At 36.4% G+C, this 144,179-nt stretch overlaps 3 protein-coding genes, 4 long non-coding RNA genes, 1 other non-coding gene and 1 pseudogene across 17 annotated transcripts in view; 3 read left to right on the forward strand and 6 right to left on the reverse strand.

Annotated features, from left to right (window-relative positions):
- Nucleotides 1-1,150: 1,150 nt before the first annotated feature.
- Nucleotides 1,151-3,692, forward strand: LOC114805106 (uncharacterized). The gene is made up of 2 exons (XR_008470215.1): nt 1,151-2,357; nt 3,348-3,692. It is a non-coding gene; the product is annotated as an uncharacterized LOC114805106 (long non-coding RNA).
- Tm9sf2_0 (transmembrane 9 superfamily member 2) lies at nt 3,237-26,974 on the reverse strand. Of its 3 annotated transcripts, XM_054226437.1 has the most exons (7): nt 20,348-20,362; nt 20,094-20,269; nt 18,201-18,276; nt 15,084-15,278; nt 10,359-11,344; nt 10,148-10,307; nt 3,237-3,862 (listed from the first exon to the last, which is right to left on the reverse strand). In XM_054226437.1, the coding sequence occupies exons 2-7, from the start codon at nt 20,111-20,113 to the stop codon at nt 3,359-3,361; spliced, it is 1,941 nt and encodes a 646-aa protein (XP_054082412.1). In that variant the 5' UTR covers nt 20,114-20,269; nt 20,348-20,362; the 3' UTR covers nt 3,237-3,358. The 3 variants fall into 3 exon arrangements, with proteins under 3 accessions (XP_054082412.1, XP_011194883.2, XP_054082413.1); XM_011196581.3 differs by lacking the exons at nt 18,201-18,276; nt 20,094-20,269; nt 20,348-20,362 and adding an exon at nt 26,708-26,970; XM_054226438.1 differs by lacking the exons at nt 3,237-3,862; nt 10,148-10,307; nt 10,359-11,344; nt 20,094-20,269; nt 20,348-20,362 and adding an exon at nt 26,708-26,974 and having other exon boundaries at nt 15,225-15,278.
- On the reverse strand, nt 19,147-19,360 carry LOC114805109 (small nucleolar RNA U3). The gene has a single exon (XR_003753210.2). It is a non-coding gene; the product is annotated as a small nucleolar RNA U3 (small nucleolar RNA).
- Nucleotides 20,850-22,726, forward strand: LOC105220168 (tigger transposable element-derived protein 1-like; annotated as a pseudogene).
- A 14,328-nt stretch (nt 26,975-41,302) lies between the features above and the next one.
- Nucleotides 41,303-65,006, forward strand: LOC114805105 (uncharacterized). 6 transcript variants are annotated; one of them, XR_008470628.1, is made up of 6 exons: nt 41,303-42,102; nt 42,169-43,065; nt 56,563-56,958; nt 57,015-57,164; nt 57,225-57,367; nt 58,421-65,006. It is a non-coding gene; the product is annotated as an uncharacterized LOC114805105 (long non-coding RNA). The 6 variants fall into 6 exon arrangements; XR_008470627.1 differs by lacking the exon at nt 58,421-65,006 and having other exon boundaries at nt 41,315-42,102; nt 57,225-57,373; XR_008470629.1 differs by lacking the exon at nt 58,421-65,006 and having other exon boundaries at nt 41,322-42,102; nt 42,169-42,897; nt 57,225-57,373.
- LOC105220167 (uncharacterized) lies at nt 43,522-109,464 on the reverse strand. 3 transcript variants are annotated; one of them, XM_054228141.1, is made up of 12 exons: nt 109,309-109,464; nt 109,094-109,232; nt 74,632-74,818; nt 74,419-74,563; nt 67,365-67,554; nt 66,787-67,312; nt 66,549-66,731; nt 65,188-65,295; nt 65,003-65,132; nt 55,465-55,599; nt 55,000-55,405; nt 43,522-43,795 (listed from the first exon to the last, which is right to left on the reverse strand). In XM_054228141.1, the coding sequence occupies exons 5-12, from the start codon at nt 67,522-67,524 to the stop codon at nt 43,620-43,622; spliced, it is 1,824 nt and encodes a 607-aa protein (XP_054084116.1). In that variant the 5' UTR covers nt 67,525-67,554; nt 74,419-74,563; nt 74,632-74,818; nt 109,094-109,232; nt 109,309-109,464; the 3' UTR covers nt 43,522-43,619. The 3 variants fall into 3 exon arrangements, with proteins under 3 accessions (XP_054084116.1, XP_054084117.1, XP_054084115.1); XM_054228142.1 differs by lacking the exons at nt 74,419-74,563; nt 74,632-74,818 and having other exon boundaries at nt 66,787-67,298; XM_054228140.1 differs by lacking the exons at nt 74,419-74,563; nt 74,632-74,818.
- Nucleotides 109,465-110,094: 630 nt separating this feature from the next.
- LOC105220412 (uncharacterized) lies at nt 110,095-119,672 on the reverse strand. Its single transcript, XR_008470452.1, has 5 exons — nt 119,068-119,672; nt 111,459-111,515; nt 111,348-111,401; nt 110,624-111,136; nt 110,095-110,549 (listed from the first exon to the last, which is right to left on the reverse strand). It is a non-coding gene; the product is annotated as an uncharacterized LOC105220412 (long non-coding RNA).
- Nucleotides 119,673-130,318: 10,646 nt separating this feature from the next.
- Nucleotides 130,319-131,598, reverse strand: LOC128920439 (uncharacterized). Its single transcript, XR_008470511.1, has 3 exons — nt 131,175-131,598; nt 130,497-131,119; nt 130,319-130,441 (listed from the first exon to the last, which is right to left on the reverse strand). It is a non-coding gene; the product is annotated as an uncharacterized LOC128920439 (long non-coding RNA).
- An 11,451-nt stretch (nt 131,599-143,049) lies between these two features.
- Nucleotides 143,050-144,179, reverse strand: part of LOC128920433 (uncharacterized) — a 2,422-nt gene continuing 1,292 nt past the window's right edge. Inside the window, exons 1-2 of the mRNA XM_054227649.1 lie at nt 143,588-144,179; nt 143,050-143,430 (exon numbers count right to left, since the gene is read on the reverse strand). The exon at nt 143,588-144,179 is cut by the window's right edge and continues 1,292 nt beyond it. Coding sequence (XP_054083624.1) covers nt 143,165-143,430; nt 143,588-144,179 — 858 coding nt within the window. The 3' untranslated portion in view covers nt 143,050-143,164. The remainder of the gene's footprint in view (nt 143,431-143,587) is intronic.

The following is a 144,179-nucleotide window of genomic DNA, read 5'->3' on the forward strand; positions in this document are numbered from 1 at the left end:
CGTCTTCCTAAAATTCCTATAGCTTTTGCTGGGCGGAATTGCTTCATCAAGACTAAACGCGATGTATCTATGGTCCGAGAAAGTGGTCCTCTAGAATCCTCCAACCCGAGATCATAGGTCCAATCGTGTTTGAGGCAAGGGTGAGGTCTAGGTCCTTCTCCCTGCCCGCAGTCACAAAGGTAGGGGTGCTTCCCCTGTTACAGACAAAAAGATCTACATCTACTCAAAAAGTGACTCACCCCTTTTATTTGTATCCAAGCTGCCCCAGATTTGATCAAAAATAGGGCTTATTTTAATTTTTATTTACTTTCACACAACTAATAAAAGGTACTTTATCTCATTTTTCGATGCAAGTCAATATCTTAAGTAGATTAAGAGATAAATAACTTCAAACTAAAAAGAAGTTAGCTGTACAAGTTTTTTTTTTGTTAACTGTATGTCGACCATTTAAGTAATTGCATTTTATAGTGATCGGCTACTCATTACACACCAGACGCTCCCTTAGCGACATCTGCATTTATTATTACAACGTAGGTGACAGGCCAGATAATTAGTGAGTACGCATCGGTCAAGACATGTGCTGGGAGTATATGTAAACGAAACCAAAATTAAAGTATATATGCCTTTTTAAATGTCTATGATTTGGTTATTTATTTAAGTTTTTTGTTTCCAGCAAGCTAGGCCATTATTAAAAATACTGCTATTTACTTTTTTATTGCATTACATTACTTAAAACTATAAATGAAGCTGAAGCTACATAACTCGCGATGGCTTATAAGTTCGTTTGACAGATTTGTTGAATTTACATGTTCTTATGCGATGAGCTCCATAACTTACGCATGTTTACACAACCTGCGCTGCGAAATTCGAATAAGGGTTAGAATACGCAGAAGTTGAAAATTCAAGATTCAAGCGCTGGGATGCGTAAACACTGTTACCTTCATATTCATAAGAATAGAAACCAACATTACGTTGTTTACTATTTTGCGTGTATTCATTGCTTAAAACATTTTCTTCGTTGCAATGTAAAGCTTTTGTATAATATAATCGGCCCTATTTCGTTGTCGTTATAGTTTTAAAACGAAATAATACTATAACGAGATTATCTCCAATTACGAGCTTAACTCTATAATTAAGAAACGAGATTTCTCATACAAAATTTTTCTCTTGATAATCCGAGATTATAAAATTATCTCGTTTTAAACAACTAGATTTTCGGTGTTATTCCTAGTTGTATCGATAATTTTGCGAAGAAGATGAGAAATGTCAAATGAAAATGTAAACAAAAATGGCCGCCAGCGAGAGAAATATGTGTGATACAACAACAAATGCAACACATTTGACAATTGATAATCTATTATTGAACGAGCTTAGAACGAGATTATTTTCATATGTAAACATACTCCTATTTGGCATTCAGGTTGGCGTTATCGACATTTACCGAAAATAAATTGAGATTCCCTAATTTGAAACGAGTATATTGTAACGGATTTCCAAAATCTGCCGTTTACTCTAAAACTCTACCCTGAGTTCGATCACTGGATTGTCAAATAAAAGTCACACTTTAATGGCTATACACTAATCTTTATTTCTAATTCCTTATAACTTAACACTTTAGTACTCAATACTCTACTTTACAACTCTAACTTATAACTTGTTTACACTTTGCTCGACAACTCTCTCCTTAGAATTGTCCTCACTCGACAACTCTCTTATTAGAACTGTGTCTTGCTGCCAGCCCGGCAGCCCTTATATAGTCGATTGCTAACATGTTATCGTCACTCGAACATTCTGGCAACTACGAATATCGATGTCTAGATACATCTGGCAAGTTATCGCCTTCGATTGTCTATTCTGGTTTGTTCTGGTGCCATTTTCGTTACAATATAAACGACACCGAAACAGTCATTCTTTGTCGTTGCTATAATTGAGAGCGAGATAGAAACGACTCGGTTGTTAGAAGGAATATTTGGGTTAGGATGCAAATTCCACATCGGAAGTAGAAAATTTTAATTTCTGATGTGGAAAATATCCTGCATATGCCAAAGATTATAGAAAATTTAAATCCTTTAAATTCCAACCTTTAAATCTCGCATCGGAGATAGTTATATATATATATATATTTGGCGTAGGAACCGCTTTAAGCGATTATAGCCGAATCCACCAGAGCGCGCCACTCATTCCTCCTTTTTGCTTTTTGGCGCCAACTGGAAACACCAAGTGAAGCCAGGTCACTTTGCACTTGGTCTTTCCACCGGAGTGGAGGTCGTCCTCTTCCGCGGCTTCCTCCAGCGGGTACTGCATCGAATACTTTCAGAGCTGGAGTGTTTTCTTCCATCCGTACAACATCGGAGATAGTTAGTATTAATAAAATTGCATTTTTATATCTAAAACTATAATTAAGATATGAATGGTTTTAAAATTCAAAACGAAACGACGGAAAAAATGGTTCACAAAAAGTCCGAAGCTAGAGCAACAAGAGCAGGAGTTAACAAACGTATCTGTATTTCCTTTGGAAGAAGCTGTTGCGAATTTGTATTATGTCCGGTAATTAGTTGGACCACCAGGTAGGATAGTCAGATTAGCCGCAAGCGAGGAGCATTACATATTTTAGAAAAAAGAAAATCCACAAAAGACTGTTTTAAAAATGTGTCTCGTTACAAAATAAATTAGTTTATATTGGAAAAAGAGCGCCTTAATGTATACTATAACAAATATGTAAACAAATTTCGATAACTTTTCTTTGGCGTTAAGATATACTTCAAGAATACGAATTTCAGAATGAAACGACAACGGGAATAGGGTCGAATATTTCAAAAATTATTAATGATATGATATGTATATCTATCAAATATTTGATGTAATTTTTGTAGAGAAAGAATGATGAATTTTTAATAAACAGTTATATAGTTTATATTTTCCTACTTTTGTTTAATTTAATGTATTCAATTAAAATTGAAAATCGTCGATATTTATTTTAGTTTGTAGTAAAGCTCATAAAATAAAAATGAATATGTTTATAACTTTGTATTACTCTTACATTTACGCAGACGCTAGTTATGTTGCTTCAGCTTTCTTATTTCGAACATGAGCTTTTGAAATTTTCGAGTAATCTCTACACGCACCCACTCTCACAAAATAAGTCGGTTTATTGTATAAGTTTGCCGACAACCGGTTTATACCATTGCTTTAGTATTCTACTATTTTTGTATCATTAATTAATTAGAATTAGGAGATGTGGTCATTACAATTCATTTATTTAACATACACAACCATATATTAAATGTTTATTGAAATTAAAAATTATAATTCTTAATATTTCTTTATTTTTATTTCTGCAATTTAAGCCAGCCAAATTTTAGTCAACTTTTACAACGCTATAAATTTTTCGTATAAAAAAAAAGCACGCCATAAAACCTATCGTTCCAGTAAGTAAAAAGAAAAGGAACACCATAATACAAGTATAACCAAAGTACAAGAACATTGACGCACCGTCTTTAATAGACAGTTTCGTAAAAAAGTAATGACAACAGTATATGAAAAGATATACAGCCGTAAATCCTGATGTTAAAAAAGACCGCCACCACCAGTGATAATCTTCAGCACAAAGATGAAAGTAACATAATAAAACTGTTGTCTCTGAACACGTTATGACCAATATTAGAAAAACAAGAAATAAAAAGCCGAACATATAGTACATTTGACTGGACCAAATTGAGCTAAGAATAAAAAATAGCTGTATAAATATACACCCAAATGGTAAAACTCCTCCCATGATTATTCCCGGAATCGCTTGTGTATAAATTGATTGATCTGGAATCTGTCGGGGAATCTGATTTGTTCGAACCGGATGCTCCAAAGCCTAAAAATATAAATATAACATTCGTTTAAAATTATTAATTTTTAATAACTGTAAAAATTATTCTTGTGAAATTATTATTAAAAGCTGCAAATTAAAGTTTTTCTTAAACTGATAATTTTAAATCATTTTTTTTAGCTTTGTTAAATTGTACGATCGATGGTTTATTAATTACAACTATATTGAATTACAGGAACTTATACTATAATCATGACTGAATTTAACTCTGGATTAATCGTAAGCCTTGTTCAAATGTATAAAAGAAATTTTATTACATGAGTATAATGTATTGAGAAATATTTATTTATGTAGGGGCGTTTAGACCAAACATGTTAATCTGGTAATTCGATAGTTGATACTTCTTTAATACACTTAACTATGAGCATACTTTTTGCTCTATTTCAGTAGTGTGGTGAATTTTGATATTTGAAAAAAATAAAAAATGAGCTTTTTAGGCAACGGCACAAACAAATAGCTGATTGATTTTTCCAAATAACGAAAAAATTATCAAGCTTGTCAGTCAGGTTCTTCGTGACTCAGTAGAACGATATTTTTTTTTTTTTCATTTTACAAAAACAAAATGCAAAACTACCGAATAACGGCTAACAAATTAACAAAGCAGCTTCGCTGGTGTGAATATGCCTATTAATTTCTTTTCTATTAGAAATAAGACAGCAACTGCAAAATTTACTTATTTTTGATATTTTTCAATGAAGTGAAAAAATGTGAAACTGTTTATTAATTTCTTATTAGGTACGTTTTAAAGTTAATGAAAGTCAAGTATAAAGGTGTATCCTAAAAATAACGGGAAATTTTCATTTTTTGGAAAAATATTTATTAATTCGCCAAAATTAATGTTGTCGCTAGAGTCCGACTGATAATCGGCCAGTATTGGCCACAAAATTCAGTATCGGCATCAACTTCTTTTGAATAACATAAAACTAACTATCTTCAAAAAATACAATTTTCACCTCTCAAGTACATTTTTAATATTTTTTGCAATGAATGCGCTGTTTTTTGTTATTAATAAGAAATAAATGTGATTTTCATTCTAAAAGAAAAAACTAGTAGATCGAGGTTTTTAAATAAATGTTTGGTAAGTAATTCGAGGCACTTAAGCGGAATTATTTAAGTGCCTTCCTCGCTTTAGTGGCTCAAAAGTGTTACATTTTTAGCAGTGGCACCAAGTTAAATTATATCCAAGATTTTCTTTGCAAAATGCAAATTAATTTGCTACATACTAGCCGATACATATAGTAAATCCTTCGGAAGTTTGAAAATCCTAAGAGGTACAGTTTGTCAACTAATTCTTTGCAAAATGCAAATTGATACAAAAAATCAACTTTGACATTAAATTTCTTTATCAAAGGAGTTATGATTTTTTAAAGTTATTTTATGGTACTTTTACAGTATTATCTATACTAATATTATAAAGAGGAAATGTTTGTTTTTTTGTTTGTTTGTCTCGAATAGGCTCCGAAACTACTGAACCGATTTGAAAAATTCTTTCACCGTTGGAAAGCTATACTATCCCTGAGTGACATAGGCTATAATTAGTTTAAAAAAAATAGGGTTCCTTACCAAAACTCCGATAATGTAAAAAAAATACCAAAAAACTTTCTTTAATCGCGAATGCTGCGAAAACGATTGAATATATACCAAAGTGATGTACTACAATTTTGTAGAACTTATCATTAAAACGTCGCGACATCATATCTCTAACTATTATAGTTTTGTCACAATAAGCGATTTTATATAAAAAAATTAATTAAAATACCACTACCTGGAAAGGCTCTTTATTTATACCTTAGTATTAATCCTTATCGAAATAAATGATTTATTATTTAAGATCGCTTCAAAACCTTTATATAACTTTTTGAATTATTAGATTCTGACATTCCATTCAAATGATATCACGAGTTAAAAATTTTGAAAAGCCGCTCGGCGGCTAACTATGCGTCGTAGAGTTGTAGGCGTCACTCGGGAACGAGAACGGCCAAACCGATTTGGCTAATTTTCGTCTTGAAATATTCGTGGAAAGCCAGAAAAAGATTAGAAAGTGAGTAAATATGGAAAAATTGCGAGGAAGATAATAATAAGAGAATTTTATTCGAGTTGAAAAGAAAAATATAAAAAGAGAAAACAAAAAAATAATATTTTGAAGGTTATCATTGTTACTTTGTTCAAATATTTTTGTTATTTTTCAATTGCATATGGTTGTGTCGATAGCCCAAAAGAATTTGTAACAAATAAGGGAAGGCTAAGATCGGGTCCAACCGAACATTTTATACTCTCGCAATTTACTGATGTAATTTTATTAAGATAACAAACAATTTGACCTATATATTCGGCATAAAGTCCCATAGAAAATCATAATATATAGTATATAAGGGCTGATGTGATTCCAGAACCAATTTCACTCATTTTCACCACCAAGGTTAACGAGAATAGGGGTAACTTGGCACCTGTTAGTAGGCAAACAAACGGCACTTCGGCCTTGAAATGACGTAGTTAATTATCCTAAACTATTTAAAATTGCCTGTACTATCACCACTCACTTGGCAATTAGAAGTAGTGTGAGTTGTCATCATGCTGCGTAACATAAATCAACCTCGAGTAATCAATATCGTCGCCGAAGCCAAGATTGGACCAACTGAATTTAATGTATACTTTAGCCACGAAAACGTGTGGTCGGGTCTGCTAGTTATAAGATATATGAAGTAATAGAATATGTTAAAAAAACAACAAAAGTAAAAAAACAAAAACATAAGATAGGCCTCACATTGCTCATGTGACAACACAAAAAACCAATTGCCTTTATTTTGCAAAATACAAGCCCAATTCGAAGAACGAATTCATGAGCAATGAACGGGACATTTAAAAAAAAGTCAACACGTATTCTTCTGGAAATATTCTGGCATTTATTCATGTTTCGAATTGCACAGATCTAATTGGAAATAAGAGTTGTCATGCAAATGAGTTCACGAGTAATTTAACCAAATGGTATATTTTCATTATTTCGAAGAACAAAATAAAAAATTGGTGTCAAAATTTTTAATATTAAGCTAAGGACTATATACAATATTATTCAGGTGCAAAAAAATAAAATATACTGCATTGGAAGAACTCTGGACACACTGTTAGAAAGAACACATCAGCTTTGAATTTCTTTAGAATATCTGAGAAATTTATAGATACTTTCAATAAAAAATTTTACCCAAATTTTGAAGTCCTTGTTCGATATCTGGGGCCTTGAAAAGTTATGATCTGGTGGGATTTATATACGGGCTATGCCACACTAGAAACAAAGTATTTGTGCAAAGTTTTATTCCCATATTATCGCTGGTGCTTAACTGATTCAATGTAAAGTGAACGAATCAGTTGGACTTCAAAATGGCATTCCTTCTGTACCATCTCTTCAATGAAACTTAAGATTTCTGGTGTTTTCCTTACTGAATTAAAGCATTTTCAATTTCACGGCCACTTTCCAAAAAAAATTACATCCGAATATGCCTTTTCCTTTGTACCAAATTTTACTTTCAATCTTTCCTCGTTTCATCCATTACCAAATTATGTTTTGACAGAAATAAATTATATTTCTGAAGATCTAAATAAGCGTAAGCTTTTGCAGCGGTAAGTAATTTTACACGAAATAACGACGAAAATTTGAACAAGTTGATCTGGGGAATATACGAAAAACTTAGTATGAAGCGGGGCCAAGCCCACTTTCCAAAAAAATTACATCCGAATATGCCCCTTCCGTTGTACCAAATTTTACTTACAATTTGCGGTGTGTAAGTAGTTTTACACGAAATAACCATGAAAGTTTGAACAAGTTGATCTGGGGAACTACTCCAAAGCTGGTTCCATATTGCTGCATTGGTCGCTTGCATTTTTAATTTATTATTTACCCTTAAAAGCCTGATAACTTCGATTCATTAAAGATTTTTTTCCTAAAAATTATTATTTTAGATTTTACAGGATATTTTTTGGTTGGTCCTTTGAGGAACTACTAGGTGCTCATTAGAGAAATACATTTTAAATATATATTTTTACAAAGATTCACATTTTATTGATATGTGGCCATCGTCCTCGATGGGCTGTCATAATTGTTAGTCAATTGAAAGTACAGAATTATCATTGAAATTATTTTTTTTTTGATGCACTCTTACTCAAGTGAATACGAAATTTGTAGGCAATTACATACACACAAGTGGCGACTGAACTTAAAATTAACGGATATATCAAAGCAACATGTCACGTGATGTGATATTTAAAAATGCAAGTTTATACATGAAAAATTTTCAAAAATAGCAGTTGGTTCCGGAAGGAACCGCCAGGCGTTTAAGGATTAATTATGAATAAAATTGGTTTGAAACTTGGAAGGTGATGAAAACCGTTTCCGCATCGTCGAGACGAAATCCAGTAACGACTCATTAACTAGGATTCGTCATAGACAAGAACAACCCTGAACAGCTGTAGTAGATTCTGTACTTTAAGGAATAGGAATCGATAACTCCCACTTTTATTATCACTAAAAAAAATTCTCAACAAGTAAGGAAAGGCTAAGTTGTGGTTCAACCGAACACGGTATACTTTCGGCATAAGTCCAATAGAATAACGAAAATCATCATATATAGTATATGAGAGCTGAGGTAATTCCTGAACCGATTTCTATCATTTTCACCACCAACATACGTTATATCCAAGATGATATGCTCATTTAATTTGGCTAAGATATTTCACATTTTAAACGATTTATAAAGTATTTAGCTCATCGTATTTCTGAAAAACCTATAATTAGGTATATGGGAGCTAGGGGAAGTTATGACCCGAATTGAATCATTTATGGTACAGAGACACTATTAGAAGAAAAAGATTCCCAATGAATGTCTTCAAAATATCTGAGAGATTTACCGATATTATCGGTGAATACTACATACAGCATTTGTGTAAAGTTTTATTACGCTATCTTCATTGGTTCGTTATTTATATATTATAAAGTGAAAGAATGAGATGGAAATCAAAATTGAGTTATATGGGAAGTTGTCGTTGTTGTCAACCAATTTCACCCATTACATCCTTGTAATCAGATATGGTTTTTGACACATAAGTGGGCGACGCTACGCCCATTTTCCATTTTGTAAAAAAATCTGAGTACAGCTTCTTTATGCCAACTCTTCTGCAAAATTAAGGGTTTCTGATATTTTTCGTTAGTGAGTTAACGCACTTTTAGTAATTTTCAACATAACCATTGTATGGGAGGTGGGCGTGGTTATTATCCGATTTCAACTATTTTCATGGTGTATGATGGGGCAAAAAGTTTGGTTTATATAGCTTTATTGGTTTGCGAGATATTTACAAAACAAAAACCTTTTTGTAGGCGTGGCCCCGCCCCCTTCCCCAAAAAAATTAAATCCAAATATGCCCCTTCATAGTGCGATAATTTGTACCAAATTTTACTTTTATAACTTTATTTATAGCATAGTTATGACACTTCATGTATTTTCGGTTTTCGCCATTTTGTGGGCGGGGCAGTGGTCCTATTTTGACCATATTCTAAAGCAACCCCTGTATTAATTACTTTAATTTTTACTCAAGTTCAACGCGTCTCGTCATCCATATCATTTTGATATATATAACCCTATATCTAACTCGTTTAGTTTTATGACTTACAAACAACCGTTATGTGAATAAAACTATAATACTCTCTTAGCAACTTTTGTTGCGAGAGTATAAAAACTGCTCAAGCAAATTTGATAAAATTTTTGACAGACATTAGAGATACAAATTACAAGGACACAGACGAAGAATTTTTTATATCACAACTTTTTGAAAAAAAAAAATATGTTTTTACGATTCAAAACATGAAATTTATGAAAAAATAAGATACAATTTTCAAAAAATAAAATATGAATACATGAATTTCACATCAATATTTGGTACGGGAAAGAAATTACAAATTGTAATTGAAAGTAATTAGTAATTAGTGTGTTCTATTTTAATTCATATAATATAATACATTAATAACTGTTTTAGATATGTAATTTGCGCTTCCAACAGTATTAATGTCATGGTGAAATAGTTAAGAACATTTGAAAGATCAAGAGTTTCACGCAGATGTGTTAACTCTTGGTTTAGTAGCCAACTTTATAGTTAGTTATTGATAATAAAATGAAAAATATAAAATGAACAAACAATTATTCATTAGAGGATTATAACTATAAAGTAATTATAAAGACATTAATAACAATATACTAAAAATAATTGATGTCATAAAAACGTTACCCTTTTTCGAAATCCCATGTAAGCTCCAACAAAAGTTAATGGCACTGATACTCCAAACCACAGGCCAAGTAAAGCAACAAGTGTGCTGAAAGGAACCGCGCCTGAACTGCCTTCGTGCCAAAGGACTAAATTCATTACGAAAAATAGTCCAAATACAATCCTATTAACAAAATAAAATTATTCCTGAAAAAAGTTTAATTGGTCATCTTACCCAGGACATACAACAGAAGTAAGAATTACATTACTTTTCCATTTAACTCCCCCAAAACTTTTGTAAATCCGCGATGATACATATCCTGCCGGTGTGCCAAGAGAAACAAATAAAACCATTGAGCATGTCATTAAAGCTCCCCGATTTGCGGGAGAAAGAAATCCTAAGCAAGCAAATGCCAATGTAATTAAAGTCATGCAAGTTACTTGCACGCCAGATCCGAGAAAAATTGACAAAATCATGCCCTTCCTTGGTGGTCTAAATACATCACCATGGACTAATTTCCAACCAAATTCTTCCTGGGCATCTTCTCCACTATCCATTTGATTATAGCGTGCAATATCTTTATGTAATGTTCGTAGCATAATCATTGCTACCATTCCAGATAAAAATAGTACTATAATAAGAGAGTTGAGGATAGAGAACCATTGAATATTTGTATGTGGCATTGATTCTAGAATGTAGTCCCAACGTGATGACCATTTCACAGAATTATCCATATTGAATTGGACGCTATATGTATAAGAAATTGACAGATGTTCTCCCCGAATTGGTGAATTGCTTTTTAAAGCAAGTGGATCCGTATTATCACAGTCTATTTTTGAAGGACTTATGTGATTAATTGAACGAGGAATCACCTTAACAGAAATAATACGGCCTCCTTTCCCTTGAAATCCAACACCTTCCTCAGGTTGTCCGTTATGATAAGTAATTCGCAAATCTACATGATTAAAAATGTAATAAAATCCTCGCCTATTATAATTAGGATTAACAAGGCATGCTTCATCGCTATCCGGTCGAACAAAACAACCCATGGGAAATCCTGTGCTACAGTATTGTTTGTCATTATCTAATGGGTAACACCAAGTAACAGGCATATTATCAACAATCCAATGATGTTGATAATTTAGACTTATTCCTTTTTTAAGCACATTGATGCGATGATCACTTTCTGGGTAGTCGCCTGTATAGTTTTTAGTACATACCTGAAAAAAGTGTTAATATGATGAAATTATTTAAAAGAGATATATCACATAATTAATTACTAGTACGTTTAACAAATAATAAAGCAAACAAATTATTTATAAAATTTTTATGTAAATTAATTTTATACTCTCACAATTCGCAAGGATCTAAGGTGAGAAACTATTATCAGAAGGACGGAAATCTTCAAATTAGACCTAAGATATTATTATCCATTGCATATTTCGTTAACAGCCCTATTCTGAGCCCTTTACAAATTCAGCATATTTCTAATTTATAAACATTTGAAATTTATCAAGCATTTCGTATTTTGTGGATAGTTGTGAAAGTTTAAGTTTACTGTGAAATTGAAGCTAAATTATTAACAATTTTGCAACAAATATTGGAACGCATGTGAAAACTTACGTCATAGAATAATTCAATTAAAATTTTCAATTCAGCTGTTTCTGTTTACATTATTTTGGGTAAAGCGTGTAGGGAAAAGGTAAGCCTTTTATATATATATATATAGGTAAGCCTTTTATTTTATCAAAATTGTCACAGAATACCTAAACGTGTATGGAAAAACTTTGATTGAAATCGTCAAGAAGTTACTGAATCTTTTATGATTCCACTTAAATAACCGTGTAAACACAAGGCTCCTCAGCATTGTAAATAAATGGCCTTCATTTCGGGGATATTAGACTCCTACCATGTCGCCGAACCTAGACCTGGCTGAGCAGAGAAGCCTTATACTTTCGAGAGAAGTATAGATGGGTAGGAGTCGCTGCTGGGGAAGGATGATGGTGGTTGTATATTATCGGCAGTGCGGCATATTTAATATAAGTGACGGTCCGCTATGTTAACAGACCGGCAATACTATCATTGAGCTCGTTGACTGTTTTCTTTAGATAGATAGATAAAGGAATGCCTATCCTATCTACCAGTGGCATCGAGCTTTTTAGGCTGGTCTGGTCTAGGGAACTGTTCTTAAAATTTTTATTCCCCATTGTGATTCGCGTGATTTGTTTAAAAATTTTATCGGACGGTAGCTAGTGATCGAGAGGCAATGTAAAACATGGTTCTTGAATTTTTCAATAATTTGAGTTCGAACACAGTAGCGAAAGAAATTCAGTGATTTTAGTTGGATCACAGTAGCAATTCTAGTTGCACAATTAAAAAAAGTTTTATATTTGCCGAAAAAGATGGCGCCATTGTTACTGTATAGAAACAGCCTAAAGGTATATAAAATTGTTTTAATATGTGTGTTTCTTTCATGCAGGACAACGCCTCTCGAGTCAATTAATTCAATTAATTTTAAAGTCTAGTCTTTGGTGTCCGTTGTCTTTCTCTCTGATTATGAAGGCGTTGGGAACGCACAGAGTCCGACGCCCTAGTGCGAGCTTGTATATTACTAATATTTTGTTCTTCAAGCCGCTGCATACGCTCTGTACTCGACTCTCAAGCGCGTACTTGGGAGGTTTTGAAATTTTATTCAGCAAACAGCTGCGAGCACTCGTTACTCGACTCTTTGGCACGCGATGCGATTACAAGCATACATACAAATCTTTACTCTTTATTATAGTAGTATAGATAACCCTGGTCGAGTCGAAACCAGGGGTGTCTGAAGTTTTTTCGCATAGAACACTTTATAAAAAATAACCCTAGTCGAGCCAAAACCAGGAGTGTCCGAAGCTTTTCTGCAGATAAGAGGAATTTTGGCAAAAGGAGTAATTTTTGCGAAAGACATTATATATGGTATCTACAATGTGCCAGCGCTCGTTTTTTATATAATTGTGAACACATAAATCTTGTAAAATATTAGAGTGAAAAGTGATTTTTAAAAATCTTGTAAAATATTTGAGTGAAAAGTGATTATTAAAATAAGTAATTTTTGCTTAAAAACCTTAAATGAATGGAAAATTTGAATTTAATTGAATGTTAACAGTGCAATTTTAAATATTTGAAGTTAAACAAGTAAGGAAGGGCTAAGTTCGGGTGTAACCGAACATTTTATACTCTCGCAATTTATTTATTTAACTTTATTTATATTATATAATACACAATTTGACCCACATATTCGTCATATATATTGTATAAAGTCCATTGAAAGTTGGAAAACATAATATTAGTTTAGAAGCACCGAGGTCCTCGTGTTCGATTTATGGGGCCTTAAAAACCCGATTTCGGCTATTTTTAGAATGGAGCTGCCACACTATAAACATAGTATTGCATAGTATATCTTCAATAGTGCTTACTTTATATATTGTAATGTAAACGATTCAGATCGTCTTCAAAGTTCTGGTATATAGGAAGTAGGCGTGGTTGTGAAGCGATTTGGCCTATTTTCACAACATATCATTGAGATGTAAGGAAACTATTACAAACCAAGTTTCATTGAAATCGGTCAAGTAGTTCCTGAGATATGGTTTTTGACCCATAAGTGGGCGACGCCGCCCATTTTCCATTTTGTAAAAAAATCTGAGTGCAGCTTCCATCTGCCATTTCTTATGTGAAATCTAGTGTTTCTGCCGTTTTTCGTTAGTGAGTTAACCCACTTTTAGTAAATTTCAACCTAACCTTTGTATGGGAGGTGGGCGTGGTTATTATCCGATTTCTTTCATTAACCAGAAGTGGTTAAAAAAACGACTGCAGAAAGTTTGGTTTATATAGCTCTATTGGTTTCCGAGATATGTACAAAAAACCAATTTGAGAGCGGGACCACGCCCACCTCCCCAAAAAAATTACATCCAAATGTGCCCCTCCCTAATGGGATCCTATGTTCCAAATTCCATTTTCATAACTTTATTTATGGCTTAGTTATGACACTGTATATGTTTTTGGTTTCCGCCATTTTGTGGGCGTGGCAGTGGACCGATTTTGCTCATTTTCGAAAGCAACCTTCTCAGGGTGCCAAGGAACATGTGTTCCAAGTTTCATTAAGATATCTTAATTTTTACTCAAGTTATCGCTTGCACGGACAGACGGACGGACAGACATCTGGGTTTTAAAATCCACTCGTCATCCTGATCATTTCTGTATATATAACCCCATATCTAACTCTTATATTTCTTGGTGGCACAAACAACCGTTATGTGAACAAAACTATTATATTCTGTGCAACAGGTTGCGAGAGTATAAAAAGTGTGAAATAGCATATTAAAATTTTTGATATTTTGAACTTTGACTACGAATATCTCGAATATCTAAGCGTCACTATATATTTCTTAATCAACAGGACTTCCTTTATCCAACCTTCCTTCAGATCGCGGCGCCTAAGAAATCGGAATTGTGTATAAAATACAAATGGGATTCATCACTTTTAGATGATAACTGATACATATCGAGACTACTACTATAGTCAGAGATTTTAAAATGATATGATCACGACATAATAGCTTTATTAATATCTTCTCAGGTTTTTCCCTGATAATTAATATGTCCTCTTACTGCGAAGGAATAATTCTATGTACTTTCTTTAAGAATTGAAAATTGCAGTTAGTATTTATTGCCTTTTTGCTATTAGAGCGTTTGTTTTGTTTAAAAGGATAAAAAGCGCCTGCTCAATTCAATTCTTGTTCGGAAAGAAACTTCTGAATAAATATCTGATTAAAACAAACATATTTGAATTTTTATAAAAACTCTGAATTTCTTAATTTTCTTAATTAATAAACGTTTCCTATATTTATATCTTGAAAATTACTGGACTTTAATTCTTTTATATAGTTAATCAGTTAATATAATAAAAAAATATATACTTACCAATTCACACCTAATTTCCCTTAAGAATTCGATGTTATAAGGGCCAGGTCGTATGCGTTCTCCAAAAACGACTTGTCCCAAATTTTCAACAGGAGAGTTGTTTTCATTGCCAGTACAAAAATCAAAATGATGATACTCATATGGAATTACGGATTCTTCAGTGTTTAAACGGTTAACATATAGGATTATGTCCGACTATGAATAATAAAATAGAAAGTGATTTTTACATATAGGTATGAATTCAACATCTTGATTCGATAAATTATGAGACCGATAAATAATAAAATAAATATATGAATGGGTTTATAACGCGACGTTTCTTTGTAACAACTAAAACTAATTTAGATATACTTACATATAAGAATAATTCAAACATCAAATATTGATCTTATTAGTCACTTAATTGCTGATAATAGGCGTGTTTTATTTGACTATCCCAATCTAAAGCTATAAAATGTTACAATTGGTCTACGAAAATTACACTGTCACTTATTTAATGACACACAAAACAGATGTATTGAACATGTTTTAAATTTTCGTAGGGAAGAGTAAAGCGCATTTTAATCTTCCGATTGTTGTTGACAATGGTAGAGAATACTTGTCTAATAAGATCCCTGAGTTTTTTGTTACGGAAAGGATTACTTATCATTTTGGTACCGAGCCAAACTATTAAAAAAAAAAGATTTCCTCTGAATTACATTAAAATATCTTATAGTTTTACCGATATTTTCAGTCAAAAATGACCCTTATGTAATTCATGTTCGATATCAGGGACCTTGAAAAGTAATAGTCCGATCTCGACAATTTTTCAACAAGTGATGTCACAGCTCAAATTCATTATTTGTGTAAGGTTTTAACCCCTTGGTTCCTAATGTATGTACTATAAAGTGAAGGAATCAGATGGAATTCAACATTGAGTTATATGAAAAGTTGACGTGGTTGTGAATCAGGGTGTTAAGAAAATATTATATACAAAATTTTATAAAATCGGTCAAGTAGTTTCAGAGATATGGTTTTGACTCCAATAAAAAATTGAGTTCAGTTTTCTTCTGCCATTTCTTCTGTAATTTTTAGTGTTTCTGGTGTTTTCGTTAGTTAATGCACTTTAATTAATTTTCAACATAACCTTTGTATGGGAGGTGGGCGTGGTTACAAACCGATTTCAGAGGGAATTTCAACTACCTCAGATGATTGTACGATAATGACGTCGGGCACTGGCATCGATGACATGTGTTCGAAAGTGAATCACCTCCTCGAACTTTCTCGCTTCTTCTCTGCGAGGAGCCTGGCACTCACACCCGCTAAATCCATGGCGACCCTCCTTACCAACTGGACGAAGGAGTACATATTAAATCTTAACATTCACGTCGATGGCACACCAATAACGACTGTGAATAACCTCAAGATTTTTGGTGTCACATTTGACAGTACGCACTCCTTCACTCCACACTTGACCGCTATAATAATAACTAAAGTACAGAGCCGCAATAAAATCTTCAAATCACTAGCCGGTAGCACTTGGGGAAAGGACAAAAAACGTTGCTGGCCACTAACAAGGTTATCGGCCGAGCGGTCGTAAATTACGCAGCACCGGTATGCTCGCCTGGATCCAGCGGCACGCAGCAGAGAAAGATACAGACGTGTCAAAACACCGCACTCCGGACAGCTACAGGATGCCTCGTGATGCCTCCAGAAGCACATTTGCACAATGGGGCCACTATGCTGCCTATTAAGGAGCATAATGAACTGTTTACCAAGCAGTTTCTAATTGGGTGCTTTCGTAGAAATCACCCATGTAGTCACTTGCTGGAAGCAAAATCGTCCCCCAGGTGCATCAAGAGATCACTTCTACAATACGTCGACGAACTTGAACAAAACACCGATCAGACTGCGGATGCATACAGTTTCAGACACGCTCTAAACGCCATTCACAGTGGAGCTATTAACACCTTCCTTGACTCCCTACCGTGAATGGCATCCTTGGAACCAAACCACCACCTTTCGCAGACGAAGAGCTCGAGGTGCGCGTGAAACCAGAGTGACAATTGCGCAACTTTGATCTGGATATTGTAGCAGATTAAACTCTTACTTATCCAGACAGAACACCGACACACATAATACATGTCCTGCATGCAACGAGTCCCCGCATGACACTAACCTTTTTGCATTCCCAACGAACCCTACTCATCTAACACGCCTTTCACTTTGGTCCGACCCCGTCAAAACAGCATGTTTCCCTTTAGATGACCTCGATGACAACTAGATTTATACTTTCCGTTCCGGTAGGGATAGATAATCGTTACAACACCCCCTTCGTACACCCCTAACCGTTACCTTTAATCTATAGAATAAATTAAAATTATTACTTAGTGAGATATTATTTTTGTTTAAAAACTTCGTGCAATCGACGTTGTATTGATTTCCCCAACTTTTTCGTAAGTTTTGGGGATATTTTCTTGCACTTCTTTTACAATGCTTCTTTAAGATGTTTCCAGTCCCTATTATAAATTTCCAACCTTTTTTTATCGATAGACCAAACATTTTCAATTGGGCTAATATCTGGGCTTTGCGGTGTGGTTTTTAGTTAAAATGGACAGTAGTACAAGATCCAAAGACGAGTATCCAGCGCAATGTGTTTGGGGTCATTATCTTGGTGAAACAGACATCGACCTCCCATTCCAATGTTATCTGCACTTTGATTAATTTTTTTCTTAAAAATTCAATGTATTTCTTGGCATTCATTATTCCGATGATTGGGACAAGTTTTCCTACTCCAGCTGCAGCATAACATCCCCAAAACATACCAGAAAGTCCACCGTGCTGTGGTGGGCAACAGAATTAAACGTTTAAAATTCAATAGAATGTACAAAAATACAGATTTTTGATTCTGGAGGTGTAAGATTCATAGGTAAATCTAAATTTAATAATAAATATAGAAGGATAAAAGTATGGCACGATAAAAATAAATGCCTTCATCATTTAAACTTTTTGCCCACATTTAGATATTGATAAATAATAATATATTCTTTTTTTTGTTTTTTTTTTATTAAATATTGTAATAAATGTTACTTGAACAAAACGGGGAATTTGATTAAAAATCGCTATCGCTTAACTTACCGAATATAAAACAGGAAAGTTGTAACGATTCCGATTTCCAGAACAGGGCGACAAGAAAGGAGTCCCCGTGGAGTCCCTACGCGCGGAAGAAGTTATACTTCTTAGTGATATTCCAAGAAATGCATATCATTTTGTATGAAAGAAAACTAGCGAGAGGGAAAGGATAAAAATATGGTGGAGTGACCAACACTTTCCTAAATTCACATTTCATAAATTTATTATGCACATTTTATAAAGCAAAGTCCAAATCAATTATCATTTCTGGGTTCTGACGGATTGATATCTATAATATTTACAATTGGATTATGATAACTAAAATACGATATGAAATGTCTTACATCTATTTTATCTATATTTCTCGCGAATACCACATCAATAGTCGTAGGATCATTTCTTCCATTGATCATTTCTAATGAAAATTTCTCTCTGAGGAATGCCAGTAGTGGTGCAGCTTCTGGCAATGAGGAATTTACATTGAAATCTCCCGCAAGGAGTACCGGTTGTTCGCTATACTGTACTGGTTCTCCGATAATATCTGAAAAAGCTTGCGAACCTACAGTTAACAACGGTAATAATAAACACTCGACGGCTAACGCAGAGTATTTCAACCAAAAGTCACACAAAATAGTTGAGAATTCGCAGAAATGAAACAGAAACGAAAGAAAAATAATGCGCAAGCATTCAAACATACATATGCGTACTGTACTTATTATATATATATATACTAGGGCAATTCAAAATCTGGTGCAAATGGTCTTGCATATTTTCAATTGCAAATGAGCGAGGCATATTGTTGCTTTTCACTAACAAAATTTGCAATTGCAAATATGCAAGACCATTTGCACCAGATTGTGAATTGCCCTATTGTGCTTATTGACTGCACTATTATAAATAATTATTATATATAATTATTTGTATAAAACCTTGGAATTTATTCATTAAAATCACCACTCAGAAGTCGTTTTATCCGTTGTAACCGAGCGATCATCGAAGAAACAACATTTCTAATATGCCACAAGACAAAATTAGAAATGAAGTTCATAAACTTCACGCTGTCAGATAAAACCATATACCTCATCATCGCGGGTGCTAATACTTTCGATTTGCAAAGAAAGTAAATGAAGACTGACTAGAGAAATGATCCTGTGAAGTATAGTCTTAACGTTTCATACAAACATACATATGCGTTCACATGTGAATATGTCACCAACCAAAAATTTAAACATTGTTCTACAAAAACAAGAATTGCTCAAATAGCATAAGCATCGCAAGTGCTTTAAGTTCTCGGCTTTACTCTTATTTATTCTCTCTCTCTCGCGTTAATTGTTCAACGCTATTCCCTCTCCACTGAAGCGTTAAACAATTATCGCAACCTTTTCCGAAGTCGTATAAGAAGTATAACTTCAAAAAAATTTGGTAGAACTAACGCAAGTTGCGATAGAATTTTTAGTATTTCCGCATACTCTTTTGTACGAATTCAATTGTCTACAGCAATTATATTAATGCTTATCCCTGCACTTTTGATCCGAATTTCTTGGGTCTGTAGAGTTACTGCAATAAGTGACTACGCCTAAATACCTGACTTTTCTAAACATTAGAAGTTGCTGATCGTGAACATCCGAAGCTTTATATTTTTATGGTTGTCATGCGCTGCAGATGCATTGTCACAGTCACTTAATCGACAATTTTTTATTATCTTTACTGCTCATATTATGAATCTCAATAGATACCATAGCCTTATTTGATGGGATAACTTTTCTTTAAGCTCAGTCTCTTTTATCTCAGCTTCTTTTAAACTTGCCAGTATCTATCAAGAAAATCAGCATCGGCTCGTTGTTGTGGTTGGCATAACGATTATCTAAACCGTAGTTGAAGTGGATAGGGTAAATTTACTTGTTATCGAGATTATCCATCCGGGAGGTGGTTCTTAAATCAGATTACTACAGCGATGAATTTGGCGAAAACAACCTAGTAGAAACTGGGTGTGTGCGAAGTCATGAAATCTAAGGGCTGTGATAGGACTGTGCATTTTACGGTAGCCGCGCTGTTTGTTCCGTACTAGAATATTACTAAATTTAGAATAAAATGAATAAATTAATATTAAAAACATATTATTAAATGTTTTAATATTTTAAAATAAGACTCACACGTATACAAATATATAACAGGTATGTCACGGCATATTTGTCTGGTTTACGACTACTTCCCCTCAAAGTGTATTCAACAAAGCGAACTAAGTATTTGACACACCCGTTTTTGACAATAAAATAGTAAACAATTCATGTATTTGTTTACATTAACCCGTCTTTTTTATCTTGAACAATATAATATACACTCTTTTTACGCTATTTCACTTTAACGCGATTATTTTTGAAGCGAAAATTCCTTTTTTCCACCCGAATTTCTCACTTTAACGCGGTTATTTTTGCAGCGCAAATTCCTTTTTTCACGCGATTGCTTTTTCGTTTTTTGCTTGTTTACATATTTTTACGCGTAATAATTTTTTAATATAATAGGGGGAAGTCCCAACAAAAAAATTTTACTCTATGTGTATCAATTATTGCAAATCTAGTTATAATGTATTTAGTGAGCGGCCGGTGCAGTTGTTTTGGTAAGACTTTAAAATATATCTATAATTTTGTAATAAAAATAATAAAAAAATTTAAGAAGGAATTTCAATTTTTGCTAGCTTTACAATGGAAACTAATTCTGAAAAAAAAAAAAACCCAAAGGCATTTCTTTAGAAACAAAAATAAAAGTTTTGGACTATCTAGAGCAGGGAGCTGGCCCAACAAATGTGGGAAAGAGGCTTGGACTCAGTGAATCTACAGTGCGGACAATAAAAAAAATGAAAATGCAATTAGAAAATCTGTAGTTTCCGGCAAAAATGTAAATGAGAAAAAAACTTCATACTCAAGAAATGTTTTTATTAAAAAAATGGAAAACCTATTAATAATTTGGATTGAGGATCTCAACCAGAAACGAATCCCAGTTGATACTACAACAATAAAACAAAAAGCTCTACGTATTTTAACCGATTAACATCGAACCAAGAAAACAAAAACGAATTTTCAGCTAGTGGTGGATGGTTTTCGAAGTTTATTGAAAGACATAATTTTCATAATTTAAAAACTAAGGGTGAAAATGCTTCAGCTGATAGTAAAGCAGCGCAGAACTATCCACCAAAGTTATTAAAAATTATTCAAGAAGGTTGTTACACGCCAGACCAAGTTATCAATGCGGACGAAATCGGCCTATTTTGGAAGAGGTTACCAAAACGAACATATGTGTCTAAGACACAAAAATCATTTGGTGGCTTCAAAGCTGCAAAGGACCGTGTAACGTTTTTATTATGTAGCAATGCTTCTGGTGACCGCATGATGAAACCGCTGTTAGGAAACAAAAGTCTCAGGCCGCGAGCACTAAAGGGCAAAGATTTAAAACATTTACGTGTTCACTGGATGGCCAATAAAAAGCCTGGGTAACTGGAAATATATTCCAAGAATGGTTTGCTAAATGCTTTGTACCAGAAGTTAAAAGTTATTTGGAGAAGAAGAAACAGCCCTTTAAAGCTCTTTTAATAATAGGCACCAGGCCATCCGTTGATTGAACATCCTAATGTAAATATCATTTTCCTTCCGCCGAATACTACATCAATTACCCAACCGATGGATCAAGGCATTATTGCGACTTTTAAAATGTACTACCTCAAGAAAACTTTTCAGTGCATTATGGATAAACTGGAGGAAAATCCTGAATTGGACTTCACCGATGCTTGGAAAAATTTTTCTATCAAGGATTGCATCTTGTACGCGTCAAAAACAATTTCTGAAATAAGGCAACATACGTTAAACGAATGCCGGAAAACTCTTTGGCCAGAATGTGTTAAAAGTGGTATGTCCGTGACAAGCAATTCAACTAATTATTCAGATATCATTGATTTAGCACGTTCAGCGGGAGGAGAAATTCTTGCAGATATGACGAGAGAAGATATTGACGAGATTCTTCTAGACCGAGAGCTCGATGATGACGATTTGATTGAAATAGCTACGGAAGTAATCGAATCGGAAAATGGCAGCGACACCGAGATAGTCGAGCATCCAATTAAAGCAGAGACGATTAAGCAAGGTCTTAAACTTGCAGCAGAATTGGAAAATTATTTTGTAGCAAATGATACTGATGCCGAACGTGCACGAATTTTTCAAAAAGAATTGAGTCTCTGCATGTTAAGATATAAAGAACTACATCGGAATTTATTGGGTCCAAGAAGAAGCATTCAAACAAAATTAACTGAATTTATGGTGCAAACTCAGTCTTAGATGCTAAGTCAATCAGAGCATCAATCCATAGTTCTTGCTATTGATTCTGATACAAATTCAAGTGATATCAATGCCGGCCATCAAAATAAGCGGCTAAGAATAATTTCCACTACGGATAATGACAGTGATTAATCAGCATTCAACGGGTTTTTCAATAAATCTACCTATTTTCTATTTTCTTCTCTTTTATGTATGATTTTTGTTTTGTATTTTTTATTTTGTTATGAATGAATAAATCATAAGTCTGAAATTTGAAACTTATTGTATTGTTTTTGAATATTTTTTTGCGCGTATATTTTGTTATACGCGATATTTTTTATATTCGGAACCAATTCGTCAGTTAATATTGGAAAACTAACCATTTTTACGCGATTGGTGGCAGTTTATTCATTTAAAAAATATTTTTTTTGGTTTGAAATTTGTTTACTCTTGAATTTCAAAATTTGAATTTTTGAATAAATGTAAGGGTTAATCAATGGCAACAAACATGTCAAATTTGGGTAAAAAATAATTAAATGTCATATACTTAGTTCACTTTGTTGAATACACTTTGCTTCCCCTCTTTTTATAGATTGTAGATTTCAAAACCAATTTCACTATTATTGGCAGGAAGGAGAAAAGGGTGAATTGTATATGTGTGTATTTACTTGTGCTATTGTATTCTTGCCTGGATAAATTTGTACATATCGCTAATTTACTTGAATAGTGTCACAACTCAAAAAATTTCGATTTTTCAGCAGACCGATTTAAAGTTTTTGTCAATTGTCTCTTATTTAGCAAATATAGAAAAATGCCATCAGTTTATTGACAAATCTAGTAATATATATTAAATATATTAAAAACAATGTTGAGTATAAATGGACCAAATAGAGTGTACTAATGCTTTTTCTTGGGCATAAACGTGACCCACTTTGAATCGATATTTGTGAAAATTATAAATCAATTTCGCCGTCATTTGTGTCGTTTTGTTGAAAAAAGGAATATGAAGAATTTAATTAAATTTTCACCAATATCGTTGTAATACATTTTCTCTTCTTTCTGAAAAGAAAACCAAACTCATCTTTTCACTATATGTGTTGTAACACAAAATATGTCGTTGTTTCGCAAAAAAAAATTATAACTAATCCCGGCACAACTGAGAAGACAGGCTCGTTATTGTTAAAAAATAATGCAACATAACAAGTTTAACAACGGCACATTCGGCATTTAAATAAACCGTGAAATTTTTCTACGCATCGGAATGAAATTTTTTTACGACGAAATTGCGCACATTTCTGCATAATGTATGCGATATGTATATTGGATGTTGATATATATTATATGAAAACTATTAAGAATTAAATCCTCGGATTTTTCATTAATTCGAGTATTCACTTAGTTTTAAATAAAACAAAAATAGAAAAATATTAATTCGAGTACATTTTTCGGCATAATTCCGATTTCTTTGGCGCCGCAATCTGAAGGTACCGTTGAAAAGAGGAAGAGAGTTAGTTTTCGAGATATTCGGCTTTAAAGATCAAAAAATCAAATATCACTCGAGGATAGTGCCTTATGTTGCTACGCCTCTACGGTAGTGCAATTAGCACCAAGTTTATGCACTGCGTCTCCACCCATTGCGAGTGGCCAAGATAGGACCTTAAAGGTCTTCCGGAGCTCCAGGCAGCATGACTCCCAGTCCCCAACCATCATCTCGCTCCAATAACCGTGCGAGGACCACTACGCAACTCCTGGTCCCTCGTACCGTCTGTTCCAGTATCTTTTAATCCATGGAGGCATCGACCGCAGGGATACTACCCTAGAATGTCAGGGCATCTGGTTGGGCGATGTCGAACTCAAAATATTTAATATATGCATCTGCAATGGATGCTACTGAAACCTGGGAAACCCGCCAACCAAGGGGAGTCTTATCGCCCGATAACTCCCCTTTCCACAGTAGTGAAGACACTTAAGGCCTTGCTGCTCCCGACACTCACGTACCAACTGAACCAAGCGGAACATCAACATGGTTTCCGTAAAGTGTACAGCACCACCACAGAACTTAGCGTCATAAACGTCCAGATAGTTAAGGGTCTTAATAAAAAAGCACCCTGTAAGAGAACCGTCCTAGTGGCGTTGGACATGTCAAAAGTTTTTGACACGGTCAACTTAACATCGCTACTAAAAGACATCAAGCAAACAACACTTTTTCTGGGGCTGAAGAGATGTAATATGAACTACATGAGCAGACGGCAATCATCCGTATTATAACGAGGTAAAACAGGGTGTTCCACAGGGCGGTGTCGTCTCTCCATTACTGTTTAATTTCTATATCTCTAAACTCCCTCAACCACCAGAGGGAATTTCTGTTACCTCCTACGCAGATGATTGTATGATAATGACGTCGGGCACTGGCATCGATGACATGTGTTCGAAAGTGAGCAGTTGCCTCCTCGAACTTTCTCGCTTCTTCTCTGCGAGGAGCCTGGCAGTCGCACCCGCTAAATCCACGGCGACCCTCTTTACCAACTGGATGAAGGAGTACAGACTAAATCTTAATATTCACGTCAATGCCACACCAATACCTACTGTGAATAATCCCAAGATTTTGGGTGTCCCATATGACAGTCTGCACTCCTTCACTCCACACACGACCGCGATAATCACTAAAGTACGGAGCCGCAACAAAATCCTAAAGTCGCCGACAGCACCTGGGGTAAAGACAGAGAGATGTTGTTGGTAACTTATCAGTCAATCGACCAGCCGGTCCTTAACAACGCAGCCCCAATATGGTCGCCTGGATGCAGTAAGTCGCAGATGGGGAAGCTTCAGTCTTGCCAAAATACCGCACTCCGAACAGTCACAGGTTGCCTCTTGATGTCTCCGGTCGAGCACATTCACAATGAGGCCCGCATGCTACCTGTCAAGGTGCATAGCATTAGGCTTACCAAACCGTTTCTGTTAAGATGCTTTCGTAGAAATCACCCCTGCAGTTACCTGCTGGAAGCCGAACCGTTTCCCAAAGCCATCAAGAGTACCTTCCTGAAATATGTCGACGACTTAAAAGACTATACCGACAGGACTTCCGACGTGATTAACTATAGACAAGCATTCACAGAGGAGCTATTAACACCTTCATTGACTCCTTACCCGTGAATGGCGTACTTGGAAAAACAACAACCACCGTTGCAAACACTACAGTGACCCTTGCGCAAATATGTTCTGGATATTGTAGCAGACTAAGCTCCTACATATCCAGACTATACCCTGACATACTCAACATATGTCCTGCATACTAAGAGTCACCGCAAGACACTAACCACCTCTTTGGATGCCCCCTTAACCCTACTCATCTAACACCCTTTCCCTTTTGGTCCGACCTTATCGAAACAGCTCGTTTCCGGGGCCTCCAGTTAGATGACTTCGATGACAATTATGCTAGGATTGGCCTGGGTAACCGCTACAACAACAACAACAGCCGCCAATGCATAAAAACCTTCGGACGCTCGTTGGTTTTGGCTCGACCAGGGATATTTTTTTAAGGCGCGGCAGAAGCCCGCCAATGCTGAAAGGAGTTCTACGCAAAAAAATACAGACATCCCTGAAAAGATTTTTTATATACATACTTGATGCAGAAGAAAGTTCTACAACAAAGAAATATGATATGCAATTAAATAAAACGTAGTGTTGCAAAATCCTCGACATATAGCTTCTAAGATGTGGCAACGCTCGGTTTCCACATAATTGAAAACATAGAAACCAATTCACGTAAGTGATTTTTAAAATAAGTAATTTTTGCTTAAAAAACCTTTCATAAATATAAAAATTTAATTTAATTGAATGTTAATAGTGTATTCCTTCTCTGGAGAGCCTCCTCTTTCACCCGATATCCCATTTATTCCGGAATTAGTTGTTAAACCCCGACCGCCAAAGTAATCGGAACGTAATGATCAACTCAAACTATTGTTTTCATTCATTTATCGTATATTTGAGGGACAAAATTCAAATTTAAAGTGATAACTAAGTTTTTCAAATATATATCCCTAAATTCATTTTCTTTGCACTTATTCTCTTGACGAACCAAACACTTTTTTGTCTAGTGCACTACCACGAATCTTACCATAACATCCCACTTCATAGTACAATGATTCTTGAAACTTAAGATATATTACAATAAATATATTTAATCTCTTTATTTTACTATTTACGCACCTTGCATGAATTAGATGAATCAGATTTAACACAATAGTTCACAGGAGCTAATCCAGGCAAATAAAAAGACCAAACATATTGAACGTTTAACAACACCAAAATAGTTAAATATTTCCGTATAATTTCGCAAATTGACTTCATTACAAGAAGTTCTAAAACACCCAAGTTCAACTTTGTTGTGAAATCTATGTGTATAAAACTATCGGCTCAACTGCTGTGGTGGCTCTGTAATAGGAATACAACTAATTTGTCGATGTTTCAAAACCAACGATAAATTCAAGTATATATCATACATTTAACATTGCCACCTTGTAAAAACAATTTCCATAATATTGAATCGAAAAAACGAAAAAGAATAACAGAGCAAACCCGAATTGACAATGGACAAGGGAGCATACATGACAGAGGAATGATAATTCTGCATCACGATATTTATTGAACGTTTAGCATGCAATATTTTTAAATTAGGATCCACATCACAAACATTGTGATTGTGAAACACAATAGTGCCAAAGTTTTAAAATCAGCAATATTCTAATAAAATGAACATGAATAATAATGTTTACAGTAGAATCTTTGCCAGATTTTTTGATAACGTCAATTATTGGATGCATGTAATGATTTGCTGTGGAAGCAAGAACAAGAGCCAAACATGATTTTCTCGGTTTTCTTCCGACATTTTATACAAAAAAATGTACGAAAAAAAAGCATAAACATGTTAAATACTTTTTCTCATGAAAACACAACTAGCATCGTATAAATATTGACGTAATATACACTGAACGCCTAGCAGTCCAAGTCAGTCAGAAGTATTCACCCTCAATCCATCAATATTCAATATAGATCGCTATCCAAATATCACGTTATATATTGAAAGTGTAGCAGGTCCCAACACTACTACACTTCCAAAGTTTCCCATTTTTTACCAACACATACACAATGCAAATACTATTTTCGGATCGACATTGAAAACATGTTTTCATAGCAAAACCTGTGTTTTCATCCATAGAAAATCTGTCAAACGAAATCACAATCACAACCAGTTTCCGCTGAAAACTCCTTGAAAACTTACATACCACTCATTGTAATCGATGCCTGTTCTAGTTTAGTCGATGTAATTGGAAGATATATTTTGCCGTCCCCAAATTGTCAGTTAATATCTGTTTACATTTTCAAAAACATGGAGGAAAAATGAAATTCGTGTGGTGAGAGGGAGGAAGCGCTCCTACCCAGTAATTCAGGATTACTGAAACTCCAACACATTTAAAGACATTTTAATCCCTGCCAGCCAAAGGTGGTACAAAAGCTGGTTAAACGAAGCTTTTTAAACCCACAAAAGTGGTAAAAAAAGTGGTGAGTTTGCCATAGGCCAGCATAGCTGCTTATGAGTTTTTAACCACTATTCCCCTCACACGTACGAATACATGTTATCTTACATTTCTGTTGCGCTCATTATGCAGTGTCATATAATTTATATACACAAAAATATAGCTGAACTGCTTTAATATCCCTCATCGTCAGCTGATGCAGGGTTGCCTTTTTTTCATCCCTATTTATAAATTTTTTTAAAATTTCAAACATATTATTTTAATTTCAAAATTATTTTTTTAAACTTTATTTATTTATATGTTAACATATTTACATTTTATTTTTACAATTATTTAAAAAAATATTAGTATAATTAAATATTTATTATATAAAATATTTTTTGTAAAATATGTTATTGATATCTAAAAATAAAAGATAAGATAAAAGAAAAAGATTATTAATATCTGAAAAAAAGAATATTGGTTGAGAAATATATTAATTAAATAAAAATAGTTATAATATCTGAAAAAAAAGATTAAAAAAAGCTGAAAAAAGATTAATTAAATAATAATAATTATAAAATATTAATTAAGTATTTGTAATTATAAATTCTGAAGAAAATTAATTAATGGTGAAAAAAAATTGATTAAATAAAATCTGAAAAAATGTTAGTTTAAGTTAAAAAAAAATTAATTAAATAATAATAATAACAAAATCTGAAAAAAGGTTAATTAAAGCTGAGAAAATATTTATTAATAAATAATAATTATAAAATCTAAAAAAAAAAATATTAATTAAATATAAATAATAATAGTTAATATGAATTATTACTTCTCCAATGATACAATATTGTAATAAAACCTATTTCATTAAAGAATTTACAGATATAAAAAGAACCATTGCAAATAAATGGAAGTTTTTGTTCTCTTATTGTGTTATATTTCAATTTCCCGTGCGAATTCAAAAAATAGCACTTGTTCCCACTGCATCGGAAATATATGCAGAAAAATCGCGAAATTTTGTTTAAATTCCACTGAACTCTTCTTCTTAACTGGCGTAGAAACCGCTTACGCGGTTATAGCCGAGTCCAAAACAGTGCGCCACGCATCTCTCCTTTTGGCGGTTTGGCGCCAATTGGTAATACCAAATGAAGACAGGTCCTTCTCCACCTGGTCCTTCCACCGGAGTGGAGGTCTCCCTCTTCCTCGGCTTCCACCAGCGGGTACTGCATCGAAAACTTTCAGAGCTGGGGCACTTTCATCCATTCGCACAACATGACCCAGTCAGCGTAGCCGCTGTCGTTTTATTCGCTGGACTATGTCTATGTCGTCGAACAACACATACAGCTCATCATTCCATCTTCTGTGGTATTCGCCGTTGCCAATGTTTAAGGGACCGTAAATCTTCCGCAAAACCTTTCTCTCGAAAACTCCTAGTGCCGTCTCATCGGATGTTGACACCGTCCACGCTTCTGCACCATAAAGTAGGACGGGAATGATGAGGGACTTGTAGAGTTTAGTTTTTGTTCGTCGAGAGAGGACTTTACTTTTCAATTGCCTACTCAGTCCATAGTAGCACCTGTTGGCAAGAGCGATTCTGCGTTGGATTTCAAGGCTGACATTATTATCGGTGTTAATGTTGGTTCCTAGATATACGAAATTATCTACAACTTCAAAGTTATGACTGTCAACAGTGACGTGGGAGCCAAGACGCGAATGCGCTGACTGTTTGTTTGATGACAGGAGATATTTCGTCTTGTCCTCGTTCACCACCAGGACCATTCGATTCGCTTCCTTATCCATGCGGGAAAAAGCAGAACTAACGGCGCGGGTGTTGTTTCCAATGATATCGATATCATCGGCGTACGCCAGTAGCTGTACACTCTTGTAGAAGATTGTACCTTCTCTATTTAGCTCTGCAGCTCTTATAATTTTCTCCAGCATCAAGTTAAAGAAGTCGCACGATAGCGAGTCACCTTGTCTGAAACCTCGTTTGGTATCGAACGTCTCGGAGAGGTCCTTCCCGATCCTGACGGAGCTTTTGGTGTTGCTCACCGTCAACTTACACAACCGTATTAGTTTTGCGGGGATACCAAATTCAGACATCGCGGCAGCTCCTTTTCGCGCTGTCGAAAGCAGCTTTAAAGTCGACAAATAGATGGTGTGTGTCGATCCTTTTTTCACGGGTCTTCTCCAAGATTTGGCGCATGGTGAATATCTGGTCAGTTGTTGATTTTCCAGGTCTAAAGCTACACTGATAAGGTCCAATCAGTTTGTTGACGGTGGGCTTTAGTCTTTCACACAGTACGCTCGATAGAACCTTATAAGCAATGTTAAGGAGGCTTATCCCACGATAGTTGGCGCAGATTGTGGGGTCTCCCTTTTTGTGGATTGGGCAGAGTACACTGAAATTCCAATCGTCGGGCATGCTTTCTTCCGACCATATTTCGCAAAGAAACTGATGCATGCACCTTATCAGCTCTTCGCCGCCGTATTTGAATAGCTCGGCCGGCAATCCATCGGCCCCGCCGCCTTGTTGTTCTTCAAGCGGGTAATTGCTATTCTAATTTCTTCAAGGTCGGGCAATGGAACATCTGTTCCATCGTAGTCGATTGGGGAATCGGGTTCGCCATCTCCTGGTGTTGTACTTTCACTGCCATTCAGCAGACTGGAGAAGTGTTCCCTCCACAAACACAGTATACTCTGGTCATCAACCACTAGATCACCGCTGGGGGCCCTACAGGAGTGTGCTCCGGTCTTGAAACCTTCAGTTAGTCGCCGGATCTTTTCGTAAAATTTTCGAGCATTACCCCTGTCGGCCAGCTTGTCAAGCTCTTCATACTCACGCATTTCGGCCTCTTTCTTTCTTTTTCTGCAAATGCGTCTCGCTTCCATCTTCAGCTCTCGGTATCTTTCCCATCCCGCTTGTGTTGCGGTCGATCGCAACATTGCGAGGTAGGCAGTCTGTTTTCTCTCCACTGCGAGACGACAATCCTCATCATACCAGCTGTTTTTTTGGCTTTTCCGAAAACCAATGGTTTCGGTTGCAGCTGTACGTAAGGAGTTTGATATGCCGTCCCACAGCTCCCTTATACCGAGATGCTGATGAGTGCTCTCAGAGAGCAGGAGTGCAAGTCGAGTAGAAAATCGTTCGGCTGTCGGTTGTGATTGCAGCTTCTCGATGTCGAACCTTCCTTGTGTTTGTTGACGTGTGCGCTTTTCTACACAGAGGCGGGTGCGTATCTTAGCTGCTACAAGATAGTGGTCCGAGTCGATGTTGGGACCACGAAGCGTACGCACATCAAAAACACTGGAGACATGTCGTCCATCTATCACAACATGATCGATCTGGTTGCGAGTGATTCGATCCGGGGACAGCCAAGTAGCTTGATGGATTTTCTTATGCTGGAATTTAGTACTACAGATGACCATATTTCGGGCCCCGGCGAAGTCGATCAGCCTCAGACCGTTTGGTGATGTTTCGTCATGGAGGCTGAATTTTCCGACTGTTGTGCCAAAGACACCTTCTTTACCCACCCTAGCGTTGAAATCGCCAAGCACGATTTTGACATCGTGGCGGGGGCAGCGCTCATAGGTACGTTCTAGGCGCTCATAGAAGGTATCTTTGATCACTTCGTCTTTCTCTTCCGTCGGGGCGTGGGCGCAAATAAGCGATATGTTGAAGAACCTCGCTTTGATGCGGATTGTGGCTAGACGTTCATCCACCGGAGTGAATGCCAGGACTCGACGACGGAGTCTCTCTCCCACCACGAATCCCACACCGAATTTGCGCTCCTTTATATGGCCGCTGTAGTAGATGTCACAAGGACCCACCTTCTTCCGTCCTTGTCCCGTCCATCGCATTTCTTGGATTGCGGTGATGTCAGCCTTTACTCTTACGAGGACATCAACCAGCTGGGCAGAGGCACCTTCCCAATTAAGGGTCCGGACATTCCAGGTGCATGCCCTTAAATCATAGTCCTTTATATGTTTGCCGTGGTCGTCATCAAAAGGGGGGTTTCTTATCCGAGGCCTGTGTTTCTTATTCACTGGTTATTCGTTTTTATGTGGTGGGTCCCAAGCCCTACGCACAACCGCATAAGCGGGATTCGCCTTCTCACTTTAGCTCGCTTCCAGACGGATGTCTGTTGGCTACCCAGAGGATACTTGGTCTAAGACCGGAAGTTGTGAGCTGCTGGAGCCACATGTAAAAGAATCGTTCCTGGCCACTCCCAAGTGAATGGCAGTCAGAAACTTTCCTCACTTACGTGAACTTCTACATATGACTCCATTCCACTGAACTAGCTATTCAAATATATTACATTTTGCGAAAAATATAGGCTTACACATCATTTCATAATATAGGACATTTTATTTGGTTTCTCGTTGGATATTATTTAAAAGTAAATACATTCACTACTTTTTTAAACGATTTTAGAACAAAACAAACGACATAAATATTATGATGGAAAACATGTGCCATAAAAAATGCCCATTATCTACATTCCCTAAAATGATTTCACTGCGCAGGCATACAAAACTAAATTGTTGCACTGCGAAGGCACACAAAATATACTATTTTTGTATTTAGCAAAACTTACATTTTTTTGTTTGCTGCTGCTTCTTAAACTGCTGTTTGCTATGTTGCTGATTGTTGTATGCTGCTAGAATAATGTTACAAATTAGTTCATTTTATATAAATTATAATAAAAAATATTAACAAATCCATTCAACTCACCTTTTTGGTTATATGTGCGCAAATGACTCGCGTTTTTCAATAATTTTTTATTTCCCTTTATGGGATTTTTTTTGGCACCAATGACAATTATGTTTTTTCTTTCACACTCATTTAATAAGAACAAGAAATGAGATAACTAGTTTTGATCTGTTTGGGAAATTCGAAATGTATTAACCCTAGTATGATTAATTCGACTTTTGAAGAACATATTTCTAAGCATTTTAAAGGAATTATGTTTTCATCGCATTAGGGTTAAAAAACAAAACAACCCAAACGTGTGCGTTGGTGTTATTAATTGAAGAGACATGAGGGGAAAGTGGTTAGGCCAGGCTGGCAGGGTGGCTGGCAGGGATAATACCACTATATACACACATATGCCACAAAGGGCAAAATGCGCATAAACATTTACCTCAACCTCTATACAATGACCTCAACTCTTCTCTCGTACAGCACCCTGAATGAGAAAAATAAACAACTTAAGTTCTCGTATGACCACTTTCAGACATGTCAATTCCTGTTGCTAATTCTCGTGCGATTTCCTTTTGCTGTCGCCCATTGCGTTCACACGAGCAATTCTTGGTCGACAACTCTGTTCATGTCTTTCTCTCATTCTCTTTCATATCATTTTCTCAACTTCTTGCACGCATCGTTTTCAAACAAAAAATATATTTCATTTGTATCGTTATTCTCCATTTTCTAACATATTTTAATTATATTATGCATATTTCTATATGTATTTGCAAATTACATACGAAATTAAATGATTAAATTGAAATTTTCAAATATATTGTATACATAAATTTTAAAATGTTATGTAGCAGCAGAACTGTTACGAATGAAAACACAAAGCGTGTTGCCCGAACACAGCAGACTCCGCGCGATTCTCGTCGCCCCCTCTCCTATAAAACTAAGAATTGCCGCAACAGGAATTGTTTTATTTAAATCAGTGATCTGCAGTCTAATTAAAGTTTAAATTATCGAACCACGCATTTCTAAATAAGTGAAACATAAAATATAAGTTTTCTAAAGCCAACATATTTAATTGAAGAGAATGATACAGTAATAATTCATCTCACTGTCAATTCGAAGCACGCAATAGAAGTTACACCAGCAATGGCCAACATCAAAGACGGAACCATTGAATACCTAAATAATTGTTGAATATAATAATATTATCTTGCCTTAAATTCTAATTAATTTTCCGTACAGATATTTCAAACTTCATACGGCGCGTTAAAATTAGGCAATCTAATTGGTGTCACTTATGGTAGCAGCGTAGAACTTTCGAAGCGATGGAATATGTGCTGCAAGCACATCCAGAACTATGGATGCAGACGCTGCTACATCAAACACAAATAATTTCCACACCAGATATTAGATTTAATGTCACTATTCTTACGTGCAATTAATGCTTTTGGTCAACACAAGCATGTGAAGAATTGGAACGACATGGTTTAAGTGCTTTTGTAATCGTTTATCATCGCGCCGTGTGTCCATTGGGTTTTGCCAATGAACTAGAGGACTTACCGATACCTGAGTTGGCCGTGCCATAAGCAGCTAAAACACAGAAATTTAAGGGTAAATTTAAGTGAATGTTTGTGATCATTGAAATTTAAAAACTGCTTGTATATTCAATTAGGAGGACTTTTTTGATTCATTTCCACCTTGTATTGAAGAATCATAACGTTGTTTCGCCTTACAAGGACATGGATTCACCGAAATTAGTTCAATGGAAATACTACAGCAAGAGCATGGATGTTAAGGCTAGAACGTTGCCCGTGCGATATTTAGAATTCTTGAAACATAAGTTAATTATTATCAACTTTTATGTTGTAAAAATTAAAATTTTACTTTATATTTTATAGAAACCCTCTTCCCAGATATTGGATGAATCTAGTACTAGTGAAATTAATGAAAGAACAGATCTTACAAAATCTCCTAAAGAAACCAAAAGATTCCTCACATAATGTGTGCAGCTAACACTTCCAGGCCGCATGGGGTATTTGACATTTGCCACTCTTCCTCCAGCCTTTGTCCGATAGCAAAAATGGATCAACTTTTCAATACGTTATACATATGTATGTATATAGTGTAGTACGATAATACATGTATAAAGTATGTATGTATGTGATTGGTGTTCAACCGTTTAGCCGGTTATAGCCGAATCGATGAGAGCGCACCACTCCTCTCTTTCCTTCGCAGTTCGGCGCCAGTTGGAGGATGGGATCATGTGTAGAAGTTCACGTAAGTGAGGAAAGTTTTTGATTGTCATTCACTTGGGAGTGGCCAGAAACGATTCTTCTCCACATTCAAGCAGCTCACGACTTCCGGTTTTAGACCAAGTATCCTCTGGGTAGCTAACAAACATCCGTTTGAAGGCGAGCTAAAGTGAGAAGGCGATCCCGCTTCTGCGGTTGTGCGTAGGGCTTGGGACCCACCACATAAAAACGAAGTACCAATGAAAAATCGAAAATGTTTAAAGTAAATATAATAATAAACTGGCATGATATTTTCAATAAATATGTATAATAATGATATGTGATTTTGTTACTAAATTCTCATTTCAGGTTTTGGTAGAACTAACCGAAAATTGCGGCTTTCGTTTCAGGGCTTTTGTGGGTATCATTACTGAAAGTGCACGTGGAGTTTTCGTTCGCAGTTTTGGATCTTTCATCCGTGATTGTACCAATAACAGTACTGAAAGTGCACATGTAGTTTGGTTCGCAGTTTTGGGTCTTTCAGCCGTGATTATACCAAGATCATTCCCGAATTGAGCAAGAGGTATATATAATGTGCTAAATGGATGAATGTAATATGCAAGATGAATGTACACATGTACACGTACGCAAGAGTTTCGGGTACTTTTGTCAATTCACCCTTAAGAATCGCATAGAAACTTTCATTGAAAGTGCTAGTACCGCTCCCTGGCTTTTCACCGGAGCATTCGCCGATACCTGTCTTGCAGGGAGGATTATGGCACTGTATATACAAATAAAGCAACCCTACAAGACGGAGCTAACTCATACATCACCACACATGCAAAGTTTTTCAGCTTTTACCAACACATACATAATAGTAACTTTCTGTAGTTAAATGACAATCTCGGTAGTTAGAGTGGCAACATTCATTAACCCTAATTTTTGTTTGTATAAGAGAGAGATGCACGTACTACAATAAACCGATCAAAATCTCCGCCATGGCCGCCATTCATATGAAGAGAAAATTTGAAGTGAGTATTAATAATTTGTTACTGATATTATTTTATACTATGGTTGACTGGATGCTGCAGCTTATTTTAAAGGAATATAACTGCAGAAAATGGTCTCGAAAGGCAAAGCGAGCTGCAACGCACATTTTATGCGTACATGCAAAACTAAAAAGAGAAGCAGAACAAGTACGCTGCCGTATTTGCAGCTTCTGTTCAGAATATGTTGTCTAGGCCAGAATCCAACAACCTGCACCTCACATGCACTCAGAATCTCTGTTCTGCTCGGGCGTATATGATGCTATTTTTTGACGAACAATACCACATTCCCGAATAAATTTTATGAAATCCGAATTAGAATATTCAGAGCCATTATCTGTTCTGAGAACTTTTATTTTACGACCATCAGAAATATTGATGTATGTTTGTTGTCAGAAACACATTTTACGAAACATTCATTTTTAAAATTCAAAACTTCTGACATATACCACACTCCGCACCCAGCAAACTCAGCACGAGGAGGAATCAATCGCGGTTTTAATCAAAAAGGCCGAGAACTTCTGAAAGCTATACAAGTTATTGGATGCAATGTTATTTCGACAGGGAGACCCACTTATCGGCCTGCAGATAGTAGGAAATAACCAAATCTTCTTGACCTTTTTGTCATCAACAAAATATCGAAAATCAATTTACGTATTGAAGATAGCTCAGATTTAAGCTCTGATCTGATCACCAGTGTTACTAACTCAATGTGAAAAATCAGTAATTTCGTCCGGCACGTCTTCTTTATCAAACAAACATACTGATTGGTATAAATTTAAGACTATACTGAATAAAGTTGAATTTAAGCTGAAGGGAATATCGACAGATATTGACTTAGATTGTGAAGTTGAATCATTCACAAAAGTAATTCAAAATGCTGCATGGAAGAGTACACCGAATATTCGCGATAATCTAAGTGGAAATATATTTCCAATATACATCGTTGAAGGTATCCGCAAAAATGCAAACTTCGACGAAGATGGCAGCAAACTAGGTTGGCTGGTCTCAAAACTGAGCTTAATAGATGTACAGCGGAACAAAGAACAAAAATTAGACTAATATATATTTTTAACTAAATATCGCTGTTGCCGGCTTTATCGAAAGTCTTCGAGAATGTTCTCATAAAGAGGGTCAAATCAATAATAGAACGAAAACACCTTATACCAGTACATCAGTTCGGCTTTCGTAATCACCATTCAACAATTGACCAGCTGCACCGAATCGTTAATTTCGTTGAAAATGCTATGGCAAAAGAACGTTAGTTCGGCGGCCTTCTTAGACGTGCCTCAGGCTTTTGATGAATTTGGCATTCAGGTTTACTGCTGAAATTGAAATGCAAGTAACCGAAAATTTTATACTATCATATTATTGTATATTGTAAGTCTCAGGGGCAATTAAAATTGTTTCAAGTGTTGGTAAAACTTTATTGCGATTGAAGAATACGGTGGAGGATGGAGTCATATGTAGAAGTTCACGTAAGTGAGGAAAGTTTCTGACTGTCATTCACTTGGGAGTGGCCAGGAACGATTCTTTTACATGTGGCTCCAGCAGCTCACGAATTCCGGTCTTAGACCAAGTATCCTCTGGGTAGCCAACAGACATCCGTTTGGAGGCGAGCTAAAGTGAGAAGGCGAAACCCGCCTATGCGGTTGTGCGTAGGGTTTGGGACCCACCACATAAAAACACCCCCCAATGAAAAAGAAAAAACAGCCTCGGATGAGAGACCCCAATTTTGATGACGACCACTGCAAACGTTTAAAGGACTACGAAATAAGGGCATGCACCTGGAATGTCCGGACCCTTAATTGGGAAGGTGCCTCTGCCCAGCTGGTTGATGTCCTCGTAAGAGTAAAGCGATGGACGGGACAAGGACGGAAGAAGGTGGGTCCTTGTTACATCTACTACAGCAGCCATATAAAGGAGCGCAAATTTGGTGTGGGATTCGTGGTGGGAGAGAGACTCCGTCGTCGAGTCCTGGCATTCACTCCGGTGGATGAACGTCTAGCCACAATCCGCATCAAAGCGAGGTTCTTCAGCATATCGCTGATTTGCGCCCACGCCCCGACGGAAGAGAAGGACGAAGTGATCAAAGATACCTTCTATGAGCGCCTAGAACGTACCTATGAGCGCTGCCCCCGCCACGATGTCAAAATCGTGCTTGGCGATTTCAACGCTAGGGTGGGTAAAGAAGGTGTCTTTGGCACAACAGTCGGAAAATTCAGCCTCCATGACGAAACATCACCAAACGGTGTGAGGCGGATCGACTTCGCCGGGGCCCGAAATATGGTCGTCTGTAGTACTAGATTCCAGCATAAGGAAATCCATCAAGCTACTTGGCTGTCCCCGGATCGAATCACTCGCAACCAGATCGATCATGTTGTGATAGATGGACGACATGTCTCCAGTGTTTCTGATGTGCGTACGCTTCGTGGTCCCAACATCGACTCGGACCACTATCTTGTAGCAGCTAAAATACGCACCCGCCTCTGTGTTGAAAAGCGCACACGTCAACAAACACAAGGAAGGTTCAACATCCAGAAGCTGCAATCACAACCGACAGCCGAACGATTTTCTACTCGACTTGCACTCCTGCTCTCTGAGAACACGCATCAGCATCTCGGTATAAGGGAGCTGTGGGACGGCATATCAAACTCCTTACGTACAGCTGCAACCGAAACCATTGGTTTTCGGAACAGCCAAAAAAACAGCTGGTATGATGAGGATTGTCGTCTCGCAGTGGAGAGAAAACAGACTGCCTACCTCGCAATGATACCGAGAGCTGAAGAGGGAAGCGAGACGCATTTGCAGACAAAAAAGGAAAGAGGCCGAAAAGCGTGAGTATGAAGAGCTTGACAAGCTGGCCGACAGAGGTAATGCTCGAAAATTTTACGAAAAGATCCGGCGACTAACTGAAGGTTTCAAGACCGGAGCACACTCCTGTAGGGCCCCCAGCGGTGATCTAGTGGTTGATGACCAAAGTATACTGAGTTTGTGGAGGGAACATTTCTCCAGCCTGCTGAATGGCAGTGCAAGTACAACAACAGGAGATGGCGAACCCGATTCCCCAATAGACGACGATGGAGCAGATGTTCCATTGCCCGACCGTGAAGAAATTCGAATAGCAATTACCCGCTTGAAGAACAATAAGGCGGCGGGGGCCGATGGATTACCGGCCGAGCTATTCAAATACGGCGGCGAAGTGCTGATAAGGTGCTTGCATCAGCTTCTTTGCAGAATATGGTCGGAAGAAAGCATGCCTGACGATTGGAATCTAAGTGTACTCTGCCCAATACATAAAAAGGGAGACCCCACAATCTGCGCCAATTACCGTGGTATATATAAGTCTCCTCAATATCGCATATAAGGTTTTGTCGAGCGTATTGTGTGAAAGACTAAAGCCCACCGTCAACGAACTGATTGGACCTTATCAGTGTGGCTTTAGACCTGGAAAATTTACAATGGACCAGATATTCACCATGCGCCAAATTTTGGAAAAGACCCGAGAGAGAAGAATCGATACTCACCATCTTTTTATCGATTTTAAAGCTGCCTTCGATAGCACGAAAAGGAGCTGCCTTTATGCCACGATGTCTGAATTTGGTATCCCTGCAAAACTAATACGGCTATGTAAGCTGACGTTGAGCAACACCAAAAACTCCGTCAAGATCGGGAAGGACCTCTCCGAGCCGTTCGATACCAAACGAGGCTTCTGACAGGATGACTCACTATCGTGCGACTTCTTCAATCTATTGCTGGAAAAAATAATACGAGCTGCAGAGCTAAATAGAGAGGGTGCAATCTTCTACAAGAGTGTACAGCTACTGGCGTACGCCGATGATATCGATATCATTGGAAACAACACCCGCGCCGTTAGTTCTGCTTTTTCCAGACTGGATAAGGAAGCGAAGCGTATGGGTCTGGTGGTGAATGAGGACAAGACGAAATATCTCCTGTCGTCAAACAAACAGTCAGCGCATTCGCGTCTTGGCTCCCACGTCACTGTTGACAGTCATAACTTTGAAGTTGTAGATAATTTTGTCTACCTGGGAACCAGCATTAACAGCAATAACAATGTCAGCCTGGAAATCCATCGCAGAATCACTCTTGCCAACAGGTGCTACTATGGACTAAGTAGGCAATTGAAAAGTAAAGTCCTCTCTCGACGAACAAAAACCAAACTCTACAAGTCCTTCATCATTCCCGTCCTACTTTCCGGTGAAGAAGCGTGGACGATGTCAACATCCGATGAGACGGCACTAGGAGTTTTCGAGAGAAAGGTTTTGCGGAAGATTTATGGTCCCTTAAACATTGGCAACGGCGAATACCGCAGACGATGGAACGATGAACTGTATGTGTTATTCGACGACATAGACATAGTCCAGCGATTAAAAAAATAGCGGCTACGCTGGCTAGGTCATGTTGTTCGAATGGATGAAAGTGCTCCAGCTCTGAAAGTATTCGATGCAGTACCCGCTGGTGGAAGCCGAAGAAGAGGGAGACCTCCACTCCGATGGAAGGACCAGGTGGAGAGGGACCTGGGTTCGCTTGGTATAACCAATTGGCACCAAACTGCCAGCAGGAGGGATACGTGGCGCGCGGTTTTGGACTCGGCTATAACCGCGTAAGCGGTGTCTACGCCAGTCAAGAAGAAGAAGAATATTGACGAAGGCTATGCTGACCTAGGCAAATGTGCCCTCTTGAAATAACTAACGATGTGTTTGTTTTTTGGTGTCGTGTGTTACTTTTCGTGTGTAAAGTTATTTAATGACAGTAACATTAATGTTATTAGGTTAAAATATAGTATATTAATTTTAATAGTAAAATATTGAAAATGAAAAAAAACGCACGAAAAAATTAATGTTCAATGAAATAATGAAAAATGTAATGTGACAAAGTTCTAACTGGATATCTTTACTTTCGTGCTCAGCTACGAAGTTACAATTCCACTCGTGCCGATCAGTGTACCGAAAGTGATTTTTTTTTGGTTTGGTAGAAATGAGGGCACAATTCCGATTACTATGGCGCCGCGATCTGAGGCACCGTTGGAAAGAGGACGTCCTCCCGATTAAAAAATATATGGGGTTATAGGTATCGCAGACGCGAGATATTCCGCTTTAAAGATCAAAAAATCAAAATTTTCAACAAGCAATTTCACACACTATAACCCAATTTACGCTCTTTTTTCACTTCAAATATTTGAAATTACATTGCTAACACACAATAAAATTCAAATTTATTCACATTTATTTAAAGTTTTTTAAACAAAAATTAGCTATTTTAAAAATCACTTTTCACTCTAAGATTTATGTGTTTACAATTATGCGGAAAACTAGCGCTGCCGCATTGTAGATACCATATATAAATTCATCCATAAATTTCTCTTTTTGCGAAAATTCCTCTTCTTTTATTTAAAAAAAATAAATTTTTAAAAATCATATCGAGGACAGTCTTTTATTTTGCTAACACTTGTATTGGCTTGACCAGAAAGGAGTTTTACGCGAAAAAACTTCGAACACACCTGGTTTTGGCTCGACCAGGGTAATTTTTTTAAAGCGAGGCCGAAGGCCGCCAATGCAGAAAGGAGTTCTACACGAAAAAAAACTTCGGACATCGCTGGAAAGATTTTTTATATACATCCTTGATGCAGAAGAGAGTTTTACGAGAAAAAACTATGGCTGGTATTGTCACCGGCGAAGCGAACATACTTGGCGAGTCGAACGCTTCGGCGAAAATTCGACTCGTTCGTATTGTGACTGGCGAATGAACACATTCGCCTAACTTCTTTGTTGCCATACCAAAATAATTGAAAAATGCCACACGAATTCATCCAAAATTGACATTTTTGACATCTTTAATTTGAATATTGTTTTTGTTTACAAAATTTATTTTGAATTTCATACAACCAAATCAAAAAGTCCATAAATTGTTGTTTCTATTTAAACGTAAACAAAAATTGTGTACTTGAAGAAATGTGTGATATAAAGTTCGATGACCAAGATTGGTTCAATAAAGATAAAGAAGACATATTGTAGAGCTTACAGTGCAATGATTCTGTGAAAGCTACGGAAGCTAATATATAATATATTCATAAATATATAAACAGGTATGAGAATGCAGTGAAGACCATATACACTTATATTATTACCGGCTTTATAAAATGAAATTACAGATGAATACCTTCAGCAAAAACGTCTAGAAGCTACTTCGGATCTTGTGAAAGGTGCAAAGATAAAAAAGATGAATACAACAGAGAAGCGTAAAGCAATTAATATGGAACTTTTGGACACTTTTCTCTTCATTAAAACAAACGAAACTGATTTCTTCGTTGATTAAATTTCATCTAGTGACGTATTGGAACCGGTTATTTTATAATTGCGTATTTGGTTTAATGTGTGTGAACTGGAGCTTCCTGGATTTCAAAGGGAGCTTTTACAATACTTTGTGAACAATGAAATATTCTTAGAACAATTACGTGTTTTAAGTACTAAACTGTTGCGAAAAAAATTTAAAGCATTATGGAGAAATATCGAAGAGGCTGGAACCAGTTGAAAAAAACTTCAGTGGTTCAGCAGCGGAAGACAAATAACGAATTCTTTGTAAATATTGTAGTTACATCCCTAAATGCGAAATTCGACTGAAATTTCATTCGCTTCGCCAGTGACAATACCAGCCTATGATATGCTAATAAATAAAACACAGTCATTAAAAAATCTATCATCTATGGTTTCTAACATGTGGCAACATTCGTGTTCCACATAACTGTAAACACAGAAACCTTTTCAGCGATCAGTGATTTTTAAAATAAGTAATTTTTGCTTAAAAAATCTATATTTTAAATTAAATTGAATGTTAATAGTGTAATTTTCAATATGTGAAGTGAAAAATGTGAAAAAATAGTGTTAGTGTGTGAAATTCCATGTGTTACTTATAGAAAAAATTGGACTTTTAAACATGAATATTTTAAAAACTATTAGTCCAATCAATAATATTTATATATATTCCTGCTCTGGAGTCTCCTTTTTCATCCATTTATACCGATCGGAGTTGTCAATCCCCGACCGCCAAAGTAATCGGAATCGTGCCGAAATGAGTCTTAGTCATTTTTCATATTAGTATAAATACCCATTTGCATCAATTTGTATGGCTCATGAGCTAGTGCACTAATTTCATTAGGTCTTCAAGTACACTCTCAGCTACACCTGTTATATTTTCTTCACTGCGTGCTGGACGTGGTCTATTCGGTCGAATATTATTCAATAATGAATGTTGGGTCTCAAGGATAGCACGCTCAGTCGGCCGATTAAAACATTCGTTACAAAGCGTGAATTTTCGTAATAAAGTTGAACAATTTATAAACGTTTTTCAGGCGTATGTAAGTCTTTCAATGATAAAATGCCAAACAATACTGAAAAAAAACCATGACAGCTTGACACGGCTCATGCGAGTTCTGTAAAAAAGGCTATTCCAAAAATAACTATACTTGGCTCACCCGATATATGTGAATAAATAAAATAACTTAATATCCGCATATAATATATATTTCAATTACTCGAAATATACGATTAAAAATAAGAAAACAAATTACAATTTAAAAATTCATTCATTATAAATTAATTTTATTTAATACAAATCATCCACGAAAGTTGTAAAAATGTTTGCAACCAATTGGTCATCGGTGGACACATGTTCCGATATAAACTCTTTTGTCTCAGCTTCCGATTTATCTTCAGCTACGCATCTATTTGAACGTATTACAACATTGTTGCTTAAATTCGGTGCTTCTGAACATTGGATTTCTGTAATAAAATATGCAATAGTAGATCGGTTTAAGTAAAGTTTAATAGAGTTAAATTTAGTTTACTGAAATCATTAAATAAATATAATGCATATCATGTGTCAATCAAGTGTAATTTAATATAGACAAAAATATATTCACACAAACACCTCTATTCTGTGTACTTTACATTTTCAACACATTTCTAATTTATAAAAATTTTAAATATATCAAGCATTTCGTATTCTTTGTCTAAAAATTCCCAATGGAAATTCACACATTTTTAATTTTCTTAACATGAATTTCATATGGGGAAAATCACACACATTCGAAAATGTTTCTTGATTGTAAATGGAATATTGTTAATGTGAAATCATAAAATTTGTTCACAAATTCGATTGTAGGGAACAAGTATCAATATTAACAATTTAATTAGTGTTAGCAACTTCTTTAATGGGAACTAAGGTCTACGAATGTGTATTAAGTAGTTCTTTGGCCATGTGACATTATAGTTAAATTATTATTCGGCGGAATCCTTGTGTGATGGATGGAGCTTCAATATGCTTGACGTTTTTAAAGCACAAGTGGCTGCTATAAAAGTAGCAGCAAATCTATTGTTTTGTATCGTATCATACTTCAGAGAAAATTTTCTTGGATCTACCTAAACTACCTATGCAAATTAGTAGTAGATTCTGAATACAAAAAGCACTGTCCTTATAACCTAAGTATTCCCTTGTGCACGGTAACCTAAGGTTTATTAACAAAACATTGTTGAAGATTTTGGTGGAAAACCTTAATATAGTCAAGAGCTTTCACAAAGAATATAAGAAGAAAGTGAATGCTTTTTGGAATACAGTAATCACCGCTTAAGTGCTCCTTCTTAACATGGAAATCTTTTTAGACACTTAAGCGGGAAAGGCACGTAAATGAATGCCGTTTAAGTGTCTCGAGGACTTTCCAAGTTTTTTCTCAAATACTTCGATTAAATATTTTTTCTTTTAGAATAAAATTCACATTTATTTTAAGCGGGGACCACGGAAATTTATTTAAAAAAACTTAAATGCACCAACATACATTAATTAAAAACACAAAGAAATTCTTGAAAATAATTTTTTCTTAGGCGTATTTACAACGAAAACAAAAAACCAAGAAAAAAGACGTCAGTATAACAATATACAATAAAAAGAAATATTAAGGAAATGATATATTCAGACATGTTCTGCAAATCGTTTTCGGGCATTATTTTCGCATTTTCCGTTTTCAAATCGTTTGACATGTTCTGTAAATCGTTCCGTTTTTGTTTTTTCGGACATCATCAAATCGTTTTGTCGAACTGCAAATCGGAATCGTTACAATTTTCGTTAAATAAAACACAGCATATATTAACAAACAGAAAAGCGTGTGTTGCCAAGATTTGTGAAAATTTCCGCTTTCGTTTAGGGCATTTAAGATTCTATAAGTTTTGGGGTAGAAAGTTAGTGAATCGGAAGAAGAACGTCCCAAGACAGGCAGCGAATCACACCAAGAGCAGCAAATCCATTACATGTTTCCGAAACTCAAGAAGGTGTTTAGAAACAAAATAAGAAATCACTCCTTTTCTGTTAAAAACAAAGATGTTTGTTTACAAATCATTTTACCGTAGCTGCATGAGTACCATCAATGCATCCAATCACTCCTGGTATTTTAAATTTTTGCTCAAAACAACGTTGACGTTGTGCTTTTCTGGAATCCACTTCAGACATTTGAAGCTTAATCCGCTTCGGACACAAAATATTTTCTTAAACATTAATCACTTCGGATAAAATTTTGGAAATTGTGCTTCTACCTTCTACCTATCGGTACTTTCTAATCTAACCAAAGACTTGCCGCCAATTTTATTAAATGAAGAAATAGTATGGAGATTTATCTTCCCAAATGTATAATTACGTTAAGTGTTTCTGTAAATGCATGCTTATGTCCTTTTTAATGGAATTTCACCTTTGAAAGTGGTCGGGCGCTGAGTTTAATTTAAATTTCTTAGTTGGTCCTCGTGCGTCTATAGTAAATACGCGAATTAGTGATTACTCGTTACAAAACTGGAAAATCGCAGAAATTGTGGAGAATTTCTACTGTCCAATAAATTCACCTACGCCTTGTTGGGCGAAATAGAGTGGTTGATAAAGGTCGTGTGGCCCTAAATAAAATTTTTACACAAGCTGATGAAATATGAATAATACGAAAACTTAATAAAGACCCAACAATAAGTGCACCGGTGAAAAAAAGGTGAAATAAGTAGAATTCTACGCCAAGCTGATTTTCATGGTCGTAGAGGTCGAATCATACAGTTTGTTAGTGGGCGTAATAGAATAGAAATGAAGTTTGCTGAAATCACGTTAATAAAGACAAAACACACTGGAAAAACGGTATTTTGGCAAAGTAAAGCAAATGTAATCTTTGTGGTTCAAATGAGAAGTCTTTCGTCTGGCCTAAACCCAACACGGAGGTGGATTCTTCGAGTCTGCTATGTACAGTGAAACATGGTTGAGGCCACGTAATGGTTTGGGGCTATATGTCGTCAGCAGGTGTCGGAAACAAACTATGGCTAAAACTCTTTATTCAAATTTATTGAAACATAATTTATCACAAAGTGTGGAAAAATTGTGCATTCATGACAGTTTTAGGCTTTGCCAGAACAATGATCCGAAGCACAAATTTCAAGTGCTATCGTGGGTATATGGAACTGTCCCTACGTGGTAAAGTAAGTAAGAAGTAGTAAGTAATTGGAAATTTGAGCAGTTTTCTCGAGCAAAAAATTATAAAACATCACATAAGCAACAGACAAGATCTAAAAACAGCATTAGAGATGGAGTGGGAGAAAAATATTCAGAATGCACAAAAAAACGTGTTGGCTCCATTCAATCCAAGCTTATATCTGTTTGACTGCGACGTCGTTTTACTTGGTATTTTGTTTTTGTTGTAATATTATGCCTAAGAAAAAAATATTTAAAAATTTTTTTTTGATTTTAAAATAATGTATTTTTAAATGTGCATTAAAGTTTTTTTTTACTAAATTATATACAAAAATATTACACATTTTCTGTTTAATAAATGGGCACACCAAATAAGCAGTGAGCCACTGTAACTTTTTATTTACACGAAATTCATGATACGAATTTTTTTGCGGAAATAAATATTAATAGGAATGGTTTATTCACATGAAGTTCACAATAAGGCTGATGCAGCCCTCATGAATGTCTTCTGAATAAAAACTTATATTTTAATTTAGATTATCATATGATTAACTTCGGAATTTTGTCACTCAAATTTTTGTTTCAATTTGTTAGCATAGGAAGTCCAGAGATTATTCCAAAAATAGGAAAGATAAAAAGGGAAAAAGAAAATATATATAAATTGACCGTTGGAAAACTAGAGCTAAGAGTCACAAGTTCTTATTGTAGAATTTCTGTATATCAAACAAAGCATTTTGTTGGCTGCATTTTTAATCCATCAACCGTTCAATTGCTGTCCCTCCAATTCTTATTCTGATTTGCGCAGCGATACGATTCTTTGCTGAAGGTAGCTATCAGAAATGCCAAAGAACTGACTTTGGAATTTTACAACCTAAATACAATGTCAGTGATTCTTACAGAAGTGACCACATTGATGTAACAGAAAATACGCCCAAATATATAAAATTTAAGATAAGTGTAGAAGAGTAGTACCATATACATATATATTGCTTTACTTAAAACTACAATCTATGTTTAGAAGAAAGTGATCAGTAGCCTGTTTTTGACATATATGGATACTAGAATGTGTAATTAACTATTACTAGATAATATGTAAAAAAACGGCGACTGGCGATCAGTCATATTCGCCAGTAGCCTCTCTTAATGCATCTTTTAGTCGACGAAAGCCCGTAGGCGACTATACTGAGGCTATTATAGATACATAATAAGGGTGTATGTTATCTCGATATCTAACACATGTTTCATATTAGCTGTATTCGATTGATCACTTCTCTGCTCGCTATCTTTAGGCGCTGCTCGCTTGTAAAAAAATTTACATGTGAAATATTATCCAGTTGAATTCGTACGAGAGAGAGTATGCGGATATCCCATTAAAAATTTTATCGCACTAACCGCTTGCGTTAGTGCTACCAAATTTTTAACTTCATATACTACTTCACTTCATACTTGATTAAATAAAACGTAAGGCATTGACGTAGCTAGAAACGTTGCTATGTCACTGATCTGGTCCTAAACGGCTGGACCGGTTGGAATGAAATTTTTGTGTGTCCTCGGGTGGATTCGAGAATGGTCTAGATTTCGGATCAATATAATTATTTATTCAATTCATTTTAAATAAATAACAAATTGTTGTTGATTTTGGAATGCTTTCCAAATTTAGAAAAATATATTCAACCTTCGAGTCAACATCAACAATATCGATATAGCTTTAATATTTGGCTTTTTGTCGTTGCTGTCTGGTAATTTCAGCCAAACAGTACCCGTCATTCCACTTACGATATATGCGGATGAAATAAAAACATGTTTTACTCTTGATATGCGCGTTCAAGTTCAAAATTGTATATTGTGTCAGAATTTCGTGAATAATTCTATCACAAATTGTTTGATAATAATAAAATTTAATTGTATTGAAGTGAGACAATGTATATGGGACTCATGGAATTTATTCAAAATAACAAAGATGAATTAATAAAAATATCCATCGAACAAACAGTGCCTGGTAAAGAAATTATATTCAAATCTATTAACATTGTTTTTTTGAAATGTCAGTTATCCAGTAGTACTGGATTTACCACTGTCACCACACTGTCACAACTTGGAATGCGCAGAAAATTTTGCAATGGCCACAATTGAAAATTTGAAGGTGAAGTTGTACGGATGCCACTGATTCTTTCAGATTCGCTTACCTCATTCAAACTGAATTTATTTATATATAGTTCTCAAAGGTTAACCACAAATATTATATATCGATTGGCGTTACGATAAATTACGTTTTGTGTAAACTAAAACAATAGTTTACTTATTCAAAATATAGTTTTAAATTAAAACAGCTTCAAAATTTCATTTGGCTCGTAGAGTACACATACAGTAGGTAGAAAAAGTAAGTTATCAAAACAACCAGCACTTTTTTTTAAATGCGAACTACTTTTTCGATTTATCGAATATTAATTTCCATAATCAATTTGCATGGGATCATGTGTAGAAGTTCACGTAAGTGAGGAAAATTTTTGATTGTCATTCACTTGGGAGTGGCCAGAAACGATTCTTCTCCACATGGTTCAAGCAGCTCACGACTTCCGGTTTTAGACCAAGTATACTCTGGGTAGCCAACAAACAGCCGTTTGGAAGCGAGCTAAAGTGAGAAGACGAACCCGCTTTTGCGGTTGTGCGTAGGGTTTGGGATCCACCACATAAAAACGAAGTACCAATGAAAAATCGACGAAAGCCTCGGATGAGATACCGCCCTTTTGATGCCGACACCTGCAAATGTTTTAAGGATAATGATTTAAGGGCATGCACTTGGAATGTCCGAACCTTTAATTGGGAAAGTGCCTCTGCTCAGCTGGTTGATGTCCTCATACGACTAAAGGCTGACATCACCGCCATCCAAGAAGTGCGATGGACGGGACAAGGACGGAAAAAGGTGGGTCCTTGTGACAACTTCTACAGAGGCGATATAAAGGAGTGCAAATTTGGTGTTGGATTTGTAGTGGGAGAGAGACTCCGTCGCCGAGTACTGGCATTCACCCCGGTGGATGAACGTCTAGCCACAATCCGAGGTTCTACAACATATCGCTTATTTGCGCCCACGCCCCAACGGAAGAGAAGGACGATGTGACCAAAGATGAGCGCCTAAAACGTACCACATCGCTTATTTACGCACAAGCTCCAACGGAAGAGAAGGACGATGTGACCAAAGATATTTTCTATGAACGCCTAGAACGCACCTATGAATGCTGCTCCTGCCACGATGTCAAAATCGTGATTGACGATTTGAATGCTAAGGTGGGTAAAGAAGCTGTCTTTGGGACAACAGTCGGAAAATTCAGCCTCCATGACGAAACATCGCCAAACGGCCTGAGGCTGATCGACTTCGCTGGGGCCCGAAATATGGTCGTCTGTAGTACCAGATTCCAGCACAAGAAAATTCACCAAGCAACATGGCTGTCTCCTGATCGAAACACGCGTAACCAAATCGATCATGTTCTGATAGACGGAAGACATGTCTCCAGTGTTTTTTATAATCAATTTACATAAAGATGTCCACCCGTAGCCAAATATTGCTAAAAATTTTAATAAAAGCCAGGTTTCAATATGTAATGTTATTTCTGGTTATAACAAAGAAAATCGAGTAATCAGGAAGAAGAAACAAGGACGCCCAAATATTACAACGGAGAGATTTATAAAAAGAATTTATGATATTTAAAATTCTGATCCCTTCAAACCTATAGGAAAAATTCACGCTTATTAAGCTTATAAAAGAAGGCAAGAAGGTCCCCTCTGTACACACTGTCAACAAATTATGCCAAGCCAATACTCATGTCCGCGTTGCAAGTTACCCTACCTAAATGAGGCAAATAAGAAGAAACGACAAAAATTTTATTTTATTTTTGTACATTGTGGATATTAAAAAGTTTGATAACTAATTTTTTCAACCTGAAATTTACTGTTTGTATATATATCGAAAAATGCCTCGCCACTCAAAATTCACCGCGTGCTTACTCGCATATTTCTCATACTTGTGTATAAAAACACTCAGCCAAATATGTCGTGGTGGTTTTAACACTCACAGTGCGGTTAAAAAACACTTTACTCTCTTCTGCTTTTTTATGTTATTACTTAAGTGCTGAGCACAAAGACGACGACACGACACGACGTAGCGACGGTCGACTACAAATGTCGCGTTGAAGCCAGCCTTAAGAACGCGTGTATTTTAATATTTGACATATGTCGCCCGTCGTTTGTCGTCTATGTGTACAGCACTTTAAGCTGAGCGACAACACAGAATAGGCAATTTAAGTTAATGACATTCTCAAATTGTAACAACTCTCTGAGTATTGAGTTCATTAAATACTTTGTTGTTCTTTGCACGCTCGTTTGGTGTGTTTTATATGTGATTTACACGGGTGGCAGTCGAAGACGCTGCCATGCTTGTGCTAAGGACCCTGTAAGCAACAGCTAATGGTTAAATGATCAACAAAACAATAGTTAGCGTTTATGTGCATGGACATGAAATAATAATCACATTTTCCCAAAAGCAAATATTATCTATGTTAAAAAGGGATATACATATTTTAATTAACATAGTACTGGTGATGGGTGTTTCTTGTTTTTCCCTTTGCTTGTCATGAGTAAGATCTCCACTTGTCAGTGAAAATCAAAAAGAAGAGTGTGTGTAATGGTCAGACCAGTTCGTTATGTCGTTAGTTAGTTAAATATCCGAAAATTGTAGTATAATATTTTTTTTTATTAAATTATTTTTTAATACAAAAATATTCAAACGTAGTTTTGAAGGAAGTAATGTACTTAATAAGCAAATTCACGTTTTATACGAGATATATTAAAATATTTCTATACTCTCGCAAAAAAAGTTGCTAAGAGAGTATTATAGTCCATATCATAACGGTTGTTTGTAAGTCATAAAACTAAACAAGTTAGATATAGGGTTATAAGTATATATCAAAATGTTCAGGGTGATGAGGCGAGTCAAAATCCGAATGTTTGTCTATCCGTCCGAGCAACGGATAACTTGAGTAAAAATTGAGATATCTTGACGAAACTTGGAACACATGTTCTTTGAGAGGGTTGCTTTTGAAAATGGGACCACTGCCCACAAAATGGCGAAAAGCGAGAACACATAAAGTTTCATAACTCAGCCATAACCATTATAACTGTAAAATTTGGTACGAAGGATCGTCTTAGTAAGGGGCATATTTATATGTAATTTTGTTGGGGAAGTGGGCGCGGCCCCGACCCCAAATAGGTTTTTTGTATATATCTCTCAAACCAATAAAGCTATATAAACCAAACTTTCTGGAGTCGGTTCCCTTACGTACCCCACCACACACCTTGAAAATAGTTGAAATCGCATAATAATCACACCCACGTCCCACACAAAGGTTAGGTTGAAAATTACTAAAAGTGCGTTAACTCACTAACGAAAAACGTCAGAAACATTAAATTTTACAGGAGAAATGGCAGAAAGAAGCTGCACTCATTTTTTTTACAAAATGGAAAATGGGCTTGGCATCGCCCACTTATGGGTCAAAATTCATATCACAGGAACTACTCAACAAATTTCAATGAAATTTGGTATATAATATTTTCTTTACACCCTGATCACACGTGTAGAAAATGGATGAAATCGGTTCACAACCATGACAACCTCCCATATAACTCAATATTGAATTCTATCTTATTCCTTCACTTTATAATATAGACATAAGGAATCAATGAAGATAGCGAAATAAAACTTTACACAACTACTGAATATGATCTGTGGCATCACTTGTGAAAAAATTCGAAATCGGACTATAACTTTTCAATGCCCAGGATATCGAATATGAAGAACTTAGAGCCTTAGGGTAATTTTTCACCGAAAATATCGGTAAATCTCTCAGATATCTTTATGTAATTCAGAGAAAGCTTTTTCTTCTAATAGTATGTTTCTGTACCAGAAATGGTTAAAATCGGCTAGCTAGCTTTCATATACCTAATTATAAGATTTTCAATAATACGATGGACTTAATAGCTTATAAATCGGTTAATATGTGAAATATCCTAGCCAAATTAAGTAAGCATATAATCTTAGATATAATGTATGTTGGGGTTGAAAATGAGTGAAAACGGTTCAGGTATTACCTCAGCCTATATACTATATATGTTTACTATTGTTTTTCTATTGGACTTTATGCCGAATATATGGGTCAAATTGTGTGTTATCTTAATAAAAATAAAGCAAAAAATTGTGAGAGTATAAAATGTTCGGTTGCACCCGAACTTAGCCTTTCCTTACTAGTTGTATTAGTAATTATTGTAATGCTCGTAAATTTCCATAGTTATTTAAGTTGGAATACGAAGATGACTTCTTCCTGAAGGTCAATCAATATAAGAAGTTTTAAAAAATTTATATTATTTTTCTTTGCTGCTCTTAACCTAACAGCCCCTTTTTGCATATTTTTCTCACTGAGTGTACATATATCTTATCAGTTAAATTATTCCAAAATGGACCAATTCTGCAAATTCACCATTACGGAATGTTTCCCCATTTGTATCAGCATCACACATTTTTCAAATGGTTTTCCTTTTTTTAATATAGTCAAAACTGTGCCAATTTAATAATTAATTAATGTTTTTTATACAATTCCTACACTTATACTTCCATTTTTCGCTGATCAATAATTTTAAGCTTTTTGATCGAATTCAACATTTTTATTTTACTATTTTTTTAATTTGCACATTTCATTTTCATTTTTTCAAGTTATGTTTTTAATTCAGTTTTTACAACGATTTTATCTTATTTTTAACAATAATAATAATATGAATATTCGTTATTTCATAAAACTACTGTACTATGCAATAGCAAGTACATTAGTGGCTCAGTAGCTTCTCCACTCATAGTTCTCATTACTGCAGTTCACTGGTCTGTACAAAGCAGCATATTATAATGATGTTCCTACACACAATGATCCCCCTTACCAAATTTCGCTTTCATAACTTTGTAGCTTTTGGCTGTATACATTTTTATAAAGACATGTACACATTTTTATAAAGATCTATAAATTTTACTCAAGTTAATGACAACCACTCTACATACCTACTCTAATGTACGGACAGACTGGCAACCGGATTTTAACTATCGCGCCACCCGGATCATTTTATAAATATATCTCTATACGGGTGTCACCAAACATTTTATACTCTCGCAATTTATTTATTTAATTTTATTATATAACAAACAATTTGACTCACATATTCGGCATATATGTATATGGTACAAAATCCATTGAAAGTATAAAACCCCTAATATTATGACCCGATTTCCTCATTTTTGGCACGAAACATATTATTAGAAGAAAACTATTCCCTCTGAATTTCTTCAAAATATCTGAGAAACATACTTTTATTTTCGGTAAAAAATTTGTTAGAAGCACTGAGGTCCCCATATTCGATATATAGGGTCTGGAAAACTTATGGTCCGATTTTGACTATTTTTAAAAGGGCGATGCCACTCTATAAATGCAGTATTTTTGCAAAGTTCTGTTTCGATATCTTCACTAGTGCTTGCTTTATATATTGAAAAGTAAACGATTCGGATCGACTTCAAAGTTATGGTATATGGGAAGTAGGCGTGGTTGTGAATCGATTTAAAGTATTTTCCCAACATATCATTGGGAAGCCAAACAGATATGACCCATAAGTGGGGGAACCACGCCCATTTAAAATTTTGTACACCATTTTGAGTGCAGTTCTTCTGTACCATCTTTATAATGAAATTTAAGGTTTCTGGTGTTTTCCTTACTGAATTAAAGCATTTTTAGTAGATTTCAACATAACCTTTCTATGTGAGGTGGGCGTGGTTATCATCATTTTTGGACTGAATAAGGTAGGACCTAAAAGAAACGACTCTAGAAAGTTTCCTTGATATAGCTTTGGTAGTTTACGAGATATGTACAAAAAACTTAGTAGGGGGCGGAGCCACGCCCACTTTCCCAAAAAAAATACATCCACATATGCCCCTAAATAGTGCGATCCCTCATACTAAATTTTACTTTAATAGCTCCATTTATGGCTTAGTAATGGCACTTTATGTGTTTTCGGTTTTCGCCATTTTGTGGGCGTGGCAGTGGTCCGATTTTGCCCATCTTCGAACTTAACCTTCTTATGGTGCCAAGAAATACGTCTTCCAAGTTTCATCAAGATATCTCAATTTTTACTCAAGTTACAGAGACCGGATTCGAACTTTACTCGTTACCCTGATCATTTTGATATATAACCCTATATCTAACTCGTTTAGTTTTAGGACTTACAACCAACCGTTATTTGGACAAAGCTATAATACTCTCGTAACAACTTTGTTGCGAGAGTATAAAAAACAATGGGTGAACAAAAGTATTATACTCTGTGCAATATATTGTGAATGTATAAAAATTACTATAGTTCACTTAAATAAATGTAAGCCAATATTTATATATATACAAAATTTGCAGTAACTTACCTGGTTGAGATATAACTCCTGCAAAGCTCTCACTTGAATTAGAATTTTGGATAGGATATTTAGATTTTATTGAAGCCTCTTCTACCATTGGAAACCCAGCAAGAATATGAATATGATCAATCTCAATGGAAGATTTTAAATTATTCTTTTGAGGATGGACGCAGCTTTCCAAATATAACATAATTAATTTATATTTATTATTCTCTTTAATCCTTTCGTCTATTAGAGGACTATGACATAAAGTGTTGATTAATATTTCAGCAGAAGGTAAATCTAAATAAATATTTGCTGTAAACATAGAGAATAGAGTAGAAATTAAATCAGCCCGATATTCATAATCATATTTATTCCACAGAGGCACATCACATATCCCACTGAAAGCTGTTAAAAAATTCGCCTGAATCGCCTGAAGAATATGAAATAAAAGTAAAAATAAATGGGAGTTAAATTGTTTAAAGCAAATACCGTAATAATTTCATATTTAAAATTATTTGGACATGCATTTAAAACTTGGGATATGCATCTTTGTGTGGAACAAATAAGTTCATGAACAATTGTCTCCAGCTCAGTTCCTGACGAATAGATTTTTGTTTTTATTATCTGCAAATAAAATAAATGAATATCATATTTTTTTAATCTTAAATATTAATTTTTTATATTATATTATATTTTTCTACTATTATTCATATTGTTTGTTATATTGTTTTTTTTTTTAACCCTGTGCAAAAGAGAGGTCTCTCTGGCCTGCAATATATCGAAAACGGTCCTTCCAGCTGCTGTAGTTTAGTAAGACTCGTCTTTCGACTATAATTGGTGTGTTTACTGGTCATAGTCAATAGGCACACACGCGGTGAGGCTTGGAAACAAGTCAGACGCTGGTTTCCAAAGCTGTTTGGAGGAAGGCGAAGAGGCATCATCCAAGCACTTCCTCCTTCAATGTTCAGCAATCGCCAGGCTTAGGTGAAGTGACTGGAATCTTGAATATTCTTACATTAAGTAATTAAGTAATGGGAGTTAAGGAAGTATTCGCCCTATTTTATTCTTTTTTGGCAACAGGCATACGAACTGCATCTTAATGATTTCAGGGAAATGTTATATACTATTTTTTTTGGAAACTGGCCCAATAAATACAGACATACAGACAGTTATGACCATATTTGTAATTGTAATAAAATTGGAATTGGTCATTGGAACACACATTTCCCCAACATTTATTCTTTAAGACAGATATAGACTTAATAATAAACCCAAACGATTATCATCTTTTAAAGGTTTGAGCTTAGCAAATAAACTGAAATAATTAATGCAGTCAAAAAATGTGAAGGAAAGCTCTATTCAAAAAATGCAATATTTATAAGTCCATAATTTATGGAATTGTAAATAAAGAAAAACAAATTTTAGAATATGTTAACAGTGCATTATCGAGCCCTGGAAAACGTAAAACGCCCCGTGCACTTTAGAAATGATTTCTATTACAACGCAGCTACGGATTGATTTTAAAAGAAAAAGCTTAGCAGCTACATGTCAAGTTAAAAGTTATTATTTTTATTAATTCAATTTCAGAAGAAAAATCTTCGCGACTGGAACTATTAGAGCTACAAACTAAAGCTCAGGAAATTGTACTATGTCCAGAACAAATTTATAATGCAGTTGAATCCGAGTTATATTGGAAGCTTTTTCTTTTTCTAGAATTGATTGCCTCAAAAGAAAAAAATTGATTACCTCTTCTTAACAATGTATCTTCGCATCCAAACGAAGATTAATTAAAGTCTGCAGACGGCTGAATTCCAGCCGTATTTTTGCTTCCGAATGTCCCTAAGTTAATTCAATAAATGGATCGAAACGCAATAAGAATAACAAAAATACATATTGAAATTCGAAAATATCCAAACAACTAACTTGAAGTGTTTTCAGCAACCAAATGGAAGGATGAATATTCTCAAATGCTTATTTCCTGAGGTATGGGGTGATTAAAAATAAAAACGTCTTGATTAGCAACAATTCATTTTTATTAGGTTACTTTTATATACGAAGAAATAAATATCTGGAATATAGACCTTAGAAAGCAATTCGGAAGATCAATTTGAGGAAAATGAACCCTAACGAACGATGAAATGAACATCCAAAGTGGAATCAATTGGAAAGTTGTACAATGTTAAACAGTTGTAATTAGTGTACATAACATTTGAAAACTCGAATAACTTAATATTCAATTATTGTTACAGAGATGCCGTCGTCAAGAAAACTGTTTCCATTTATCGCCAAAATGGATTAGTGTGTGGCAACTTGAAAGCAAATTCTTGAACGTATAACTTCCGGGTTAGTTCGAATTTTCGCGAGTGCACTGATATAATAAAAGAGGGCTGAGGTAATTTCTGAACCGATTTCACTAATTTTCATCACCAAATTTTTTTAATTTATTTATAATAACTGAGAGATTTACCGATGTTTCAGCAAAAACTTAGCCACAAGCAATGAAGTTATAATCCAATTGCGCTGATTTTTAGATGGACGATGTCACACAGTGAAGTATTTGTGTAGTTTTGTTTCAATATCTTCACTGGTGTTTAGTTTATATATTGAAAGTGTACGAATCAGATGGACTTCTAAATTGTGTTATAAGGAACTTAAGCGTGGTTGTTAACCTATTTCGGCTATTTTCAAACTATAACTATAAAAAATGGCATAAACCGAATTTCGCTGAAATTGGTTAAGTCCTGAAATATTGTGTTTGACCTATAAGTAGGCGGGGTCACACCCATTATCCATTTTGTATACCAATATGAGGGTAGCCTTTCTATACTTACTTTGCCATCATTTTTAGAGTGAGTCCAGAAAGTTTCCCTAATTTTCTATATATTTATGGTTTAGTTATAGCAATGGTCCGATTTCGCCGATCTGCAATACCAATCCTTGAGCCACGTAACACGTCTTAAAAATATATCTTAATGTTTACTCAAATTATTGCTTGGACAGACATCCGGATTTCTATTTTACATCCAGATCATTTTGATATATATAACCCTATATCTAACGCGTTTTGTTTTAGGACTTACAAACAACCGTTAGGTGAACAAAATTAGTATGAAAAAAATGCTAAAATGCTGAATAAAAGTTTAGAGCAACCCAAATAAAATAAAAATAAATAATATATAGGAAAAAGTATTAACAGATCTTCGTGAAAAGTACATCACTTTGCATTTTTGAAGAATGGCATATAAATTCTATGACACCAAGTCACAAAATTATTTAAAGATTTGGACCGACACTTTCACTATGATTGGAATTACAGAAAAGTTTAAATGTTTTCACAACTTCGATTTCGATTCGAACTTTATAAAACTATTAAAAATATGGTTATGAGGCTAGTTCAGTTAGATGGATGGAAACGTCAATAACTAAGACTCCCCAAAAATTTCAGGTAAAGTGGTCCAGAAGCCCGGGAAATCGTGAGCATCGTTTTGAAAAAAAAGGAGAAACACGTTTTAATGTCGCGCCATCTTCGTATCTGGGAAAATCCTCATAAAAGCGAGATTCTTTAACAGATCGCTTATTTGCGCACAAGCTCCAACGGAAGAGAAGGACGATGTGACCAAATATATAGCGCCTCTGAATGCTGCTCCCGCCACGATGTCAAAATCGTGCTTGGCGATTTTAACGCTAGGATGGGTAAAGAAGATGTCTTTGGCATAACAGTAGGAAAATTCAGCCTCCATGGCAAAACATCGCCAAACAGCCTGAGGCTTATCGACTTCGCTGGGACCCGAAATATGGTCGTCAGTAGTACGAGATTCCAGCATAAGAAAATCCATCAAGCAACATGGATGTCTCCTGATCGAAATACGCATAACCAAATCGATCATGCTGTGATAGACGGAAGACACGTCTCCAGTGTTTTAAAGGTGCGTGCGCTCCGAGGACCAAATGTACACTGGGACCATTATCTAGTAGCAGCGAAGATACGCACCCGCCTCTGTGCAGCATAGAACCCCCGTCAACAAAGACAAGGAAGGTCCGACGTCGAAAAGCTGCAATCGTAACACTACTACTCAACTTGCACTCTTGTGAATGCACCGTATTTCCAAAATTAGCTATCAAAAAGCACTGACAAATTATCAGCAGATACATCAACATTAAATACATCCTCTTTTAATTCTGGATTTATATTAATTTAAACTCTTTCATATTTGAAGTTAAATTTTCGGACATTGTACATTTTAATTTTGACGAGATGTAAAACATGGTAATCTCGAAATGAAAATTTACTTTTTTGATAGTATTACAACCACATTTTTAGCCACAGTATTTTTAAGAGACTGATCTTGGATAGATCAGATTGTCAGCTACAACTTTCGATTGATTTTTTTAGATGTCGAAGGGGACTTTCTATGAGGGAAAGTGGAAGAAATATTGATAAGGTCGATAAGGTTGATAAGGGTTCGAGAAGATAAAATAAACTTCAATATATTTAAAACTGGAAGAAACATTTAATGTTGTAATTTAAAAAAAGGATAATAAAGTGAGAGTACATAAATAGGTGCATCATAACTGCTGGACCACCCACTTAAAGGTATAATTTAGATTATTTCGAATACTTTATCATCGAATGAAATATATAGGATATTAGCGGTATTCGATTAATCATTTGAGTAAATAAAACGTAAGGCATAGACGCTGCCACAAAGAAACTGGCGCATCACTTAACCAATCGATGACAGCTATTATAGCTAATATTCATGCGTTGAAATTAAACGTACATTCCGTCAAATAAGTAACCGGAAATTCTAATTTTAAAATTTTCCGCTGAGAATATTAAAAAAAAAAACATTTTCCCCCCCAAGTTGGCACAACTGTCAGCCACTATTCTGTCAATTTTTATTGATATGTGTCATTTAGTTTGTTTACGGCGTCATTAGGAACAAGTCAACCTTTTGTGTGCGTTGCGATTTTTATATGCCCCTCTTTGAACGATTTATACCAATCGTAAACTTGAGTTTTCACATGTTTGAATCACCAAATGTTTTTTCAACGTTTTGGCACAAGAAATTTCGTTTGAAACACAAAATTCACACAAACTAATAATAATTTGTTAATTACTAACTAATTTTAGAATTTCCGTGTAATTATTTGACAGAATATATTATGCAAGTATAACATACAAATGTTTTTTTTTTAACATTTCCCATGTTTTGGCACAAGAAATTTCGTATTTACACACATAATTTTGATTTTATATTTTAAGTACCATATATTTCTTAGTTGAAGATTTATAAGAGAACGAATGAAAATATGCATATAAGAATACTTCTACAATCCTATCGTATTTTAAAGCCCATTTAAGTAAATACTAAATATACCAAACTCTGTAACTCTACTCTTAAGTTATGTGCTGAACACATAGAAGACGGCAAGCGACCAGCGACATCTGTCAAATATTAAAATACACGCGTTCTTATGGACACAGATTTTTTGACAACAGCACGACTACGCGACAACAGGCTTGTAGTTGTCGTTGTCGCTAAATTAAAAATGTTTCTAATTTTGGCGACGACAATAGGTAGCTGTAGAGTTGCCACTAATATGTGAAATGTAAAATTATTAAAAGTTATAACAAATATGACGTTATTTTGCCAGCAGAAACGTAAAATAGCTTTCATATATCATTTATAATAACAACCGATTATTTAAAACAAATAAATCGCCAATTTTTACATTTTTTGCACAAATAATTTCACTTAAACTATATATGTAAATTTTATTGAAGTGAAAGATTTTATTACTGCAACAATGAAATTGCTGTTTGATATGTCGCTGCCGTCTTCAAAAAGTTCAAGACGTGGCACAGTGGGCCCAATGGAGCTTATTTCTCGGATTAATTAAAAAAAAATATATGAAGATCCTTTAAAACTATGTATACTTGCTTAAAGTACACAAAATTCTACATCACTAAGCAAAAAAAAATAAATGTCAAATACGTAGTAGTGTAATTCTAAAAATTTGTAAAACTTAACCATCGAACCATCAAACTCAGGTAATAATTGAACTTTGTTTGCTAAATTGTGTGTAAAGTTATAATTGCAAAAGTATGTTTTTTTGAGATTACATATATGAAGTGCAAAAAATTTATTTTCTTAGTTTAACTAGACAAAAAGTTGGTAGTTCAATTGAGTTCAGATAAGATTTAAACACCATTGGAAAATTAAGTGTTATTTTAGAGAAATTTAGGTTGCGCATCAGTGCGCCTCAGAAGATATGCTCGCATTTGTAATAATATTCCTTATGCAATTTATAAATTAAATTTGCTTCTGGACTGCAGCTTGTGCGCCTAACGGTTTTTTTGTTGTTACATTTACTGTGTTGTTTATACTGTTGGAGTTTCGTAGGATTTGCTTTTGTTGCTGTTATTTTATATTTTTATTTTTTGTTTTGTTTTAATATACCATCTTTTAAGAGTCATGTGATTAAATTTTGCAGGAACATGCTCAAACGTCGTTTTTTTACTCGCCTCAGCTTGTACAATATTTTCAATTATGTCAGCTGTAGGATATTGGATGAAAAAATCATGCATTTAAAAGAAGAGCTAAAAAATCGTACTTTTTATTCTGAAGACAACTCTCATGTTTTCAATGAACGAATAAACAAATTTGTATTTGAGTTTAAGAAAAAATGGAATAAGGCCCATAGAAGGGAAGACAGATTTCTATCTGATATTAATAAGAATTGGCTACAATCGTCAATTGTGTGTAAATTAAAAAAACTAAATTTTTAAGAGACACCACAGAGTTACGAGTTTTACTTCATGCAGTAGAAACTAAATTAAGAACAACCGGCTCCGTAGAAAAATCAAAAGCGATACGTAGTATCGTACATTTTTCACCAGCAACAGCCAAAAGTTTTAACGAAAGTTTAAAGAAACCTATAATCAGTACAAAAATGTCAAATCTTAAAGCTCTAGCTGTCTTCGTAGAAGCTAAGCTGTCTCGCTACCAATACATTGTTGTTAGACAATCTGCTCCAGATAAGTTTCCAACATATAAAATTATGCAAAAAGAGAAAAAAAGAGCTATCCAGAATATCGGTGCATTACAATAAGCGAAACTTCCGCTGAAGTAAGTTTACAAGCACTATTAAACCACATAGCAGAACGATTAATACAAATTCATGAAAACCGTATTGACTCGTTAAGTAACCAAAAACTCCAACTGCATGCTAAATGGGGATTTGATGGGAGCTCTGGTCACAGTTCGTACAAGCAAGCTTTTCATGGATGTGATGGTATCGATTCCTCCGTATTTTTAACCACAATTGTGCCTCTCAAACTTATGTTGGCTGAACAAGTAATTTGGAAAAAATCTTTGACCATCATAAACTAGATTTTGTAGGCCCCTAAAAATTTAATTTGTGAAGTAAACCATTGAGGCGATTACGGAAAAGGAAAGGGTAGAACAAGAGATTAAGAATTTAATTTGTACAACTATACTAGTTAATGACAAAGTTGTATATGTGGATCACAAATTAATTTTGACAATGATTGATGGGAAGGTGTGCATGCTTTAACTGGAACTACATCAACACAAAAGTGCTAAGGATTTTAACAATATAGAAGACATGATCGAAAGACCTGTAAATGTAGAAAACTTGAAATTTGGCTTATTTGTTCTTCACGGATGGATTAGATTTTTTGAAAGTCTCCTACATATTTCATACAAATTACCGATACAGAAATGACAAGCTAGAACCGATTAAGAAAAACAAATCATTTCTGAGACGAAGCGAAGAATTCAGAAGCAATTTAAAGAAACTTTAGGATTAATAGTGGACCAACAAAAACCTAGCTTTAATAATAAACCCAAATTATTACCCTCCTCCTCCCGCCCAACCGACGCGTGGGGCGTAGTCCGCATACGAGCGGAATTTGCAGAGTCTAGAAAGGCAAGAGATTTTTAAGCGTTCAGTTCTCAAACTGCTCAACTACAGAAAGAAACATTTCAACAGCTGAGATTTAAAAATTTATAAAAACAAAAAGTTAAAAATTTCTGAATTTTACTTATTAAGAGAAGACAAAATAGTTTTTTTGATGCTAAATATTGAGTCAGATGGATCAAATGTGCTGGAATGAGAATTAAAATCCTGACATATTCGGCGGAATGGTTCGTTTAACTCAAAATTTGTTCTAGAAGACCATTACTTCGGTCTAAACTGCCTAGTTGAACGCAATGCGATATTAAACTTAATATCAGACAATAGGAATGAACTACAAACTAAACCATTCAGAAGTTTTACTAGGAATATTATACCTAGCATTTCTCTGCGACTAGTGAGTGTTGGAAGATTTATAAGTTTTAAACGACTAGTATACGGAGAAGATTCAAACTTGAATCTCAATGTAAGTGGCCTAAAGCAAAAAGTAAAAATTGTTTTTGAACGGACTCAAGCTTATCAGAATGGGATTGATAGCAAGGATTCCATATCACAGAACCATACTCCTCACTAAATTCTTTAGACCAACGTTTAACAAAGCTAAGAGCACCTTTAGATTTTAAGACAATTGAATTTACATGAGAATTAAAATTTAGTTTAGGGTCCATAGTAACTCCTAAATCAACAAAGCTAAAAACTTGCTCTAAACTGAAGTTATAAACTACATAGGGAGAAAGATCAACAGTTCTACGGGAAAAGCACATCGTTTTACATTTTTTAAGATTCAGTGGCATATCATTTTTGTGACACCAAGTAACTAAATTATTTAAATCCGATTGCAACTCAGTCCTTTCGTTATAAGAAGTATATGATTAAGTTTTACATCATCCGCATATAATAAAATTTCTGAAAACTTAATTACAGAAGGTATATCATTGATGAACAACAAGAACAGAATCGGGCCGAGATGACTACCCTGTGGAACTCCTGAAGTGACACTAATTGAATCGGATAATGTATTATTAAATAAAACTTGTTGTTTTCTGTTAGTAAGATATGAGGATACCCATTCAAGAAGAAACACCCAAACAAATCCATTTGGAAACACAAATGACGGTAATACCAGACGTTTTTTTCAAAATGCAGAAAAGTCTGCTGAAATAACCTCTAAAAATTTAAATTTGATAAAGCAAATGGACATTCTTTTAATCCTGGTGTCTAGTGAGTATGAAATAAGCAACAAAAAATTTCGAGTTTTTTCACGTAAAACAGCAAAACTTTTTGTTAAGTTGTATCCGTGGTACAACATGCCCCCGACTTTGCACAAATACTTTATACACGGACCTGAAATTATTGATAACACTTTTGCCTATTGGCCAATTATCAGAAGAAGCACAAGATGCTCGCAGTCGGGAATTACATTCAAGAAAGTGCAGCCGCGAAAAGTCTAATCAAGATATTCTCAATTCTTTATTTTTTAACCTCAGATCCAATAATTTCAAGCATGCGAAGATTGCCAAAAAAGAACTTGCAAAATTTACCAGAAGAGGCTGTCGATTTAATTATACGTGATGAGTATGGAAATGATAGTGAAGATGTTGATGATGATGATGATGATGTCGACGATGACGATGATGATGTTAGTGAAGGTGACAAGTATTACAATGAGAGTTTAGATGCAGATGACATCGATATTAAATAAGAATTTTTTGGAATTGCTTCAATTCTATAGTCATATCTAGTAAATCATTATTTTAATATTACAGCTGCATCCAAATCTTCTTAAAAACTATTTGTTGTGACTTACTGGATTTGAATAAAATATAAAATAATCAAAAATTATAAAAATAAAGCTTCACTTAATTAATCCGAGAAATGAGCTCCATTGGCCCCACTGTGCGCTGGTTTCAAAGCGACATTTGCAATTAGCCGTCGCTACGTCGTGTCGTCGTTTTTGTGTTCAGCACATTAGTCTTATTGTTGAAATTTAAGAGATCTATTTATTTGGATTTTGACTCTTATAGTAAATTAGCGATATCTAAATAATATTATTAACACATATCATATCACGTTTTACACCTACCTTTGATAAAGTAGAGTATATATCTTGCATGTCCTTCAGCATAAAATTAATCATTAAATCACTTCGACTCCCTTGATTCACAATTTTGCACCATAAACTAATGACATCGTAGATTTTCCCACGTAAACGCCTAAGGTAAACTTTATGTAATATATATTGTTACGGAAGAGGTATTAAAAACTTACATATATGTTTTCTTTTGTTCAATTACTATTTTATTTGTACTTAGATTAAGCATATCACCCAATATCATCCATATTTGTTTATAGTTCTTCCTTAAATGGCTTCTTAGTCTAAAAAAAGTATATAATTACTTGCAGATATTTTATATTAACAGCCCTATTCTGTGCACTTTACAAATTCAACAAATTTATACGTATTCTTACGTATTTTACGTATTCTTTGTCTAAAATAAAAAGCTCTTTTCTTTATAAGTTGTTAAGAAGTAAAATGCTCTTGACAAATAAAATATCTCGCTGTGGATAGTTGTGAAAGTGAATTACTTGTAATGGAGATATTTTACTTTTGTCGTTATTTTTATGCAAAGAGGAAAAATATGAACATGAAATATGGCTCGCGTTATTGAGCCGTTTTTATATTAAGAAGTTTATTTTTCTCTTTTTTGTATAAAAAATGAAGATAATGAGGGTAACTTTGACGAAAATGTTTTCTATATTTTGCATGCGATTACAGCTTAGCAAATTTTTGCCGATAAAGAACAAAGATTAGATTTCGCAGTTCCCAAGGAACCTTTCTGAAGCTAAACATAACAACCAACTAAATCAAAATTGCATTCCAAATAGTTTTTAATATATTATAAAGGACATATGTACATTTATTATATTATGTACTATTCTGTGGCTTTGAAGGGGAGCAAAAGACTATGGGTGGGAGCTGGGATGGAAAAGCGAATATATAGCCTCTGTCATCCGATTATCAATCAACCTCATTTACGCGCGGCTCTCCTTGTTTGGTTAGAGAGATTAGTGCATCAGGCCTGAAAGGCTTCAGTCGATATCTGAGAATTCTCGCTACATCAGAATCGGATAGATAGGCTGTTAACCGGTCAATCGTAAACCAAACTTATCAACGAAGCCACAATGAAGAAGGCTCGGTTAAAACAAACACTCATCCAAATAACGACCTTTTGCATGAAAAATAGGGCTAGATTCGGAGCATGGAATATTTGCGCTATCTCAGAAACTTCACGTCTAGACCAAGAGCAAAGGATTTATTGTGAAATTGAAGTTAAATTATTAACTATTTTGCAACAAATATTGAAATGCATGTGTAAACTTACCATGTAAAATAATTCGAATAAATTTTTCAATTCAAATCAAAATTATTCGACAGAAATCAGATGTTTCTGTTTACATTTTTTGTTTCCCACACGTGTGGGGAAAAGCTATGCGTTCTGAAGCTTTTTATATTATCAAAATTTTCACAGAATACCAAAAAAATTCTTACTTGATAAAAATCTGAAAAAAATTTCAATTTTTTTGTTATTTTGTCAAGTGCACAGAATAGGGCTAAAGTGTGTGCTTACGTTATGATTAAAGACTCCAAAATGTGCAACAAAATGTAATAAAATTCAGGTAAGAGCAGATTACGCATTATATCATTAATAGTTTTTCTTCGTTGGGTAAATAAATGAGCAACATTCAAAACACTTTTTATGATTCCAAAAATTTTTTTGGTGTTGACCGGTTTTTCACTTGAAAAAGGTTCCCTTTTATGTTAAAAAAAATATATTAATTGTTAAAAAAATTACCGCAATAATTTACCGTAATGTTACAATAAAATATGTCGCCACATTTTTGAAGCGAATGAAAACTTGTGCAATTCTCTTTATTGGATCATTAGAAAATTGTAACATGGGGATGTTCAAAGGTTCACAGTTCAGAGCTTCAACAACTGAAGAATTCGATACTCCTAAAAATAAGTCAGATAGTGTTTGTAACGTATCTAATAATCTTCCTTGATACGTTTGCCAAAGATCCTTCACTACTATTCTATTGGAACGATATCTCGATATAGAAAGCAGATGATGATAACATTTAGCAGTACTTTCTACTATATTATGATTGGCTGAATCCATAAATTGAGATACAAAATTTTTAACTATACCGCTACATTGTATACTGTATTCTGGATATAATTTTAAAATGATAACCATAAGACGAAGAACAGCAAGATGATCTATAGGAGTGTAATATTCTTTACTAATAATTTCAAGAATGTTCTTGACAGAATTGGAACCAAACACTTTACGTGTATCCTCTGAAGTGTAGACCGACTTAGCAAGTACACCTAAAAAAAATTACATAATCAAAATTAAATAGGCAGACAATTAAAAATATACCAATAATCGCAATAAGTTGGTTGGCATCCCGACTATCTTTACATGACATATAAGATTTTAAAAGTATTGAAGTCCAAAGGCAAGTTTTTTTTTTCATCACTTCTTGCGATGTACTATTTAACAAACGAAGCGCTAGCGCATAATTTCCAGATTTTCGCATAGATAATGATATGACTTTTTCCAAAGCAACCTATAATTTTAATAGAGAGATCGTTAGTATTTTATTAACGACAGCAATAATATAATAATAAAAATATCAAGCAGCAGATTTGGAATCTAAAAATAAAAAATAATATAACCGAGTACTTCGAAATTGCTATATCTAGGGAGAGCTCAATTGACTCCACGATGGCAGATTTGAATTATTTTATTCTAATTATTTCGATTCGCCGTTAAAACAATAATAAATATGATATAAAATAAGGGATAAACATAAGATCATATTATCAATAATGTTTGATAATTATGAACATATTTTAATCTCTGTTTCACCAAAAATAAAGATTTTTATCTCAATCAAATTCAAATCGTATTTAAATAAATTTATCCTGAGTTCACGCAATTAATTATTTTTGAACATATCGCTCATTTACATATATAGTGTCACAAGTAAAAAAAAAATCGATTTTTCTCTAGAGCGGTTTAAAATATAGAAGCTGTCATCTATTGGCTAAGCGTTATTAGGGAAGTCAATAGAACGCAGTTCAAACTGACAAGCACTTATGGTGCAAGCCTGCGCTAAAATGTCCTCTTAATCACCCGCAATAGTTTTGCACCATTTTCTTAGATGAAGAAATATTTAAATCTGCGCAAAAATATTATTGTTATCCCTTTGTTTCGAGCTGCGTCTTACGTTTTATTTAATCAATTAAATTGTATTTCAAAGTAAAAACAACAAACATATATATTTGACAATACATTTGTCAAAAATTTGTCCTTTGAGTCGTTTTTACCATTGTATGTAAAACAAAATTTGGCAGCACTCAGCAAGCGGCTATAGAATTTTTTATGAGGTATCCGCATACTCTCCTGCACGAATTCAACTAGATAACTTTGTTGTTGCTTTCACATGTAAAAATTTTGACAGGAGAGCAGCGTCCAAAGATAGCGAGCAGAGAAGTGACCAATCGATTACAGCTAGAATAACGCCATAAGTTTATTGAATAAACTAATGTCATATAATATACTAGCAGACCACTCTGGCTTTCCACGGGCTTAAACAAACATTTCAAAAGTTATAAGTTTTTATGAACATGAAATTATATATTATTTGTGTTTCTCTCTGATTATGAAGGCGTTGGGAACGCTCAGAGTTCGACGGCCTAGTGCGAACTTGTATATTTCTAATATTTTGTTCTTCAAGCCGCTGCATACGCTCCGTACTCGACTCTCAAGTGCCTGGTTTTGAAATTTTGTTCCGCAAGCAGCTGAGAGCGTTCGTTACTCGACTCTCTGGCACGCGATTGCGATGCGAAGATAATGACTTGCAGGACGATTTTCAGTTTCAGATTAAGATTCTCCATCACGGAGTCTTTTTGATACCCTCACCAGGGAACTATTTCCAGTAAGTTGAGATTCTAGCAATAAATATAGCCTATGTTAATCGGGGTAAATGTAGCTTTCCAATGGAGAAAGAATTTTTGAAAGTAGTTTTCAAGTTTATTCAATACAAACATACATACAAATCTTTCCTCTTTATAATAGTAGTTTAGATTAAATAAAATGCTGAGTTTAAATAAACTAAATAGAGTGTACTGAAGCTTTTTCTTGTGCATAAACGTGATCCACACTGAATTATGTCGTTATTTGTGAAAAAAATAAAACAAATTCGGTGTATTAAGTTAAATGGTTCGTTATTGCTGAAAAAACAGCACGCAAATTTTTATTACCTTTTCAACGAAAACTTGTAACACAAAATAAGTCGTTCTATGTGAAAAAGAAACCAACGTTACCATATGACAATATCGGGTTAACACAAAATATTTCGGTCTTTCTGAAAAAAACATGACTAATTTTGTCACAACTGAGATAGGACGTTATTGTGGTTAACAAATAATACAACATAACAAGTGGAATAACGATAGATTCTTATTTCACGGTTTATTTTTCTAGGTATGCAACATTTTACATAATATGGACTCACATTTCTGCATACTGAACTCAAAAATCGTTTTTTTAGTTAAGACACTATTCATGTAAATGAGAGATGTGATACTACGTTAGGACCGTCACTGAAACATCTTGAAAACACAATTTGCGGATTGTGGAACCGAAGTTGTTCTGACCGACATCATGTATTTTCGATGCGTTTTTATTGACAGTTCACAATTTAATTATTTGTTTGTTTAAAATTTTAGCAACGAGAATGGTATGTTTTAGAATCTTTAACCCTTTCATGCCTGAATTAAAGTGAGAGGGGTTAAAATTTTTTTTAGGACAGTAATATATTAGACTTAACTCAAATACGAAGTGATAAATATTTCAAAGCCCTATGTATCCCAGTTCGTTAGTTACAGGATGTTTCTTATAGGCACAAATTAAATTATTATAAATAAACTAAACACTTTTCTCATGACTAATTTTTTTTAAATATCTGTCTTAACTTTATTTATTTATATAGTTCACTTTGTTTTAAAGTAAAACAATTATTTTAATGTTTTTGGACACTTTTTATATAACCACTTTAGTATAACATTTTTCGAGAAACCGGTTTCGACAATTCGACCCTGCGGAGAACGCCTACTGAATGACAGCTCATAACAGAAACTTTCACAACACATAAGTCTACATAATTGAAAAATCGCTGGCCAAAAAAAATTTAAAGGGAAAGGGTTAATATTATTATATATAATTATTATTAATGATAGCGTTTTATATAATCATGAAAACAATATTTTAATAATGAAGGTATTGGCTTTAAAAAGCTAGATAAATATCTTGCCCAACGACGATTCTTCAAGAGAATTGATCGAGACTCCTAGTGCCCAGCACCTAGTTCCCCTAAAATGTGGCTATTTATTCTGGGCCCGCGTAGAGAACACACAATTTGTCACAATCGCTTTTAAATATCTTTAATTTATTTTTGTTAGTATGTTTTTGTCTTTCGTCTCTAAACTACCCATTTAAACATAATTTAGACCGTCAACAGTAATTATTGAAATAAAATCTTCCAAATAGCTTATTTCTTTTACATTTCCGCAATTTTCGATTTCGTAATTAGCGACATCTATTAGCCGCGGATTGTATTTTTTCGAGTCGTTAAGTGAGGTCAGTGTGGTCGTAAATTTTATTTTCGATACGGTTTGAATGATTCCGACGTAAAGTTTTTCGATCGAAAAGTTTTCCTGCAATCTACCGTGGTTGTGTCGTTGCAAAGGAACTGCAAAATATTAGAGACAAAAATAATGGTAATACAGTTGAGGAGAATATCAATGCTCAGGCGAAAACCCCCTTTGCGGACAAAGGAAGGAAGGAAGTAAGACCCTTCCCATCAACTTCAAAACTTACATTTGCGCAAATGGCAAAGCAAGGTCAGACAAATACAGTTCAAAAAAGTAGTGTGTTACCCCAAATTCTGGATAAACTAAACGAATAAGAAAAATTGTTTATTTCAATAAATCAGCGGCTCAGCGGTATTGAATACCATATACAAGTTATTGATGAACAGTAACTCTTTAAAAATGTTATGGACCGTTACTGGTCTTTCCAAAATTAAAAATGAATTGAAAGTTATTCTAAACGACAGAAAAATTGATGTATGTTTGTTGTCCAAAACACATTTTACGAACCATTCATTTTTAAAATTCAAAAATTATTACTTGTACCATACTCCGCAACCAGCAAACTCAGCACGAGGAGAAAGCTCGGTTTTAATCAAAAGTATTATTAAACATTTCAAAAAAGGTCAGGTTAAGACTGAAGAATTTCAAGCTACAGTAATTTCAGTAAAAATGCACAGTCAGTCCTTATACTTAATTGCTCTATATAGTCCGTCCAGGCATGGGTGGTGACTTAAATGCAAAACACACTCATTGGGGATCTCGTTTAACTACAACCAAATGTCGAGAACTTCTAAAACTATACAAGTTATTGGATGCAATGTTATTTAGACAGGGAGGCCCACTTATTGGCCCGCAAATAGTAGGGAATTACCAGATCTTCTTGACTTTTTTGTCATCAACAAAGTATCGAAAATTAATTTACGTATAGAAGATAGCTCAGATTTAACCTCTGATCATTCACCAGTGTTACTAACTCTATGTGGAAACCAGTAATTTCGTCAGGCACATCTTTTTTTACAAATGAACATACTTGGTATAAATTTAAGACTATTTATTTGCAAAACATTTGAGAAACACATTTACTACTGACGATGAACATGAGCTAAACTGTGAAAATAGTTGTTTGGATCCACTCGTCAGCATTTCTCCAGTTACTAGTAAAGAAATTAAAAGTCTTTTCAGGGAACGCAAGCCTCAAAAAAGTTCCAGGGTTTGGTTATTAAACCGGAGAAATATTACGCAATCTACCAAAGAATTTTATAAAAAAAATTGTAAACATTGTAAACAGCGCATTATACTTAAGATACGTTCCATCGCTTCGGAAAGTATCTGAAGTTATTATGAGTAGAGTAAACCACTACATGATGTCACATCTCCAATATCGCTGCTCTATCGTTAGTATTCGAGAATGTTCTCATAAAGAGGCTCAAATCAATAATATATCGAAAACTCCTTATACCAGTACAAAGTTCGGCTTTCGTGATCATCATTCAACAATTGACCAGGTACACCGAATCGTTAATTTCGTTGAAAATGCTATGGATAGAAATAACGTTTGTTCGGCGGCCTTCTTAGACGTATCTCAGGCTTTTGGTGGAGTTTGGCATTCGGGTCTACTGCTGAAATTGAAATGAATGTTACCCAAACAATATTGCGAAATAATTGCTTCCTATCTAAAAGACACTTTCGCATAAAACAAGAGGATACATACTCATACTTGCAACCGACCCAGGGAAGCGTGTTGGGGCCAATGCCAATGAATTCAGTAGGAAAAGAAATAACCAAATTTGCAAAGACTCACGAAATGAGGCTTAGACAGCATGTAAATGAAGAGGCATCCAGACTCATCGAAACTGCTGTAACAGCAAATGAATTCCTCTAATATTTAGCTTTTAATTATTATTTTTAGCTTATTAGAATTGAGTTGTTGTTAGTATTTAATCATTGTATACTAGGCACAATTGTAATATCCTTATTAAAGTATACCACTAATATGGAAATTTCAGTATGGTAACGATCCTAAACATACATTGAAGTTGGTAAAATATTAGCTCCATGACAACGGTGTGAGTGTTAATTGACCAAGTCAGACCCCGACCGGAATCCGATAGAAAAACGTGGAGGATCTAAAGCAACGGATTGTGAAGCTATCGAAAAAGGACCAGTTAAGGTATTTTGTTCAAAAAATCTAGTATGAGATTCCAATTGATACGTTCCACAAGCTTATCTCAAGCATACCAAAACGAATATGCGGATATACTGTATACTGATAACTGAACTAAGAATAAAACAAATAGGTCCCAAACAAAGGCTGGTATTGTCACTGGCGAAGCGAATGAAATTTCAGTCGAATTTCGCTAGCGTGAGTGGCGAACACTTGGCGAATTCGCCAAGAATAGGCGAACTAACCGGCGAAAATGAATATTTGGTATTGTCACTGGCGAATATGGAAAATTCGCTTCGCCTAAACTGTCAAAATTTGGCGAACGTTTATTTCATTCGCCAGTTCAATAAAATTCAAAAAAAATTAAAGGAAACTGTTCTTTGCTTGAAACTGTTATTTATTAATTGTTATTCGAGAATTGAATTGAGAATGGAAAAAACGTGAGTACATTTTTATTAATTTATTTATTGCATTTTATTTATTAAACGTTTTCAGAATAAAAAAAACTAACCAGAAGCAGTTTGAGCTGATGGTGAAGCTTTTGGAGAAAAATCCACAGCTAGCCAAAGGAATGACGCCGTTTGGATCAACAAAAAAAACTAGGATTGACTTCTGGGAAGATATAGCGGTTGAACTGAATAATATAATATCCTCCACTACGTAGAGGAAGCGAATGGAATAAGGTAAAAATAAACCATTTCGATTGCATATTTGTATATACATATATAAGCACATTGATTTGTATATTACTTAGGTTTGGTTGGACTGCAAATTAAAACTAAAGAGAAAATTTCCAACAATCGAAGAGAGACTGTAGTCACAGGTGGGGGCCCTTATACTCAACGCAGTTTAACGCCTTTAGAGCAAGCCGTGGACGATTTGCTCAGCTTACAGGATGCAGTGAATCCAAGCGGATCAACGTTTGGAAACACTGCAGCTGAAAATTTGGAAGAAAGCATCACACATGTAGACGTTGACGAGGTGCAACCTGAACAGGTGCGTGAAAATTTGAACGTCAACGTTACACCTAGGCAGGCACGTATAACCGGAGTGGAGGAGCGCGAAACTTTGCGTCTGAAGGCTTTAGAAAAGCAAGCGCAAACGCAAGAAAGCCCTGTCGATTTACTACACAGCATTAAGTCAGAAACAAAAGAAATCGCAAGGTATACAAGAAAAATGTATGAACTAAAAAAAGAAAAATTGGAATTATATAAAACAAAAAGAAGAAAGGAAGAAAGAAGAAAATATTGAGCAAAAAAGGAGACATAAAGAAAAAATTGAAATAAAATTAAAGGAATTAGAATTAAAACAAATTAAACACACAAAATAAAATAAGAATTTCAAATAATTAAAAATTAATTTTATTATTTTTAATTATATATTACACAAACTTATGTACTAATGGGATGTAACTACAATATTTACAAAGAATTAGCTATTTGTCTTCGGCGACGATCCGCTGCTGAACCACTGAAGTTTTCTTCAACTGGTTCCAGTGGTACTACTACATCAACGAAAGTTTCTTGTTCAGGATCATTTTTTTATTGTTTTAGTAAATATGTATGTAAATACATTCATAAATAAATAGCAAGTTAATGTATATTTGTACCTAAATAAACTGAATTGTGATCTCCTCTTTGGTATGTCCGTTCCAAATATGTTTTTAATGTGCTATTATTCCACACAAATGAGTCGTGGGAAGATCCACCATATCTTGCATCAACGCACCTTATTACCATATCACGATCGCACGCCTAAATAAATGTATTTGTTAAGGTGAAATAATAATAATTAAAAATTTATATGCTTAGTTGCTACTTACAATCATTGCGTTTATGCTGAAAAATCCCTTTCGATTTAGATATAAGTGCTTGTTTGCACTTAGAGCAATAATCGCAACATGCGTTCCATCAACGCATCCAACCACATTTGGAATTCCGGAATTGGTATAAAATTTTCTTCTTGTCAGTTGCTTATGTTCTTCAGTTATATCGGTTTTGATCCATACACTGCAAAGAGTGGTTTCCAATATTGGGAGCATTTCATTCAAAATCAATGAAACAATGGGCTGCGCAAAACCTAATATAAAATCATTTCCCACTGTTTGTTGATAGCTCCCGTGAGCCAGAAATCGAAGAGTGCAACACAATTTCAACATTGGCGATATTGACGACGATAGCTGATAAGGACATTTTTCATTTATATTGTCTAACATATACATAAATGCATCCTTGCTTAGCCGAAAATTTTCCTTAAAACTGAATATAAAAATTTATTTAATAGTGCATACACTTTTATAGCAATATAATTACAATGCAGAAGAAAGTTCCATGGGATTGGAGTGATCCCTGATGAACCGCCGTTGCCTTAGTAAATTGATTATTGTGCTTTCAACATAGCTGTCTTCAAAATATAAATCAACGTTGCAAAACATTTTTTACTTTATTTTTAACAATAAGCCCGTGGTTGTATGAAATTCAAATTAAATTTTGTAAACAAAAACAATTTTCAAATTAAAGGCGTCAAAAATGTCAATTTTGGATGAATTCGTGTGACATTTTTCAATTATTTTGGTATGGCAACAAAAAAGTTAGGCGAATGTGTTCATTCGCCAGTCACAATACGAACGAGCGAATTTTCGCCAAAGCGTTCGACTCGCCAAGTACGTTCACTTCGCCAGTGACAATACCAGCCAAAATTTAAACAAATACATTTTTTCATTCACGGATACCTGATGTACTTATTATTTTGTCCAGCCATTTTTACAGTCATTTAATTATCTGCTAGAAATTAGGATAGTTACCTTAAATCATCATTTTTATATATTTAACAGATATAACAAATGCAGCATAGCTTTCTTCTTCTTTAGATCCTGCAAAGCCTAGATGGTTACAAACAGTTAAAGATCCTCATTGTGGGCCAACAAAATACTTTTTTTTAAGTTTTAGGGCCCCATTTTATATATTAATGTATATATATATGGAGGATGGGATCATGTGTAGAAGTTCACGTAAGTGAGGAAAGTTTTTGATTACCATTCACTTGGGAATGGCCAGGAACGATTCTACATGGTTCAAGCAGCTCACGACTTCCGGTTTTAAACCAAGTATCCTCTGGGTAGCCAACAAACAGCCGTTTGGAGGCGAGCTAAATTAAGAAGGCCAACCCGCTTCTGCGGTTGTGCGTAGGGTTTGGGACCCACCACATAAAAAAACCTCCCCAATGAAAGACCAAACAGAGCCTCAGATGAGAAACCCCCCTTTTGATGACGACCCCTGCAAACGTTTTAAGGATCATGATTTGAGGGCATGTACCTGGAATGTCCGGACTCTTAATTGGGACATACGACTAAAGGCTGACATCACCGCCATCCAAGAAGTGCGATGGACGGGACAATGACGAAAGTAGGTGAGTCCTTGTGACATCTACTACAGAAGCCATATAAAGGAACTCAAATTTGGTATTGGATTCTTCAACATATTATTTGCGCTCACGCACCAACGGAAGAGAAGGGCGATGTGACCAAAGATACTTCCTATGAGCGCCTAGAACGCACCTACCTTCTTAATTAGTTTAAGAGATAAGTAAATCCATAGTTAAAACATTTCTATGTACATTTTTTTTGGTTCACTGTATATACCGTATCTAAGTCCAAAGTTTTAAAACATCAAATTTGTACTTTAAAAATCCATAATAAAAGTAAAATGTACTACAATGACTTTAAGTGAAAAATGTTTCGATTTAAGTGTGTGAAATACCTTGTTCAAATTTTTGATTTTCTGAACTTTAAAGTCGAATATCTCGAAAACTAAGAGTTTGCGGTACCTATAAACCTACATATTTGTCAATCGGGAGGTCGCCTTTCAAACGGAACCCTCAAAGAAATCGGATTTGCGCCAACATTTTTTTTTTTGTGTGTATACATTAAATTAGTAAGTTTAACAATATAGCGTTATATAAGGCGTGTTTTATTTAACCAGCAAATTAAGCAATTAGCTTATTTTGTATGGAAGACTTAGCCAACATAATTATGCTGGCTTGTCATAAGCTATCATAGCTTGTATATTGAACTAAAGGCATTGCCAGTTCATCGCTGTTTTTCATTCACAATAGTTTTTTTTTTTTTTTTTAAAGTAGTTGGCAAACGCGAGAAACCCCATTTTGACATATAAAAATGTAAAGAAACAAAATTTTAAATTCTCGAACTTTATCCATATTTATTTTGACTATACTGGATCTAATAATGATTGTAGATTCCTTAAAAGATCAGAATATTATAGAAAAGCGGTAAACAAAAGGAAATTTGATTTATAACTTCAACTTTTTTTTCAAATAAATTACATTTCAGCTGAGAGTTTGGGCCCGCATTGCCAACACAACTCATTTTTAAGCGAAGATATGAAATTAGCTAAATGCGTTTTATTTGTCCATGATTTAGCTATTAGCTTGTGGTGGTCAAATAAAACACGATAATAGTTATTGAAAATGATTGATGCAAATCAACATAGTTGATTAAACTTGGTAGTTTATTAATCTTATATTGAAGTATGCAACAAATGAGTAAATACAAAGTTGGCTCAATCATGGCTTCGATGAGAATATTGATTAGTTTATTCATAGTCAGTCTAGTTCCATTGCAAAGTCGAGCTTGATGTTATACAGTATGACGACAACTTATACTAATTTTAAATGCAAAATTAAGTGGTGAAAGTCCAGGCCAATTCCAATAATTTTAAACCATATACAACCTTTTGCAACGCAGTGTCAGAACTTTGCTGTCACTACTTACCAAACCTTTTATAATTGAATCATGGTAATAAAGTATGTACACATGTATATATAAACGAAAATGAAACTATCAGGCAGGTTCTGTAATTCACTTCCGAGTGAAATTCAAGCATATTCACTTTTAATCTGATATTTGGTGTAGTAATTTCGATTTTACTTTTCAATTTCCACATTTTTTTTTAATTTTCACTTTCACTCGGATTGCGGAACTTGCCTGTATATGAAACCAAACAAAATTCTCTAGTAAATACCGCGACAAAAATCTTTCACTTTGGATGGTTTTTCTTTCAACAGTGACGCGTGGAAACATTTTTCAATATCTATATATATATAAATTTCATTTCACATTATTTGTCCTGGATTGGCGCCTAAACTACTGAACCGATTTTAATGAAATTTGGTACACGCCTGCAGTGTGGTCCAAATTATAGGTTAAGATAGAGTATTATATATTTCAAATTTTAGTCGCAATGTCAATTCGTCTGTCCATTCAGCCATTCGGTCAAGCGATAACTTGAATTGAATTTGATATATTATTAAAACTTCGTTTACGTGACAATAAGCAATATGAGATTGTATTGTAGATAGGCAAAACCGGACAAATACGAAAAATAAAAAATAAGACTTTTGCAACAGATATTCACAGCACGGAAGGACATTAGAATTTACATATTTTTAGGTAAGTGGACGTGGTCACAGCACAATATCCGTCTGTCCTGTCAAACAATTAGTGAAGCAATAATTTGATCTGGATATCCTAATATAACTTAGCTTGATATAACTACACTTGAACCTTGATACTTGAGAAAAACTAAAGAGAGTTTTGGTATATTTATCGCTAACCACGGAAAACTTGGAAAGTAGTAGTCTTCCCAAGATAGTAGAGAAAGGCTTCATTTGCAATGGGCGTATCACTACCCACTACTCTTTGACCGCTTTGATCTAAATTGGATGCATATTTTTTTTACGTCCTTATGTGCTTTTGGACAATCAGAATAACGCATGTACAAAACTTTTTATGGCGAAATGTTGAAATACTTCAAGCATCGGCTTTAAAGATAAAAAAAATTCAAGAAGCAATTCCACACACTTTAACACATTTGCGCACTTTTTTACTTCAAATACAGTGGAACTTCACTAACTCGAATCAGCATAAAGTTGTAAAATATAGATTTATACACAGTTTTATTTATTTATATCGCATAGAGTTTTATTATGTACATACTTAAAACATGTATTCTGTAATTTTGTTTCTTTCAGTTTGCTGTTGTTTGGTTCTTGACGTCTGTATCCCAAGCCTTTAAAATTTCCTTATTTAATTTCAAACGAAATTGAGAATTTGAAAAGTAACTCCCACTGATACTTTATTCGCTACAATGGCAGTACTATGGTAATGTGGTTAAATTATGTCAAAATTGCAGAATCGATTGAATATTATAATACATTAATGAAGAAACTGCTGAAAACCGACAGAATGCCTTTCTGCTAAAAAATAATCCAACTACGTTTTCACAAAAAGCGAATAAATTATTCCCTCTTTTATTTCCTTCGCAAATACAACCTTTGGTAACGCAGTGTAAAAACTTTGCTGTCACTACTTACCAAAACTTTTATAATTGAATCATGGTAATAAAGTATGTACACATGTATGTATAAACGAAAATGAAACTATCAGGCAGGTTCTGAAAACCCTTCAAACAAAATTCTCAAGTAAATACTACGACAAAGATCTTTCACTTTGGATGGTTTTTCATTCAACAGTGACGCGTGGAAGCATTTTTCAATATCCATATACAGTAAAAGCTCTTTATTCGCGGGGTATATGTTCCATAAATATGCCGCGAATACAGAAACCGTGAATACGGGATGGTAATATATACGGGATTATAGGGAATATGTTCCTAGGTGACAAAAAAAAAAAAAACAAATAGGTATATAAAAAAATTATTTGATTGAAGTTTTCGAACATTTTAATTAATTATCTTAAGGCTTAGGCAATGGTTTGAAGAATTTTGTAATTTTTTCTTGCTTAGCAGTTTTCAAAAGCTCCTTCAATTCAGACTGATACACATCATTCGCATTAGCAATTTGTCTCTTAAAAATTAGACTTCGTTCCATAGACGGATCAATGTTCATAACGAAATCGCAGAGCTATAATTAAGCCAATGTAACGAAACCTTAGCAATCACTATCTGTGTAAAAAAAAAATATTAAAAAAGTCAAGAGTTATTGGTTCCCTTTAATTTAAAGTGTTTTTTGAAAGTTTTCTAAAAAATGGGTAAGAACAAGAGTTCAGTTCCATGTGAGCCCCTTCTATATGTAAATATTACCATAAGTTCAAAAATATTGCGAAAATAGTGGAATATTTAACATTTTCTTGTAATAAGATATATTTTACTTTTTTATTAGTCCATTTGACGAGAATATTGGATTGGATACCTATTGGAATAATTTTATTATTATGTATGTACTTATTACATCCGCGAATAAAAAAATTTTTAGTCGCGAATATAGAAATTGGGTCTCATTTTTTTAATCCGCGAATAGGGATGGGGGATGGGGTCATATGTAGAAGTTCACGCAAGTGAGGAAAGTTTCTGATTGCCATTCACTTGGGAGTGGCCAGGAACGATTCTTTTGCATATGACTCAAGCAGCTCACGACTTCCGGTTTTAGACCAAGTATCCCCTGGGTAGCTAACAGACATCCATTTGGAGGCGAGCTAAAGTGAGAAGGCGAAGCCCGCTTCTGCGGTTGTGCGTAGGGCTTGGGACCCACCACATAAAAAGATCTCCCCAATGAAAACAAACACAGAGCCTCGGATGAGAAACCCCCCTTTTGATGACAACCCCTGCAAACGTACTAAGGATCATGATTTGAGGGCATGTACCTGGAATGTCCGGACTCTTAATTGGGAAGGTGCCTCTTGATGTCTTCATACAACTTAAGGCTGAAATCTCCGCCGTCCAAGAAGTGCGATGGACGGGACAAGGACGGAAGAAGGTGGGTCCTTGTGACATCTACTACAGCGGCCATATAAAGGAGCGCAAATTTGGTGTTGGATTTGTGGTAGGAGAGAGACTACGTCGCCGAGTCCTGGCATTCACCCCGGTGGATGAACGTCTTGCCACAATCCGCATCAAAGCGAGGTTCTTCAACATATCGCTGATTTGCGCCCACGCCCCAACGGAAGAGAAGGACGATGTGACCAAAGATGCTTTCTATGAGCGCCTAGAATGCACCTATGAGCGCTGCCCCCGCCACGATGTCAAAATTGTGCTTGGCGATTTTAACGCCAGGGTGGGTAAAGAAGGTGTCTTTGGCACAACAGTCGGAAAATTCAGCCTCCATGACGAAACATCGCCAAACGGCCGGAGGCTGATCGACTTCACTGGGGCCCGAAATATGGTTGTCTGTAGTACCAGATTCCAGCATAAAAAAATCATCAAGCAACGTGGCTGTCCCCTGATCGAAACACGCGCAATCAAATCGATCACGTTGTGATAGACGGAAGACATGTCTCCAGTGTTTTAGACGTGCGTACGCTCCGAGAACCAAACATTGACTCGGACCATTATCTAGTAGCAGCAAAGATACGCACTCGCCTCTGTGCAGCAATGAACGCCCGTCAACAAACACAAGGAAGGTGCGACGTCGAAAAACTGCAATCACAACCGACAGCCGAACGATTTTCTACTCGACTTGCACTCCTGCTCTCTGAGAGCACTCATCAGCATCTCGATATAAGGGAGCTGTGGAACGGCATCTCAAACTCATTGCATACCGCTGCAGCCGAAACAATTGGTCTCCGGCAACGCCAAAAAACCAGTTGGTACGATGAGAATTGTCGTTCCGCAGTGGAGAGAAAACAGACTGCCTACCTCGCAACGTTGCGATCGACCACAACACGTTCGGGGTGGGATAGATATCGAGAACTGAAGAGGGAAGCGAGACGCATTTGTAGACGTAAAAAGAAAGATGCCGAAATGCGTGAGTATGAAAAGCTTGAAAAGCTGGCCGACATGGGTAATGCTCGAAAATTTTATGAAAAGATGAGGCGATTTACAGAAGGTTTCAAGACCGGAGCATTATCATGTAGGGACCGAGGAGGTAATCTGGTAACGGATGTCCAGAGCATACTGGGATTATGGAGGGAACATTTCTCCGACCTGCTCAATGGCAGTGAAAGTACAACACCAGAAGATGGCGAACCCGATTCCCCAATCGATGACGATGGAATAGATGTTCCATTACCCGACCATGAAGAAATTCGAATAGCAATTACCCGCTTGAAGAACAACAAAGCGGCGGGGGCCGATGGATTACCGGCCGAGCTATTCAAACACGGCGGCGAAGGTGCATGCATCAGCTTCTTTGTAGAATATGGTCGGAAGAAAGCATGCCTGACGATTGGAATCTTAGTGTGCTCTGCCCAATCCATAAGAAGGGAGACCCCATAATCTACGCCAATTACCGTGGTATACATAAATCTCCTCAATATCGCATATAAGGTTTTGTCGAGCGTATTGTGTGAAAGACTAAAGCCCACCGTCAACGAACTTATTGGACCTTATCAGTGTGGCTTTAGACCTGGAAAATTTACAATGGACCAGATATTCACCATGCGCCAAATCTTGGAAAAGACCCGAGAGAGAAGAATCGATACTCACCATCTTTTTATCGATTTTAAAGCTGCCTTCGATAGCACGAAAAGGAGATGCCTTCATGCCGCGATGTCTGAATTTGGTATCCCTGCAAAACTAATACGGCTATGTAAGCTGACGTTGAGCAACACCAAAAGCTCCGTCAGGATCGGGAAGGACCTCTCCGAGCCGTTCGATACCAAACGAGGCTTCAGACAGGATGACTCACTATCGTGCGACTTCTTCAATCTATTGCTGGAAAAAATAATACGAGCTGCAGAACTAAATAGAGAGGGTACAATCTTCTACAAGAGTGTACAGCTCCTGGCGTATGCCGATGATATTGATATCATCGGAAGCAACAACCGCGCCGTTTGTTCTGCGTTTTCCAGACTAGATAAAGAAACGAAGCGTATGGGTCTGGTGGTGAATGAGGACAAAACGAAATGTCTCCTGTCCTCAAACAAACAGTCAGCGCACTCGCGTCTTGGCTCCCACGTCACTGTTGACAGTCATAACTTTGAAGTTGTAGATAATTTCGTTTATCTGGGAACCAGCATTAACAACACCAACAATGTCAGCCTTGAAATCCAACGCAGAATCACTTTTGCCAACAGGTGCTACTTTGGACTGAGTAGGCAATTGAAAAGTAAAGTCCTCTCTCGACGAACTAAAATCAAGCTCTATAAGTCGCTCATTATCCCCGTCCTGATGTATGGCGCTGAAGCGTGGACGATGACAACATCCGATGAGACGACTCTTGGGGTTTTCGACAGAAAGGTTTTGCGCAAGATTTATGGTCCTCTAAACATTGGCAACTGCGAATACCGCAGACGATGGAACGATGAGCTGTACGATTTATATGACGACATTGACATAGTTCAGCGAATAAAAATACAGCGGCTACGCTGTTGTACGGATGGAAGAAAACACTCCAGCTCTGAATGTGTTCGATGCAGTACCCGCTGGAGGAAGCCGCGGAAGAGGACGACCTCCACTCCGGTGGAAAGACCAAGTGCAAAGTGACCTGGCTTCACTTGGTGTTTCCAGTTGGCGCCAAAAAGCAAAAAAGAGGAATGAGTGGCGCGCTCTGGTGGATTCGGCTATAATCGCTTTAAGCGGTTCCTACGATAGAGTATTTTATATTTCAAATTTTAGTCGCAATGTCAATTCGTCTGTCCATTCAGCCATTCGGTCAAGCGATAACTTGAATTGAATTTGATATCTTATTAAAACTTTGTACACGTGACAATAAGCAATATTGATGAGCGATATTTCACTACCGGTGATTTTTTCACTGTGATTGAAAAATCACAAATAGCAACTGTGATCAATTTTTATAAATATCAGTGATTTACAATCGCAATTGCAGTTCAGTAATCTGAGTTCGATCACAGTAGCTATAGAGAAGTTCAGTGCTTTTGTTCGATCACAGTTTTGTTCGAGTTAAGTAATTCTAATTCGCTCATTGTAGCAATAGCAGTTCAGTGATTCTAATTCGATCACTGTAGCAATAGCAGTTCGAAAAGTAACAATCACTGTTCAGTAGCAATACCAGTTCGAAAGTAACAATCACTGTTCAGTAACAATATCAGTTCGAAAGTAGCAATCACTGTTCAGTAACAATATCAGTTCGAAAAGTAACAATCACTGTTCAGTAGCAATACCAGTTCGAAAGTAACAATCACTGTTCAGTAATAATATCAGTTCGAAAGTAGCACTCACTGTTCAGTAACAATATCAGTTCGAAAGTAGCAATCACTGTTTAGTAACAATATCAGTTCGAAAATAGCAATCACTGTTTAGTAGCAATATCAGTTCGAAAGTAGCAATCACTGTTCAGTAACAATATCAGTTCGAAAAGTAACAATCACTGTTCAGTAGCAATACCAGTTCGAAAGTAAGTCCAGTCCAGTCGCTTTGAAGCCAGCGTCTTGAACATTTTGAAGACGGCAGCGACATATCAAAAAGCAATTTCATTGTTGCCGTACTAACATCTATCACTTCAATAAAATTTACATATTTAGTTTAAAGTGAAATTACTTACGTAAAAAATGTAAAAATGGTCGATTTATTTGTTTGAAATAATCGATTGTTATTATAAATGATATATCAAAGCTATTTTACGTTTCTGCTGGCAAAATAACGCCATACTTGTGAGAACTTTGAATAATTTTACATTTCACATGTTAGTGGCAGCTCTACAGCGGCCATTGTCGTCGGCAAAATTAGAAACATTTCTAATTTGGCAACAGCGAAGACTTCAAACCTTTAGTGGTGAAGTCGTGCTGTTGCCAAAAAAACCTGTGCCCATAAGAACGCGTGTATTTTAATATTTGACAGATGTCGCTCGTCGCTTGTCGTCTTCTATGTGTTCAGCACATCACTGTTCAGTAATAATATCAGTTCGAAAGTAGCACTCACTGTTCAGTAACAATATCAGTTCGAAAAGTAACAATCACTGTTCAGTAGCTATACCAGTTCGAAAGTAACAATCACTGTTCAGTAATAATATCAGTTCGAAAGTAGCACTCACAGTTCAGTAACAATATCAGTTCGAAAGTAGCAATCACTGTTTAGTAACAATATCAGTTCGAAAGTAGCACTCACAGTTCAGTAACAATATCAGTTCGAAAGTAGCAATCACTGTTTAGTAACAATATCAGTTCGAAAGTAGCAATCACTGTTCAGTAATAATATCAGTTCGAAAGTAGCACTCACTGTTCAGTAACAATATCAGTTCGAAAAGTAACAATCACTGTTCAGTAGCTATACCAGTTCGAAAGTAACAATCACTGTTCAGTAATAATATCAGTTCGAAAGTAGCACTCACAGTTCAGTAACAATATCAGTTCGAAAGTAGCAATCACTGTTTAGTAACAATATCAGTTCGAAAGTAGCACTCACAGTTCAGTAACAATATCAGTTCGAAAGTAGCAATCACTGTTTAGTAACAATATCAGTTCGAAAGTAGCAATCACTGTTCAGTAATAATATCAGTTCGAAAGTAGCACTCACTGTTTAGTAACAATATCAGTTCGAAAGTAGCAATCACTGTTTAGTAACAATATCAGTTCGAAAGTAGCAATCACTGTTCAGTAACAATATCAGTTCGAAAAGTAACAATCACTGTTCAGTAGCAATACCAGTTCGAAAGTAACAATCACTGTTCAGTAATAATATCAGTTCGAAAGTAGCAATCACTGTTTAGTAACAATATCAGTTCGAAAGTAGCAATCACTGTTCAGTAACAATATCAGTTCGAAAAGTAACAATCACTGTTCAGTAGCAATACCAGTTCGAAAGTAACAATCACTGTTCAGTAATAATATCAGTTCGAAAGTAGCACTCACTGTTCAGTAGCAATACCAGTTCGAAAGTAACAATCAATGTTCAGTAATAATATCAGTTCGAAAGTAGCAATCACTGTTCAGTCATCACAGTAGCAGTTTTAGTTACGATTTCGATAATTTTGGGTACGGTGAATATAAAAGCAGTTAAATGTACCCAAAAATTATTAAGTAGTTATTTGAGATTACAAAAGCAGGTAAAATTTGGATATTGTTAAAATTAATAAAAATGTAAATGTAAAAAATTAAAATAAAGTGCGGAGTACAAATTTTCATAAATTATTTTTTTTTTGTTGTGATCGCAATAGCCATATAAAATCACAGTGATTTAACAATAGCAATCACTGAAATCACAGTGATTCAAAAATAGCAATATCGCTCATCACTAATAAGCAATATGAGATTGTATTGTAGATAGGCAAAACCGGACAAATACGAAAAATAAAAAATAAGACTTTTGCAACAGATATTCACAGCACGGAAGGACATTAGAATTTACATATGTTTAGGTAAGTGGACGTGGTCACAGACAATTGGTCAAGCAATAATGTGATCTGGATATCCTAATATTACTTAGCTCACACTTGAACCTTAATACTATAAGAAAAATAGTAGTTAAACAAAAAGGGATATTACCAAACTACAATTTAAGTTATAAAATTCGGAGCATATGATCTAGGTACGGATGGGCATAAGTGGTTTGATAAAATGGCGAGAAAAACTGAAGAGAGTTTTCGTATATTTATCGCAAACCACGGAAAACTTGGAAAGTAGTAGTCTTCCCAAGATAGGAGAGAAAGGCTTCATATACAATGGACGTATCACTACCCACTACTCTTTGACCACTTTGATCTAAATTGGATGCTTATTATTTTGACATCCTTATGCGCTTTTGACAATCAGAATAACGCATGTATAAAACTTTTTATGGCGAAATGTTGAAATACTTCAAGCATCGGCGTTAAAGAAAAAAAAAATAAAAAATTTCAAGAAGCAATTCCACACACTTTAACACATTTTACGCACTTTTTTACTTCAAATACAGTGCAACTTCTAAACCCGAGAAGGCATGATGTCCGGTTTGAAATTCAATTCGGTAGCCATGCCTCCTCGGACCCGGAGAGGTGCGCGAGCTATTTTAGCCGACAATTTATATTGCACCCCCCGGTTGACAAGGCTAAAAGACGTGTCACCAGACGGCTGCGCAAAATGCGAAACAACGGCGCGCCACTTGTTTTCCCCAGCGGGGAGGTTGAGGATGTCATCAGGAAGACCAAGTCCCTTAAAGCCATCGGTCCTGACGGAATCAATTCTCTAATGTTAAAACACCTAGGTTCAACGGGAGTAGAATATCCAACCAAGGTACTTAATTTGTCGCTAACCCCTCTTAAAATACCCGATATGTGGAAAATCGGAAGAGTGGTTCCACTACTGAAACCTGGGAAACCCGCCAACCTAGGGGAGTCCTATCGACGGATAACTCTCCTTTCCCCAGTAGTGAAGACACTTGAGGTTTTACTGCTCCCGACACTCACATACTACCTGAACCTAGCAGAACATCAACATGGTTTCCGTAAAGTGCACAGTACCACCACAACACTTAGCGTCATAAACGCCCAGATAGTTCATGGTCTTAATCAAAAACCACCCTGTAAAAGAACCGTCCTAGTGGCGTTGGACCTGTCAAAAGCTTGTGACACGGTCAACTTAACAACGCTACTAGAAGACATCGAGCAAACAACACTTTCTCCGGGGCTGAAGAGATGGATTATGAACTACGTGAGCGGTCGGCAATCACCCAACTCCCAACGCAGCCGGTTCTACGCCACCGGAGTTGACCCGGATTTTATCCGGTCAAAGGCTGCCCTTTCGGAGTTCTAACCCTGTTTGGATCGATTAGTTTTAAGTCTAGTTGTACGTCATTGGAGCTACGCCTTGCAGCAGGGTTGCTCCATATCCTCTTACTCCGGGCTGGCATCGAGTCCAACCCAGGGCCTGAGGTATTTTTCTGCTGCGTATGCGCTAAAAGGCTCCATCCGAAATTCACCTCGGTTAGGTCTCATGCAATGGATGGAGCTATCTTAAGACCTGTTCAGGCCTTAAGACTCATAGGGAGTGTACCACACGTTATGTGGCCCATGCTGTCAACGCAATACTGTGACTGTTGCCTGTACGGCAGTGCAACTTGTACCTAGTTCGCGCAACGCGCCGCCATTCTCAAGGAGTGGCCAACTTAGGGCCATACTACGGCCCCCAGGAGCTCAAGTAGACAGCATGACTCCCAGTCTGACCAATCTGGCCAAGCTGATTTTATGAGTCGGGAAGGCTTAAGTCAATAGCTGCGGTCCAAGAAACCAAGTTAAACAGCCACTCAGATCTTCTGAGTTCTGCAGGATTCAACGTTTTACGTAAAGATCATGAGCGAGATAGTGGTGGTGGCCTAGCATTCATACTAAGGTACAATATCGTTTTATCGAAGGTGACATCGACCGCAGGGACACTATCCTAGAATGTCAACGTATAGCTGTCCGGGCAGGCGATGTCGAGCTCGATGGAGCTGGCAGAACAGATAGACGATTCGACATTCTGCACAATGAATGACGAAGCCCCTACCAGAATTATGAGCACTTGCAGCATCTCGCCAGACTTCACCAGCGGTGGTCTGATAAACTGCATAACCTGCCCATAATTATCTCGATTGAAAAACCTCCCGACTTTATTTCTGCGGACAACCGCACCTTAACTATACTAAAGCTAACTGGGACGACTTCACAGAATTCACCGAGAATACCTTCGCCGCTCTTCCCATTCCTACGAACGTAATCGTTGTCGAACATCAATTCGGCAAGGTGATCACCGATGCTAATGCTCGTTTCATACCAGCCGGAAGAATTGCTAATATGCGCCCTAATTTCACGACTGAAATACGATCGATCTCTATTATCCCCGCATAAGGGATCTCAATTTGGAGATTCGACAACTAGTAAATAACTATATGCGGACGAAATGGGTAGAGCACTTGAAGTCCTGTAATCTTTCCACTGGTGTGAGCAAGCTCTGGTCAACCGTCAAATCCCTGTCAAACCCCAGGAGACATGACGACCGGGTTGAAATTCAATTCGGTAGCCATGCCTCCTCGGACCCGGAGAGGTTCGCGAGCTATTTTAGCTGTCAAAAGCTTTTGACACGGTCAACTTAACAACGCTACTAGAAGACATCGAACAAACAACATTTTCTCAGGGGCTGAAGAGATGGATTATGAACTACCTGAGCGGTCGACAATCATTTGTATTATTTTGAGGTAAAACATCGAAACTTAGACAAATTAAAGAAGGGGTTCCACAGGGCGGTGTCCTCTCCCCGTTACTGTTTAATTTCTATATCTCTGAATTCCCTCAACCACCAGAGGGAATTTCTGTTACCTCCTACGCAGTTCGAAAGTAACAATGAAGTGCTGAACAAAAAGACGACGACACGGCACGACGTAGCGACGGCTGATCACAAATGTCGCTTTGAAGCCAGCGTCTTGAACATTTTGAAGACGGCAGCGACATATCAAAAAGCAATTTCATTGTTGCCGTACTAACATCTATCACTTCAATAAAATTTACATATTTAGTTTAAAGTGAAATTACTTACGTAAAAAATGTAAAAATGGTCGATTTATTTGTTTTAAATAATCGATTGTTATTATAAATGATATATCAAAGCTATTTTACGTTTCTGCTGGCAAAATAACGTCATACTTGTGAGAACTTTGAATAATTTTACATTTCACATGTTAGTGGCAGCTCTACAGCGGCCATTGTCGTCGGCAAAATTAGAAACATTTCTAATTTGGCAACAGCGAAGACTTCAAACCTTTTGTGGTGAAGTCGTGCTGTTGCCAAAAAAACCTGTGCCCATAAGAACGCGTGTATTTTAATATTTGACAGATGTCGCTCGTCGCTTGTCGTCTTCTATGTGTTCAGCACATCACTGTTCAGTAATAATATCAGTTCGAAAGTAGCACTCACTGTAACAATATCAGTTCGAAAAGTAACAATCACTGTTCAGTAGCAATACCAGTTCGAAAGTAACAATCACTGTTCAGTAATAATATTAGTTCGAAAGTAGCACCCACAGTTCAGTAACAATATCAGTTCGAAAGTATCAGTTCGAAAGTAGCAATCACTGTTCAGTAACAATATCAGTTCGAAAAGTAACAAGCTTTTGACAATCAGAATAACGCATGTACAAAACTTTTTATGGCGAAATGTTGAAATACTTCAAGCATCGGCGTTAAAGAAAAAAAAATCAAAAATTTCAAGAAGCAATTCCACACACTTTAACACATTTTACGCACTTTTTTACTTCAAATACAGTGGAACTTCTAAACCCGAGAAGGCATGATGTCCGGTTTGAAATTCAATTCGGTAGCCATGCCTCCTCGGACCCGGAGAGGTGCGCGAGCTATTTTAGCCGACAATTTATATTGCACCCCCCGGTTGACAAGGCTAAAAGACGTGTCACCAGACGGCTGCGCAAAATGCGAAACAACGGCGCGCCACTTGTTTTCCCCAGCGGGGAGGTTGAGGATGTCATCAGGAAGACCAAGTCCCTTAAAGCCATCGGTCCTGACGGAATCAATTCTCTAATGTTAAAACACCTAGGTTCAACGGGAGTAGAATATCCAACCAAGGTACTTAATTTGTCGCTAACCCCTCTTAAAATACCCGATATGTGGAAAATCGGAAGAGTGGTTCCACTACTGAAACCTGGGAAACCCGCCAACCTAGGGGAGTCCTATCGACGGATAACTCTCCTTTCCCCAGTAGTGAAGACACTTGAGGCTTTACTGCTCCCGACATCACATACTACCTGAACCTAGCAGAACATCAACATGGTTTCCGTAAAGTGCACAGTACCACCACAACACTTAGCGTCATAAACGCCCAGATAGTTCATGGTCTTAATCAAAAACCACCCTGTAAAAGAACCGTCCTAGTGGCGTTGGACCTGTCAAAAGCTTGTGACACGGTCAACTTAACAACGCTACTAGAAGACATCGAGCAAACAACACTTTCTCCGGGGCTGAAGAGATGGATTATGAACTACGTGAGCGGTCGGCAATCACCCAACTCCCAACGCAGCCGGTTCTACGCCACCGGAGTTGACCCGGATTTTATCCGGTCAAAGGCTGCCCTTTCGGAGTTCTAACCCTGTTTGGATCGATTAGTTTTAAGTCTAGTTGTACGTCATTGGAGCTACGCCTTGCAGCAGGGTTGCTCCATATCCTCTTACTCCGGGCTGGCATCGAGTCCAACCCAGGGCCTGAGGTATTTTTCTGCTGCGTATGCGCTAAAAGGCTCCATCCGAAATTCACCTCGGTTAGGTCTCATGCAATGGATGGAGCTATCTTAAGACCTGTTCAGGCCTTAAGACTCATAGGGAGTGTACCACACGTTATGTGGCCCATGCTGTCAACGCAATACTGTGACTGTTGCCTGTACGGCAGTGCAACTTGTACCTAGTTCGCGCAACGCGCCGCCATTCTCAAGGAGTGGCCAACTTAGGGCCATACTACGGCCCCCAGGAGCTCAAGTAGACAGCATGACTCCCAGTCTGACCAATCTGGCCAAGCTGATTTTATGAGTCGGGAAGGCTTAAGTCAATAGCTGCGGTCCAAGAAACCAAGTTAAACAGCCACTCAGATCTTCTGAGTTCTGCAGGGTTCAACGTTTTACGTAAAGATCATGAGCGAGATAGTGGTGGTGGCCTAGCATTCATACTAAGGTACAATATCGTTTTATCGAAGGTGACATCGACCGCAGGGACACTATCCTAGAATGTCAACGTATAGCTGTCCGGGCAGGCGATGTCGAGCTCGATGGAGCTGGCAGAACAGATAGACGATTCGACATTCTGCACAATGAATGACGAAGCCCCTACCAGAATTATGAGCACTTGCAGCATCTCGCCAGACTTCACCAGCGGTGGTCTGATAAACTGCATAACCTGCCCATAATTATCTCGATTGAAAAACCTCCCGACTTTATTTCTGCGGACAACCGCACCTTAACTATACTAAAGCTAACTGGGACGACTTCACAGAATTCACCGAGAATACCTTCGCCGCTCTTCCCATTCCTACGAACGTAATCGTTGTCGAACATCAATTCGGCAAGGTGATCACCGATGCTAATGCTCGTTTCATACCAGCCGGAAGAATTGCTAATATGCGCCCTAATTTCACGACTGAAATACGCCAGGTCGATCCCTATTATCCCCGCATAAGGGATCTCAATTTGGAGATTCGACAACTAGTAAATAACTATATGCGGACGAAATGGGTAGAGCACTTGAAGTCCTGTAATCTTTCCACTGGTGTGAGCAAGCTCTGGTCAACCGTCAAATCCCTGTCAAACCCCAGGAGACATGACGACCGGGTTGAAATTCAATTCGGTAGCCATGCCTCCTCGGACCCGGAGAGGTTCGCGAGCTATTTTAGCTGTCAAAAGCTTTTGACACGGTCAACTTAACAACGCTACTAGAAGACATCGAACAAACAACATTTTCTCAGGGGCTGAAGAGATGGATTATGAACTACCTGAGCGGTCGACAATCATTTGTATTATTTTGAGGTAAAACATCGAAACTTAGACAAATTAAAGAAGTGGTTCCACAGGGCGGTGTCCTCTCCCCGTTACTGTTTAATTTCTATATCTCTGAATTCCCTCAACCACCAGAGGGAATTTCTGTTACCTCCTACGCAGTTCGAAAGTAACAATGAAGTGCTGAACACAAAGACGACGACACGGCACGACGTAGCGACGGCTGATCACAAATGTCGCTTTGAAGCCAGCGTCTTGAACATTTTGAAGACGGCAGCGACATATCAAAAAGCAATTTCATTGTTGCCGTACTAACATCTATCACTTCAATAAAATTTACATATTTAGTTTAAAGTGAAATTACTTACGTAAAAAATGTAAAAATGGTCGATTTATTTGTTTTAAATAATCGATTGTTATTATAAATGATATATCAAAGCTATTTTACGTTTCTGCTGGCAAAATAACGTCATACTTGTGAGAACTTTGAATAATTTTACATTTCACATGTTAGTGGCAGCTCTACAGCGGCCATTGTCGTCGGCAAAATTAGAAACATTTCTAATTTGGCAACAGCGAAGACTTCAAACCTTTGTGTGGTGAAGTCGTGCTGTTGCCAAAAAAACCTGTGCCCATAAGAACGCGTGTATTTTAATATTTGACAGATGTCGCTCGTCGCTTGTCGTCTTCTATGTGTTCAGCACATCACTGTTCAGTAATAATATCAGTTCGAAAGTAGCACTCACTGTTCAGTAACAATATCAGTTCGAAAAGTAACAATCACTGTTCAGTAGCAATACCAGTTCGAAAGTAACAATCACTGTTCAGTAATAATATCAGTTCGAAAGTAGCACCCACAGTTCAGTAACAATATCAGTTCGAAAGTATCAGTTCGAAAGTAGCAATCACTGTTCAGTAACAATATCAGTTCGAAAAGTAACAATCACTGATATTGTTAAAATTAATGAAAATGTAAATGTAAAAAATTAAAATAAAGTGCGGAAATTTTCATAAATTATTTTTTTTTTGTTGTGATCGCAATAGCCATATAAAATCACAGTGATTTAACAATAGCAATCACTGAAATCACAGTGATTCAAAAATAGCAATATCGCTCATCACTAATAAGCAATATGAGATTGTATTGTAGATAGGCAAAACCGGACAAATACGAAAAATAAAAAATAAGACTTTTGCAACAGATATTCACAGCACGGAAGGACATTAGAATTTACATATGTTTAGGTAAGTGGACGTGGTCACAGACAATTGGTCAAGCAATAATGTGATCTGGATATCCTAATATTACTTAGCTCACACTTGAACCTTAATACTATAAGAAAAATAGTAGTTAAACAAAAAGGGATATTACCAAACTACAATTTAAGTTATAAAATTCGGAGCATATGATCTAGGTACGGATGGGCATAAGTGGTTTGATAAAATGGCGAGAAAAACTGAAGAGAGTTTTCGTATATTTATCGCAAACCACGGAAAACTTGGAAAGTAGTAGTTTTCCCAAGATAGGAGAGAAAGGCTTCATATACAATGGACGTATCACTACCCACTACTCTTTGACCACTTTGATCTAAATTGGATGCTTATTATTTTGACATCCTTATGCGCTTTTGACAATCAGAATAACGCATGTACAAAACTTTTTATGGCGAAATGTTGAAATACTTCAAGCATCGGCGTTAAAGAAAAAAAAATCAAAAATTTCAAGAAGCAATTCCACACACTTTAACACATTTTACGCACTTTTTTACTTCAAATACAGTGGAACTTCTAAACCCGAGAAGGCATGATGTCCGGTTTGAAATTCAATTCGGTAGCCATGCCTCCTCGGACCCGGAGAGGTGCGCGAGCTATTTTAGCCGACAATTTATATTGCACCCCCCGGTTGACAAGGCTAAAAGACGTGTCACCAGACGGCTGCGCAAAATGCGAAACAACGGCGCGCCACTTGTTTTCCCCAGCGGGGAGGTTGAGGATGTCATCAGGAAGACCAAGTCCCTTAAAGCCATCGGTCCTGACGGAATCAATTCTCTAATGTTAAAACACCTAGGTTCAACGGGAGTAGAATATCCAACCAAGGTACTTAATTTGTCGCTAACCCCTCTTAAAATACCCGATATGTGGAAAATCGGAAGAGTGGTTCCACTACTGAAACCTGGGAAACCCGCCAACCTAGGGGAGTCCTATCGACGGATAACTCTCCTTTCCCCAGTAGTGAAGACACTTGAGGCTTTACTGCTCCCGACACTCACATACTACCTGAACCTAGCAGAACATCAACATGGTTTCCGTAAAGTGCACAGTACCACCACAACACTTAGCGTCATAAACGCCCAGATAGTTCATGGTCTTAATCAAAAACCACCCTGTAAAAGAACCGTCCTAGTGGCGTTGGACCTGTCAAAAGCTTGTGACACGGTCAACTTAACAACGCTACTAGAAGACATCGAGCAAACAACACTTTCTCCGGGGCTGAAGAGATGGATTATGAACTACGTGAGCGGTCGGCAATCACCCAACTCCCAACGCAGCCGGTTCTACGCCACCGGAGTTGACCCGGATTTTATCCGGTCAAAGGCTGCCCTTTCGGAGTTCTAACCCTGTTTGGATCGATTAGTTTTAAGTCTAGTTGTACGTCATTGGAGCTACGCCTTGCAGCAGGGTTGCTCCATATCCTCTTACTCCGGGCTGGCATCGAGTCCAACCCAGGGCCTGAGGTATTTTTCTGCTGCGTATGCGCTAAAAGGCTCCATCCGAAATTCACCTCGGTTAGGTCTCATGCAATGGATGGAGCTATCTTAAGACCTGTTCAGGCCTTAAGACTCATAGGGAGTGTACCACACGTTATGTGGCCCATGCTGTCAACGCAATACTGTGACTGTTGCCTGTACGGCAGTGCAACTTGTACCTAGTTCGCGCAACGCGCCGCCATTCTCAAGGAGTGGCCAACTTAGGGCCATACTACGGCCCCCAGGAGCTCAAGTAGACAGCATGACTCCCAGTCTGACCAATCTGGCCAAGCTGATTTTATGAGTCGGGAAGGCTTAAGTCAATAGCTGCGGTCCAAGAAACCAAGTTAAACAGCCACTCAGATCTTCTGAGTTCTGCAGGGTTCAACGTTTTACGTAAAGATCATGAGCGAGATAGTGGTGGTGGCCTAGCATTCATACTAAGGTACAATATCGTTTTATCGAAGGTGACATCGACCGCAGGGACACTATCCTAGAATGTCAACGTATAGCTGTCCGGGCAGGCGATGTCGAGCTCGATGGAGCTGGCAGAACAGATAGACGATTCGACATTCTGCACAATGAATGACGAAGCCCCTACCAGAATTATGAGCACTTGCAGCATCTCGCCATACTTCACCAGCGGTGGTCTGATAAACTGCATAACCTGCCCATAATTATCTCGATTGAAAAACCTCCCGACTTTATTTCTGCGGACAACCGCACCTTAACTATACTAAAGCTAACTGGGACGACTTCACAGAATTCACCGAGAATACCTTCGCCGCTCTTCCCATTCCTACGAACGTAATCGTTGTCGAACATCAATTCGGCAAGGTGATCACCGATGCTAATGCTCGTTTCATACCAGCCGGAAGAATTGCTAATATGCGCCCTAATTTCACGACTGAAATACGCCAGGTCGATCCCTATTATCCCCGCATAAGGGATCTCAATTTGGAGATTCGACAACTAGTAAATAACTATATGCGGACGAAATGGGTAGAGCACTTGAAGTCCTGTAATCTTTCCACTGGTGTGAGCAAGCTCTGGTCAACCGTCAAATCCCTGTCAAACCCCAGGAGACATGACGACCGGGTTGAAATTCAATTCGGTAGCCATGCCTCCTCGGACCCGGAGAGGTTCGCGAGCTATTTTAGCTGTCAAAAGCTTTTGACACGGTCAACTTAACAACGCTACTAGAAGACATCGAACAAACAACATTTTCTCAGGGGCTGAAGAGATGGATTATGAACTACCTGAGCGGTCGACAATCATTTGTATTATTTTGAGGTAAAACATCGAAACTTAGACAAATTAAAGAAGTGGTTCCACAGGGCGGTGTCCTCTCCCCGTTACTGTTTAATTTCTATATCTCTGAATTCCCTCAACCACCAAAGGGAATTTCTGTTACCTCCTACGCAGTTCGAAAGTAACAATGAAGTGCTGAACACAAAGACGACGACACGGCACGACGTAGCGACGGCTGATCACAAATGTCGCTTTGAAGCCAGCGTCTTGAACATTTTGAAGACGGCAGCGACATATCAAAAAGCAATTTCATTGTTGCCGTACTAACATCTATCACTTCAATAAAATTTACATATTTAGTTTAAAGTGAAATTACTTACGTAAAAAATGTAAAAATGGTCGATTTATTTGTTTTAAATAATCGATTGTTATTATAAATGATATATCAAAGCTATTTTACGTTTCTGCTGGCAAAATAACGTCATACTTGTGAGAACTTTGAATAATTTTACATTTCACATGTTAGTGGCAGCTCTACAGCGGCCATTGTCGTCGGCAAAATTAGAAACATTTCTAATTTGGCAACAGCGAAGACTTCAAACCTTTGTGTGGTGAAGTCGTGCTGTTGCCAAAAAAACCTGTGCCCATAAGAACGCGTGTATTTTAATATTTGACAGATGTCGCTCGTCGCTTGTCGTCTTCTATGTGTTCAGCACATCACTGTTCAGTAATAATATCAGTTCGAAAGTAGCACTCACTGTTCAGTAACAATATCAGTTCGAAAAGTAACAATCACTGTTCAGTAGCAATACCAGTTCGAAAGTAACAATCACTGTTCAGTAATAATATCAGTTCGAAAGTAGCACCCACAGTTCAGTAACAATATCAGTTCGAAAGTAGCAATCACTGTTTAGTAACAATATCAGTTCGAAAGTAGCAATCACTGTTTAGTAACAATATCAGTTCGAAAGTAGCAATCACTGTTCAGTAACAATATCAGTTCGAAAAGTAACAATCACTGTTCAGTAGCAATACCAGTTCGAAAGTAACAATCACTGTTCAGTAATAATATCAGTTCGAAAGTAGCAATCACTGTTTAGTAACAATATCAGTTCGAAAGTAGCAATCACTGTTCAGTAACAATATCAGTTCGAAAAGTAACAATCACTGTTCAGTAGCAATACCAGTTCGAAAGTAACAATCACTGTTCAGTAATAATATCAGTTCGAAAGTAGCACTCACTGTTCAGTAGCAATACCAGTTCGAAAGTAACAATCAATGTTCAGTAATAATATCAGTTCGAAAGTAGCAATCACTGTTCAGTCATCACAGTAGCAGTTTTAGTTACGATTTCGATAATTTTGGGTACGGTGAATATAAAAGCAGTTAAATGTACCCAAAAATTATTAAGTAGTTATTTGAGATTACAAAAGCAGGTAAAATTTGGATATTGTTAAAATTAATAAAAATGTAAATGTAAAAAATTAAAATAAAGTGCGGAGTACAAATTTTCATAAATTATTTTTTTTTGTTGTGATCGCAATAGCCATATAAAATCACAGTGATTTAACAATAGCAATCACTGAAATCACAGTGATTCAAAAATAGCAATATCGCTCATCACTAATAAGCAATATGAGATTGTATTGTAGATAGGCAAAACCGGACAAATACGAAAAATAAAAAATAAGACTTTTGCAACAGATATTCACAGCACGGAAAGACATTAGAATTTACATTTTTTTATGTTTAGGTAAGTGGACGTGGTCACAGACAATTGGTCAAGCAATAATGTGATCTGGATATCCTAATATTACTTAGCTCACACTTGAACCTTAATACTATAAGAAAAATAGTAGTTAAACAAAAAGGGATATTACCAAACTACAATTTAAGTTATAAAATTCGGAGCATATGATCTAGGTACGGATGGGCATAAGTGGTTTGATAAAATGGCGAGAAAAACTGAAGAGAGTTTTCGTATATTTATCGCAAACCACGGAAAACTTGGAAAGTAGTAGTTTTCCCAAGATAGGAGAGAAAGGCTTCATATACAATGGACGTATCACTACCCACTACTCTTTGACCACTTTGATCTAAATTGGATGCTTATTATTTTGACATCCTTATGCGCTTTTGACAATCAGAATAACGCATGTACAAAACTTTTTATGGCGAAATGTTGAAATACTTCAAGCATCGGCGTTAAAGAAAAAAAAATCAAAAATTTCAAGAAGCAATTCCACACACTTTAACACATTTTACGCACTTTTTTACTTCAAATACAGTGGAACTTCTAAACCCGAGAAGGCATGATGTCCGGTTTGAAATTCAATTCGGTAGCCATGCCTCCTCGGACCCGGAGAGGTGCGCGAGCTATTTTAGCCGACAATTTATATTGCACCCCCCGGTTGACAAGGCTAAAAGACGTGTCACCAGACGGCTGCGCAAAATGCGAAACAACGGCGCGCCACTTGTTTTCCCCAGCGGGGAGGTTGAGGATGTCATCAGGAAGACCAAGTCCCTTAAAGCCATCGGTCCTGACGGAATCAATTCTCTAATGTTAAAACACCTAGGTTCAACGGGAGTAGAATATCCAACCAAGGTACTTAATTTGTCGCTAACCCCTCTTAAAATACCCGATATGTGGAAAATCGGAAGAGTGGTTCCACTACTGAAACCTGGGAAACCCGCCAACCTAGGGGAGTCCTATCGACGGATAACTCTCCTTTCCCCAGTAGTGAAGACACTTGAGGCTTTACTGCTCCCGACACTCACATACTACCTGAACCTAGCAGAACATCAACATGGTTTCCGTAAAGTGCACAGTACCACCACAACACTTAGCGTCATAAACGCCCAGATAGTTCATGGTCTTAATCAAAAACCACCCTGTAAAAGAACCGTCCTAGTGGCGTTGGACCTGTCAAAAGCTTGTGACACGGTCAACTTAACAACGCTACTAGAAGACATCGAGCAAACAACACTTTCTCCGGGGCTGAAGAGATGGATTATGAACTACGTGAGCGGTCGGCAATCACCCAACTCCCAACGCAGCCGGTTCTACGCCACCGGAGTTGACCCGGATTTTATCCGGTCAAAGGCTGCCCTTTCGGAGTTCTAACCCTGTTTGGATCGATTAGTTTTAAGTCTAGTTGTACGTCATTGGAGCTACGCCTTGCAGCAGGGTTGCTCCATATCCTCTTACTCCGGGCTGGCATCGAGTCCAACCCAGGGCCTGAGGTATTTTTCTGCTGCGTATGCGCTAAAAGGCTCCATCCGAAATTCACCTCGGTTAGGTCTCATGCAATGGATGGAGCTATCTTAAGACCTGTTCAGGCCTTAAGACTCATAGGGAGTGTACCACACGTTATGTGGCCCATGCTGTCAACGCAATACTGTGACTGTTGCCTGTACGGCAGTGCAACTTGTACCTAGTTCGCGCAACGCGCCGCCATTCTCAAGGAGTGGCCAACTTAGGGCCATACTACGGCCCCCAGGAGCTCAAGTAGACAGCATGACTCCCAGTCTGACCAATCTGGCCAAGCTGATTTTATGAGTCGGGAAGGCTTAAGTCAATAGCTGCGGTCCAAGAAACCAAGTTAAACAGCCACTCAGATCTTCTGAGTTCTGCAGGATTCAACGTTTTACGTAAAGATCATGAGCGAGATAGTGGTGGTGGCCTAGCATTCATACTAAGGTACAATATCGTTTTATCGAAGGTGACATCGACCGCAGGGACACTATCCTAGAATGTCAACGTATAGCTGTCCGGGCAGGCGATGTCGAGCTCGATGGAGCTGGCAGAACAGATAGACGATTCGACATTCTGCACAATGAATGACGAAGCCCCTACCAGAATTATGAGCACTTGCAGCATCTCGCCAGACTTCACCAGCGGTGGTCTGATAAACTGCATAACCTGCCCATAATTATCTCGATTGAAAAACCTCCCGACTTTATTTCTGCGGACAACCGCACCTTAACTATACTAAAGCTAACTGGGATGACTTCACAGAATTCACCGAGAATACCTTCGCCGCTCTTCCCATTCCTACGAACGTAATCGTTGTCGAACATCAATTCGGCAAGGTGATCACCGATGCTAATGCTCGTTTCATACCAGCCGGAAGAATTGCTAATATGCGCCCTAATTTCACGACTGAAATACGCCAGGTCGATCCCTATTATCCCCGCATAAGGGATCTCAATTTGGAGATTCGACAACTAGTAAATAACTATATGCGGACGAAATGGGTAGAGCACTTGAAGTCCTGTAATCTTTCCACTGGTGTGAGCAAGCTCTGGTCAACCGTCAAATCCCTGTCAAACCCCAGGAGACATGACGACCGGGTTGAAATTCAATTCGGTAGCCATGCCTCCTCGGACCCGGAGAGGTTCGCGAGCTATTTTAGCTGTCAAAAGCTTTTGACACGGTCAACTTAACAACGCTACTAGAAGACATCGAACAAACAACATTTTCTCAGGGGCTGAAGAGATGGATTATGAACTACCTGAGCGGTCGACAATCATTTGTATTATTTTGAGGTAAAACATCGAAACTTAGACAAATTAAAGAAGGGGTTCCACAGGGCGGTGTCCTCTCCCCGTTACTGTTTAATTTCTATATCTCTGAATTCCCTCAACCACCAGAGGGAATTTCTGTTACCTCCTACGCAGTTCGAAAGTAACAATGAAGTGCTGAACAAAAAGACGACGACACGGCACGACGTAGCGACGGCTGATCACAAATGTCGCTTTGAAGCCAGCGTCTTGAACATTTTGAAGACGGCAGCGACATATCAAAAAGCAATTTCATTGTTGCCGTACTAACATCTATCACTTCAATAAAATTTACATATTTAGTTTAAAGTGAAATTACTTACGTAAAAAATGTAAAAATGGTCGATTTATTTGTTTTAAATAATCGATTGTTATTATAAATGATATATCAAAGCTATTTTACGTTTCTGCTGGCAAAATAACGTCATACTTGTGAGAACTTTGAATAATTTTACATTTCACATGTTAGTGGCAGCTCTACAGCGGCCATTGTCGTCGGCAAAATTAGAAACATTTCTAATTTGGCAACAGCGAAGACTTCAAACCTTTTGTGGTGAAGTCGTGCTGTTGCCAAAAAAACCTGTGCCCATAAGAACGCGTGTATTTTAATATTTGACAGATGTCGCTCGTCGCTTGTCGTCTTCTATGTGTTCAGCACATCACTGTTCAGTAATAATATCAGTTCGAAAGTAGCACTCACTGTTCAGTAACAATATCAGTTCGAAAAGTAACAATCACTGTTCAGTAGCAATACCAGTTCGAAAGTAACAATCACTGTTCAGTAATAATATCAGTTCGAAAGTAGCACCCACAGTTCAGTAACAATATCAGTTCGAAAGTAGCAATCACTGTTTAGTAACAATATCAGTTCGAAAGTATCAGTTCGAAAGTAGCAATCACTGTTCAGTAACAATATCAGTTCGAAAAGTAACAATCACTGTTCAGTATCAATACCAGTTCGAAAGTAACAATCACTGTTCAGTAATAATATCAGTTCGAAAGTAGCACTCACTGTTCAGTAGCAATACCAGTTCGAAAGTAACAATCAATGTTCAGTAATAATATCAGTTCGAAAGTAGCAATCACTGTTCAGTCATCACAGTAGCAGTTTTAGTTACGATTTCGATAATTTTGGGTACGGTGAATATAAAAGCAGTTAAATGTACCCAAAAATTATTAAGTAGTTATTTGAGATTACAAAAGCAGGTAAAATTTGGATATTGTTAAAATTAATAAAAATGTAAATGTAAAAAATTAAAATAAAGTGCGGAGTACAAATTTTCATAAATTATTTTTTTTTGTTGTGATCGCAATAGCCATATAAAATCACAGTGATTTAACAATAGCAATCACTGAAATCACAGTGATTCAAAAATAGCAATATCGCTCATCACTAATAAGCAATATGAGATTGTATTGTAGATAGGCAAAACCGGACAAATACGAAAAATAAAAAATAAGACTTTTGCAACAGATATTCACAGCACGGAAGGACATTAGAATTTATATATGTTTAGGTAAGTGGACGTGGTCACAGACAATTGGTCAAGCAATAATGTGATCTGGATATCCTAATATTACTTAGCTCACACTTGAACCTTAATACTATAAGAAAAATAGTAGTTAAACAAAAAGGGATATTACCAAACTACAATTTAAGTTATAAAATTCGGAGCATATGATCTAGGTACGGATGGGCATAAGTGGTTTGATAAAATGGCGAGAAAAACTGAAGAGAGTTTTCGTATATTTATCGCAAACCACGGAAAACTTGGAAAGTAGTAGTTTTCCCAAGATAGGAGAGAAAGGCTTCATATACAATGGACGTATCACTACCCACTACTCTTTGACCACTTTGATCTAAATTGGATGCTTATTATTTTGACATCCTTATGCGCTTTTGACAATCAGAATAACGCATGTACAAAACTTTTTATGGCGAAATGTTGAAATACTTCAAGCATCGGCGTTAAAGAAAAAAAAATCAAAAATTTCAAGAAGCAATTCCACACACTTTAACACATTTTACGCACTTTTTTACTTCAAATACAGTGGAACTTCTAAACCCGAGAAGGCATGATGTCCGGTTTGAAATTCAATTCGGTAGCCATGCCTCCTCGGACCCGGAGAGGTGCGCGAGCTATTTTAGCCGACAATTTATATTGCACCCCCCGGTTGACAAGGCTAAAAGACGTGTCACCAGACGGCTGCGCAAAATGCGAAACAACGGCGCGCCACTTGTTTTCCCCAGCGGGGAGGTTGAGGATGTCATCAGGAAGACCAAGTCCCTTAAAGCCATCGGTCCTGACGGAATCAATTCTCTAATGTTAAAACACCTAGTTTCAACGGGAGTAGAATATCCAACCAAGGTACTTAATTTGTCGCTAACCCCTCTTAAAATACCCGATATGTGGAAAATCGGAAGAGTGGTTCCACTACTGAAACCTGGGAAACCCGCCAACCTAGGGGAGTCCTATCGACGGATAACTCTCCTTTCCCCAGTAGTGAAGACACTTGAGGCTTTACTGCTCCCGACACTCACATACTACCTGAACCTAGCAGAACATCAACATGGTTTCCGTAAAGTGCACAGTACCACCACAACACTTAGCGTCATAAACGCCCAGATAGTTCATGGTCTTAATCAAAAACCACCCTGTAAAAGAACCGTCCTAGTGGCGTTGGACCTGTCAAAAGCTTGTGACACGGTCAACTTAACAACGCTACTAGAAGACATCGAGCAAACAACACTTTCTCCGGGGCTGAAGAGATGGATTATGAACTACGTGAGCGGTCGGCAATCACCCAACTCCCAACGCAGCCGGTTCTACGCCACCGGAGTTGACCCGGATTTTATCCGGTCAAAGGCTGCCCTTTCGGAGTTCTAACCCTGTTTGGATCGATTAGTTTTAAGTCTAGTTGTACGTCATTGGAGCTACGCCTTGCAGCAGGGTTGCTCCATATCCTCTTACTCCGGGCTGGCATCGAGTCCAACCCAGGGCCTGAGGTATTTTTCTGCTGCGTATGCGCTAAAAGGCTCCATCCGAAATTCACCTCGGTTAGGTCTCATGCAATGGATGGAGCTATCTTAAGACCTGTTCAGGCCTTAAGACTCATAGGGAGTGTACCACACGTTATGTGGCCCATGCTGTCAACGCAATACTGTGACTGTTGCCTGTACGGCAGTGCAACTTGTACCTAGTTCGCGCAACGCGCCGCCATTCTCAAGGAGTGGCCAACTTAGGGCCATACTACGGCCCCCAGGAGCTCAAGTAGACAGCATGACTCCCAGTCTGACCAATCTGGCCAAGCTGATTTTATGAGTCGGGAAGGCTTAAGTCAATAGCTGCGGTCCAAGAAACCAAGTTAAACAGCCACTCAGATCTTCTGAGTTCTGCAGGATTCAACGTTTTACGTAAAGATCATGAGCGAGATAGTGGTGGTGGCCTAGCATTCATACTAAGGTACAATATCGTTTTATCGAAGGTGACATCGACCGCAGGGACACTATCCTAGAATGTCAACGTATAGCTGTCCGGGCAGGCGATGTCGAGCTCGATGGAGCTGGCAGAACAGATAGACGATTCGACATTCTGCACAATGAATGACGAAGCCCCTACCAGAATTATGAGCACTTGCAGCATCTCGCCAGACTTCACCAGCGGTGGTCTGATAAACTGCATAACCTGCCCATAATTATCTCGATTGAAAAACCTCCCGACTTTATTTCTGCGGACAACCGCACCTTAACTATACTAAAGCTAACTGGGACGACTTCACAGAATTCACCGAGAATACCTATACCTATTATCCCCGCATAAGGGATCTCAATTTGGAGATTCGACAACTAGTAAATAACTATATGCGGACGAAATGGGTAGAGCACTTAAAGTCCTGTAATCTTTCCACTGGTGTGAGCAAGCTCTGGTCAACCGTCAAATCCCTGTCAAACCCCAGGAGACATGACGACCGGGTTGAAATTCAATTCGGTAGCCATGCCTCCTCGGACCCGGAGAGGTTCGCGAGCTATTTTAGCTGTCAAAAGCTTTTGACACGGTCAACTTAACAACGCTACTAGAAGACATCGAACAAACAACATTTTCTCAGGGGCTGAAGAGATGGATTATGAACTACCTGAGCGGTCGACAATCATTTGTATTATTTTGAGGTAAAACATCGAAACTTAGACAAATTAAAGAAGGGGTTCCACAGGGCGGTGTCCTCTCCCCGTTACTGTTTAATTTCTATATCTCTGAACTCCCTCAACCACCAGAGGGAATTTCTGTTACCTCCTACGCAGATGATTGTACGATAATGACGTCGGGCACTGGCAACAGAACGCAAACAGTTTTAGACACCCTCTAAACGCCATTCACAGTGGAGCTATCAACACTTTTATTGACTCCCTTCCAGTGAATGGCGTCCTTGGAACCAAACCACCACCTATAGCAGACGAAGAGCTTGAGTTGCCACTCCTACTCCTACTTGTCCAGAATAAACCCCGACATACAAAATACATGTCCCGCATGCAATGAGTCCCGGCATGATACTAACCACGTTCACTCGACACACGACCGCGATAATCACTAGTGTACAGAGCCGCAACAAAATCCGAAATCGTCGAAAAAAGACCTTTTTTTTAGAAAAAATTATTGCTGTAGGTTTATTTTACTTATTATTATATGAGAGTACAACATTTGAAGGATACTTAAAAAAGTTTTATCGAAAAATAGCGAGGAATAACGGAATTATCGTCGATTTTTTAATTTTTCCATTTTTGGTACCATTTTCAAGCCAAAATGACGATTTTAGACGAAACAAGTAAGGAAGGGCTAAGTTCAGGTGTAACCGAACATTTTATACTCTCGCAATTTATTTATTTAACTTTATTTATATTAATAATACCAAATTTGACCCACATATTCGTCATATATAGTGCATAAAGTCCGTTGAAAGTTGGAAACCACAATATTAGGTTAGAAGCACCGATGCCCTCGTGTTCGATATATGGGGCCCTTAAAAACCTATGGTCCGATTTCGGCGATTTTTAGAATGGGGCTGCCACACTATAAACATAGTATTTGTGCAAAGCTCTGCACCGATATCTTCACTAGTACTTACTTTAGATATTGTAAAGTAAACGACTCAGATCGTCTTCAAAGTTCTGGTATGTAGGAAGTAGGCGTGGTTGTGAAGCGATTTGACTTATTTTCACAACATATCATTGGGATGTAAGGAAACTATTATAAACCAAGTTTCATTGAATCGAGTAGTTCCTGAGATATGGTTTTTGACCCATAAGTGGGCGACATTTTTTTCCCATTTTCCATTTTGTAAAAAGATCTGAGTGTAGCTTCCATCTGCCATTTCTTATGTAAAATTTAGTGTTTCTGACGTTTTTGGTTAGTGAGTTAACCCACTTTTAGTAATTTTCAAAATAACCTTTGTATGGGGGGGGGCGTGGTTATTATCCGATTTCTGTCATTTTTGGACTGTATAAGGAAATGGCTAAAAAAACGACTGCAGAAAGTTTGGTTTATATAGCTCTATTGGTTTGCGAGATATATACAAAAAACCTATTTGGGGGCGCGGCCCAAAAAAAAAAAAACACATCCAAATATGCCCCTTCATAATGCGATCCTTCATACCAAATTTTATTTCCATAGCTTTATTTATGGCTTAGTTATGGCACTTATGTGTTTTCGGCTTTCGCCATTTTGTGGACGTGGCCGTAATCCGATTTTGCTCATTTTCGAAAGCAACCTTCCTATGGTGCCAAGAAATAAGTGTGTCAAGTTTCATCAACATATCTTAATTTTTACTCAAGTTACAGCTTGCACAGACGGACGGACAGACAGACATTCGGATTTGAACTCCACTCTTCACCCTGATCACTTTGGTATATATAACCCTATATCTAACTCGTTTAGTTTTGGGTGATACAAACAACCGTTATGTGAACAAAACTATAATACTCTCTTTAGCCACTTTTGACCTATTTGTTATTGTAAAATTGTTAGTAATTTTTGGAAAAACTCGACGTCATTCAAAAGCTATATATGTATATGTAGAATATTTGTTCAAAATTTCAAAACGATCGATGCAGTAGTTTTTTCTGTAGGCTGGTCACCGACTTTAAAAATTACATATTTGGAAAAATCGATTCAAAGTTTTGTACACTCCGCGCAGGTAGCTGGAAGGCACGCAAACCTAAGTTACCTAACTTCGTTAGTTTTTTTTCCGAATGACCTAAAAGTTTAACACAATATTCTTGAGATGTTGATGGTTCAGAAAAAACAATAAAAAAATGGAAAAAAGTTGTCAAATTACCCACGATATAGTCATGGTATGTGGGTAATTCACCTCATACGGGGTATGTCAACTTGTGCAAATTGAGTGTAAAATGGCTGGCGCATGGACAAAGACATTTTAACAGAACATTAAACCCACGATACACAAACAAAATCGGTGAAACATGGTGGATTATCAGTCATGCTATGTGGGACAAAGACATTTTAACAGAACATTTTAATAGGAATTATGCCAATGATTTACCGTTAGCTTGGATCTTTCAGCAGACTAGCGACCCGAAGCACTGCTCTAGGGTGGTTAAAGACTGACTTAAGATGAACCATACCCAAAGTTTCGAGCGATCTACCCATAGCCTGCACTTAATACCTATTGGGATCATTAAGAGAATAATTTCGACGGAAAATCGTTGAAAAAAACTTCATTGTGGTATTTTATAAAGGTCAATAGAGCAACATTACTTCGGATCAATATAACGCACTCGTATGTACAAATAACAAACAGAATTTGGATGTAATATTGCAAAAAGGGTCCCCAAAAAAATACTAAATAGAATAAATAAAGCAAATTTTTTTAGACAAAACACCACTAGTATATTATAAATTATATAGACTTAAAACTAATCGATCCAAACAGGGTTAGACCTCCGAAAGGGCAGCCTTTTACCGGATAAAATCCGGGTCAACTCCGGTGGCGTAGAACCGACTGCGTTGAGAGTTGTTTCCCACCACCTATAGCAGACGAAGAGCTCGAGTTGCCACGTGAAACCAGAGTGACCCTTGCACAACTTCGATCTGGATATTGTAGCAGATTAAACTCCGACTTATCCAGACTGAACCCCGACATACAAAATACATGTCCCGCATGCAACGAGTCCCCGCATAATTCTAACACCTCTTTGCATGCCCAACGAACCCTACTCATCTAACACCCTTTTCCCTGTGGTCCAACCCTGTCGAAACAGTATGTTTCCTGGGCCCCCCGTTAGATGATTTCGACGACAACTAGATTTAATCTCTACTTTTCAAGTAGGGATTGATAACCGCTACAACAACAACAATAATAATAAATTATATATATTATGTAAATGTAAACAAGAAACGGCCATGAATTACAAAGATAACAACAATATGATCAATGAAACAGTTCGCACAACTGATCCACAATTGAATGAACACACATACGATATTTAAATAAAAACTGTGAGTAGAGGTACTGCAGGGATTAAGTTACTTGCTGTACCTTGGGGTACTGGAAAAAAGTATAATTGCATTGATATTGGCAAAAGTTAGGAAGCCCTAGTGATGGAATAGGGGCTACTTAGCACACTAAATTTGCAAAATCGCCAAAAATAGGCTATAGCGAATATTCTCCACATATTCAAGTTGAAAATTTTGGACGAACGCACATTGGCTCACAAGAGGTCGCTGGAGGCACCGCAAAGGACTTTAAACGTAGTCAGCTATCCCACCAAATTAGGTTGATTTGCATCAATCATTTTCAATAACTATATAACGCCACGTTTTTGGGAAAATATTAGTATACTGTCCCACGATTTCGGGGTTAAAATGGATATGGGCGGAAAGAAGAGGATCTCTAGATTATGTTTACTCCTCTGCGCGAAAAGAAGAGGATCTCTAGATTACGTTTACTCCTCTATACGCATCCATATTCATTTTAACCCCGAAATCGTTTGACGGTATACTAAAGCCGACCCTGTTTTTTACTATTTTTCCTCTTTAATACGTAAGAATTTTTTCACTATATTGAAAAACTTACTAATTTAATGTATTCCCACAAACAAAAGGTGGCCGGGTCTGCTAGTATATTACTAAAAAGGTAATTAAAGCAAACCTGCATCATTCCTTCTCACTACTACTTTTAAATTCAGCAAGACATCATCTGTATATCATCACTTGCAATTTTGAATCCACGCACGCGTTGCGAAACGTGCTTTAATGGATTTTTTGTAAATATTTCCAATGTACTTTTTAATTTTGAAATGTACAAAAATATCTATTGCTTAGTACACATACATACCTTTAGATCGATATCGGGATATTCTTCCAATGAATCCATGAATAAATAGGAAAATTCGCTTGCCATTATTTCCTCAAACAATTTCGTACTTTCGTTAATTTTTGCCATATCATTTGCCGTCATGTGAAATCTTTTATTACTGAAATGTTTAGAGAAAATTATAGTGAATAGCTTTATAAAGACAATGATAATATTAAAAAAAAAAATAAACCAACCATTGACCAAAATCAATCACTTCAATAAGATTCTTTTCTGATATCTTTACTTTATTTACGATAAATTAATCGTATCAATTTCGATTAGCTAATGGGTCGAAATAGTTGCTGAAAATTGTTTCTGACAACTATTGCTAGCAATAAATTGCCCCTGCAAGACGAGTAGAGTTACTTATCTAATGGAATATTGGTTACCGGTAAAGAAAGCTTGTATTATTATTTTGGTCTCTTTTGTTCTAGCAGCAGGAAAAAAGTTACCATTTCTCCTCTTTTCGTGTCGGTGTGCTTATTTTGCTCGCTCTCTCTCATTGGTTTTGGTGCCAATGCTGCATATGTCTTTCTGCTCTAATTTTTCTTTGTTTTGGAAAGGCATATGTCACTCTGTGGTTAGCAGAGCCCCCTGTAGTAGTTTTTTTTTAATCAGCCATCTATCAGTGGAGACTGTTTGATTTTTCATTTTCAGGGTAACCCTTTAATCACAGGTATTGGTCATTTGTTGGGTCACCGTTTCGTTAATTAAATTTGGTTCATTGGTCTCCATTGGTCTTCATGAAGGTTGGGTCTTCATTCTATAGGTCACCTACTTTTCCGTTTAAAAATGAAAAATTGAAATTGATTTATTTTTATTTATTTATTATAATTGTATGGTGTATTTACATTAAAATTAGTATTGTATAATATTTTAAATTTTTAATAATCATTATAGATTAATTTTTAGATATTAGCATTTCAGTACAAAGTGAACTTTTTACACACGTTTTTGCAGCTATTTATACATTGAGTTTTTATACATTTATATTTATACATTGACAAAATTTATATATTTTAAAAATAAAGTTAGTATTAATTATTAAATTTTTACGTTTTACATATTTCATATAGAAATTTAGTATTAATTATTACATTTTAATTTTTTGTAGTTGTTGTTATACAATTCAAATAAAATTCCATTACTATTACGAATGTTATTAGTATTCGAACATTCATTTGTATAATTTAATAATATTTTACATATAAATTATGAATTAGCAAATGAATAAATTAATACTAAACGCGAACGATTTCCTTATAACTATCCTGTAAGGATCCAACCAAACTAATGAACCAATATGGTTTGATGTCAATTCCACACACTCCTATCTCATATGTACATCAAAAAAAGGTTCAGCTCGTCGGAAAGAGGTTGTGCAACTGCTAATCTAAATGTCCGATGGGATTCGTTGTTGTCTTGTTTATCATGCCTGAAAAATATTAGAAATAGAAATTGTTATTAACGATTAGAAAATATGAATATATTTGTATTCGTAGTACAAACCTAATAAAAGTTGTAGCTATTGTAATCCTCCATTTGTACAAAGTATTTGTGTTTCTGAGTAGGCAATTGAAAAGTAAAGTCCTCTCTCGATGAGCAAAAACTAAACTCTACAAGTCCCTCATCATTCCCGTCCTACTTTATGGTGCGGAAGCGTGGACGGTGTCAACATCCGATGAGACGGCACTAGGAGTTTTCGAGAGAAAGGTTTTGAGGATTTATGGTCCCTTAAACATTGGAAACGGCGAATACCGCATAAGATGAAATGATGAGCTGTATGAGTTGTACTACGACATTGACATAGTTCAGCGAATAAAAAGACTGCGGCTACGCTAGATAGGTCATGTTGTTAGAATGGACGAAAACACTCCAGCCCTGAAAGTGTTCGATGCAGTACACGCCGGAGGAAGCCGAGGAAGGGGAAGGCCTCCACTCCGTTGGAGGGACCAGGTGGAGAGCGACCTGGTTACACTTGGTATTACCAATTGACGCCTAACGCCTTTGTGTTTTCAATATCTGAAATGGATAATGAAAATATAAGTAATGCTAAAAAACAAACGTATATATATATATATAAAATCAACAAATTTTTAAAATCAAAATAAAAATTATTCTAAATAAATATTTTGGACACAATGCAACAGATGCATTCTTGTATATACATACATATGTATGTACATCTTAATACGCACTAACTCAACATGCACATATACGCATTTATATTTACCATTGTTTCTGCGTTGTTGTTATACTATATTGCACCAGTACTAAATCCAAAAACCTGAAATTATTTAAAATTACTAATTTGTATTATGTATTAAAAATATATGAAACATACCTCTACCAATTCCACCGCCACCTCCTTGCTCTTCCTTTCCTGTGCACACACGTATAACTGGAATGAAATTATTTTAATTATAAAAACTAATAACAAAAACAACACAAATAACTGCATTTATAAATTCTAAAAAAATCCAAAAACACTTAACAAAATAAAAGAAATATTCACTTCAAATTTTATTTTCAAATGAACAGCGGCCATGGCGGCGATTTTTGAACGGTTCAATGTATCTCTCTCTTACACATACAAAAATTAGGGTTAATGAATTTTGCTACTACCGAGATTGCCACTTAACTACAAAATGTTAGCAATGTGTATGTATTGGTAAAAGCTGAAAAATTTTGCATGTGTAGTGGTGTATGAGTTAGCTCCGTCTTGTAGGGTCTGAAGGTACCGTTGGAAAGAGGAAGTCATCCTGATTAAAAAATATATAGGGTTATAGGTACCACAGACTAGTTAGTTTTCGAGATAATCGGCTTTAAAGATCAAAAATCACTCGAGGATAGTCCCTTATGTTGCTACACCTCTACGGTAGTGCAATTAGCACCAAGTTTATGCACTGCGTCGCCACCCATTGCGAGTGGCCAAGATAGGACCTTAAAGGTCTTCCGGAGCTCCAGGCAGCATGACTCCCAGTCCCCAACATTCATCCCGCTCCAACAACCGTGCGAGGACCACTACGCAACTCCTGGTCCCTCGTACCGTCTGTTCCAGTATCTTTTAATCCATGGGGGCATCGACCGCAGGTATACTACCCTAGAATGTCAGGGCATCTGGTCGGGCGATGTCGAGCTCGAAATATTTGATATATGCATCTGCAATGGATGCTACTGAAACCTGGGAAACCCGCCAACCAAGGGGAGTCTTATCGCCCGATAACTCCCCTTTCCACAGTAGTGAAGACACTTGAGGCCTTGCTGCTCCCGACACTCACGTCCCAACTGAACTAAGCGGAACATCAACATGGTTTCCGTAAAGTGTACAACACCACCACAGCACTTAGCGTCATAAACGTCCAGATAGTGGCGTTGGACCTGTCAAAAGTTTTTGACACGGTCAACTTAACATGGCTACTAGAAGACATCGAGCAAACAACACTTTTTCTGGGACTGAAGAGATGTAATATGAACTACCTGAGCAGTCGGCAATCATCCGTATTATTACGAGGTAAAACAGGGTGTTCCACAGGGCGGTGTCCTCTCTCCATTACTGTTTAATTTCTATATCTCTAAACTCCCTCAACCACCAGAGGGAATTTCTGTTACCTCCTACGCAGATGATTGTATGATAATATGTCGGGCACTGGCATCGATGACATGTGTTCGAAAGTGAACAGCTACCTCCTCGAACTTTCTCGCTTCTTCTCTGCGAGGAGCCTGGCAGTCGCACCCGCTAAATCCACGGCGACCCTCTTTACCAACTGGTTGAAGGAGTACAGACTAAATCATAATATTCACGTCGATGGCACACCAATACCTACTATGAATAATCCCAAGATTTTGGGTGTCACATTTGACAGTCTGCACTCCTTCACTCCACACACGACCGCGATAATCACTAAAGTACAGAGCCGCAACAAAATCCTAAAGTCGCCGGCAGCACCTGGGGTAAAGACAGAGAGATGTTGTTGGCAACTTACCAGGCAATCGACCAGCCGGTCCTTAACTACGCAACCCCAATATGGTCGCCTGGATACAGTAAGACGCAGATGGGGAAGCTTCAGACTTGCCAAAATACCGCACTCCGAACAGTCACAGGTTGCCTCTTGATGTCTCCGGTCGAGCACATTCACAATGAGGCCCGCATGCTACCTGTCAAGGAGCATAGCATAACGGTTTCCAAACCGTTTCCGTTAATATGCTTTCGTAGAAGTCACCCCTGCAGTTACCTGCTGGAAGCCGAACCGTTTCCCAAAGCCATCAAGAGTACCTTCCTGAAATATGTCGACGACTTAAAAGACTATACCGACAGGACTTCCGACGTGATTAATTATAGACAAGCATTCACAGAGGAGCTATTAACACCTTCATTGACTCCCTACCCGTGAATGGCGTACTTGGAAAAACAACAACCACCGTTGCAAACACTACAGTGACCCTTGCGCAAATATGTTCTGGATATTGTAGCAATCTAAGCTCCTACATATCCAGACTATACCCTGACATACTCAACATATGTCCTGCATGCTAAGAGTCACCGCAAGACACTAACCACCTGGATTGGATGCCCCCTTAACCCTACTCATCTAACACCCTTTCCCTTTTGGTCCGACCTTATCGAAATAGCTCGTTTCCGGGGCCTCCAGTTAGATGACTTCGATGACAATTATGCTAGAATTGGCCTGGGTAACCGCTACAACAACAACAACAGCCGCCAATGCATAAAAACCTTCGGACGCTCGCTGGTTTTGGCTCGACCAGGGATATTTTTCAAGGCGCAGCAGAAGCCCGCCAATGCTGAAAGGAATTCTACGCAAAAAAATTCAGACATCCCTGAAAAGATTTTTTATATACATACTTGATGCAGAAGAAAGTTCTACAACAAAGAAATATGATATGCAATTAAAAAAAACGTAGTGTTGCAAAATCCTCGACATATAGCTTCTAAGATGTGGCAACGCTCGGTTTCCACATAATTGTAAACTTAGAAACCAATTCAGGTAAGTGATTTTTAAAATAAGTAATTTTTGCTTAAAAAACCTTTAATAAATATAAAATTTTAATTAAATTGAATGTTAATAGTGTAATTTTCAATATGAGAAGTGAATAATGGGAGAAAATTGCGTTAACGTACTTCACACACTATGTGTTACACACAGAAAAAAATGGACTTTGGACATATATTCCTTCTCTGGAGAGCCTCCTCTTTCACCCGATATCCCATTTATTCCGTAATTAGTTGTTAAACCCCGACCGTCAAAGTAATCGGAACGTAATGTTCAACTCAAACTATTGTTTTCATTCATTTATCGTATATTTGAGGGACAAAATTCAAATTTAAAGTGATAACTAAGTTTTTCAAATATATTTCCGGGAAAACTTTAGTATACCGTCCCACGATTTCGGGGTTAAAATAGATATGGGCGGATAGAGGGGGATCTCCAGATCACGAATATATATAATTATTGCCGCCGCAAACTTCTAGTTTCTGAGTTATTTGCAATTTAAGATTTAAAATTAACAATTTTCAACACGTTATTTCTCACTGTATATTGAATTGTTCACATATATTTTGCACTTTAAATATATTTACACTTCATTAATTTGTTTCTACATATTTATTTTTAACAAATTATATCAAAATTTGCTGTAAATAAACATTTAATTTTATGCAGAATTCTGTTTATTTGTAAAATAACAAAACGGTTGCAAGATGACAGAACATAAGTGTTACCACATGTATGTATGTATGTGATTGGCGTTGCAACCGTTTAGCCGGTTATAGCCGAATCGACGATAGTGCGCCACCTGTCTCTCTCCTTCGCAGTTCGGCGCCAGTTGGAGATCCCAAGTGTAACCAGGTCGCTCTCCACCTGGTCCCTCCAACGGAGTGGAGGCCTTCCCCTTCCTCGGCTTCCTCCGGCGGGTACTGCATCGAACACTTTCAGGGCTGGAGTGTTTTCGTCCATTCGGACAACATGACCTAGCCAGCGTAGCCGCTGTCTTTTTATTCGCTGAACTATGTCAATGTCGTCGTATAACTCGTACAGCTCATCGTTCCATCGTCTGCGGTATTCGCCGTTGCCAATGTTCTGAGGACCATAAATCTTGCGCAAAATTTTCCTCTCGAAAACTCCTAGTGTCGTCTCATCTGATGTTGACATCGTCCAAGCTTCTGCACCGTAAAGCAGGACGGGAATGATAAGCGACTTGTAGAGCTTGATTTTGGTTCGTCGAGAGAGGACTTTACTGTTCAATTGCCTACTCAGTCCAAAGTAGCACCTGTTGGCAAGAGTTATTCTGCGCTGGATTTCGAGGCTGACATTGTTCGTGTTGTTGATGCTGGTTCCCAGGTATACGAAATTATCTACGACCTCGAAGTTATGACTGTCAACAGTGACGTGGGAGCCAAGACGCGAATGCGCCGACTGTTTGTTTGATGACAGGAGATATTTCGTCTTGTCCTCATTCACCTCCAGACCCATTCGCTTCGCCTCCTTATCCATGCGGGAAAAAGCAGAACAAACGGCGCGGTTGTTGCTTCCGATGATATCAATATCATCGGCGTACGCCAGGAGCTGTACACTCTTGTAGAAGATTGTACCTTCTCGGTTTAGGTCTGCAGCTCTTATAATTTTTTCCAGCATCAGGTTAAAGAAGTCGCACGATAGTGAGTCACCTTGTCTGAAACCTCGTTTGGTATCGAACGGCTCGGAGAGGTCCTTCCCAATCATGACGGAGCTTTTGGTGTTGCTCAACGTCAATTTACACAGCCGTATTAGTTTTGCGGGGATACCAAATTCAGACATCGCGGCGTAAAGGCAACTCCTTTTCGTGCTGTCGAAAGCAGCTTTAAAATCGACAAAAAGGTGGTGTGTGTCGATCCTCTTTTCTCGGGTCTTTTCCAAGATTTGGCGCATGGTGAATATCTGGTCAGTTGTCGATTTTCCAGGTCTAAAGCCACACTGATAAGGTCCAATCAGTTTGTTGACGGTGGGCTTTAGTCTTTCACACAATACGCTCGATAGAACCTTGTATGCGATATTTAGGAGGCTGATCCCACGGTAATTGGCGCAGATTGTGGGATCTCCCTTTTTATGGATTGGGCAGAGCACACTGAGATTCCAATCGTCAGGCATGCTTTCTTCCGACCATATTCTGCAAAGAAGCTGATGCATGCACCTTATCAGTTCTTCGCCGCCGTATTTGAATAGTTCTGCCGGTAATCTATCGGCCCCCGCTGCTTTGTTGTTCTTCAAGCGGGTAATTGCTATTCTAATTTCTTCATGGTCGGGTAATGGAACATCTGTTCCATCGTCATCGATTGGGGGATCGGGTTCGCCATCTCCTGGTGTTGTGCTCTCACTGCCATTCAGCAGGTCGGAGAAGTGTTCCCTCCATAATCCCAGTATGCCCTGGACATCGGTTACCAGATTACCACCTTGGTCTCTACATGAGGATGCTCCGGTCTTGAAACCTTCGTTAAGTCGCTTCATTTTTTCGTAAAATTTTCGAGCATTCCCTCTGTCTGCCAGCTTCTCAAGCTCTTCGTACTCACGCATTTCGGCCTCTTTCTTTTTTTGTCTGCAAATGCGTCTCGCTTCCCTCTTCATCGATTGTTACCACATGCATCGATTAAAAATAATCAAAATGAATAAAATTCCCAAAATGAAGAAAACAAATACCCAATAAATAGTTATTAAGTAAACATTCTAACTACAAAAAAATACCAAGGTTTCAAAATTTATACGTGTATTTTATTGTTTCAAGCAACTTTAAAAATGGATCATCATGGTTGTTCGCAATATTTTTCCTCCATGTATTCTCCATAATAAAATCGGTAAAGTTTTCGGGGTTGTTGTAATTGTCCCGCACAAAAAATCTCTTTATTACGCGCCACTGGGATTCTATCCTTTGGGTGTGGGTTCCATCCTTTGCCACAAAAGGATTGTCCGGGTCACTGTGGTTAACGCGTCGGTGCTCATACCCGTGACCAGATAGGCAGTCGTACGCGTTCCAACAATCTGTGTGTATTGTTGTACCCTGGGCCACAAGTTTCCGTATTAACGGTATGAGCACCTCCGCGGATCGGATATTCTCCGGACAAACTTCCAGACGGAGATCGTCACTTCCATCTTCCACCATACCCAACACCCAGTGGCCTTCTACTCTTCTACCTAAAAAGAGGGGAAAATATAAGTATTAATATAAACAAATATATATACATTATTACCTTTGTTATATTTTCTTTTTCCAAATTTACTCTCGTCAATCTGTACAACTTTACCAGGGCCGCCAATTTTACCCACCGCTACCTGCTGGTCTATTTGGTGTATAACTACCGCCTCACGAATTAATCCCTCGCTTTCGGCAAAAGAAATACATTTTTCTTTTGTATTAAATGTTTCAATAATCTTGCCGATATTCCACATATTTCGAATTTCAGCCGCAGTGAGTACGTTAGTCCTCCAACACCTCGGCTGGTGGATTGCTCTTCGAAATCTATAGAAAATTCTTTAATAATTTTAATAATTTTAAATCTATAACAAAATACCTGCTGAATTTGCGTTCATTTTTTCCAAAAATTAATAGAAAACACATTTTAATAAATAAATCACAATCACTTGCTTTCACTTTCAATAGTTCACTTTGAATTACCAAATACGAAATTATTAGCACAACCGGAAAAAAGAAACGGTATTTTTTTTTTCAAAGTAACTGTAACCATTTTCCGTTAAAGAAAATGAATTAATAAAGAGAGAGAGATATACCCTTTATGACAATAATACTTTTTTGGTTAAAACTACTTTTCTTCAAAAAAATAACCCTGGTCGAGCCAACACCGGGGATTATCAAAGAGGTGGAATAACAAGTTCTTCCGCGTAGAACTACTTTCTGCAGAGGCGGCCTTCGGCCGCGCTTCACAAAAATAATCCTGGTCGAGCCAATACCGGGAGTTATCAAAGAGGTGGAATAACAAGTTCTTCCGCGTAGAACTACATTCTGCAGAGGCGGCTTTCGGCCGCGCTTCAAAAAAATAACCCTGGTCAAGCCAACACCGGGAGTTATCAAAGAGGTGGAATAACAAGTTCTTCCGCGTAGAACTACTTTCTGCAGAGGAGGCCTTCGGCCGCGCTTCAAAAAAATAACCCTGGTCGAGCCAACACCGGGAGTTATCAAAGAGAGGGAAATGGAAAGTTTTTTCGCGTACAACTACTTTCTGCACTGGCGGCCTTTGGCCGCGCTTCAAAAAAATAACCCTGGTCGAACCAACACCGGATATTATCAAAATATGGGAAATAATAAAATAATTTACATTACACATTACATGCATTATGTTTATTGTATTTGGGGTATAATCTTTCTTTTTCATTATTGTGATTCTTATAATTCGTTTACAAAATATGTGATATGGTAACACCTATTTTGTGTCAGAATGCAACCCTTTTTTATTGTAAAAATAAACAAAATTGTGAAAAAAGTAAAATGCTTATTTACAGCATATTTTAATATAATTAGTTAAAAATAAATATTTATAAACAAATGTGTGAAGTGTAAATATATTTAAAGTGCAAAATATATGTGGAAAATTCAATATACAGTGAGAAATAACGAGTTAAAAATTATTAATTTTAAATCTTAAATTGCAAATAACTCAGAAACTATAAGTTTGCGGCGGCAATAATTATATATATTCGTGATCTGGAGATCCTCCTCTATCCGCCCATATCCATTTTAACCCCGAAATCGTGGGACGGTATACTAAAGCCGACCCTATATTTCCCTAAATTCATTTTCTTTGCACTTATTCTCTTGACGAACCAAACACTTTTTTGTCTAGTGCACTACCACGAATCTTACCATAACATCCCACTTCATAGTACAATGATTCTTGAAACTTAAGATATATTACAATATTTAATCACTTTATTTCACTATTTACGCACCTTGCATGAATTAGATGAATCAGATTTAACACAATAGTTCACATGAGCTAATCCAGGCAAATAAAAAGACCAAACATATTGAACGTTTAACAACACCAAAATATTTAAATATTTCCCTATAATTTCGCAAATTGACTTCATTACAAGAAGTTCTAAAACACCCAAGTTCAACTTTGTTGTGAAATCTATGTATATAAAACTAACAGCTCAACTGCTGTGGTGGCTCTCTAATAGGAATATAACTAAGACCTATAAAACTAAGAATTGCCGCAACAAAAATTGCCTGTGTCAAATCGGTCTAATTTGTCGATGTTTCAAAACCAACGATAAATTCAAGTATATATCATACATTCAACATAGCCACCTTGTAAAAACAATTTCCATAATATTGAATCGAAAACACGAAAAATAATAACAGAGCAAACCCGAATTGACAATGGACAAGGGAGCATACATGACAGAGGAATGATATTTCTGCATCACGATATTTATTGAACGTTTAGCATGCAATATTTTTGAATTAGGATCCACATCACAAAATATTTAAATATTATTGAAATGATTAACTTTGAACGTGCAGCATTTGTGAAACACAATAGTGCCAAAGTTTTCATCAGCAATATTCTAATAAAATGAACATGAATAATAATGTTTACAGTAGAATCTTTGCAAGATTTTTTGATAACGTCCAATTATTGGATGCATGTAATGATTTGCTGTAGAAGCAAGAACAAGAGCCAAACATGATTTTCTCGGTTTTCTTCCGACATTTTATACAAAAAAATGTACGAAAAAATAAGCATAAACATGTTAAATATTTTTTCTCATGAAAACACAACTAGCATCGTATAAATATTGACGTAATATACACTGAACGCCTAGCAGTCCAAGTCAGTCAGAAGTATTCACCCTCAATCTATCAATATTCAATATAGATCGCTATTCAAATATCACGACATATATTGAAAGTGTAGCAGGCCCAAACACTACTACACTTCCAAAGTTTCCCATTTTTTACCAACACATACACAATGCTAATACTATTTTCGGATCGACATTGAAAACATGTTTTCATAGCAAAACCTGTGTTTTCATCCATAGAAAATCTGTCAAACGAAATCACAATGAAAATCAGTTTTCGTTGAAAACTACTTGAAAACTTACATACCACTCATTATAATCGATGCCTGTTCTAGTTTAGTCGATGTAATTGGAAGATATATTTTGCCGTCCCCAAATTGTCAGTTAATATTTGTTTACATTTTCAAAAGCATGGAGGAACAACAAAAGTACACAAATGAAATTCGTGTGGTGAGAGGGAGGAAGCGCTCCTACCCAGCAATTCAGGGGTACTGAAACTCCAACACATTTAAAGACATTTTAATCCCTGCCAGCCAAAGTTGGTAAAAAAGCTGGTTAAACCAAAGCTTTTTAAACCCACAAAAGTGGTAAAAAAGTGGTGAGTTTGCCATAGGCCAGCATAGCTGTTTGTGAGTTTTTAACCACTATTCCCCTCACACGAACGAATACATGTGATCTTACATTTCTGTTGCGCTCATTATGCAGTGTCATATAATTTATATACACAAAAATATAGCTGAACTGCTCTAATATCCCACATTGTCAGCTGATGCAGGGTTGCCTTTTTTTCATCCCTATTTATAAATTTCCTTAAAATTTCAAACATATTATTTTAATTTCAAAATTATTTAATTATATGTTAACATATTTACATTTTATTTTTACAATTTAAAAAAAAAATATTAATATAATTAAATATTTATTATATAAAATATTTTTTGTAAGATAAAAGAAAAAGATTATTAATATCTGAAAAAAAGAATATTGGTTGAGAAATATATTAATTAAATAAAAATTGTTATAATATCTGAAAAACAGATTAATAAAAGCGGAAAAAAGATTAATTAAATAATAATAATTATAAAATATTAATTAAATATTTGTAATTATAAATTCTGAAAAAAATTAATTAATGGTGAAAAAAAATTAATTAAATAAAATCTGAAAAAAGGTTAATTAAAGCTAAAAAAATATTTATTAATAAATAATAATTATAAAATCTAAAAAAAAATATTAATTAAATATAAAAATAATAGTTAATATGAATTATTACTTCTCCAATGATACAATATTGTAATAAAACCAATTTTATTAAATAATTTACAGATATAAAAAGAACCATTGCAAATAAATGGAAGTTTTTGTTCTCTTATTGTGTTATATTTCAATTTCCCGTGCGAATTCAAAAATAGCACTTGTTTCCACTGCATCGAAGATATAAGCAGAAAAATCGCGAAATTTTGTTTAAATTCTACTGAACTAGCTATTCAAATTTATTACATTTTGCGAAAAATATAGGCTTACACATCATTTCATAATATAGGACATTTTATTTGCTTTCTCGTTGGATATTATTTAAAATTAAATGCATTCACTACATTTTTAAACGATTTTATAACAAAACACACAAAATGTACTTTTTTTTTTTTAGCAAAACTTACATTTTTTTGTTTGCTGCTGCTTCTTAAACTGCTGTTTGCTATGTGGCTGATTGTTGTATGCTGCTAGAATAATGTTACAAATTAGTTCATTTTATATAAATTATAATAAAAAATATTAACAAATCCATTCAACTCACCTTTTTGGTTATATGTGCGCAAATGACTCGCGTTTTTCAATATTTTTTTATTTCCTTTTATGGGATTTGTTTTGGCACCAATGACAATTATGTTTTCTCTTTCACACTCATTTAATAAGAACAAGAAATGAGATAACTAGTTTTGTTCTGTTTGGGAAATTCGAAATGTATTAACCCTAGTATGATTAATTCGACTTTTGAAGAACATATTTCTAAGCATTTTAAAAGAATTATCGCATTAGGGTTAAAAAACAAAACAACCCAAACGTGTGCGTTGGTGTTATTAATTGAAGAAATATGAGGGGAAAGTGGTTAGGCCAGGCTGGCAGGGTGGCTGGCAGGGATAATACCACTATATACACACATATGCAACAAAGGGCAAAATGCGCATAAACATTTACCTCAACCTCTATACAATGACCTCAACTCTTCTCTCGTACAGCACCCTGAATGAGAAAAATAAACAACTTAAGTTCTCGTATGACCACTTTCAGACATGTCAATTCCTGTTGCTAAATCTCGTACGATTTCCTTTTGCTATCGCCCATTGCGTTCACACGAGCAATTCTTGGTCGACAACTCTGTTCGTGTCTTTCTCTCATTCTCTTTCATATCATTTTCTCAACTTCTTGCACGCATCGTTTTCAAACAAAAAATATATTTCATTAACTAATTTGTATCGTTATTCTCCATATTCTAACATATTTTAATTATATTATGCATATTTCTATATGTATTTGCAAATTACATACGAAATTAAATGATTAAATTGAAATTTTCAAATATATTGTATACATAAATTTTAAAATGTTATGTAGCAGCAGAACTGTTACGAATGAAAACACAAAGCGTGTTGCCCGAACACAGCAGACTCCGCGCGATTCTCGTCGCCCCTCTCCTATAAAACTAAGAATTGCCGCAACAGGAATTGTTTTATTTAAATCAGTGATCTGCAGTCTAATTAAAGTTTAAATTATCGAACCACGCATTTCTAAATAAGTGAAACATGAAATATAAGTTTTCTAAAGCCAACATATATAATTGAAGAGAATGATACAGTAATAATTCATCTCACTGTCAATTCGAAGCACGCAATAGAAGCTACACCAACAATGGCCAACATCAAGGACGAAACCATTGGATTCGTAAATAATTGTTGAATATAATAATATTATCTTGCCTTAAATTCTAATTAATTTTCCGTACAGATATTTCAAACTTCATACGGCGCGTTAAAATTACGCAACCTAATTGGTGTCACTTATGGTAGCAGCGTAGAACTTTCGAAGCGATGGAATATGCTACATCAAACACAAATAATTTCCACACCAGATATTAGGATTAATGTCATTATTCTTACGTGCAATTAAAGCTTTTGCTCAACACAAGCATGTGAAGAATTGGAACGACATGGTTTAAGTGCTTTTGTAATCGTTTATCATCGCGCCGTGTGTCCATTTGGTTTTGCCAATGAGCTAGAGGACTTACCGACACCTCAGTTGGCCGTGCCATAAGCAGCTAAAACACGGAAATTTAAGGGTAAATTTAAGTGAATGTTTGTGATCATTGAAATTTAAAAACTGCTTGTATGTTCAATTAAGATGACTTTTTTGATTCATTTCCACCAATTCCAATTTTTGAAACATAAGTTAATTATTATCAACTTTTATGTTGTAAAAATTAAAATTTTACTTTAAATTTTATAGAAACCCTCTTCCCAGATATTGGATGAATCTAGTACTAGTGAAATTAATGAAAGAACAGATCTTACAAAATCTCCTAAAGAAACCAAAAGATTCCTCACATAATGTGTGCAGCTAACACTTCCAGGCCGCATGGGGTATTTGACATTTACCACTCTTCCTCCAGCCTTTGTCCGATAGCAAAAATTGTTCAACTTTTCAATACGTTATACATATGTATGTATATAGTGTAGTACGATAATACATGTATAAAGTATGTATGTATGTGATTGGCGTTCAACCGTTTAGCCGGTTATAGCCGAATCGATGAGAGCGCACCACTCCTCTCTTTCCTTCGCAGTTCGGCGCCAGTTGGAGGATGGGATCATGTGTAGAAGTTCACGTAAGTGAGGAAAGTTTTTGATTGTCATTCACTTGGGAGTGGCCAGAAACGATTCTTCTCCACATTCAAGCAGCTTACGACTTCCGGTTTTAGACCAAGTATCCTCTGGGTAGCTAACAAACGTCCGTTTGAAGGCGAGCTAAAGTGAGAAGGCGATCCCGCTTCTGCGGTTGTTCGTAGGGCTTGGGACCCACCACATAAAAACGAAGTACCAATGAAAAATCGAAAATGTATAAAGTAAATATAATAATAAACTGGCATGATATTTTCAATAAATATGTATAATAATGATATGTGATTTTGTTATTAAATTCTCATTTCAGGTTTTGGTAGAACTAACCGAAAACTGCGGCTTTCGTTTCAGGGCTTTTGTGGGTATCATTACTGAAAGTGCACGTGGAGTTTTCGTTCGCAGTTTTGGATCTTTCATCCGTGATTGTACCAATAACAGTACTGAAAGTGCACATGTAGTTTGGTTCGCAGTTTTGGGTCTTTCAGCTGTGATTATACCAAGATCATTCCCGAATTGAGTAAGAGGTATATATAATGTGCTAAATGGATGAATGTAATATGCAAGATGAATGTACACATGTACACGTACGCAACAGTTTCGGGTACTTTTGTCAATTCACCCTTAAGAATCGCATAGAAACTTTCATTGAAAGTGCTAGTACCGCTCCCTGGCTTTTCACCGGAGCATTCGCCGATACCTGTCTTGCAGGGAGGATTATGGCACTGTATATACAAATAAAGCAACCCTACAAGACGGAGCTAACTCATACATCACCACACATGCAAAGTTTTTCAGCTTTTACCAACACATACATAATAGTAACTTTCTGTAGTTAAATGACAATCTCGGTAGTTAGAGTGGCAACATTCATTAACCCTAATTTTTGTATGTATAAGAGAGAGATGCACGTACTACAATAAACCGATCAAAATCTCCGCCATGGCCGCCATTCATATGAAAAGAAAATTTGAAGTGAGTATTAATAATTTGTTACTGATATTATTTTATACTATGGTTGACTGGATGCTGCAGCTTATTTTAAAGGAATATAACTGCAGAAAATGGTCTCGAAAGGCAAAGCGAGCTGCAACGCACATTTTGTGCGTACATGCAAGCAGAACAAGTACGCTGCCGTATTTGCAGCTTCTGTCCAGAATATGTTGTCTAGACCAGAATCCAACAACCTGCACCTCACATGCACTCAGAATCTCTGTTCTGCTCGGGCGTATATGATGCTATTTTTTGATGAACAATACCACATTCCCGAATAAATTTTATGAAATCCGAATTACAATATTCAGAGCCATTATCTGTTCTGAGAACTTTTATTTTACGACCACATTGCGTTTCTACATCGTTTTTAAATTGAATGAATTTCTCAAATACATTTGATTTGCACACAATCGGTATAGCGAAATCCTCAACAGAAACCAAGAAAAATCTTGCGCCGCTAAACGATTTTGTGCTAATTAGACCAAGCCCAAATTCTGGATAAACTAAACGAACAAGAAAAATTATTCAAGTCCATAAATCAGCGACTCAGCGCTCTTGAATACCATATACAGTTTATTAATGCACAGTAACTCTTTGAAAATAATGCTATGGAACGCAATGGTCTTTCCAAAAGTAAAGAAATGAATGAGTAAAAATGAATTGGAAGTTATTCTAAACGACAGAAATATTGATGTATGTTTGTTGTCCGAAACACATTTTACGAAACTTTCATTTTTAAAATTCAAAACTTCTGACATATACTACACTCCGCACCCAGCAAACTCAGTACGGGGAGGAATCAATCGCGGTTTTAATCAAAAAGGCCGAGAACTTCTGAAAGCTATACAAGTTATTGGATGCAATGTTATTTCGACAGGGAGACCCACTTATCGGCCTGCAGATAGTAGGAAATAACCAAATCTTCTTGACCTTTTTGTCATCAACAAAGTATCGAAAATCAATTTACGTATTGAAGATAGCTCAGATTTAAGCTCTGATCTGATCAGCAGTGTTAATAACTCTATGTGAAAAACCAGTAATTTCGTCCGGCACGTCTTCTTTATCAAACAAACACACTGATTGGTATAAATTTAAGACTATACTGAATAAAGTTGAATTTAAGCTGAAAGGAATATCGACAGATGTTGACTTAGATTGTGAAGTTGAATCATTCACAAAAGTAATTCAAAACGCTGCATGGAAGAGTACACCGAATATTGGCGATAATCTAAGTGGAAATATATTTCCAAAACACATCGTTGAAGATATCCATAAAAACGCAAACTTCGACGAAGATGTCAGCAAACTAGGTCGGCTGCTCTCAAAACTGAGCTTAATAGATGTACAGCGGAACAAAGAACAAAAATTAGACTAAAATATATTTTTAACTAAATATCGCTGTTGCCGGCTTTATCGAAAGTCTTCGAGAATGTTCTCATAAAGAGGGTCAAATCAATAATAGAACGAAAACACCTTATACCAGTACATCAGTTCGGCTTTCGTAACCACCATTCAACAATTGACCAGGTGCACCGAATCGTTAATTTCGTTGAAAATGCAATGGATAAAAAGAACGTTAGTTCGGCGGCCTTCTTAGACGTGCCTCAGGCTTTTGATAGAGTTTGGCATTCAGGTTTACTGCTGAAATTGGAATGCAAGTAACCGAAAATTTTGTACTATCATATTATTGTATATTGTAAGGCTCAGGGGCAATTAAAATTGTTTCAAGTGTTGGTAAAACTTTATTCCGATTGAAGAATACGGTAAGAGATTGTTTAATATACGGTATTCAAAATTGAATTTCTTACATCAATATGATTACTTTTTTATATTTCATGCTTGAAAGTAATAATATTTTAAACTATAACAAAATTTCCATGGCATACTTCTATAATTTCTGTACCTGAAGTTGTAGTTTAATGTTCTTTATCAAGCAGGGAACTAAAACATATTTCTTCGAGAGTATATCTTATTGTAGTCCCTTTAGATTTGACAAATGTTAAAATCTCCAGCGATTATTAGCGTTAGTTAGTTAGTTATTAGAGAAGACTTACATAATGAAGTTCTGCAATCAAATCTCTGACAGGAAAATCTGAAGTTCGGTAAAGTACAAAAATATTAATGTTGAAGCATTTTAACATACGAACAGACGACAGACGGGCATCCGTATTTCAATCCTTCCCGTCATACTGGCCATTCTCGATTAACTCTTTTAATTTTAGGTGTTAAAAACAACGATTATGTGAACAAAACTATTGTACTCTTAGTACAACATATTGCGAGAGCATAAAAAGTGTACAATATAAACAATCATATGTTACATATATAATTCAAATTTTATTGTTTTAAATTATACATTGAAATATGTGAATGAAGCGAATCGCTTCTTATAAACCACTAATATTAAAAAGATTTATTTATACATAAAAAGAACTATTGCTTTTTAGCTCCAATGGTCAATTCATATTTTCTGTTTTCCATTTTACGTTTCTTATTTTTGGAATATGCTCTGTTAAAGACATTATTTTAGTAAATTAAACTACAAATATACCCCATTAACTTACATTTTTTGTTCATTGCGTTTGCCAGTTTGATATGGAACGAAAAATTTGTAAATCGCACGTTTTGAAACTCGTAAACGTAATACAGAGTACTTTCATTGCGAAGGGAAAAAATAAATGCATTGAACGAAATTTAGGATTCGGTTGTCGCATTTACAAAGTATCTTTTTTGCGTTTGCGAGTATTTTCATTTGCGCAACGCCTTACAGAGTAACCCCTAGTTCAATATGTACCACAGGTAAGGTAATGTCTTTTCTTCCATTCAGACGACAGACGGGCATCCGTATTTCAATCCTTCCCGTCATACTGGCCATTCTCGATTAACTCTTTTAATTTTAGGTGTTAAAAACAACGGTTATGTGAACAAAACTATTGTACTCTTAGTACAACATATTGCGAGAGCATAAAAAGTGTACAATATAAACAATCATATGTTACATATATAATTCAAATTGTATTGTTTTAAATTATATTGAAATATGTGAATGAAGCGAATCTCTTCTTATAAACCACTAATATTAAAAAGATTTATTTATACATAAAAAGAACTATTGCTTTTTAGCTCCAATGGTCAATTCATATTTTCTGTTTTCCATTTTACGTTTCTTATTTTTGGAATATGCTCTGTTAAAGACATTATTTTAGTAAATTAAACTACAAATATACCCCATTAACTTACATTTTTAGTTCATTGCGTTTGCCAGTTTGATTTGGAACGAAAAATTTGTAAATCGCACGTTTTGAAACTCGTAAACGTAATACAGAGTACTTTCATTGCGAAGGGAAAAAATAAATGCATTGAACGAAATTTAGGATTCAGTTGTCGCATTTACAAAGTATCTTTTTTGCGTTTGCGAGTATTTTCATTTGCGCAACGCCTTACAGAGTAACCCCTAGTTCAATATGTACCACAGGTAAGGTAATGTCTTTTCTTCCATTCCCAATAATCGATTAAAGGCCGTGTAAATGAATTTCAAGCAATTTAGTTTTAAATTCCGTATAATCTCTAACATTTTTGAGCTCGCATTTGGTGTCTTGTATTGTTGATTAATATTGTAGACTTTTTACCAATTAAAAATTCTCTATTATATCAGATCGACTCAGCGCTCTTGAATACCATATACAGTTTATTAATGCACAGTAACTCTTTGAAAATAATGCTATGGAACGCAATGGTCTTTCCAAAAGTAAAGAAATGAATGAGTAAAAATGAATTGGAAGTTATTCTAAACGACAGAAATATTGATGTATGTTTGTTGTCCGAAACACATTTTACGAAACTTTCATTTTTAAAATTCAAAACTTCTGACATATACTACACTCCGCACCCAGCAAACTCAGTACGGGGAGGAATCAATCGCGGTTTTAATCAAAAAGGCCGAGAACTTCTGAAAGCTATACAAGTTATTGGATGCAATGTTATTTCGACAGGGAGACCCACTTATCGGCCTGCAGATAGTAGGAAATAACCAAATCTTCTTGACCTTTTTGTCATCAACAAAGTATCGAAAATCAATTTACGTATTGAAGATAGGTCAGATTTAAGCTCTGATCTGATCAGCAGTGTTAATAACTCTATGTGAAAAACCAGTAATTTCGTCCGGCACGTCTTCTTTATCAAACAAACACACTGATTGGTATAAATTTAAGACTATACTGAATAAAGTTGAATTTAAGCTGAAAGGAATATCGACAGATGTTGACTTAGATTGTGAAGTTGAATCATTCACAAAAGTAATTCAAAACGCTGCATGGAAGAGTACACCGAATATTGGCGATAATCTAAGTGGAAATATATTTCCAAAACACATCGTTGAAGATATCCATAAAAACGCAAACTTCGACGAAGATGTCAGCAAACTAGGTCGGCTGCTCTCAAAACTGAGCTTAATAGATGTACAGCGGAACAAAGAACAAAAATTAGACTAAAATATATTTTTAACTAAATATCGCTGTTGCCGGCTTTATCGAAAGTCTTCGAGAATGTTCTCATAAAGAGGGTCAAATCAATAATAGAACGAAAACACCTTATACCAGTACATCAGTTCGGCTTTCGTAACCACCATTCAACAATTGACCAGGTGCACCGAATCGTTAATTTCGTTGAAAATGCAATGGATAAAAAGAACGTTAGTTCGGCGGCCTTCTTAGACGTGCCTCAGGCTTTTGATAGAGTTTGGCATTCAGGTTTACTGCTGAAATTGGAATGCAAGTAACCGAAAATTTTGTACTATCATATTATTGTATATTGTAAGGCTCAGGGGCAATTAAAATTGTTTCAAGTGTTGGTAAAACTTTATTCCGATTGAAGAATACGGTAAGAGATTGTTTAATATACGGTATTCAAAATTGAATTTCTTACATCAATATGATTACTTTTTTATATTTCATGCTTGAAAGTAATAATATTTTAAACTATAACAAAATTTCCATGGCATACTTCTATAATTTCTGTACCTGAAGTTGTAGTTTAATGTTCTTTATCAAGCAGGGAACTAAAACATATTTCTTCGAGAGTATATCTTATTGTAGTCCCTTTAGATTTGACAAATGTTAAAATCTCCAGCGATTATTAGCGTTAGTTAGTTAGTTATTAGAGAAGACTTACATAATGAAGTTCTGCAATCAAATTTCTGACAGGAAAATCTGAAGTTCGGTAAAGTACAAAAATATTAATGTTGAAGCATTTTAACATACGAACAGACGACAGACGGGCATCCGTATTTCAATCCTTCCCGTCATACTGGCCATTCTCGATTAACTCTTTTAATTTTAGGTGTTAAAAACAACGATTATGTGAACAAAACTATTTTACTCTTAGTACAACATATTGCGAGAGCATAAAAAGTGTACAATATAAACAATCATATGTTACATATATAATTCAAATTTTATTGTTTTAAATTATACATTGAAATATGTGAATGAAGCGAATCGCTTCTTATAAACCACTAATATTAAAAAGATTTATTTATACATAAAAAGAACTATTGCTTTTTAGCTCCAATGGTCAATTCATATTTTCTGTTTTCCATTTTACGTTTCTTATTTTTGGAATATGCTCTGTTAAAGACATTATTTTAGTAAATAAAACTACAAATATACCCCATTAACTTACATTTTTTGTTCATTGCGTTTGCCAGTTTGATATGGAACGAAAAATTTGTAAATCGCACGTTTTGAAACTCGTAAACGTAATACAGAGTACTTTCATTGCGAAGGGAAAAAATAAATGCATTGAACGAAATTTAGGATTCGGTTGTCGCATTTACAAAGTATCTTTTTTGCGTTTGCGAGTATTTTCATTTGCGCAACGCCTTACAGAGTAACCCCTAGTTCAATATGTACCACAGGTAAGGTAATGTCTTTTCTTCCATTCAGACGACAGACGGGCATCCGTATTTCAATCCTTCCCGTCATACTGGCCATTCTCGATTAACTCTTTTAATTTTAGGTGTTAAAAACAACGGTTATGTGAACAAAACTATTGTACTCTTAGTACAACATATTGCGAGAGCATAAAAAGTGTACAATATAAACAATCATATGTTACATATATAATTCAAATTGTATTGTTTTAAATTATATATTGAAATATGTGAATGAAGCGAATCTCTTCTTATAAACCACTAATATTAAAAAGATTTATTTATACATAAAAAGAACTATTGCTTTTTAGCTCCAATGGTCAATTCATATTTTCTGTTTTCCATTTTACGTTTCTTATTTTTGGAATATGCTCTGTTAAAGACATTATTTTAGTAAATTAAACTACAAATATACCCCATTAACTTACATTTTTAGTTCATTGCGTTTGCCAGTTTGATTTGGAACGAAAAATTTGTAAATCGCACGTTTTGAAACTCGTAAACGTAATACAGAGTACTTTCATTGCGAAGGGAAAAAATAAATGCATTGAACGAAATTTAGGATTCAGTTGTCGCATTTACAAAGTATCTTTTTTGCGTTTGCGAGTATTTTCATTTGCGCAACGCCTTACAGAGTAACCCCTAGTTCAATATGTACCACAGGTAAGGTAATGTCTTTTCTTCCATTCCCAATAATCGATTAAAGGCCGTCTAAATGAATTTCAAGCAATTTAGTTTTAAATTCCGTATAATCTCTAACATTTTTGAGCTCGCATTTGGTGTCTTGTATTGTTGATTAATATTGTAGACTTTTTACCAATTAAAAATTCTCTATTATATCATTTATTTGATCGCTAGTTAAGTCGATATATTTATTATAATACTATTTTTACAAATATTTTCAGTTTGAAAATTATTTTCATTGATTTTTATCGATCTTAGTTGCCATTTAAATATATTCAAAGGCCTTCCCGAAATAGGAATATAAAATTCGGAATCTTCCGTTGCGGAATGAATAGCAATATTTGATGAAGGATCACCAAAATAACAATATTTAAGTTTAATACAGTGGTCGGCATTCCATACCACAATTGTGCTGTCTCAAGTCACACGTACGCTTACGCTCTATCATTCAGCACCAGCAACGAGTAAACATCGCGCATGGCTATGGCACTTTGCATAAGTGCCCTGCGCGAAATGCCTACTTTTATGAATGTCGTTTTATGTTATGTATTATATTTATGGTTTTAAGCTATTAATGCTTTTGTGTTCTAATATATTTGTTTAAATAATAAAATTACTAAAATGAATAAATGAGCACAAAAATTCATGTTTTATGAAAATATTAAAAACATTCTTAAAATGTAAGGCTACAGAGTTCTCACTGGGTATTCATTATTTCGTGCTCACCTATACAGTCACAATTCCTCTCGTGCCGACCACTGGTTTAATATGTGATCCGCTACATGGTTTTCATTTCCTGGAATATATTTGACACCAAAAGCGATCTCATTAAGTTTCCACTTCCACCTTTGCAGTTTAGCGTTTGGTTTGTTCAAATTGTAGAGACGTTGTAGATAAAATTCCTACCACATAAATATGGGCGAAAATATATTGCTGCCCAAACAATAGCCAGCAACTCTTTTTCCTTTGTGGAATAATGTAACTCGTGTTTATTAAGAGTATGGCTTGCAAAGCATACAGGAAGACCTTTTTGACTCAAAACAGCTCCAAAAGCCACATTTGATGCGCCGGTGGTTAGAGTAAACTTTCTTTCATAGTCCGGGTATGCCAAAATCGGTCCTTTTGTTATAAGAAGATTCAATGTATCTACAGCATTTATGTATGCTTTATTAATTACAATTTTATTGTATTTTTTAAGCCCATTTTATAAAAGTCCCTAATAAATTTTCGATATAAGTCAACTAATCCTAAAAATTGTTTAATCTCCTTTTCAGTTTTTGGCAATGGGTATTTCAATATCGAATCTATTTTAATAGGGTTGGGCTTGATACCCTCTGGAGTTACAATATGCCCCAGAAATTATGTTTCTTTCTTTTAGAATTCCGATTTTTCAACGTGTACTTTTAAATTTGCTTCATTAAGCCTGTGAAATACTGTTTAAAGAACATCCATGTGTTTTTGAAGTGAAGTGTTGAATGCAATAATATCATCCAAAAACACCATACAAATATTTCCGATCAAACCATCTAAGACTGTATTCACTGCCTTTGGAATGTCGATAGCGCATTCTTCAGACCAAACGGCATCCGTAAAAACTCGAACTGTCGATTCGGTGTAGAAAATGCTATTTTCATTCTATCCTTTGCATCCATTTGGATGGTATAGGATCTGACGTAAATGGGGTCTTCGTGTATTGTCTTGATTTTATGTTGAATTCTATTAGTGAACGTTAATGTATCACCTTCTTTACAGAATATAAGTTTGTATTTACATAACATTTTTTTTATACTGAGATGTTCGAGTCTAAATTGTGATACTTTCGAATCAATGGTCATATTTAAATTTTCGTAAACACCGTATGATTTTGAATTAGTAATATTTACAAATTTATAAATAACATAGTTTAAAGTTGTGTTTTTATTAGCAATATCAATTTTAGCATTAAGTTGCTGAAAGATATCATAGCCTAATAAACCATAAAATTTTGTAGAAAAATTCAAAAACCTAGAATATCAACTCAGCCTATACACCTTTTAAATTTTATTTAATGTTACTTTTCCTGTAACTGTTGTTAAGGTGATTCATTTTGTATCAACAATTTGCGTCTTACGAACATGAGATCTAATTAAACTCACTGATGATCCTGTATACACAAGAAATTTAAATGGGCGATTTTCAATCAATTCTACTTTTGGTGAGTATCCGAGGTTTCTAGCCGAAAATTTTCGTTATCCTTCTGCATTGGTTCAGAAATTTTGTAACGTCGAATCCTAGATTGATTTCAACTATTCCCTCCAGTATAATTTGGCCATGACTGCTTTGTTGAACTATTACTCGGATTTTTAAAAGTATTACCAATGATTTTGTGTGTTATTATTAGAAGGAGTATTGAAAATAGGAATTTGTTTTTGAAAACAGTAAAACTATTATGACTGTCAACAGTGACTGACTGTTTGTTTGATGACAGGAGATATTTCGTCTTGTCCTCGTTCACCACCCGACCGATTCGCGTCGCTTCCTTATTCAGGCGGGAAAAAGCAGAAATAACGGCGCGGGTGTTATTTCCAATGATATCAATATCATCGGCGTATGCCAGTAGCTGTACACTCTTATAAAAGATTGTACCTTCTCTGTTTAGCTCTGCATCTTCTACAATTTTTTCCAGCATCAAGTTAAAGAAGTCACACTATAGCGAGTCACCTTGTCTGAAACCTCGTTTGGTATCGAACGGCTCGGAGAGGTCCTTCCCTATCCTGACGGAGCTTTTGGTGTTGCTCAACGTCAGCTTACACAGCCGTATTAGTTTTGCGGGGATACCAAATTCAGACATCGTGTTAGTGTTACTAACTCTATGTGAGAAACCAGTAATTTCGTCCGGCACGTCTTCTTTATCAAACAAACATACTGATTGGTATAAATTTAAGACTATACTGAATAAAGTTGAATTTAAGCTGAAGGGAATATCGACAGATATTGACTTAGATTGTGAAGTTGAATCATTCACAAAAGTAATTCAAAATGCTGCATGGAAGAGTACACCGAATATTCGCGATAATCTAAGTGGAAATATATTTCCAAAATACATCGTTGAAGATATCCATAAAAACGCAAACTTCGACGAAGATGGCAGCAAACTAGGTCGGCTGGTCTCAAAACTGAGCTTAATAGATGTACAGCGGAACAAAGAACAAAAATTAGACTAAAATATATTTTTAACTAAATATCGCTGTTGCCGGCTTTATCGAAAGTCTTCGAGAATGTTCTCATAAAGAGGGTCAAATCAATAATACAACGAAAACACCTTATACCAGTACATCAGTTCGGCTTTCGTAATCACCATTCAACAATTGACCAGGTGCACCGAATCGTTAATTTCGTTGAAAATGCAATGGATAAAAAGAACGTTAGTTCGGCGGCCTTCTTAGACGTGCCTCAGGCTTTTGATAGAGTTTGGCATTCAGGTTTACTGCTGAAATTGAAATGCAAGTAACCGAAAATTTTGTACTATCATATTATTGTATATTGTAAGGCTCAGGGGCAATTAAAATTGTTTCAAGTGTTGGTAAAACTTTATTCCGATTGAAGAATACGGTAAGAGATTGTTTAATATACGGTATTCAAAATTGAATTTCTTACATCAATATGATTACTTTTTTATATTTCATACTTGAAAGTAATAATATTTTAAACTATAACAAAATTTTAATGGCATACTTCTATAATTTCTGTACCTGAAGTTGTAGTTTAATGTTCTTTATCAAGCAGGGAACTAAAACATATTTCTTCGAGAGTATATCTTATTGCAGTCCCTTTAGATTTGACAAATGTTAAAATCTCCAGCGATTATTAGCGTTAGTTAGTTAGTTATTAGAGAAGACTTACATAATGAAGTTCTGCAATCAAATCTCTGACAGGAAAATCTGAAGTTCGGTAAAGTACAAAAATATTAATGTTGAAGCATTTTAACATATGAACAGACGACAGACGGGTATCCGTATTTCAATCCTTCCCGTCATACTGGCCATTCTCGATTAACTCTTTTAATTTTAGGTGTTAAAAACAACGATTATGTGAACAAAACTATTGTACTCTTAGTACAACATATTGCGAGAGCATAAAAAGTGTACAATATAAACAATCATATGTTACATATATAATTCAAATTGAATTGTTTTAAATTATATATTGAAATATGTGAATGAAGCGAATCTCTTCTTATAAACCACTAATATTAAAAAGATTTATTTATACATAAAAAGAACTATTGCTTTTTAGCTCCAATGGTCAATTCATATTTTCTGTTTTCCATTTTACGTTTCTTATTTTTGGAATATGCTCTGTTAAAGACATTATTTTAGTAAATTAAACTACAAATATACCTCATTAACTTACATTTTTTGTTCATTGCGTTTGCCAGTTTGATATGGAACGAAAAATTTGTAAATCGCACGTTTTGAAACTCGTAAACGTAATACAGAGTACTTTCATTGCGAAGGGAAAAAATAAATGCATTGAACGAAATTTAGGATTCGGTTGTCGCATTTACAAAGTATCTTTTTTGCGTTTGCGAGTATTTTCATTTGCGCAACGCCTTACAGAGTAACCCCTAGTTCAATATGTACCACAGGTAAGGTAATGTCTTTTCTTCCATTCCCAATAATCGGTTAAAAATTTCTTTCTGATTTCGTACGCTGGAGGTTTGAATTTATAAGGCAATTTGTGGGTAATGTGATCATGTTAACACCTATTTCATAATTCACATTCGTTAATAATTTTACTAATTTATTTTAAATAATTCGAAAACTAGTATTTATTTTTAAAACGATTAAAAATCTTTTCTATGCCTTGATGAAGGCCGTCTAAATGAATTTCAAGCAATTTAGTTTTAAATTCCGTATAATCTCTAACATTTTTGAGCTCGCATTTTGTGTCTTGTATTGTTGATTAATATTGTAGACTTTTTACCAATTAAAAATTCTCTATTATATCATTTATTTGATCGCTAGTTAAGTCGATATATTTATTGTAATACTATTTTTACAAATATTTTCAGTTTGAAAACTATTTTCATTGATTTTTATCGATCTTAGTTGCCATTTAAATATATTTAAATATATTTATTCGGAATCTTCTGTTGCGGAATGAATAGTAGCAATATTTGATGAAGGATCACCAAAATAACAATTTTTAAGTTTAATATAGTGGTAGGCACTCCATACCACAATTGTGCCGTCTCAAGTCACACGTACGCTTACGCTCTATCATTCAGTCGTTGTCGAACCAGCAACGAGTAAACATCGCGCATGGCTATGGCACTTTGCATAAGTGCCCTGCGCGAAATGCCTACTTTCATGAATGTCGTTTTATGTTATGTATTATATTTATCGATGGGATCATGTGTAGAAGTTCACGCAAGTGAGGAAAGTTTTTGATTGTCACTCACTTGGGAGTGGCCAGAAACGATTCTTCTCCACATGGTTCAAGCAGCTCACGACTTCCGGTTTTAGACCAAGTATCCTCTGGGTAGCCAACAGACATCCGTTTGAAGGCGAGCTAAAGTGAGAAGGCGAAGCCCGCTTATGCGGTTGTGCGTAGGGTTTGGGACCCACCACATAAAAACACCCCCCAATGAAAAATCTACGAAAGCCTCGGATGAGACACCCCCCTTTTGATGACGACCCCTGCAAACGTTTTAAGGATAATGATATAAGGGCATGCACCTGGAATGTCCGGACCCTTAATTGGGAAGGTGCCTCTGCCCAGCTGGTTGATGTCCTCATACGACTTAAGGCTGACATCACCGCCATCCAAGAAGTGCGATGGACGGGACAAGGACGGAAGAAGGTGGGTCCTTGTGACATCTACTACAGCGGCCATATAAAGGAGCGCAAATTTGGTGTTGGATTTGTGGTGGGAGAGAGACTCCGTCGCAGAGTCCTGGCATTCACCCCGGTGGATGAACGTCTAGCCACAATCCGCATCAAAGCGAGGTTCTTCAACATATCGCTGATTTGCGCCCACGCCCCAACGGAAGAGAAGGACGATGTGACCAAAGATGCTTTCTATGAGCGCCTAGAACGCACCTATGAGCGCTGCCCCCGCCACGATGTAAAAGTCGTGCTTGGTGATTTTAACGCCAGGGTGGGTAAAGAAGGTGTCTTTGGCACAACAGTCGGAAAATTCAGCCTCCATGACGAAACATCGCCAAACGGCCTGAGGCTGATCGACTTCGCTGAGGCCCGAAATATGGTCGTCTGTAGTACCAGATTCCAGCATAAGAAAATACATCAAGCTACTTGGCTGTCTCCTGATCGAAACACGCGGAACCAAATCGATCACGTTGTGATAGACGGAAGACATGTCTCCTGTGTTTTAGACGTGCGTACGCTCCGAGGACCAAATATAGACTCGGACCATTATCTGGTCGCAGCGAAGATACGCACCCGCCTCTGTGCAGCAAAGAATGCCCGTCAACAAACACAAGGAAGGTTCGACGTCGAAAAGCTGCAATCGCAACAGACAGCCACGAAATACTCTACTCGACTTGCACTCCTGCTCTCTGAGAGCACTCATCAGCATCTCGGTATAAGGGAACTGTGGAACGGCATCTCAAACTCACTGCGTACCGCTGCAGCCGAAACAATTGGTTTTCGGCAACGACAAAAAACAAGCTGGTACGATGAGGAGTGCCGTCTCGCAGCGGAGAGAAAACAGACTGCCTACCTCGCAACATTGCAAACGACCACAACACGTGCGGGATGGGATAGATACCGAGAGCTGAAGAGGGAAGCGAGACGCATTTGCAGACAAAAAAAGAAAGAGGCCGAAATGCGTGAGTACGAAGAGCTTGAGAAGCTGGCAGATAGAGGGAATGCTCGAAAATTTTATGAAAAAATGAAGCGACTTAACGAAGGTTTCAAGACCGGAGCATCCTCATGTAGAGACCAAGGTGGTAATCTGGTAACCGATGTCCAGGGCATACTGGGATTATGGAGGGAACACTTCTCCGACCTGCTGAATGGCAGTGAGAGTACAACACCAGGAGATGGCGAACCCGATCCCCCAATCAATGACGATGGAACAGATGTTCCATTACCCGACCATGAAGAAATTCGAATAGCAATTACCCGCTTGAAGAACAACAAAGCAGCGGGGGCCGATAGATTACCGGCAGAACTATTCAAATACGGCGGCGAAGAACTGATAAGGTGCATGCATCAGCTTCTTTGCAGAATATGGTCGGAAGAAAGCATGCCTGACGATTGGAATCTCAGTGTGCTCTGCCCAATCCATAAAAAGGGAGATCCCACAATCTGCGCCAATTACCGTGGGATCAGCCTTCTAAATATCGCATACAAGGTTCTATCGAGCGTACTGTGTGAAAGACTAAAGCCCACCGCCAACAAACTGATTGGACCTTATCAGTGTGGCTTTAGACCTGGAAAATCGACAACTGACCAGATATTCACCATGCGCCAAATCTTGGAGAAGACCCGTGAAAAGAGGATCGACACACACCACCTTTTTGTCGATTTTAAAGCTGCTTTCGACAGCACGAAAAGGAGCTGCCTTTATGCCGCGATGTCTGAATTTGGTATCCCCGCAAAGCTAATACGGCTGTGTAAGTTGACGTTGAGCAACACCAAAAGCTCCGTCATGGTTGGGAAGGACCTCTCCGAGCCGTTCGATACCAAACGAGGTTTCAGACAAGGTGACTCACTATCGTGCGACTTCTTTAACCTGATGCTGGAAAAAATTATAAGAGCTGCAGAGCTAAACCGAGAAGGTACAATCTTCTACAAGAGTGTACAGCTCCTGGCATACGCCGATGATATTGATATCATCGGAAGCAACAACCGCGCCGTTTGTTCTGCTTTTTCCCGCATGGATAAGGAGGCGAAGCGAATGGGTCTGGAGGTGAATGAGGACAAGACGAAATATCTCCTGTCATCAAACAAACAGTCGGCGCATTCGCGTCTTGGCTCCCACGTCACTGTTGACAGTCATAACTTCGAGGTCGTAGATAATTTCGTATACCTGGGAACCAGCATCAACAACACGAACAATGTCAGCCTCGAAATCCAGCGCAGAATAACTCTTGCCAACAGGTGCTACTTTGGACTGAGTAGGCAATTGAACAGTAAAGTCCTCTCTCGACGAACCAAAATCAAGCTCTACAAGTCACTTATCATTCCCGTCCTGCTTTACGGTGCAGAAGCTTGGACGATGTCAACATCAGATGAGACGACACTAGGAGTTTTCGAGAGGAAAATTTTGCGCAAGATTTATGGTCCTCAGAACATTGGCAACGGCGAATACCGCAGACGATGGAACGATGAGCTGTACGAGTTATACGACGACATTGACATAGTTCAGCGAATAAAAAGACAGCGGCTACGCTGGCTAGGTCATGTTGTCCGAATGGACGAAAACACTCCAGCCCTGAAAGTGTTCGATGCAGTACCCGCCGGAGGAAGCCGAGGAAGGGGAAGGCCTCCACTCCGTTGGAGGGACCAGGTGGAGAGCGAATATATGTTTGTATTTACATAACATTTTTTTTTATACTGAGATGTTCGAGTCTAAATTGTGATACTTTCGAATCAATGGTCATATTTAAATTTTCGTGAACACCGTATGATTTTGAATTAGTAATATTTACAAATTTATAATTAACATAGTTTAAAGTTGTGTTTTTATTAGCAATATCAATTTTAGCATTAAGTTGCTGAAAGATATCATAGCCTAATAAACCATAAAATTTTGTAGAAAAAATCAAAAACGTAGAATATCAACTCAGCCTATACACCTTTTAAATTTTATTTAATGTTACTTTTCCTGTAACTGTTGTTAAGGTGATTCATTTTGTATCAACAATTTGCGTCTTACGAACATGAGATCTAATTAAACTCACTGATGATCCTGTATACACAAGAAATTTAAATGGGCGATTTTCAATCAATTCTACTTTTGGTGAGTATCCGAGGTTTCTAGCCGAAAATTTTCGTTATCCTTCTGCATTGGTTCAGAAATTTTGTAACGTCGAATCCTAGATTGATTTCAACTATTCCCTCCAGTATATTTTGGCCGTGACTGCATTGTTGAACTATTACTCGGATTTTTAAAAGTATTAGCAATGATTTTGTGTGTTATTATTAAAAGGAGTATTGAAAATAGGAATTTGTTTTTGAAAACAGTAAAACTATTATGACTGTCAAAAGTGACTGACTGTTTGTTTGATGACAGGAGATATTTCGTCTTGTCCTCGTTCACCACCCGACCGATTCGCGTCGCTTCCTTATTCAGGCGGGAAAAAGCAGAAATAACGGCGCGGGTGTTATTTCCAATGATATCAATATCATCGGCGTATGCCAGTAGCTGTACACTCTTATAAAAGATTGTACCTTCTCTGTTTAGCTCTGCATCTCGTACAATTTTTTCCAGCATCAGGTTAAAGAAGTCACACGATAGCGAGTCACCTTGTCTGAAACCTCGTTTGGTATCGAACGGCTCGGAGAGGTCCTTCCCTATCCTGACGGAGCTTTTGGTGTTGCTCAACGTCAGCTTACACAGCCGTATTAGTTTTGCGGGGATACCAAATTCAGACATCGTGTTAGTGTTACTAACTCTATGTGAAAAACCAGTAATTTCGTCCGGCACGTCTTCTTTATCAAACAAACATACTGATTGGTATAAATTTAAGACTATACTGAATAAAGTTGAATTTAAGCTGAAGGGAATATCGACAGATATTGACTTAGATTGTGAAGTTGAATCATTCACAAAAGTAATTCAAAATGCTGCATGGAAGAGTACACCGAATATTCGCGATAATCTAAGTGGAAATATATTTCCAAAATACATCGTTGAAGATATCCATAAAAACGCAAACTTCGACGAAGATGGCAGTAAACTAGGTCGGCTGGTCTCAAAACTGAGCTTAATAGATGTACAGCGGAACAAAGAACAAAAATTAGACTAAAATATATTTTTAACTAAATATCGCTGTTGCCGGCTTTATCGAAAGTCTTCGAGAATGTTCTCATAAAGAGGGTCAAATCAATAATACAACGAAAACACCTTATACCAGTACATCAGTTCGGCTTTCGTAATCACCATTTAACAATTGACCAGGTGCACCGAATCGTTAATTTCGTTGAAAATGCTATGGATAAGCAGAACGTTAGTTCGGCGGCCTTCTTAGACGTGCCTCAGGCTTTTGTTAGAGTTTGGCATTCAGGTTTACTGCTGAAATTGAAATGCAAGTAACCGAAAATTTTATACTATCATATTATTGTATATTGTAAGGCTCAGGGGCAATTAAAATTGTTTCAAGTGTTGGTAAAACTTTATTCCGATTAAAGAATACGGTAAGAGATTGTTTAATATACGGTATTCAAAATTGAATTTCTTACATCAATATGATTACTTTTTATATTTCATACTTGAAAGTAATAATATTTTAAACTATAACAAAATTTCAAAGCATACTCTATAACTTCTGTACCTGAAGTTGTAGTTTAATGTTCTTTATCAAGCAGGGAACTAAAACATATTTCTTCGAGAGTATATCTTATTGCAGTCCCTTTAGATTTGACAAATGTTAAAATCTCCAGCGATTATTAGCGTTAGTTAGTTAGTTATTAGAGAAGACTTACATAATGAAGTTCTGCAATCAAATCTCTGACAGGAAAATCTGAAGTTCGGTAAAGTACAAAAATATTAATGTTGAAGCATTTAACATACGAGACAGACGGGCATCCGTATTTCAATCCTTCTCGTCATACTGGTCATTCTCGATTAACTCTTTTAACTTTAGGTGTTAAAAACAACGGTTATGTGAACAAAACTCTTGTACTCTTAGTACAACATATTGCGAGAGCATAAAAAGTGTACAATATAAACAATCATATGTTACATATATAATTCAAATTGTATTGTTTTAAATTATATATTGAAATATGTGAATGAAGCGAAACTTTCAAGCAAATACAACACGATATGATTAGTTTATAGTTCTGAAATATTGAAGTCTATTTATTTAATAAAGTAAATAATATAATTAAAATTCCTATTAATGATATATGGCTTAATCTCTTCTTGCTCATACTCGTATGTATGGATGGCTTTATTTGTAAGTATGTGTAATTCTTATAAACCACTAATATTAAAAAGATTTATTTATACATAAAAAGAACTATTGCTTTTTAGCTCCAATGGTCAATTCATATTTTCTGTTTTCCATTTTACGTTTCTTATTTTTTGAATATGCTCTGTTATAGACCTTACTTTAGTAAATTAAACTACAAATCGTCACCTGAAATGCAAAATAACGTAACATCACTTTTCGTAAGTTTACAGGAGAAGCAAAAAACCGTATAAAAAGAAAACCACTTGCGATATTGAAACAAAATTTTCAAATCTGAATTAACATAACACTATAAGTATATTTTAGGAAAAAAATAAAAAAAAAATTCTGCTAATTTTATAGTAGGTGTCTTACGTTATTTTGAATTTTCATTTCTGAATCAAAATAACGTATGATCAATCTAAATTTGTATAAAAATTTAAAATTGGAATATTAATACTTTTTTTTTAATTTTAAATAAAAACAGGTGCAAGTTTTCCATATTTCATGTTATTTTTATTATTAATATGTACATAAGTACTAAAAAAAATTAAAATATTTCAAGTCAAAATGAGAACAATGTTTAATAATTGTTTATTAAACAATTAATTATTCAAAAGGTATATTATCATAAAAGTAATGACAGTCTGCTGGAATCAAAGCCTTTAGGTCCTGCAGATGTTGCCATTTCTTCTTGGATATCGTTAACCTTTGCGGGTGCAAAAGATTAGGCTGCTGAATTTCAAAATTTCTGGTAGTCCTTTTTGGAAGAAGCTGATACTCGTCCTTAAAACAGGTTTTGTAATATATGGATCCCGTTGTATCATATGCCAAAGCACGAATCATATTTACTGTAGGATCTCCAACTTTATTACCTGAGAGAACAAATATATAATAAAATAAAATAATTTACTTATTTTAAAAATCCATAAATATTTTAAATAAGTAAATAAAAATAGAATAGAAAGCTGAGCATAAAACTTGTCAAAGTTTTGTGCATGTACGTATGTAAATAGATGTAAAATTGTTTACCTGGTCGAATAGATGAATACCGCTTTGGAAGATTTTCATAATCCAGGAAATAACTGTGTTGTAGGTGATGAACCACTAGTGGATATGGACTTTTTCGTGCGTCTTTCATTAGTTGAACTAGTTGGGAGGGCAAATTAATTTGTTTATTATTCATTTTGCGTTGTATTAATGAGTGAGTAGAGTCACATTCCATTTGTGTATGCCCTACGACTAAATACTTATGCTCAATGGTAATGTGGTTTACTACACAAAACGATATTAAGGCATTGGATAATACTGCATTCCGATTTTGATAAAAGCAACCATCAGAATATATAATAAAGTGATGGATGTTTGGGGTATTAAGTATTTCTTTCTTTATGTGCTTTATTACAATTGTTGCGAAAGTCGAAGCAACAAGACTGCCTTCAGTTTCATCCCAGACATAGTTGTCAGATTTATGAGTAATAACGTTATATATAGTAAAATTATGAACTTGAAGTTTCATTTTGTAATAAGATGCATTTGCCTTTGACTGCGGAATAAGCTTTACCGCTTGCATGTCCATACATAATAAAGAGCATAAGCCCGCTTTAGCACTTTCAATGTCATT

This window comes from Zeugodacus cucurbitae, chromosome 3 (genome assembly GCF_028554725.1).
Source record: "Zeugodacus cucurbitae isolate PBARC_wt_2022May chromosome 3, idZeuCucr1.2, whole genome shotgun sequence".
NCBI classification, from domain to species: Eukaryota; Metazoa; Arthropoda; class Insecta; order Diptera; family Tephritidae; genus Zeugodacus; species Zeugodacus cucurbitae.

Bases quoted from the DNA above. Each gene is read 5' to 3' on its own strand.
- Tm9sf2_0 (XM_011196581.3), bottom strand. From the start codon at position 26,848: ATGAAGTCAATTTGCGAAATTATACGGAAATATTTAACTATTTTGGTG. The intron at 15,279-26,707 runs GTGCGTAAATAG...TATTATTCATAG, and splicing joins ATTCATCTAATTCATGCAAG to TCGGACATAATCCTATATGT. The intron at 10,308-10,358 runs GTAAGATGACCA...TTTTGTTAATAG, and splicing joins ACTTCTGTTGTATGTCCTGG to GATTGTATTTGGACTATTTT.
- LOC105220167 (XM_054228140.1), bottom strand. From the start codon at position 109,216: ATGACGGCAAATGATATGGCAAAAATTAACGAAAGTACGAAATTGTTT. The intron at 65,296-66,548 runs GTAAGCACACAC...TACTTTTTTTAG, and splicing joins TTGGAGTCTTTAATCATAAC to ACTAAGAAGCCATTTAAGGA. The intron at 55,600-65,002 runs GTAGGTGTAAAA...TTTTATTTGCAG, and splicing joins TATACTCTACTTTATCAAAG to ATAATAAAAACAAAAATCTA.